We start from the raw sequence: 144,179 nt of genomic DNA on the forward strand, positions 1-144,179 counted from the left end.
CCCAAAGAAGAAACTTGAGGTCTGAATTCGTCCATGATGCTGTTTAGTCTAATACTGAGCAAAATACACTTGTTTAACTTCCACAGAATGGAAATACACAGAAAATGGCATTGCCCTTACATCCAGTCATGATCACCCAGGAGGGATCTAGGGAGTGTGAGCTCATTCTCCCAGTGCAAACTGAGCATCTACCAAGTTCCCAACGCTAACTGTTCAGACCCCACTTCAAAGGCAAGTGATTCTCATACTGCAACCATTTGCTAGTAAATGTATAGCAGCACATTTAAACAAAAACAAAAAACCAAGCATCCTTTTCTTGTCCTCAATGTCAAAAGGAACTGGCTGGGCGAATGGAGAAATCTCAAGGCAAAGACATCCAAGGGAATCCTCCAGCCATCACATCCTCTCATGCCTCAAACCATTCTACTTAAGCAGGTCCAGGCCTTTCTGGTTCATGCACCTAGGAAAGTCCCAGGGGCAGGAGTGTCTTCATTCATATTGGCCAATTTACTCTGAGTGTGTTTCACAGGCTCCTGCTACCTTTTTAGTTGAGTCCTCCTACCCCAAAGAAACATTTTACCATGGCAACAATTTAAGTCCTTTGGGAGTTAAGGAGTTGGGCTCAACTGTTAATCAAGCAACCTCCCATCTTTGTTTTCCTGTCTCACCAGAAAAATGAAATTAAAAAAAAAAAAAAAAAAGTCAGTAACCCTTGCAAATTTTAAATTCTGGTTCTGTCCAAGGCTTCCTGACAACTATAATCCACTTATTAAGAAAATATTAAAAAAAAAAAAAAAGAAAATATTATGTACTCAAGACAAAAACTATGGGATAGTGTGTGTGGCTCTCGAAGATAACCGGAGTGGAGAATTGGGCATACTATGCTGAGCGAATAAGACTTCTATTAAGTGGGTATGGCTTGCAACATGTGAGGGAGACACTGATGAGTTCTTCCCAGACTTGAACTAAAACCCAAACATAGTGCTTCAGACTTAACTGAGCAGTACTTCTGGAAGATTTTAACAGGGTGTGGTTTACTCACGCAGGCAAAAACAGATTAATGGGCAAGTATGTGTATAGAGGCATAAAATAAGGAGCCAATGAGAACCTAAAGCAGAAGCAGGTTAAGATGAGTCAGCATCTCTACTGAGGACAGCAGAGTGGACTGTCATTAGTTAAGTGGTTTGAATGTATTTTGAAAGGCAAAGCTGGTGAGTGGCCAAAGAGCAAAATATCAGACACGAGTCTTAAGCAACTAGAGAGAACCTTTCTAAAGGCACTTTTTTTGCCAGATAGTGGTGGCGCACTCCTTTAATCCCAGCACCTGGGAGGCAGAGGCAGGTGGATCTCTGTGAGTTCAAGGCCAGCTGGGTCTACAAAGCCAGTCTAGAACAATTAAGGCTACACAGAGAAAGCACGTCTTGAAAAGAAAAAAAAAAAAAAAAAAAGTTTTGTTTGTTTGTTTGTTTTAAAAAACCAGCTGCAGTGGCGCATTGCCTGTAATCCTGGCTCTCAAGGAGGCGTAGGCAGATGGATCTGAGTTCCAACCTACAAAGCAAGTCCAGGACAGCCAAAGCTACAGAGAAACCATCCTCAAAAAACCCAGACACCTTAGGTACTCACCTCATCCAGGCAAATATCTAAATTGACTATTGTTGGGAATTCACAGACCCAGTTCAAAGGTCATCAGCATGTAACTGAATTTCTCCCTCATGGTTTAAGCCATCTAGGCAAGCTAGATGTAGGATACCCCAAAGCTCAGGGATCTGGAGCAGACAGCAAAATACAACAGGACCTCTAAATAAAGTCTCATTCTTCCTCACCTTTGCGGGGAGGCTATATGCGGGAATCAAACTCTGGATTAACACACACAATATGAGCACTGAACTGGGCCAGCGTGCCTATAGCTCCAGAAATTTTCACTAAGAATGTTAGAAACATTACTTACATACAACTAACATGCTAAGCAGCTATCTAGTACACGTGTTTTCAATTTCCTCCAAAACACATTAATTTTGCCCTGAAGTCTGTTTCCATACAGTTCTGAAATAACTGCACAATAGAGTCAAAACATGTTTATTACTTTTTAGTATCATTTTGTACACTTCTGTACAAATACAAGAATATAGCCAATATTCACAGGTAATGAAAAGAACTCTGGATATTTAAACCCAGCACCTAAAACCAGTAGCTTGAAGCAGGAACTTCAAGCCTCTGGTAGGCAGAGTAAACATTCTTTGAAGAATTCCCTTAAAGCTAAGGTGTTTACAAACGGAGTATAAAACAGGAAAGGCAATCTCACTTACATACTCTAAGCCCTTCCTCCACTAGATTATTTTACAAGGGTGAAACAAACCAAAAAATAATTTAAAAATTGAAAAGGACCTCACAGAGTATTCCAAGTGTTTTTGTTTTTTAAATTTACTGCCCCAAGTTTTAAAACCAACTAAAGACTAAATAGAAAAAGTTCTCTGGGGGAATACTTCTTAACAGATTTATCACCACTCTCCTGTGTGGTAAGAGCAGTTAAAGTCTACATAAAGACTCACTTTTTCAATAGGCAGGAGGGGAACTAAGGTTTTCTAAAGCTATCCCGAATTTCTGTCTTCAAACTCCTTAAACAAGTTTGTGGCACCTACAGATAAACTGAGATACCGCACATGCTCTAACAGATATGCCTTAGTCACTTCAGGAGGTTAGAAGCCAGACACAGGGGTATTAAAGCACAATGTTTAAAGTTTTACTTTAAAAAAAAAAAAATCAGATCAAATATTACAAAATAGTTCCACAAGAAACTGCAAATTAAGCGTTTTTTGTCTAGTATTTAACTAACCTGGTGAAGCTTGTAAACAGTCAACAGGAATAGCATGACACAGGTAAGGGAAGTACTGACAACAAAAATGATTTACTCCACTCACAAGCTGCTGCACCTGACCAGGAAAGGTCACCTCTTGCACTACAAATCTGAAGCCTTTTGCCCAAAAAGACACTGTACAGGGCTAAGCTTAACATAGCACTTCAGGGCACCATGAACACGTATGAGCACAGTTCAGCAAATGGTAATGACTCAACAGGTATGAACATTTCATCATAACACATGACATTTGTCTTAACGTTTAAAAAGCACTTTTAAGAAACAACGGGGGAAGTCGGCTTCCAGTGTAGGGACACTCCTCCTCCTCTCCCTCAGCCCACCAACCTGTGTTTCAGCAAACACCAGCATCACTGTTCCACATTTGTAGATTAGAGAAAGTGTCAATGTTACCTTCTGTACTTTAAGTTAATAATACAGTCCAAGCAAAGAAGTAACTTTTGGATTTCAGTATTTCAGAAAGTTAACATTGATTTTGGCATAAAACAAAGACCAGCCCTTAGTAATGGTAGATCTGGAAGCATACTTCTGCCCCAACAGCGGCAACAAAATTCTTATGTCAGATGTTACAATTTTCAAGTTAAAAGACGTTTTTGCATACAAAACTGCCTATGATTTGTTACAACACTGGCAGTGTCATGGTAAGGCCATATAACTAGTATTTTTAAGCAAATGGGGAAAAAAAAAGCCAAGGTAGTTTTATAGTAGCAATAGTTTCTTTTTTTATTTTAATATACTTTAGGAAACACTATACAAAGCTGAGTTTTCCCACCATTAAGTGTAACAGCAGGAATCTCAATGACACAAGCTGAGCATTTTGTGATGCTAAAAGCAGTCAGCACCAGACTTGAAGAGTTAGCTACAACACAGACAGCCTTCAAGATGAAGTGTCATAATAGCAAGACAGGTGGACCAGGCTGAACAAAGGGCAGCACTTGAGAAGGGACTCCTAATTCTTGTTGAATTTCACATTCATTAAATATCTTTTACACAAATTATTGTTAATATGCTTTAAACAAAACTTCCCTTTAAGGAATCATTGTAACAAGATATAAATATTCAACAAGAATAGTTTTGATAAGGAATCCCCATGTTGTTCAAATTCTAGTATGCATTGACCGAAGGGAAAAAAAGTAACAAAATGTGTTTGTTTAAACATGTTTATTACAACAGATACAATTCACATCTGACTAGCTTTGTTTCTCCTTTCCCCTCCCACAACCATGTTCATTGGGCCACTTCCTTGTATTTGAGCAGTCAATGTACTTTCAGCACACTTGCCCAGCAGTACTTTTCAGTCCATCCTTACAGGGTACAAATGGATTTCAATAATTTATACAAACGGGTTATGCTCGATCACTGCAACTTCCAGCTACTGTACACAGGAATGAGAAGGTTATAGAAAAGTGCCACAGAAACAGTGCCCTAAGAAAGGAAAAGGGGCACCTTAAAAAATGGATAAAATCAGGCCAAGGACTTCAGAGGGAATGGAACATACAGGGAACGAAAAGATTTCTTTGCAAAACAAATGGAGCAGCACTGCTCTTGATCAGGTGCAAGCGCTGATCAGTTGTCTCATGATATTTGTACACCGCTCATAAGGTTCAAAAGCGTATCCTCAGACACAAGATTACCTGGTGCTTGCACTAGATTTTTGAAAATGTAAGATTTCTGAATGATAAATTAACCCCCCAATTTTTTTTTTTAAAAAAAGCTAATTTTGCAGACAGGTTTCCATGTAAAAGGCTAGGTACTTAGCCACCTCAGCATTGATTAGTTTCAGATGTCTAAGCTCTGTTACACATGGCTTCCCATGGCTTCACTCTACAAAACATATTTACAACGTGAAGATACATCTACAAGAAATCTACATTTCAAGGGTTTTACAAATCAATCTTGTCTCTCTCCCCTGAATTGACTCTCACAGACCCCTGTCCCTTTGTCATTTTATTTGCCCAGCTTAACAGTCCACAGTCTACTAAAATGCAGCTCAAAATGTTTTGAGTGGGCAACAGATTTACAGTTCCTGTATGAGATCATGTGCAATTGTTCACATCTTCAAACCATGAAGGAATTCTGATTTTTTAGCTTTTCAAGTTCCTTAATTTGTTGTCTCAAAAATAGTATCCTGAAAAATAGAAGCAGACATTAATATTTAAAATAAGTGAATAACTAGTTATACTTAGTTTATAGTTAAGAACATTCAACAAATCATACATTAAAATACTAAAAAAGCTAGTGGATATGGGCAGGGGGAAAACCCACTATTCTTTAAAAAACAACTTGTGTCAGGAGCTAGAGAAACTGGCTCAGGCAAGAAAGCACTTCCTGCACAAATATGAGAATTTGAGTTTGTAGTCCCAACAAACCTATAAAAAGCCAGGTGGGACTACATGTATCTGTGGTCCCAGTATTGGAGAGGAAGAGGCAGGAGGACTTCTGAGGTTTGCTGGTCACATCTGACCTCTAAGGTCAGTGAGACCACATCTTAAAAACACAAAGTGGCAAGCACCTGAGAAGACATCAGATGTCATGGAAGTAATAATCATTATATTGATTTTTACGTGCTTTTTTTTTTTTTTTTAAAGATTTATTATGCATATACAGTGCTCTTCCTGCTTGTATTCCTGCAGGCCAGAAGAGGGCATTAGATCACGTTATAGATTGTTGGGAGTCACCATGTGGTTTCTGGGAGTTGAACTCATGACCTTTGGAAGAGCAGTTAGTGCTCTTAACCACTGTGCCATCTCTCCAGCCCCTTTCACGTGCTGTTTAAGCTATTATTTCAAATGTCCTGAGTCTTCCCTTTCATAAGGCAGGCCAGTTCCTAATCACAAAAGCAGGAAAATGGAAAACAGTCCAAGAAAATTCAGAAAGTAACCATTCCCAATGCAGGTGATACTGTTTCTCCCATGCTATTAAAAGCCTGTAGTTAGAATGGAAGGCGGAAACTCATCCATGGACTGCATGCTGTTTTGCCTAAAAGATCATCCATCAGTCAGGAACTCATCACCTGATTTGGATATACCTGCTGATCTTTTTTTTTTAAAAACTTTTGTTTCTGATATGCTGTTTAAACTCAACTATTCAAAACCAAAAACTATTGTGTGTATTATAATATACATATATATTATATGGAAACACGTAAATCAGTGAAAAGCTTACCTCTGCTCTCGCAAAGTTGCTTGAATTTCACATACTCGAACTAAAGACCTCAAATTTTTTAATTCAGTACATATTTCTGACATGTGAACACTTCCCATATTATGGGCTTCTTCACGCAATCTTGATGCCTTTAGTTAAAGAAATAAGGTCACATAAAATATGAGCATATATACATAAAAGAATATAAAGAATTTACACTGAAAGCACAGAAGAAAACTTTTCCATATATAAGAACAAAAGCTTCTACAATGGTGTTAAAGTGATTTGTTCTTTTCCTTTGGGGTTCTTAAAAATATATGGTTTCAGCCAGGCATGGTGGGGCCTTTAATCCCAGCACTCGGAGGCAAAGGCAGGCGGGTCTCTGTGAGTTCAAGGCCAGCCTGGTCTACTAAGTGAGTCTAGACAGCCAAGGCTACACAGAAAAGCCCTGTCTGTGGGGTGGAGGTTGGGAGATGGGGAGGGGAGGGGAAGGTTTCAATCAGATGTCTTTAGTCCATACTTGTCATCCCAGCACTCTAGCAGAGGAAATGATATTAAATTCCAAGCCATCTTCACGTTTACACATAGAACGGGGATTTGGGGGGGGGGGGGAGAAGACAGGAAAAGGGAGAGCTGTACCTGTTTCTCTGCATGGTCTGCAGGCCACCCCTGAACATGTTTTATGAGATTATCATTGAAGTGAGCTGCTAGAGTCGGTGTCAATGAGCACGCGGGCCGAGCAGATGCACTCTGTGGCACAACAGCTGCAGCCGATGCATTATTACTACAAGCATGATTTGGACCAGGCGACGGGCTTCTCTGACTGCTGCAAGAGAAACAGAGAATGCACAGAGTGCTTCAAAGTAGTTTCTAGATGGCACGAGAAAACCCAAGAGAACAATGTATATTAATTTTAAAATATCCTAATTCTTACACACAAAAAAAGTTGTTGTTTTTTAAAATTATCAAATAGAACTGCTGGTCCAAAGTATATCATGTATTACTCAGTGCACTTTTAAGAAAAGTCTTTGGAACATTACAGTTTATTTAAAACTGAAACTCCAAATGACAGCTCAACAGCTGACCTCAGAACAAACACAAGGCAAAGATCAATTAACAGTTAAAATACAAGGCAAATGTGAATGTTTTATTGATGTCTAATTAAAAGGAGGTACGCGTCTGTTCAGTATCAAAATACTCTTGAATCAGAGGACGAAATACATTAAGGCAAAACACAAGCATTTAACTTAGGAATTGAGTGCGAACACTGATAAAATGAGACCAAAAGAGCGACACATTCACTCCATGGGAGAATCAAACCCCTGACACTAATGACACTCTGCTCTGCTTGCAGATAGGAGCCTCGCGTAACTGTCTTCTGAGAAGCTTCATCCAGCAGCTGGTGAAGGATTGAGGAATGGGAGGGGTCAAGGCTACAGGGAGAGAACTACAGAATCAATTACCCATGGACCCCTGAGGGCTCAGAGACTGAATCACCAGTATGTATGGACTGGGCCTAGATCACTACGCCTATCTGTAGCAGATGTGCAGTGGTCAACATGTGGGTCCCCTAACAATGAGAGTTATGGGCTGTCTCTGACTGTTGCCTTCCACTAGATCCTTTTCCACTAGCTGGGCTACCACGTTGTGGCCCCAGTGGGAGTGGATGCGCTTACTCCTCGAAGGGGAGATAAACCTGTTTTTTAGGATCCCAAATACGGGATCGGAAACGGTCTCATGAGAGAACAGGTGAGGTTAATTCACTAGAAGAGCAACCGCCTCAGGAGTTTAATTGTTGCCAGCTGCTTTGTGAACAGACTCTGGGAGGAGATATATAAATAAGCCAGAACTGGAGGTGGGGTGTTTTGGAGACTCGCTGCACTTCAAGACACTCCTAGAGAACTGCTCGAGGGAAGGCTTCGGGGCTCCGGCTCCTGCTGAGGTTCTGGTTACCCCAGGTTCCAGCGAAAGAAATCCTGGGGCTCACGCCTGGAGAATCATTCCTCGCAACTGTTATCCTTAAGGTTTTGTTATTGTGTCCATTAATCCTCATTTCCTATTGTTTTGGTTAGTCGGGTTATAAGTGACGTAGGCTCGGTCACTAAGTTGTTAATAAAATATATTGGTTAAGAAAATTGAGCCTACAATTCCTGATGGAACTTCAGGTACCAGGGTGGGTTGATACCTCCGAGGGAGAAAGGAAGGAGGGTGCTGATATTAGGCTGTAGAATGATTAAATAAATAAAAATCCAACACGCTGATTAAAAATTGTATTATTAATAAACATAGAAAGGTATAAACACAATATAACAATATGAAAGGTGATCTGTATAAGAAATGTCAGATTTCAAGACGTGAGCGCTTTCTCTATACTTCATCAATACTCTCAAAACTTCCAGTAGGTTAAAAAGCAAATACACTGCCAAGCATGAAAACATGCATCATTATTGCATAAGCATCACACATTTCCATTCTTCTGTGGATGAAGTACTATTATGTACATCCTGCTCAAACAACACAGGATCCCATATTAAAAATAAATAAATAAATAAGGACTCCGTCTCATCATACACCAACTAACCTTAAGCGCTGAAGACTTCGAGGAGAGACAGGTTCATGACCTTGCTGCTTGTCAGCAGTTACAGGCTGCTGTGTAGCAGAATGTGACACTGGTCCTTGCTTAACTACTGGAGTACTAACCTAAAACGTTAAAATATGGTGAGATATCACACGGGCAAAACTCAAGAAAATTAGCTAAACAAAAAATTCTAATACTGATGACATTCCACATGAGTTAACAGAGTTGTCAATTTGTTTCATTGTGTTAATACTGGTGACTCAAACATTTTTGGTTATACATACAGCCACACATCTAGTTAACAAACACAAAATTAGCAGTTTTCAGACAGTTAAATTAAAGTTGCTTTATGTGGTGTATGTCTTTGCCCATGAAGGTGTGGAATAGACATTAGATCCCTTGGAGCTAGTTCTACATTATCTGTGGTCACTCAAACTAAGCGCTGGGACCCAAACTCCCATCACACTTCAGTAACTACTCTTCTGTTTTTGTTTTTCTGGTTTTACGAGACAGGGTTTCTCTGTGCAGCCTTGGCTGTCCTGGACTCACTTTGTAGACCAGGCTGGCCTTGAACTCACAGCGATCCACCTGCCTCTGCCTCCCAAGTGCTGGGATTAAATGCGTGTGCCATCGTGCCCAGCCCAGTAATTACTCTTAACAACTTAGTCATCTCTGACCCAAAAGTTAAATTTTGACCCTTTGGTTCTTATAAAATACCCTATATTAAAAATCATGAAAGCACATTACTAACACAGGCAGTAGAAACTATTATTCAGCAGCTTTCTAATACAGCATTTCTCTTTATGAATTCTATAAAATTACATTATTACTGGGACAAAGATACTCTGATTTCAAACACATATCAACATGTATTTACAAGTATGTATGGTATGTAGGTGTATTCAATTTGAGAAATCATAAAAAAAATGTCCTACAGATAGAACAAAAGGTGCATGGCTGAAAATGGAGGATAAACATCTGAACACAGACACATACATAAGTACATATCCACACACTCAGATGTACTAGACAAAGATACACACACACACACATATCTAGCGCACACACATATATTCAGCTTTCCTAGACAAAAAGGTTAATTCTCAGAAAATTTCCCTTTTATCATTAAAAAAAATACACACACACACATATATATAAAAAAACAAGGCCACAATTTTTTATGCACAGCAAGCTCTAAATCTCACTTAAGAGGTAGAATATCTTAATTAAAAAAAAAAAAAAAGGTGAGGAGATGGCTCAATGGAAAAAGCTCTTCCTATACAACAGAGATCAACACAAGGACTCATACTCCCAGAACTCACTAAGTGCCTGCCTATCGTGGTAGCCAAGCTAGCCTGACTATCTTTATTCATAACCTCTGGGTTTAACTGAGACACAGCTCAATAAATAAAGTAGAGAAAAATTAATGGCTCCACATGTGTGTTCATGACCCTACACACATAAACATTAAAGAAAGTCATTTATGGTCAAGATCCAAGTATGTGATAGGTGCCAAAACTGGTATTACATTCCTGTTATATTTTACAACTGAGTACTAAGTAGGCATTTATAGAAGGATTTTCTTACCTAAATACAGCCATTCATGCTTAGTAAAATGGTCTCTGAATTCAGAAGGAGCTTCATTTCTAATTCTGACTCTAGCACAAAAACTGTATTTGTGTAAAAATTTAATTTTATTTATTTATTTATTTATTTTTAATTTAATTTTATTAAGTGAAACAAACAGCATGTGATTATCCGGCAAAAACTTTAAAATGTCAAATACTTATGAAAAATGCTGGTTCTCTTTTAAAAATAAAATTGTGAGAGAAAAAGAGTATCAGGCTCTGAAGAAATTTGATAAATATTCAAGCTCTCCCACAGACCTTGTTTATACATTTAATTCCAGGTCACCAATCCCAAAAAGAATCAGGAATGAGTCTAAGTACACACAGATTCAAGTCTGCTGGCAGCTAACCCATCTAATGTCAGCTGCTGTCACTCATTCCAGCACTACCTCATTCTCAAAGGGCATCTCCTGGGAATATAGATTCCGAAATGTTAGCATTGCTGAAAGCTAGCCATTCTCACAGTTCTTACAAAATGACATACCTTTGGCTGTGATGAAACAGGTGGCGTACTAATCAAAGGTTTAATAGGGACTGGGTTACTTTGAGGTGTGCTTATTCTTGGAGACACATAGGATCTCGGGGATGAAGCATCAGATGTTAGAGACATTGGAGACTGATTAGATGGTTGGGCTGTAAAAGAATGATGTAATTAATTTCAAGTGACTACGTCACTCCACACACTGCAAGGATACACAGTTGAATTCTCTCTCAGCATCTGATATCCTCACTGAGGAACAAAGTCTCCACTGAGGGCAACCTTTCCTCTTTCTCACCTTGGAAAGCTAAGCCTGAACCTATTCTCACCATCCTTAATTTATATTATTTTCCATTTAGGCTCAGAACTGTCCAGTCTCTTGCCTCGTGAGACTAACCAAATGGCTATGGGCCTCTACCACGAACCTCTGCTCTGCAACATGCTATGTCTGCTTTTGTTTGTGAGCTTTCAGAGAGACCCTTGTACTGCTGCATCTTTCCTTCTGCATACATTTGAGGAGAAACACAACTACCTCAAAGCCAAGTTATTTCTGCTTCCTCTAGTCAAATATCACCCAACAATAATCCAAACAAAGATCTACCTCAAGGACATGAGATACTTAAAAAAAAAAAAAAAAAAAGACGGAAAGTATACTATAGTTTGCCTTTTTGCTCTTGAGTAGAATTTCATCAGTAATTTACATTATGACTAAAATATGACATATTGCAAATAAATTAATACAGATAAATAACAAAGTCTAAAGTGAAGAAAAGATACCTGAGAGCATACAAATATTAAGTCAAACAAAATCATCATAACAAATATTTCCTCAAACTAAAAGCAAACTTTCCCTTAATTTCAAGACAAGAGAGAAAGACAACTTTATAAGCAATCTAAGAGGAAGGAAGAATACCTTGTGTAGATAGCTGGGCAGCTTGAGAAATGAGAGAGGTGATGTTGAAAGCAGATGGCCCAGCAGTAAGAAACTTGTGGATGATAGACTGCAGGGAAGCTTGCGTTACAGCTGCTGTAAGAACTTAGAACATTCAAAGTCCAGTCAAAATCAAGTTCATCCTGCAACTTGAAACTCATAGATAACAAATGGTAATAGTAAAAAGACAAACTGGTTTCTATAATTTCCAAACTGAAAGCTTGGCACACACAGTAAATTAATGGACATAAAGACTTGAAATGGTTGGAGGAGAGACCAGGTTCACAATGAAGGTAAGGCAATAATCTCCTTGACTCTGGTAATGCTGCCAAGGCATGTTAAGAACAGCAGGGGCCTATGCAAGTTAGTGCTCCAGACAACATTTTTGGCAATCCCCTGGGGGAAAAAAAGCTGCTATTTCACATTACTGGTGTTTTGTTTTGTTTTTTCCAACAAACTGACCAATAAAGCCCTGTACACCAACACTCACCATGCTTTCTAAAGGGATACCAAAACAGCAGGAATATTCACGCCTAAAAATGCTTCTTACAGATGATTTTATATGATTTCAGATTGCTTGTATAACACATTTACCCATGAAAATAAAGAATTACAGCTGTCTTACAAAATAAAATATCAAAAAATTGAAATTAACAACCATGTTTTCTAAAGGGATACCAAAACAGCTGGCACTTACGAGTACCATGCCTACGAGTGCTTTTTACAGGTGGTTTTATATAATTTCATTTACCCATAAAAATAAAGTATTACAGCTATCTTACAGAATAAAATGAAAATATCAAAAAGTTGAAACACCAAACCAAACATGTGAGAAGGCTCTATCTTTTGGATAAATAAAAATCACTTAACACTACTACTAGAAGAATATGCACAAACAGAGATGAAATATACTTATATTTCAACAATTTAACATTTGAATTTTAATGATTTCAAATTTAAACCAGATCCATTTTTGCTCAGGTTTCTATGAGGCGATAGTCCAAATACTTTAATCAGTAAAAAAAAAAATAAATAAATAAACTCAATCAGATTCATGTGATTAAGCAGACCAAACAAAAACACTACTAAACACTAATAAAAACAAATCAAGACACCTACCAGCAGTTTTACCTAGTATCTACTTCTCAGAATTTCTACGATCTTCTTATTAACAGATTTGAAAACTATACACAAGGGCCAGGCGGTGGTGGCGCTCACCTTTAATCCCAGCACTCGGGAGGCAGAGGCAGGTGGATCACTGTGAGTTCGGGGCCAGCCTGGTCTATAAAATGTGTCCAGGACAGCCAGGGCTACACAGAGTAACCTTCTCTTGAAAGGGGGAGGGGGAAGAAAACTATACACAAATACTAACTCAACTATACGATGAAAGGCATCAGAAGTGTTAATATTAAAGAAGGAAACTCCAACATAAATTTGAAAAGAAAATCAAGAATCCTTCCTTGAATTAAGAATTATATAAGTAGCTTTGTGTAATGCAGATAATAATGCTCAAAACTATAAGCATGGCTATTTACCTTCATTTATTTTGGATATGTCCACATTTGAATTATTAAGCTGTAGCGTGGCTTGCAGAGCAGGAAGCAACTGTCTGAGAAGATTTGGGTCCTGAAGTAATGGAGGTATTGGTGATTGTGGAACAGGAGAAACAGGTACTGTCGAAGCAGATGTTGGAGGTGCAGATGTGGGGTTCAGGCCAGAGGCGGAGGATGTGGAGGGAGTTGTGCAAGAATGTGATACTGATTTGTCTCCTGGAGCGGATTCTAAGGGAAAAGAAAACAAGGCTCAAAAAAAAAAAAAAAAAAAAAAGCCTCAGCACCATAACTAAACCAACAATATCACAGTAACATCTTGCATGTGTTACACACTTAAAACACAAACTGTATTTGGCTATCATGTACTGAGGTAGATAATTTTACAGCCCTATATTTCAGTGAGAAACTAGAACATGAAAGATTCTAACTGTATAAACTTATTAAAAATCTGACAATCTTCATATATGATTTGAAAATCACACTGCTATATGGCTATGCCCCAAGCACACGTACAAAAAATTTGATGGAAGATAACAAGGCTACAGGATTTAATTTAGGTACCATATCAAATAAGGTCAAAAATGCCTATGACCACAGCAATAACCAACAGACAATGGCCTTAACAGATAGGTATCAGGTAAGCACCATACCAGTCATGACCAAAATAAGCTAAAAAACATAATGAATGAAGAGACTTGGGACTTTTATGGTATTTAAGTTGTAAAATTTTAGAATGAACATTATTATCTATAAACAGGCACTTTGAATAGTAAAAATAAAGGAGAATCCCATTTCCTAGAATTTGGGAATCAAAGATGCATGACCGTGTATGGAAAGCTGCCCCTTTTTATGTGTATATTCGATGCACCACAAAACACCAGTAGTGTAACCTTTATTGTATTTGACAAACTGAAAATATAAATCCTAAAGACTTTAAAATTGAGTTAGGTGGGCTATATCAGTGAGACCCTGTCTCATAGTAATAGCAAACCAGATGTGTTTTAAAGAATTTCTGAAGACAAGACTTCATTAAACAGGAAAAAAAATTTATTATAGTGACAAAATTTATGCCTATATACTAGATTCTTAGACAGCAACAGAAGCATTTACTTAACATTTCCAAAGGAAACTAAACCACACTGAATATAATTCTCTAGACAAGGTAAAGATATACTTCCTCCATGACCTGCAACTGCTCTTTACAGACTTCACAGACTGTGACAGAGACACACGTGTATTTATGTATTTGTGTATGTATACATTACATGAATATACATACACATTCAATCACCACAACTCAACACCACTATTTTAACTCAAAACTATTAACAGCCAAGGTTACCATTAAGAAAGCAAAGAGAAACTGCTCCTTTTGTGGTATCTAGTTCTAGAGCACTAACCAAGGAAAGAGTCGTGTCTTAAGATAACAGCAGATGAGATCATTTAAACTGTTGTCTATGAACTGTCTATGAACATTTCCTAAAGCATCAATTCTCTACACAGCCATTTAAGAACCATATATATAATTATGACTGGTAAGGCTGTACATAATGAAACCAAGTGTATGATTCAAGAGTTGCCACATGGGAATTATACTGTTAACTAATAACTATTTAGTTCTAGGAACTAAACCAGCAACCTTCATGGCCCCAGAGGAGCTGAGACTCTCTCCGAGCTTGCTGAGTGTCATTCTTTTCACAATACCACTTCCATGGCCAAACAACCAGGAATAGTACCTTCCTACTGTATGGATTCCAAAAGCTATTTTAAATGCTAATGAACTTATCAGCTCAGAAATACTCAAGTATTTTTCAAAGCTTGAGACCAGCAGACTGCCTATCACTTGAGTCTATTACACCTTATACTTATTTGAGTTCATTAAAATTTGTACAAATTGTAATTGTTAACTCTCTCTACATCTCATCCTTTTAAAGCACTTTTTACTTTCTTCAGAAGCCAATGTTCTATTATTTATCACATGAGTCACTGCATCCGTACATATAGTCCTATGACATTATGCTCTCCTTTCATTGTCATAATAGGTGGGGTATTGTTGGAGAAGGTATAGAAAGTTTTCGGTTTTGTTCGATGCTTTTATGTCTAATCAAAAGCTTTGAAATATAAGAACTTAAAAATTCTTCCATGTTACTTTTACACAAAATAAATGAAACTCAGCAAAAAATGACATCATAAAGAAATACACGGGGAAATGGAGTGTAAATCATGACTTAAAGCTATGGAGGGCTTAACTTCTAATTTTTTAATAGGTTTGTTTTACTGAGAATAGATCTAGCTAGCTTTGTGAGATCAGCTGGTCTCAGTATTTATGGGTCCCTAGGGCATACTTCCTGCTCTGACTTGAGTACAGGTTGCTGTTAGTATACTTTTAATTCCAGGGCTCAGGGGGCTGGGCAGAGGCAGATGATTTCTGAGTTCCAGGCCAGCCATATTGACAGTGGCTCCACAAAAAAAAAAAAAAAAAAAAAAGCAAAACAATGTTTGTGCCTGAGTGCTAGCTCTTAATAGACTACTTACCAGAATCGCTTTAATTATGTAATTTGCACCATAATGCAGAGCAGAACACATTCCCCTTTTAACCTATATGTTCAGAAGAGAGCAATATCTCTCCTTCCTTTGTGTTTTACTTGAAAATTGCTGCCTTGTAGTTCCAGCTATCACCAGAAGAAGGAGGAAGTTAAGAAATATGTTTTACTGCTAACTTACAAACTACTCCACAGAAAAACTTTCTAACCCACACTTTTTTGGTCTGAATGGCAAGATTTTAAGACTACTTGGGCAATAATATTAATCAATTCCATGTGGTATCCTAACAACATGGCACACAGACACATGGAGGTGAAATATTTATTTCTTAACAAACAGCAGAAAAAAACAAATGGTAAGGTGACCGCAGCTGCTGTTCAGCCTAGGCACGTGCGTAAGCATATACAAATGTCTGCAATTGTTACTTTCCTTGAACTGAGAACACCTGCACATTACTATAGATTCAAGTAATGAACGGGTATAAATATAGGTCAGTGGTGGGGGGAGAGTTGCTTATGTTTGAGGTGTCCTGTTCAATTGCTAGGACCTTTTAAAAAGGGGGGTGGGGTGGGTGAACTGGGAATTAAGCAACATTTACAACTTTGAAAAGATTTTCTTAAACTGCCACACTTAAAAGAACATTCCCAACTGTATGTCCTCAAAAATATTCTTCTAATTTGATTATGCTCACATTATGAGCAATTACTTTCTAATGATCTTTTTACAAGGTTGTTTCCAATATACTTTTCAAATGCCACCAAAAATGTAGGGAAAGATAAGCATTTTTTGAAATTTTTGAAATCTTAAATTGACCAAATGTGAACTAATTAAACTTACTTTATAATATAGATTCAACAATTATTTGTCTTTCTAAACCAATCTCTCAATTTTTATGAAGATATTTAGCATCCTTAAAAGTATTTTAAAACAAGGATCAGGAGGCTGAAGCTGATCCACTTCAGGCAGTTAATATCCTTTTTATGTCAGCAACAAACAGCCATTACTGCCTACATACCTACCAAGTCCAGGATCCTTTATATTCTACCTAGTGTGGAGACACTATAATACAAAATAAGGAATTTTAGACTAATGACTGACTCACCAGCATATTAATAAATGACGATCTGCTCCATTTCTGAACCAAATTGTTAGCTACGGGACTTACTTGTGCTAAGAAGTTACATGAAATCTATGATCTATCTGCTTCTACAGCTGCTTTGTGTTAGCAAAGTAAAACAGGTCATATTTTTACTTACAAATGAAAACGTTGCCAATTTAAAGTCACTGGGCTCTTCTAATGTGGGTTTACTTGACAAACAGTAGGTACAAGGGCTCACATCTGCTGCTTGTTTTGTGATTTGACAGCTCTAGGGAGGACTTTAGAACTAGTAGGGACTTTAGAGCAATTCAGAAAGGTCACTGGGTACTACTTGATAAACATTTTGGTTTCTGGTATATCTATATTTGTCTATTACTTCTTATTTGTGTAAGACAAGCTAACCAAGAAATGTCCAATGTCACCTAAACAGGTATGTACACACACACATACACAAGTTGACCCCTTTGTGTCACCCTAACACCAACATTACTTTCTGGAAGTGATGAGGTTCAAGTTTGCCCACACTTCTATCCCCCAAGTAAACATACACTATTTCTCTCAAGGGATATGGCCACATTAAACAAATCCACACCTACTGTGAGGCCCTTTAACTAGATGCACCACACATGCATACTTCTCTCATTACAAGTACATTTTAAAGCAATGGCCAAAGGAGGCTTTTCTCCAACTCTAACACATTCATTACCACTACTGCAGGTGCCCTGTCCGACCATATACACATGTAACACAAATGTCTTAGTGTTTGTCAAGGCAAAAGGGCAGAGCATCCCCGAGAGACAATCAACCAAAGATCCTGCTCATCCATCATTTAATACAGCACTCTACCACTGACCAACTGATCAGCCTGATATGGTGAGTCACCAATTTCTAATACAGATGTAATTAGGATTATTTTCAGATTCCCTTCTATTTCCTCAGATTAAAAACCATCTCCTGAGCTTCAAGCTTGAATTACGAGGGCTTATGCATGGGGATTTTTCATGTTGCCAAGTAGCTGTTGGCATATGTCAACTTTTTGAGCATGCTACGGTTGTATGAAGGGAATTTGTGTTGCAATGTTTGCTTCCACTTCTCAGATCTGAGGTCTAACCAGAAGTAAGGGCTGATCCCTTCTATTTTCTGCCTGACACCTTAGTTTTCTAATACACAAGTTGAGGCCAGTAACTGCTTACTGTGGAAAACCATGCTTTAAAATGTCTTCAAGAGAAAGCAAGAGATCATCTCCCAAGTAATGATAATATCCACAAAATTAAAAAATGTTTGCAAGCCAGAATGGACTTTGCTATCTGAACTTGACATGTCATTGAAACCATCACTAAGTGCTATGAACTAATAAATACTTGGTTTCAGTGTCAAAGCAAAAAACAAGAAATAAAATGTGAGTTGAGAATAAATTAAAAGAAAAATCCAAACTAATTTTAGACCTAAATCTACCTAACAACACTCTAACAGACTGAAAAAGAATTTTTAATTAAGAGTCTTATTTGAGCCAAAGGAAAGAATATTTTACAACTATAGTTCAACGTGCAGCATCTAGTAGTAACAGCATACCTTTTCTTTCTGTTTTCTGTGCAGGGACAGAAGCTGTGGGTGTAGGCAGTTTTGATAAAGTAGATGCTCCATTAGCATCAAATGATTTCTTTGGCTGGTGATCAGACTGAAGAGTAAATGGACTAGAAGGAACAGTGCTTGGGGTAGCGGCTGGATGGACCACTGGTTTGATGGGGTGCTGTACTGGCGTAGAGCTACTGTGAGTCTCTGCTCTTGGCAGTCTGTAGTCTTTGTCATTGTGTCTGCTTGTTTGAGACAAAATATTCTGTGGGAGCAAACTACTGGCGTCGCTGGAATGCTTGTCTTCCACTGCAGTTCACAGTTCGCAGAAGAGATGTTGGAGTGACAGAAGGAGGAAGAAAACAAATGCTGTTAGAACCCTGTCGTGAGCGTTGGCTAACTGAGCAACATGCCTGGACTCATTTTACTAACTGAGCGACATGCCTGGACTCATTTTACTAACTGAGCAACATGCCTGGACTCATTTTACTAACTGAGCAACATGCCTGGACTCATTTTACTAACTGAGCGACATGCCTGGACTCATTTTACTGTTCATAAAACTGCAAGCCAAGTTAGTGGCTGCAATATTTACAATGGCATAGAATGGCAGACAGCAAGAGTTTTAACATCTATCAATTACAAAAGACCACTGGCTTCATTAATTTCAGATTTTTGAATACTAAAGCAACTACCTAATGTGGATTCTAAAGTGTTTTACTGTAGGTGCTTCAGTGATATAAGACGGTTTAACATATACTGAATTGTGTGTCACATACGAAACCAGTATTTTAAATAATAACCCCATTTCATGTTATTCTGAAAACGGAAGTCCAAGATATGTATTATGCAGACAGAAGCATGTAAATGTGCTTATCTCCAATAGTTACATCAGAAGCATTTGAGCTCCGAAAGTAAGTGTAGGACATAGCTAAAACTCTGTCAACAATTTAAATTCTAGTACTTGGCTTCTACAAAGCCAATACAAAAGGAGGAAATTTTTTACTTTAAAAACAAAAACAAAAACAAAAACAAAAAACAAAAAACAAAACAAAACAAAACAAAAAAAAAACCACTCTCATATTCCTATGATCCACCCAAGAAAATAAGAAACACTCTAAGAATGTGACATATCATGACAGTTTTTTACAAAGAATGCCCAATGGTGAGTGTGTCTTTTCCTCATCCACGGCTCTTCTAACTCTTGAGATCAGGAAGATACAAAGAGCAGCCTTCTCAATCTGTAAGTCAGTTTTCAAATTGTCACTATACAACTACCATAGTTCCCCCAAGACAGTGCCTTACCACCAAAAAGCCCTCAACTGTTTTGAAACAAACTCTCCAGTAACCTAATACATACACAGTATGATATACACTGTGCCAATAACAGATTCGACTGTGACAGTGGTATATAGTCAAAATCTTATACAGGCACATCAATAAATTTCTGGACATAACACAACTAGAATATTTTTCTAGTTTCTTCCTACAAAAAAGATACTACTAAAACAGAAACTTTCAAAGACAGGCACATCAGAAATAACACCATGCCTAACCTTACCATTTCATTACTTACAACTTTTATTTTCTTAACCTAGAAAATTCAAAGCACATAATGGTCAAAGTATTCAGATTCTAGAACTAGGGAAGATGGAGCTGTATGTGCACTTCTGCTCCACGGGCATTTCTCAATGCCATGGTTGGAGGTGTGTGATTAGCTACAGTCTCTCCAGCAAAGGATTTCCTCGTCCAAAATGTCACTAGCGCTATAAGGAATCCAAATTGAGATTTCTCTAAGCTTAGAGGAATCATACTATTCTGTGAAAAACAAAACAAAACAAAACAAAACAAACAAACAAAAAAAAAAACAACAAAAAACAAAAAACCAAGAAATAAACAAAACAAAAAAACAGCTAAAATCAAAAGAAAAATTTTATCCTCGGTTTCAGACTGTGATAACATTTCAACTATCTCTTTATTTGTAAGAATCTTCCCACTTCTTTCATTTTTTGAAGGGAAAACATTCCAGGCATTATTCTACCCAAATGCTAATTAACATCACTGTGAGTTCGAGGCCAGCCTGGTCTACAAAGTGAGTCTAGGACAGCCAAGGCTACACAGAGAGACCCTGTCTCGAAAAAACCAAAAAAAAAAAAAAAAAAAAAAAAATGGAATACTTATCTTGACTACAGCACCTTATATAACTTAGTGGAGAACTTCAACAGGAATAAAATCCAAGATAGCAAAGTTCTTTCTCCATCATTGCTTAAAACTTTAAAAATAAGGGGAAAAAAATATACACACAACCATGACCCCTACCACAGACTGACTTATCATTTGCACAGAGTAAAGGGGCAAGTAAGAATCAGAAGAGTGTGAAATGGCTAAAAACCAGCTAATACTCACTACAGCAGACTACTTAGGAATGGTATGACGCAGAATGTACAGGCTGTTATTTAACAGATGCAGACTCATAAGCAAATACAGAAGCAAATCCCTGAAATACTATTCAATAAGAAATGGGCTAAAACAGTGAATAATCACATTTTTGGTTCTAAATATAGACATGTCTAATTCTATACACATTATGTGTAGTAAATAAAGCGTGTACCTGAAAATGATCTTGGGTCATGAGAAGCTTAACATTCTAACTTTTTTTATACGGATACAACTGTTTGCTTCTTTAGTACAGTAATTAAAGGAGTGCACGGCCAAATCAGACTTTTCTAAGTTTTAAAACTATAAACAGGCCTTACTAAATCATCAACAATTTAGATTTTGAAAACATGCCATTTAAAAAAACACACAAAATCTTCCCCTCCCTTTAAAATAAATCTCTTAGCATTTACCTTTATAAATTTTAACCCTAGAAGAATGGCTTTAAAAGATTAGTACAAAAAAAAAAAAAAAAAAACCTTTAAAAATTGAAGAACAAATAATATATACAGCCACGAATCTATTGACTCATTAATTGCACATCAGGAATTCAGTTAAGGAGCAGATACAAATTATACAGTGGAAGTTGATGAAAACAACCCAATATTCTTAAGAGAACAGGAGACACAGGCCTCTCTTTGGGAACTACTAGTCTAAGCCTACTCCACCTGGTCCAATTCAGTGCCGTCTAATTCTAGGATCCAGTTCACAGGCACAATGGTTTTCCTTCTTGTTTATTTTAGATGTTCTTTTCATGCCCACGTGTCACTCATCCATGCTCCCTGCCAACTAACTGAACAGGTGACAATAATTAAAATATGCTATTTAATGTAACTATATGCTTCAATATTAAAACCCTGGCTCCTTTTTGTTTGGTCAAAGTCAGTTATCTGAGACAAAGGGCAAGATAGGGATTACACTCATACTTTTTGTCTTAAATACCATGTTCTGTAATTCTCTAACTTAATACATTAAATCAGTCACTAAGACTTTAGTATAATTTTACTCATATTTTGTTTTTTGTTTCAAGACTTATTATTTATACAGTGTTCTGTCTACATGTGTGCATGCACGCCAGGAGAGGGAACCAAGTCTCACTATAGATGGTTATGAGCCACCACGTGATTGCTGGGAATTGAACTCAGGTACTCTGGAAAAATAGACCTCTGAACCCTCTCTCCAGTCCTTACTCATATTTAAAGACGTAATGTAGCTATTCTCTAACTGCACTGTAAATAAGTTTTCCCATTAAAGAATCAATACTCCTTATTGAGAATCATTTATACACATCAGTAGATATACCTCAATAAAGCATTAATTATGGTATGACCACAATTTATCTTACAGACCAAGGGCACCAAGGGTTGAAGAATAGTTTCTGAAAGATTTTAGCTGGGCGTGACGGTGCACACCTTTAATCCCAGCACTTGGAAGGCAGAGGCAGGCGATTTCTGTGAGTTCAAGACCAGCCTGGCCTATACAGCGAGTCTAGGTCAGGCAGGGATATTAACACAAGAGAAACGATGTCTCGAAAAAAAAACAAAAGCTGAAAGATTTTAATGTTTCTGCAAAGCCTCAGTACACAGCTTGTGCAGATCTCTACACACAGCAAGTACAGATAATGGTGTTAGATCACAATACCTTTGTAATATGCTGGCGACACACTCACCACATGTAAGCAGGGAGGGAGACAGAGACAGACACACACACACACACACACACACACACACACACACACACACACACGGGAGCCTAGTGTACATTATGTGAGCTCAGTACACAGGCGAAGGTCTATCATGTAATTTATACTAGTGTTACTATCCTGATGTAATTTTTTTTTCCCCTTCAGCTTTCAAGACAGGGTCTCTCTGTGTAGCCTTGACTGTCCTGGACTCACTTTGTAGACCAGGCTGGCCTCAAACTCACAGTGATCCATCTGCCCTCTGCTGGGATTAAAGGCCTGCACCATGATACTGGTCTCTGATGTGATTTTTCTAAATATGCTTTCATGTCATTGTAACGTCAAACAAAATCCAATTTTGGAGACCATCTATTTACTGATTGCTTCTCATCAGTAACAAAAATGACAGTAGTGCACTGGTATCAATGTGCATAGCTAGGACTCAATTATTTGTTAATTAATAAACTTATAAGCTAATCCACTTTTTATAAATTGAAATCTTGGGGCTGGAGAGATGGCTCAGTGATTAAGAGCACTGACTGCTCCTCCAGAGGTCCTGAGTTCAATTCCCAGCAACCACACGGTGGTTCACAACCATCTGTAATGTGATCTGGTGCCCTCTTCTGGCCTGCAGTTGTGCTGGCAGGTAGAGTACTGTACACATAATAAATGAATGAATAAATAAACAAATAAATAAATACATCTTTAAAAAAATAATAATAATTGAAATTTCCACTTTACCAATTCTGTACAGCAGACAATGTGACTAATGAGAGCCATACATACCACTATTCCACCCTGCACCTACGTACCTGTCCAGGAAAGAAACTGAGAGCTGAGGTGCTATTCAGCATAATAGAAATCATAATATTTTCATATTAATTTACACATGTAGATGGGAACTTATGGATTGGTAAATTAAAAGAAAAGATAGTAACAAATCAAACGTACTGTTTCAAAGATAACAAACACTTACTTCCACTGGTGAATCCACTAGTGGCTGCTGCTTGCATCACCTCTCTTCTGTAATCCCTGTCTTTTGGGAAACTATTAACTGCCAACTTATTTGCTTCTTTTTGTCGCTGTTCTCTAGAAGTAAAAGAGTAAAACAAACATCACTTTATGAGTAAGTCTCTGTAATAACTTTTCTTGCCAAATGTTCCACAAGACAGTATATGAAATGAAAGAAAGGAACATAGCTCGTGACTGACACTGATCTGGAAGGTGGGATTCAGCAGGCAGACAGCTAAGGATTGCCAGCTGTTTAACACAACAGTAAGTCTATAAATGGTAAAAGAAAGTTGTCATTATAACGACTACTATTTAAAAATAGAATAAAGACCTCTATTACAATGTCACATGATAGATTATTAAATATTTTATCAAATATATTTAGTATTTTCACAGGCCTCTACAGATGGCTGCCCTCATGTCCAAGAATTGCTCTTACATGAAAACAGATCTAAGACACCAAGACTAAAACTGAAAAAGAAATAAAGGAGTCTGTTTATTGTACAGAATCTAAAGATGGTGCTCCATGCCACAGCACGCTGACCTGGAGCGGAATTAACTAGGGAACATTGCTAAGTTAAAAGCAAGTACCTTTCAAGCCACTCTTTTGGTTTTTCCCACTGTGAAACTTCTGTGCGACAATTGTAGTAGTACTTTTTTCCAGATGAGCTAATGTGCTCAGACCAGTCATCTGCAGAATCATAAGGCTTAAAAATACATTTTAAAAATTACAAAATGCCATTTAATTATTTGACATGTAATGTTAAAATTTCCAATACTTTTCATACCAACTATACATGAAACTCTGGGTCTATTTAATCTTTTATGCATAAGAGTATCTGTGAAAGATTATAATGACTTTATTGGTTATATAAAGAACATGAAATTATAAACATCTTGAATTTAGAAAGAATGGAGAAAGCAAGGTAGCAATACAGTTAGTTCTGCAACTAACACTACTCTTTCAAACTTCTCAGTTGATCCCATGCAGATACTTGATAGGGCAAGTAAAATTATGATGAAATAAGAAAAATATGACTGGAAAAAAAAAAAAAAAGAAAGAAAAATATGACTGAACTACGTCTAGGAATTTTAAAAGGTAAGGTAAGCTGGGCGCAATGGCAGCATGCATGGAATCCCAGAACTCTCCGAGTTCAAGACCAGCCAGGGCAGCCCAGGCTACATAAAGAAACCCTGTCTTTAAAGAAACAAACAACAACAAAAGGCAGGTTAAAAGTAAGTACTTGTTTCACCAACCCTAAGGTTGGTATCTGGAAATGTTCAAGAAATTTTGTTTTAGCTCTTCTCTTTTAGAAACAACATTCTGTACCACAAAATACAGGCTAAGCACTTCTTTCATCAGAAGGCTTGCTGGGGAAGGTGCGGGGAAGTGGGGTATGCTAAACAAACAAACCCACCCAACCAGTCAGTGTTAAGCAAATGTCTGTTTACACTTGGGCAACCTCCAAAAATACTGACCAGCACAGCACAACACGTAGTCCCCACTGGATCCCACCACCCAACAGCCAGAACCCTAAAGCACACTGCTCTACAATACTATTAAACCTCAGCTTGTACAAGTGCAACGTCTCATGCTATAAAGCAAGACACTTTCCCAATGGCAAACTAGTAATCAAGTAATGGAGTAATTTAAAGATACCAATGTGCAATGGCAGGAGCCAACTTTTCTGCCTTTACAAAAAGACAACCTAAAATTAAAACTGACAACTCAAGTCCGACGTACACATCATACTTTCTATATTAAGCCTAACATGTAGCCATAGACTAAATCAGTTTTCAGGTATTATCACAAACCCGAACTTTTTTTCACACGACTCAAATACTTCCTAACATTACTAAAATGAGTTTAGCAGGGCGCGGGAGGGAGAGAGACAGAGCAGAGACAATGGGAGACATATATGAAATTCTATGGAATTTCAACATAGGTTATTCTTTATTAATGTTACACATATTAATATAGGATGGGTTTGATTGGCATTTTAAATAAATTGGGCTTTAAAAATATTTTTATCTTCAATATAATACACAAGTTTACATAACCTTGTCTAAGAAAAGTACACGAGAAAGCATGACTTTAAAAAGGGACCTCTAAGAGGCAGGCAGAACTATTAGGCTGAGTGCGGTTTGATCTACACAGAAGTTCCAGGTCAGGCAAGGTTACAAAGTGAGACCACTTCAAAGTGCCCCACAAAATGACTTCTACAAAGACAACTATCTACTCTCCTTAAATTCAAATTTAATTTCTTAAATGAATGTGGCTATTTTCCTCAAAAACATTCCCACCCAAGACAAGGTTTCTTTCTGTGTAGCCTTGGTTGGCTTGACTCTCTTTGTAGACCAGGCTGGCCTTTACTCAGAGATCCGCCTGCCTCTGCTGGGATTAAAAAGGCAAGCACCACCATGCCCAGCCATCTCCATTTTCTTAAGCTGTTCACACAACCTACGTTCCCAAACTACAGAAATGTGATAATACTAATATAACTCAAGAGTTACTAATACCCCATTAAATAACAAACATGGCCATCCCTTTAACAAAGAGTTTCATGAAGCCCCAATAATTCTTAAATCTTATTTTTTACATATTAAGGAGAATGTCTCCAGGCAAAATTGACTGCAGAGCCAGGTAAGGCACCACACATTTCCAAACTCAGGAGGAGGCAAAGGCAGGTAGAAGTCTGAGCTCTAGTCCACCCTGGTCCACACAGTAAGTTGTAGGCTAGGGAGGAAAGGTTGCAAAGATCCAAGATGCTCAAATATCCAAAATAACATGCTTAGCTGATAACAAGAGAGCTGTTACATGAATACAAAGCCAAGGTTGAGCTTATAGCACTTCTCAGCCACATAGATCAGCATAGGATACTCAGAGGGGTAAGGGGTGGGGAGATTCATCATAGTGCTCTGCTTTTGTTATTACACTTATGTGCGCGCACACACACAAACTTGTGCATGATGAGCAGAGACAGGAATGCCATGGTGAGCATGTAGAGGTCAAGACACTGTACTGTGGAGTCAGTTCTTTATACCTTTTCTTCTTTCCTCTGTAGGGATTGAACTCAGGTCTTTACTTGTACAAGTGCATTTATTTACTGAGCTGTGTTGCTAACTCTCTATCATAGTGTTGTTTCTAAGTAGACTAATTTTTTTCCCTACTTTTTTGGTTGTGAGCCTGGCCTCTAACGACTGAGCCATCTTTCCAGCCCCCACCCCCTCTTTTTTTTTTTTTTTTTAAAGGAGCAAAGTCAAAGCTCGTTTAAAGTCTAAATACATATGTATTCAATACTTGGTTTTAAAATAACTAGCATAATTTCTTTCCTAACTTGACCCAACACATTATCTATTCTACGTTTTATAATTTTATGATACTCAACTAAGTATTACCCTTGCTGTCCCAGTTTTATATAGAAATGTGTAATCCAAACCTACTTGACAAAGGAAAAACAATACAATTCTAAGACTGGTCTTCCAGAGCCAACTAAATAAAGCATAGGAACCACCCAGTTAAAATTTTATTGAAATATATTTAAAGTTCTCAAAGAATATTTTAAGATTCATGTTCCATGTGTTTTGTCTGTAAGTAAATATGTATAGTATGTGCAAAGCAAGTCCCGCAGAGCCAAAAGGCAGCATCGGATTCCCTGGAACTGAAATTCAGGTGCTTGTGAGCAATGTGGCGCTGCTGGGAACTGCTGCTAACATCTGGGCCATCCTTACAGCTAGCTCTCCAAATGCTTTACTTTTTATACGGTTTCCTATATTTTTACCAGTCTACTTGCAATACATTTTAAATTTTCAAATCTAGAGTTGCTTTACATTACATTCTTCCTTGGTTCTCCACTGCTTTTATATGAAATTCACTTTCTTTGGTAACACAGATACTATTTTATTATTTATATCTGGCTTTTAACCTGTGGAAATGCCTTTCTTTCCCCCACACTACTTAAAACCTAGTTATGCTTAAAAGAAAAAAGGACAAGCTCTAACTAATTACCCCAGTTTTGTCTCCTGCTTCAGTCTCCCAAGTTCTGGGGCTACTGACATGTGCCATCATGTCCATCAATTCCACACATATATGCCTTTTAAAGTGCTGACTCACCACCAACACCACTGCCCCGCCAAGACAGGGCTTCTCTACGTAGCCTTAGCTATCCTGGACTCACATTGTAGACCAGGCTAGGCGCAAATTCACAGAGATCCATCCGCCTCTGCCACTCCAAGTGCTGGGACCACCGGGGCCGCTGACTTAACCTCTTAAGAGCAGTACCTGTCTAACTTACACTCAACTTGTGAGAGAGAGAAGAGGCCATCTTAACAACCCCCCCCAAACAGCTCTAACAACATTCTAAATTGCTAACATTTCTGCCACTACCACATACCAACAAGTTCCATTAAAATGTGCTACACTGTCTTAGCTGTGTGATGATTTAGCATGTATCTGACAAAAGTATTTTTCTACTAAATGAGCATGTAAGAAATTTCATTTGAAACCACAACACTAAAAAGTATCCAGTTATTTCATTAAGCTTGTGTAAGTATTTAAAATTATGGTACTTTTTTTTTTTTTCATGCCTTTCAGGACCAGGATATTGTCCTCACTGTCTCAAAGTACAAAGTACAGAGCAGAAAAGAAAAGTGAGCAATTTATGTATTAATAAAAGAAACCCTAACTTTAAAAAGTTGTCTATATTATCTGCACTTCATATATAACAAAGGAAAATAAATGCATTAAATTCAAGTCCAATAGAAACATTTCAAAAATTAAAAGACAACATTTAAGAACATTTGCAGTGTGTCTATTTCTTTCGACAGCCTTTTATGAATTGAACATCGTTTTAATACTTACTGCATCTGAAGTTTTGCTTGGATTATTGCTTGGATTAGAAGAATGTGAATTTGAACTATGAAGAGCACTGTGGTTGTGCGAATTTTCTTGTGGAGAATAACTGGTCCCTTAAATAGAAAGAACAAAAAAATAACAATTGTATTTCATCTATTTTTTTTTTAAGCCATACCAATGTAAATATTTGAGCCTCGTATCCTATAAATGTAACAAAAATATGTAGCCCGTTTTGTCCAGTCTGACCATGAACTTGTAGGGCCTCAACACAAGACTGCTGAATTATGTGTGTACACTGTAACAGCAAGCTCAGCTCATGCCTTTCATACTACAGAAAATGGCTGATCCTTCTATAGACAGACATGGCTTAAAAACAAACACTGCAACTAGGTGTGGTAGCACAGGGCCTCCCAGCACTGAGGGAGGCAGAGGCAGGCAGATCACTGTGAATTAATTCAAGGCCAGCCTGGTCTACAAAGTGAATCCAGGACGGCCAGGGCTAGAGAGAAACCTTGTCTCAAAAAATGAACTAATGAATGAACAAACCAATGAACAGAAGGCTGCACAACTGAGCGTGATGATGCATGTCTTTAATCCCAAAACTCTGTAAGCAGAAGCAGTATGGTCTCTGTGAAGCCTTTCATATGTACACAGGTGAGTTCCAAGACAGCCATGACAAAAACAAAAGGAGCCACATTGTCAAACTGTCTTTAAAAAAAAAAAAAAAAAAAAAGAATGTGAAAATTTACTTGATAAATTATAAGAGAACAAACACTGTGAGGACTTGCTGTTTTCAGATTCTGATTCCCCGCCCGATTCCCCGCCCGCACGCACGCCCCCACCTGCTTTTTTTTTTTTTTTTTTTTTGATCTTTTGAGACAAAGTAGAAACCCTGTAGCCTTGGAGAACTTGCTTTGTAGACCAGGCCTCAAACTCAGAGATCCACCTGCCTCTGTCTCCTAAGTGCTAGGATTAAAGGTGTGCAGATTCAGATTTTTAAAAAATAATCTCAAAACTTGCTTTTTAAATAATCTTCGTATTTGTAAGCTAAAATAACTCCAAGTTTTAAGAGTTTACTACAATCCAAAAAAAGAATCTATTCTCTGTTGGTAAAGACAACATCAAATGTTTCCTCTTTGCAGGGCCAACTTTACCTAGAAGAACTCACATTTCTTAAATGTAACCTGAGTTTCAGGCCAGCTTCATTCACAGTGCCCACATATGAGAGAACCTGCAGTCCAGAAAAACTTCCTAACTGTTCTCTACTAAGAACTGCTCACCATAGCTAAGCTGCATATATAAAATATAGCTTGTGTTGGTTGACCAGTTTCCCACTAACAGTCTAAATTTTTATTATGTGCTAGGCAAAGGGTATTGGTAAGACTACTCCAATCTAGTTTAAAATTTAACTTAAATCCAATCTGAGCTTGAAAGAGACAGTATTCCATAGCTACTATCAAAATCTGATGCTGGAAGAATGAAGGATATTTTAACCCTGGATTCCTCCATACTGCACACCATGGATCTTTCTACTTTATGAAATCAACATTATGGTAAGGACTACAAACTAGATCCTAAGGCTTCAAAACACATCAATTACAATGAGATGATGTTAAGGGCCCTACAATAGTGGTTCTCACCCTTCCTGATACTGAGGACCCTTCAATACAGTTAAGTTCTTCACGTTGTGGTAACCCAATCATAAAAGTATTTTCACTGTTACTTCACAACTATTTTTGCTATTGTTCTGAACCTTAGTGTAAATATCTGGGTTTTCCAATGCATTAGGCCACCCTGAGAAATGATTGTTTGACCCTGAAAGAAGTCCTAACCCACAGGTTGAGAACTTATGCAAGACTATTACAATTATCACTACCAATTTTTACAAAGTTTTAAGAGACTCTTAGATATACGCTAACATTTCTATTTGCAGATAAATCTTGTAACAATCAGAGCATGCCATAACAATGTCTTTATGTACTATTCCTAAGTTGCTGTTCCCATGGATTTTCATACAATACTGAAAAAAAAAAAATAGCAGAAAAGGCACTGCTACTGTCTAAAATGAACACCAGAATAATCTACTAATCAAGATGAATTAGATGCTCTAGTCTTGACATTTACTTGTCAGTTTTCTTAAATAAAAAGCTATGTTTAACTCTACAGAAGGATCAAACAAGAGGTGTGCTAAAGACACTAGAGTTTACTCTATAAACATGGTATTTTGTGCATGGTGTCTTACAAAGTTAAAACCCAAGAATCTACTTGTTCTAGTGATTATTATCGAAAACTAAAAATTGGCAAACATTTCACTAATTGATAAGCTTCCTCCCTTAAAAATATTAAGTACTTCATCACAGGAGATTCTCTTAGGTTTAGGTCTAGTAATACTGATCTTCAGATAGCATGGCAAAACAATCAAACACCATAAGCAACAACACACCCTAGACTAGGGATAAACTTAACAAAGGTAACTAATAAAAGCCATAACTTAGCAAAGCGTTTGGAGGGAGAATTTTATGTGATTTTTTTTCCTTCTGCATATTGTTCTTTCTAAAGGTAAGTGATACAACAGGCATAAGAGCAAATTCCCCAGGATTGGGGTAATGGTAGCTGTGATGGTTTAACTTGTGACCTGTCTGAAAACAGTGCTAAACACAATTCTTTTATAAAATCTAACCTCATATTTATTTCTGTATCCAACTTCATGTAATTAACTTACATATTTTCATAATGAGAGAGGAAAAAAAATTTTTCTTATTGAAACAAATAATCAGTGTTTGGGGTACTAACATGACCAAAAAAAGCAAAACCCAAACACAAAAGTTCAACTCAGTCACAGTCATCTTTGACGGGAAAAATGAAAGGTAATATGTGTGCAGAGATAATTTCAATGTTTCAACCAATTCGGCAAATAGAAACAAAGCTATTTATATGGTTTAGTGCCCCCTCTATGGCTCTTGGCATATTACTAATAAAACGTCACTTCAGCTTTAAAGAAATATCTCCCCACCCACCTCTGACAGAGCTTTAGTAAGGTAGCACTGGGTTTTGAGTGCATCATACTTAAGCAAATCTTTAAAAGAAATCAAAAATTTAAAACAATAAAACACCTTAGAGACTTCCACATTATATACAGGGTAATACTGTGGCGGGGACACAACATGTATGTTTGTGATTTGAATAAATTAAAAGATAAGCGAAGTTCTATCCTCTTAATATTCATCCCAAGACATATAACATAGAGATGTAAGAATCTATACTCTTGGCTGTTGAGCAGTGGATTGATAGCTTTTGCTTTCTGCTATTTAAGTGTTATTTAGATACTGAGCCTCTCTGCCTTGAAAAAGTTTCAGTGCATGATGCAAGCTAAGGTAATTTTGGGCTATACTGAAATTTATGAAATAGCAGCTAACGAGTAGTGAGATGTCAAACTGACACAGAACCAGAAGATGTCTTTTAAACAAAGAGAATAAGGATTAGAAAATAAATTAACTTTACATCTTCATTAGATGTCCCTTAAGTGAGTACAACAAATAGATTAGAAGATAAATTAACAAGGAGGATGCTTGATAGTCCGTGATCACCTTTGGGTTATTGATATTTTCAATGGTAGCCACCAGTTAGTAAACACTTGAAACAAAGGTCATGAATTGAACTTTATCATATATATAACATTTACACTAGAATCAAACAATCAAAAGGTACTCCTATCAATCATTCAGATATACTTAACTAAATAATATATGATAAAACTACTTTACTTGCATAGCGCTTGAACTGTAGTAGAGATTATAGATTACAGAGATGAGTTTAGGCCATTTTTATAGAAGGAGGAGGGGAGTAGCAGAGAATGCTAACAAGCTAAATATACTGGCTTAGTAAATAGGAGCAGCAACCACTCTACAGTTACCAACTGGTTTCTTTCACCAGTGCTTTCTTTTATGCCAAGTGACAGACAGTACATAAAAAGCACATATTAATTTACCTCAAATTATGGTCACTGTACATTTTTGTTCTATATTATTATACAGCACACCTGTCTCACTCTGCACATCTCCATGTGCAAGAACAAACACACACCTTAAATTCTAAAGCTGTGTTAATAAATCCACCCCAAAGCCCTGCCTTTAATTCTAGACTATAGCTACCAATCTACCTCGACAGTAACTACATTTGGTTTCTGAGCCAAATGAAGACAAATGAAACAAAACAAAAATCAATTTCTGATTCTTCCAAAACTTTGACTGTAGCACACAAGCTAAGGTTGTTTAAAATCCAAGAGTCATTCTTCTTTACACCTGTTTTGGTGATTCTTTCAAAAACACTGTATTGTTTCTAAAATATTCAACGTCTATCCAACCATCAACCACAAGCCAGTTAATCAATTTGGTGTACTGAAAGTCTTAGCGTAAACCTACTTCTCCCTTACAGGGAAGGGAAGGGAAGAGAAAGGACAGGGAGCAAAGGTTTAAAAAAAAAAAAAAAAAAAAAAAAAAAAAAAGGCCAAAAGAATATTTCTGAATTCTGGGCCATTTTGAAGCTATTATTTAAGTTTTTAAAAAATTACCTTTCATACAACTAATGGTGACATTGTAGGTTACTAATTTATCTATTATTCAGTTATAAAATATAGTTCCTGTCAGAAAAATAGCAACAGTTCTATATAAGAGTCAGAACAGGGGGGAAAAAAAAGTCAGAACAGGTGGTAGGATACAAGGAATGGGATAACAATTAAGATGTAATATGGATAAATTAATAAAATATATTTTTAAATATTTATTTATTATTATGCATGCAGTGCTGAAAAGGATATCAGATCACATTATAGATGGTTTTGAGCCACCATGTAGTTGCTGGGAATTGAACTCAGGACCTCTGGAAGAGCAGACAGTGCTCTTAACCTCTGAGCCATCTCTCCAGACCCAAAATATATTAAAAAAAAAAAAAAAAAAGAGTCAGAACACGGTGGTAAGCAAAAGGGAATCCAAAAAGTGAAATAGCGCACACTGCTCTAGGACTGCAGCCCCAGGATAACACTGGAGTAAACTAAGAACATCAGGCTCTACTATCATCTGCACTACTTGCTTGGCCCTTGAGAGAACTAAAAAGATGTGGCAGGTGACCTGGAGCAAGAGACCTGGCTGTGGAAAAGAATGGGAGAGAAGCAGTGGATCTATATTGGGCTGGAGGGACACTATCTGCCACCCTGACTAGAAGGACTTGGGCTTGATTAATGACTATAGTCATTCTTGAGTTCTGGGAGACAGGAGTGTAGCCAAAAGACTGGGAAAGGGGGAATGATACAGATAATGCACTGAAATAAAAGCCCTACCCAGAGTAGTCAAGAGTGAGTATCATCTACATAACTGTTTTTTATGTGATCATAATTGTGTACATAAAGCCATTTTCATCCAAAGATCTACCTGTGTTTATTAGACAAAGACTTTTCCAACTTGAATATTCTTTATTAACTCCACATTTCACAAAAAATTAAATCTTCTAAAATTTGAGTGTATCCATAAAACATACCAAACAAGCATTTTAAGAAAAAGAAAGCTCCAGTTATCACACTTTCTATTTTAAAACTATGTAACAAAGCTACAATAATCCAATCCTAAGACATGTACAAAACACACACACACACACACACACACACACAAATCATGGACAATACTACTGAGAATACATGAAAAGGAACAAACAATAAACAACAGGAAATCTAAATATACACAAGCAGAGGGAGGGAAATTGAGGCATTACAACATATGCAAACAAGGTTAAACATGTAAGCGAAAACTGTAAACCTATTTGAATCTTCTAAAACAATGTATATGGATGATTCTCACTGACATTAGTCTTGGTTTTTGAGTATGAATTGAAAACACAAACAACAAAATGAAAAATAAGTGGGATCACAGCACCAAAAGCCCCTGTGCAGTGGCAGCAGCAGCAAATGTTGCCCTGCAGAAATGGGAAAAATGGTTCTAAGAAGTCAAATACTTCATAAGGTCCAAATAGCTAAAACATATGATGGGCAGAAGGAGGTGGATCTTCATGAGTCCGAGGCCAGCCTGGACCACAGAGCTAGTTCCAGGACAGCCAGATCTGTTACAGAGAAACACTGCCTCGAAAAACAAAAACAAAAAACAAATAGAACATATGATGGATGTATCATATAGTCAATCTAGTAATGCATACCAAAGAACAAACACTGAGTATTCTCTCCTGTGTGTGGACTCCAGTCTACTAACTTTAGGTCAACACTTAACCTGACTAACTGCAGAAACCAGGAAAATGAGACAGCACTGGGCTGGCAGTCGGGTAGAAGGAGCTCTAGAGAAGGGGATGATAGGACACAGGCTCTATAAAGCAGAAAATAGGAAAACCAGGTTGCAAGGGGGCAGAGAAGATGGGGGTAGGGTGAAACAACTTTAACTGCAAATATGGAAAGCAGGGAAATTCAAAAGGAAAAGGATGAGGGTAGAAAATTAATACTAAAGATGTTCGAAAAGACATAGGAAAACATCCTAAAAATATACATATGTTAGCGTACATACACACACTTGTGTACACCCCACTTGTGGTGATAATGCCAGAAAAGCCATAGAAAAGAAACAAAAACATAGTGCCAGGTATGGGGAATCTCCCTTCAAGTTGTTGGCCAGGGGGTTTGAGACTAGCAAAACTATTTACAGGTTTTTGCCCTCGCCTCTCAGAACTTTGCTGAAGACACCACACACTTTTGACACAGCACTTGAGAAATAAAGCTAGGACTAACCAGAAGCCTCCTGTTTTGAGGACTTGCTCTCACAGGATCCAACCAAAGGTGCTCCATGCTGCCAAGGAAGAAAAGTAAATAGTGCTACCAGCCGTGATGCCTATAAACCACAACAATAACCTGGAAAATTAAGATGTCCCCCAAACTGCAATATTAGCAAGTATATCTTGGGGTAACCAACAACTGTCTGGCTTCAAGGACCTCTCCATAGAAAAGGATTCATGCCTGTAAATCCAGGCCACTCACTTTATAGACTTCCAGAAATCTTAATACGGGTTCGGTTTCCAAACTATATTCTAAATATTTATTCATATGCCCAGAGGTAAGTATAGATCTCTCACCCCTCCTCAACCATGAAAATACTGCAGAAGAGGTAGCAGAAACGACTTTAATAGCTAGAGTTCCAGGGTTCCACTACAGCAATGTGTCCTCTATACATGACAGGAAAGGTGTACTCAGGAAACCTCAACATAGACTCCTAAACAAGAGCTGCAAAAAACACCAAATAACATGCCAATATGGATGGGAGAAATCTCACAAGGACTCACTCCTATTTGAAGAGCTCGAAGCAATTAATGGCTGCTGACAAGTCTTCTCCAGGGATGAGCCCCCTAATAGGCTATCTAATCACAAATGAGCAGCCCTAAACAAATCACACACAAACACTAAACGGATAGAGTACGTGTGTGTGTGTGTGTGTGTGTGTGTGCGCGCGCACGCATGTATAAAAACAAAGAGGTCATGAATTTGAAAGAGAGTGCGCGCGCACGCATGTATAAAAACAAAGAGGTCATGAATTTGAAAGAGAGTCCAGGACATGAAGTGTTAGAAGGGAAGAAAAGGTGAAAATGAACTGTACTCATGCATAAAAGCCTCAAAAAAATAAAATTAAAAATTAAAAAAATAAAAATTAAAAAAAACAAGAACAGGAGAGAACGAAATACCCAGGAGGTTCTGCATATCTACAATATATAAGAAATATCCACTTACATATGTACAACAACCAAAGAAAGCCAGTCAGAGTATCTATACCTCATGTTCACCAAAGCATTACTTCTAAGAGCCAAAATGCACTGTCCTAAGTTGTCACTGAAGAAAATACGGTGCACATATACAAAGGAATATTATTCACCTAACCTCACCAAGGGAAATCTTGCCATTTGTACAAACACAGATGAACTTGGAAGACATTTTGCTATTTAAAATATGACAGAAAAACAAACACTGTATGATATACCACTTCTCTGTGTGGAAACTTCAGTTGAACTCATAGAAAAGAAAAAAAAAATGGGGATGGGGCCAGGTTGAAAAGAGATTGGCCAAAAGACATAGTCTTTAATTTTGAACATAGTGATAAGTTGTAAAAGTCTAATACAAGAGCATAGTAATGTCAACTATACAACTGTCATTTATCAAATCATCACACGGAATACTTTCAAAATATTCCATCTTAGCCAATTAAATATTTAAAATTTAAAAACTTACAACTTTTATTATAAATCTCTAATCTTTTGAGAAAAGGGTAGAATCATTACAAATGTAGGACATTTCCCACCCCCAGTTTTAAAAGCAAAAAAACTATTATTAATATTACTGTCTTTTCAAGATCATAAACACAGAATTACTATAATCTATATCTAGGCAAGAAAGAGTGCTGATGTAAAATAGTTCACAATAACTCTGACAAATACATGAAAGCTCCCAGTGAAACTCAAGTACTCAAAGGGGTACTTTGTTAAGAGTGGAGTTTGTAACAATCTTACAATACCATACCTTTCTGTCATCTGAAGCAAAGTGTAACTCCAAGGTTCTCTTATGATTCAAGAGACAAAATGTCACTAAGAATTAAATGGCAAATGAGCACTAAAGAACTCCAAATGGGGGGGCTGAGGGGCTGGAGAGATGGCTCAGAGGTTAAAGTCACTGACTGCTCTTCCAAAGGTGGCTCACAACCATCTATAATGTTGTGCCCTCTCTTCTGGCCAGCAGGTGTACATACAGGCAGGGCACTATATACAAAATAAACAAACATACAAAAAACAGTACAATGTTACTGGCCAAAATAAGGGGGGAGGGGGGGTTAACAGGGCTGCGTCTGTGAAGCTGGGTGAACAAAAACATACATTGCAAAACTAACAAAACTAAGGTCACTGTTCCTGTCATGAATACAAAATGGCTAACAAATCAGTCGTGACCATTCTGATACTGCAGTTCAACGGATTATTAATACTCTAATACCACAAACTACATACATACATACATATATTTTTACTTTATTTCTGAAATGACAGGATAGGTCCCAAGTACTTTTTTAAGAAGGATAACTGTAAGGCAGGATTCTGACTTACATACTCCAAGGACTACAAGAAGAGTGTACCTAAAACTCTGAAAGTGAAGAGTGAAACTCCAGAGATAAGAGAATGTAATAGGGGAGGCAAATAAACTAAGTTTTGGAGCCAGCCATAAAGACAGTGAAGAATGTTTTTACACAGGAGTAACACTCTACTGACCACACGTGACTAGAGTTGAATGAAGACACAAAAGAGAAAACAAGTTAGCATTCAGGCCTGAAAATGGAAGGCGCCTTTCATCACCATTCAACAGGAAAACAAGCAGCCAATTTTAGACATCACAGTATATCTAGTACAGTATGTGGAGAGAATGTGACCTTGCCTTAGGCTGGGCCCAAGGAGAAAGCAGTCCTGGGTGGCTTGACCCCACTGAGAACTTGTCTCTACACACTGATAAAGATCTAGATAGACTCATAGAGAGAGGAAGTTTCAACCCAAGACAAAAGACAGGCTCGTTGGGGAATCGGAGAGGGATCAGGCTTTCCTGTATGATGGTGCACACATGCCGCTGGGGGTGGAGACTTGGCCCAGATGATGACAATTAGCAAGTATATGGGGTTATGGATGAGAGGTACCTTGATAGAAATTATTAGAACCAGAGGGTATGAGATTGGCACAGGTATCCCATAACTGCCCAACTATGGGAAGTAGTTTAGAGGATTAATATGTATCTTCCTTGCCCCAGGTTAACCAAGGCTATTTTCAAATATAACAGGTGTCTGTGTCTTGACTGATTGCAAGTTATACTGCCATAATAAGTATAGGCCTAATAATAAACATTATTAGGACATACTGATAAATTAACAACATAAATACATACATACATATATGGACATGCACGAGCGTGCGCACGTGCACACACATACATACACACACCCCAGAACTGACATGTTGAATAATTCTAGGATGGGTTTGGCTGGCTAAAGAAAGCAGCTTGCAAATCACAGCCTAAAATGTACAAAGAAATATGCAACAGGCACCTGAAGAGGTAATAACATTTAATACACCCAAGATTAGATATCTACCAAGAACTAGGGACGCAAGCTAGTAAAATAATAAAGGCTAGTTAACTCCACAAAGTAGCCAACAGGAAGGCAATGAAAGTTGTTTACATACATTAGCAAATGTGCTTTTCATAGAAAGTTGAGTGTTTCAGGCCAGCCTGGTCTACACAGTGATGGCAGCTGCAGTGTAGAGAAGAAACTGTGAGGGAAAGAAAAGGGTATGCCAACTATTTAATTCAAGTCAAGAAATAACGTCAAACATGGAAAAGGTGGCTTATATGTTGCTTTGAACAGGTCAGAGATAATGAATGCTTTTGGAGAAAGAAAAAGACACCAAAAGTCAAGACCTAAATGAGGTAGTGCATGGCTGTATAATCCATGAACTGAGGAGGTCTCGGCAGCTCGGGGATCAGGCCAGCCTCAGCTATACAGCCAGTTTGAGGCCGACTAAGCAAAAGTAGGTGAAGAACAGTAAGATAGTCAAGTTCCATGAACTTTCAGTACTCTCAAGTTACAGAAGCCTGAAACCTACATTAATTGATCCTAACTATTTGAAAATTTCATTCCTACAAACCAATAATGAAATATATTCATACCACATTTGCATTCTATTAAACATGGAAAGTTAACACACCTCTTCACTCAAATCTTTTGTTTGTTTGTTTTTTAAGACAGGATTTCTCTGTGTAGCCTTAGTTGTCCTGAACTCACTTTGTAGACCTCGAACTCACAGAAATCCACTTGCCCCAGCCTCCTGCATATTGGGATTAAGGGTGTGCGTGACAGAAACAAAAATTAATATTTGATTAACACCTAGAAATTTTTAGGATAAAAGCTACTCATTCTGAAGTTTTGTTGTTAAGTACTTTTTTTTTTTAATGAGCATAGCATGTATTAGGTTTCTTTGCGGTGTTTTTGAGGCACAACTTATTTTTGAAGGTCCACCCATACACACATTCTCACCCCTGTGTCCCTTTCCATCCCCAAGAGACTTCTTCTCTGTTTTCATGTCACAGGCGTTCTTTTATGACCCTCCCAGTCTCATTCTGGGGACCTACTTTTCCCTTTCTCGCTTCTAATTTCATAACCCACCTATGGCCAGTCACTGATACATATATAAAAAGCTAAGATCTGGGGACTGAGGAGGAGATGGCTCAGTCAGTCAAATACTTCTGTACAACCTTAGTACTACTCCAGTCCGAGGGGTGGGGGGGAGAGGGGGGGTGAGGGAGAGGAGATGGGCATGGTGGCCTGAGTTTGTGATCACAGCTAGAAAGAACAAATAAGCACAGGTGTTGACACCCAATAAACTCTACTAGAATTCCAGGGGAAGTGAGAAAAATACAAAACACTCAAATGTATATGTGAAAGAGAACATGTAGCATTTTACTTGCGGGGTCTGGGTTACTTCTCTTAGTATTTCCACATTTATCCATTTTCTTCTACATTCCTTTTTTATAAATGACTGAATAAAATTCCATCATGCATATAAAGCACTTATTTATATTAACCATTCATCAGTTGATGTACATCGAAGCTGATTCCATTCCCACACTACTCTAAACAGAATAGAAACAAACAAGGATGCACAGTCTCTGTGGTAATATAAATGTAACTGTCACCCTTCATCAAAGCTTCTCTTTGCAGGAATGAAGGGCACTACAGAGAACAACAACTGACCACGGGGTAAGAGCCCCAGCTGGTATGATTCTACAATGCCATCTACCAACTGAGGCTCAAGAACAACCCAAAGATGGGGCAGAAGGGACTGGAAGAGCAGAGGATGAGGAAATGTGCTGTCAGAGTGTTTCCTAGAATGAGAGGGAAGCCTTACCCATGTCTCAACAATATGGTTACATAACAAGACCTGAACAATGACAGCACCAACAGACATGGTAAAACCTCATGGGTCCTACCCCTAGACTGAGTTCTCTCTGCTGAGAGGGAAATTTAGGTCTTCCCCAGGATGAACCCCAATGGGTTATCCAATGTCAAGCCCTGAAAACATAGAAACAAGCAACACTAAATGGATCTCGCAGGTTGATGTATATGTATACATAGACACACATATAAACATAATAATTAAAGAAAAAGGACACAAGTTGAGTTGGGGTGAACACGGAGCAATGTATGAAGGATTAGAGGAAAAGGAAGGAGAAATGTGGTAGAACAGAATCCTTTGGATGCCAGGAGTAGAACAGCTGAAGCTAGTTTGGGGGTTTTTTGTTTTTGTTGGGGTTTTTTTTGGGGGGAGGGGTGTGGAATTCTTTGAGACCTCTGTTGTTGAAAATGAATAGTAAATTTAAGACAACTTGAGACAAAGTAGAAGCCACACTGATAGATCTATTAACTAAAGATCTATCAACTCACAGATATCCACCTATCTCTGTCTCTACAGTGTTGGGATTAAAGGAGTGCATACCAAAATAGACTATTTTCAGTCTTTTTTAAATTTGGCGTGTACAGTAAAAATTAAAAATGAGTTCTGTCTACAACACTCGTGAAACTCTACCCAGCACTTGGGAGGAAAAGGTAGGTGGATCGCTGAGAGTTCAAGGCCAGCCTGGTCTACAAAGTGAGTCTAGGACAGCCAAGGCTACACAGAGAAACCCAGTCTCAAAAAGAAAAGAAAAAAGAAAAAAGAAAGAAAGAAGGAAAGAAACTTCAAGCCTTTAACTTAAAAACAAAACAAAAATACCAACGTTGGCTGTTTTGGTGCCTGCCATTCTCCCATTACATACTAAGCCATAAACGAACAACTCTACAAAAATCAGAGAAGCAAGATGTAACCAAGAGAGAGGCTGTGCTTCTGGCTGGGAATTTTAGTTAACATGTGTTTATGGGATGTATAGCAAACCTCTGCAAGGCACAAATTTAAACGAAAGTCTTGTTTTTCCTATTTGATGTTTTAAGAAAGTTATTTTAAAATGAGTTTTGTAATTATACATTTCAATCTGGTTCTCTATTTTTTTATATACAGTAACCAAGAGGTGATGTGTTATGTCAAAATGTTAAAATCTAGCAAAGCTGTAACCTCCTCATTTTAATTAAGATACTCTTCACCTCCAGACATATTGCCGGTAGAATGCAGTCAGTACTCCAAGAATTCTGGCTAAATGAGTCCACTTCTCTGCCTTCAATACTGTGGACAGAGTATCAGACAAGCAATCTCTTACTGAGTTAAGATCCACAGCTGTTCAACATTTTTTCCTTCACTGGTCATTCCTAAGTGTGATGTACTCAGACACATACATTACAGATCCAAGGGCCATCTAATGAGCCATCTAAAGCCCAATAATAGTCATGCTCGTCTTCTTCCACTGGCACCAACATAAACGACACTAAATGAAGAGCTACAGCATCTCGCACATCTAAGATACAGGACTACTATATAAAACTCAACTTTAAACGTATGACGTCAGTCCTGATACACTGCATCTCATAAAGATGTGAAATGTATTTCATTTATCATCACAGAAAGGGCTATCTGAACAGGACACTGGTAGTGCAGATACTAAAACCAAAAGTTCACAAGTGGGACCCCATGAACTAAATTGCTTCCATAAATAAAGGGCACAGTCATTTCCATGGAAAGGAAGCTTTAGAATAGGAAGGGGCCAAGGACTTTATCAGCTATACATCTGACAAAATCTAGAGATTGATTTGCCATAGGATCCATAGGATCCAGAGTTTTAACACTTATATCCTAGAACAGAGATATTTGCTCATTTGTGTTCTCTGCTCCTCTAGTCACGATAGCCAGGAAATGGAAACCACCTAGATGTCCACCAAGTAATGAACAATGAAAATATGGTTTACATACACAATGGAGTATTTTCCTAGAAGAGAAAATGAAATTACAAAATTTCCAAGTAAATGGAAATTAACCTACTGAGGGAGGTAACTCAGCCTGAGACAGACAATTCCCGTTCTCTCACATGCGGACGTTAGTGAACCTTTGGAAACTAGAAAGGAATCGTGGTGCAGGGGGATGTGATGGAAAGGTACAGAACGATAGGGGAAAGACACTACATACATTTGAAAATTCATATGGAAATCTATAGAAGTTTTTAAAAATATTTATGCAAGCATACATATATAAGTATTCTAAACATACATTAACATGTTTACATATATAATAGAGTATTCACCTAGCAATGAAAAAAAAAAAATCATGACATTCCAAGTAAATAGGTGGTGTGGGAAATTATTACCCAACAGAGTTAATCCAGAACTACAAAGACAAAACAGTGCATGTCATTCTCTCTGACTTGTGGATGCTAGCTAGCTTTGTGTGGGGTGCTTAATTGGAAGCATTGCCTTTCCCCTCAAACCACAGCTTAGCAAATAAAAAGCCCAGTGACAGGTATGAGTTACCTTTTTTGAGTTGTTGGTCAATGGGGTCCATCAGCAGCCTTCCTTGCCCCCCAAACATCACTGTGAAAACCGCTATTGCTGAAGACACCACATACTTGAGTCATAGGACATGGTGGTACCAACATAGAATCTTCATACCTACTGGCTAGCTTTCACCATACGCTGATGGGAGAGGCGATAAATACTTACTTGACCGGCATGACCCTTGTAGGCTACAATAATGACTAATCTGAAAGATATGCCCACTGGTACAAGAGTGCCACAACTATAGGAGTAACCAACTATTTTTTAAAAATGGATTAATGTAAGACAGAAACCATACTTGACACTATTAACTTGGCACTCATACCCATAAAGGACAAAATAAAAGCAAAAAGCAAAAGAAATGGTTGGCTAGATCATAGGGACTCTAGGATAACCTATTATTGTTTGGCTAAATACACACTAAATGCCACTTTAAGTCATCTTTATACCCATAGATAAGTGCACTGCTCAACCCTCATCAGAAATCCACAATCATAGACAATAAAGAGACTGTGAAGAAGTGAGCTCTAAATTATAAACCACTGCCACCAAGGTTCTGGGATCAACCTGAAAGAGGGGCAGAAACACAATAAAAGCCAGAGGCAGTAGTAATCTATAGTGAAACACTATTTGCCAGACATCATATCAATACAGCACAAATGCACACATGGACCCTCAGTGATGGGGAAATGCACGCACTAGACCTGTACAAGATGAAGCCAGCAAAATCGCAGCATGAATGAGAGAAGAGCTCATGGAGTCCCACCCCTGTCTGACAAGTTTTGGGCAAATGATGACTTCAGGAGAAGACTTTTCTTTAGGGATAGGGTCTGGAAGGGTATACATGCTCCCTCTAGGAGATGGTTCTACCCCTGCACATACAAGTCAGCACTAAGTGAACTAAGTGAGTCTAAAAGCATTTCATGAAGCTTAGAGGAAGAATAAGAGGCAGGAGCACAGAAAGGGGCGAAGGAATAAGAGATAAATTTGATCGAGATATATCCATGTATGAATGAAATCCTCAAAAACTAAGAAGGGGAGTAATATAAGCCAACAAACCAAAACTTAAGTATCCATGAATCAATAACCCTGAATTTCTCAGCATGATTGTCAACTGGGAACCAAGGAAGGAGAAAAGCAACCTGATATACAACCTTAGCGCCTATGAACGCTTCTTAAACCCAGAAGACAGTTTTTTAAGGTCAGACAAGAAGAAAATACTGGAAAGGTGACAGTATGCTGATTTTTCATAAGCAAGCATTATTATATTAATATTCAAAACAGAACCACAAACACATTGATGGTAAGGAGGACACCAGTTCTCAAAATAATATTCCTTTAAAAAAATTTTATGAGCCTGTAACATTCACTCAAACACAGTCTAATACCTTTATTACTAAGGACAGTTCTAACTACTAAAATCAGTGAACTCAATGAACGTATTGTAAAATAGAAGGCAAGTTGGTTTACCATGTTTCAGGTGGAAACTCAGATGTGACTCGAGACACTGATCTATCTGCCAAGTGGTTTTATAACATGAATCAGTGAAATCAACTGGCAAGACTTAAACACTGAGCCACTGCTGAATGAGGAGAGCGTTCATGCTTTTGGTGGGTTTACTTTAAAAAGTCAATTTATTGTAAAAATATGAAAGGATGAAATTTGCCAAGGTACTACTGGCATTCTCACTTTTCCTGGTAATATTAGTCACTTTACAGATAAAATCAATCCGCTAGGTTTTTTAAGGAATGGGTGCCATACAATACCAATCTCTGACTAGCAGAAGCCTAGTGTATTAACCACACTATAAAGGCACAATAATAGGAGCTGGGGATGCAGCTCAACTAGTTGCATCTATCATTGAAAAAGACCTGCATTCAATTTATCAGTAAAACAGTTGTGGTAGCGGTGCATACTTAAAATCCCAGCACTGTGATATGGAAAAAGGACCAGACGGTCAAGGAGACAAAGTGAATTGAAGGTTAGCATGGGCTACCTGAGAGCCTGTCTCAAAATAATAAACCACCAAACAAACTAAAAACAGCTATAATATAAAGCAGAAACAGGATCAAAGCAGGTTTCCTACAACAGGAACAAAAACAAGAAAAACTTAAGGATGTGGAGTCATGGCTCAATAGTTAAAGAGTACTGACTACTTTTCTAGGGGAATCTGGGTTTGATTCCCAAGCCCACAAGGCAGATCACAATCAACTTTAAATTCAACTGCAAAGAATCAGACATCCTCTTCAATACCACCAGATATGCACCAGTTATACACACAGACATACATAGACAAAGAAAAACAAACAAACAATAGCTACTATGTTTGTTAGCCAAGTGGTGCAGGAGTTGCAACAGGATGGTTTGGGATATAAACATAAAGGGACAACTGTACAGAAGCATGTACACAGTTTTACTCAGCTGAATTAGAGACATTGGGAAGGATGACAACTGACAAACATTTGGAAAAGGCTACAGGAAATCAAACAGTGGAACTGACTGCACGGACAGTCTAACAGAACTATTAGGACACTCTTGGACTCTCATCAATGTCCAGTCTCTTACTTGTGTCATTGTTAACCCAGGACCGCTATATTCACAGCAAACAACAAGCTGATCCTAAAAGGCAAGCTGCCTAAAAGAGCTAGTGCTATGACAAACAAAGCCTAAAAGGACAGTCTGGGACTGTAGGGAAATTCAATTCCTTAAAACTTGTCTGCACTTTCCTAGTATGCTGTTACTTTTGTAGAAAACTAATAATAGCTTCATTTGTTCTCAGTACACATAACGTCTAGATTCTTAACTAAGTTATCTGAACTCAAGAATCCTAACTTCCAACTGAGCGTTAAAATAAGACATCTACCCCAATGATTATGTACATTTAATAGCAGATTTTGCATTTGATTCAATGCAAATCATTCCTTTAGCTGTATAGTAGAAGAGAAAATAATTTGAAGATAAATGATATTTTATAATGCACAAACCTATAAAGCCAGCACTTAGAAGACAGAAGGATTATCCCAAGTAAGAGACCAGCCTGGTCTACATAAGATGAATTCCAGAAAAGCTACCCAGCAAATCTAGCCCCAAAACACCAACTCCTTAATTTTAAAATGTTCTATGTATTCTCAAAGAAAATACACAGAACAAAATATGCCTTAAAAACTAAGAAATGGGGGCTGGAGAGATGGCTCAGTGGTTAAGAGCACTGTCTGTTTTTCCAAAGGACGCAGGCTCAATTCCCAGCACCCACATGGCAGCTCTCAAACTGTCTGTAACTCCAGTTCCAAGCGATCTATCTAATGGCCTCAACCAATGTAAATAAAGCAAAATTAAATAAATTAGTTTTAAAAATAAATAAATAAAATAAAATAAAAACAACTAAGAAATGAAACCAGGCATGGTGGCACATGCCTTTAATTCCAGCACTCAGGAGGCAGAGGCAGGTGGATCTCTGTGAGTTTGAGGCCAGCCTAGTCTATAAAGTGATTCCAGGGCAGCCAAGGCTACACAGAGAAATCCTGTCTCAAAAAAACAAAAAACAGCAAACAAACAAGCTGAAAAATGAAATCTAACTGCACAATTATCCCACTGTGAGGAAACCCACAATTCAAGTAAAACTAATACAAAAGATATTAAGCAAATGGATTGATCTATTTACTGAAATCATAGCAATGAAAAATATTTTCAAACAAACATTATTTCTAAGGAATGATTCAGCTCATTGATAGAGCAACTACCTAGCATGAGGTCCTGCCTGGGTTTCACTGCCAAAACAAAAAGTATCTAGAATAGGGAATCTATGATATCCAAAGTATCATAATTACAAACAATGAAGCATAACAAAAAGAAAACTAAATATAACCATTTAGAACTAATTCATGTAAACATGGGCAAAGGAAAAAATTAATTCATGTAGACATGGCACAAAAAGCAAACTAAAATCACATAGATCCAAATGAGAAAGATTTATTCTTGAACTCTGAATCAAAACTATACAATATGAACAAAGAAGCAACATTTCCGGGTGTCTCAAAGTAAGTCATTCCCAAATGTTTTTTAGCCCATATATTCTATTTCTAATTCTACCTTTCTAATTTGTATTTTTTCAAAGGACAGCTAACATTTAGTGGTCAGATAAAAAGACTGCATATAAAAAGGTTTGGTGGCACACACATTTAATCCAGCTTTTAGAGGAAGAGGCAAGGGCATCTTTTAGTTTGAAGCCGGCCTGCTCTACACACCAAGTTCCAGGCCAGGCAAGGATATGTATTAAGACTCTGTCTCAAAAAACCTAAATAAATGGCCAGGCCTGGTGGTGTAAGCCTTCATTCCCAGCACTTGGGAGGCAGAGGCAGGAGGACCTGTCTGCAAGTTCAAGGCCAGCCTGGTCTACATAAAGAGAAAATCTTGCTGGGCGTGGTAGTGCATGCCTTTAATCCCAGCACTCAGGAGGCAGATGCAGGAGGATCACTATGAGAGTTCGAGGTCAGCCTGGTCTACAAAGCAAACCCGGGACAGCCAAGGCTACACAGAGAAACTCTGTCTCGAAAAATAAAAAAAAATTTAAAAAGAGAGAATCTCCAAAAAACAAACAACAACAAAAAACCAAAACAAAAAAGATGTTTATTATCATGACACAAAAATAGTAATGTTCCTTACTATTCAACCCTCAAGGGTATTTATAATTCAAGTGTCTCCAACAGACATAGCCTTTTATGGCATTGAAAAATCAATTCTTAAAAAAAAAATTTTAAATCTAGGACTATGTTAATTTATCAACCACACATATCCTTTATGTATTCTTTAAATACTAATACTGTTTTTAAAAATTTGTGTGTGTGTGTGTGTGTGTGTGTGTGTGTGATGCTAGCCCAGGTACATGCCACAACTTAAGTATCAACGAACAATTTTCAGGACTTGGTTCTCTCTACTATGGGTTCCTATAATCAAGCTCATTATTGGGCTTGAATTGCAAAGTGCTCTGACCTGATAGTTATCTCAATGTCTCACAAATACATATAAATACATTTTATAAAATAATTGCTGGCACCTAACTCTTTGTAAATACACTAACCTGCATGATTGTTTTTCAAATATACAAGAACTAACTCGAGTTTACTACTGAACTAGCCTAGATCAAACTCTGAGTGAATTTCAGTACTTAAAATAATTGTATATAAAGCAACAGTATAAACTCAGTATAAACAAGATAAACTCAGTATATCCACTGGTCTATGTAGTTGCTAACACCAGTTAAAAATTTCCCTAGTGCCAGACACTAGCTAGGTCCCTTTGCCATAGGAAATTAAGCGGGCCATTTAAGATACATAGCAATTATAATACCATCCATTCGCATAGGAAGGTGACACTGTTAAGTCTTTAAGCGTTAAAAAGCACAGAACACGTGTTCTACAAATAATCACTCTGGGCAGATTCCTCTTGATGCCAAGTTAAGAGTTGGAAACTCAGGGCTGGAGAAATGGCTCAGTGCTTAAGAGCACTGCCTGCTCTTCCAAAGGACCTGGGTTCAATTCCCAGCACCCACATGGCAGTTCACAACTGTCTGTAAATCTAAGCTCTGACAACCTCACACCAATGCACATAAATTAAAATTTAAATAAAAAGAAAAGTTGGAAACTCTAGAGCTGCAGATTACAAATACCTACATTAAACCAGTTTTACTTACAACTCCATTTTCCAGGCTCCATCTCCTAACTGCTAGGCCTCAGAGAATTCTGATGTTATCGGATGAGCTTTAGGAAGCTCTTCTAGCAATCCTGACAAGTAGCCAAAGTTGGTTACCATTACTCCACACTCATCTCATTGAACTTTTATTTATAAACCCTATTATCAAACGACCCCCATATTTGTGAATGGCACAATGGATGTCAACAAATTCCCTCAGTCTCTGCAGCCTCTGCTTTATAGCTCTCATTTACAACTATCCATCACTCTCCTAACTAAAAGAAGCAGTACACCTAGCCCTTTGGATCCGACATGGACTTGTAATTCTTTAGGAGTACATGCATGTAACCCCAGCACAGAAGCTGCTAATCACATAGTAAACCTCTGCCATAAGTAAGAGACCAGCTGGGGCAAACAAGACCCTGTCTTTAAAAAAAAAAGCCAGGTGTGGTGGCACACGCCTTTAATCCCAGCACTTGGGAGACAGAGGCAGGTGATCTCTGAGTTTGAGGCCAGCCTGGTCTACAAATATAGTCTAGGACGGCCAAAGCTACACAGAGAAACCCTGTCTCAAACCCCCCCCTCCCCCAAAAAGGAAAGCCCAAAAACCCACTCAGGATGGTTAAGAGCAGGGCTAAGAATTTCAAGTCACTAAAAACCTGTGAATTAAACTTCAGAGTGGCATGAGCTGAGCAGCACTTTAACTACATCGCGCTACTTCTTATAAGGGAAGTAACTTAAAAAAACAAAACAAAACAAAACAAAACACCACTTAGGGGCTCTTATAGAAAAGTCACCATATAAAGTGGCAGTGAGCACAAAAGCATTCATTCCAGGCCATTAGGAGGGTCCCACCTCAAGTATAATCTGAGGGCAGAAATAGTTTTATGTATAGGGAAGACTGATTTTGCTTGCTACTTTCAACAGTAAGGCCTACAGGTTTTAAATAATTTCATCAGTCAACCAGGACACACTATGAATTGATTTCAGAGGGCAGCTATGTGATCAGATAAGAATCAAAGGGACTTTGAAACTATAAGGTGTCACAGAAGCCCTTTAAAAGGGATTCAACATATAACCCTGAACTACCAGGCTCTGGAATGATAACATGTCAGTGTCTCAAAGCTACCACCTTAGAGCATCTTCACTTACCATCAGTCAATTGATGTGCTATCCTAAAACCATACTACATACACATACACAAGAGTTATATTTTCAGCAAATACAACAATCATAACCTTTCAGTAACTTATAAAGCACAAGCCTGTTATGTTACACCATTTTTGTTTTGTTATCCAACTAAGTAGAAATTACTTCAATTAAGACTATCTTAAATTGTCCCTGCCATGGACTCTGTTGCCTGCACTTTTGATCACTTCCCCCTAGCAAGTGCCTTATTCCACAGGAAGAGGACTCAGGCAGTCCTGACGAGACTTGATAGGCAGGGCTCAGTCGGTAGGGAATGACTCCCCACATCTCAAGTCTAGGTGAAGGGAATGGGAGAGGGCGGTAGAGGGTGCAGGAGGAGATGGGGGGGGGGTGTAAAGTGAATACATTTTTCTTTTTTATTTTTTTGACACAGGGTTTCTCTGTGTGGCCTCAGCTGCCCTGGACTTGCTTTGTAGATCAGACTGGCCTTAAACTCACAGTGATCCGCCTGCCTCTGCCTCCTGAGTGCTGGGATCAAAGGCGTGTGCCACCAGGCCTGGCTAACTGAATAGATTTAAAAAAATAAATATATAGATTAAAAAAAGACTGCCAGATGCGGTGGCACACACCTTTAATCCTAGTACTCAGGAGGAACCCTGTATCAAAGTGGGCCAACCAAATGTTTGTATTATAAAACAGATCATGACAAAAAGCTTTAAGACAAATGATTTGTTATAATTGTTTATCAAGATTTATATGCACACATGCTTAGATTGTGCATGCCTGGGTGTTTCCTAAAATTAAGGGAGAAGTACCAGAGTTGAAAGATTAAGATATTAAGATTATAATTGTTGATATGCTCCAGCACTTCAGAAGTGCAGGCAAGAGGATCTGGAATTCAAGGCCAACATGGGCCACAATTTCAAGAAGATCAAAAGATAAAAGCAGAGGGAGGAGCTGGTGAAAGGCAGGCGTGGAGGGGATTTACTGCCAAGCCTGGCCTGAGTTTCATCCCCAGGCTCCACAAGATAGAAAAACTTCTGACTTTCTTACAGGCTCCCTACACACAAATATGTAAATGTAAGTTTAAAAAAAAAAGGCATTAAAGGATGCAAGATTGGATATGGCTACTACTGTGAAACCCTGTGTTACCAAAAACAAAAACCCAAAGTCAGTTTTTCTTCTTCACTAAGACGTTTAGTGACTATTTTTGTCTACATTATAATAAAGCATTATTTTTTAAAGAAAAAAAAAATCCCCTCTTTTCACTAGACCATAATTACCTACTAACCACTCAAATTATAAAAATGCAATACTAGCATATTAAGTAACACTTTTGGGGGGGTTGTTTTTGTTTTTCATAACAGGGTTTCTCTGTATAGCCCTGCCTGTCCTGGACTCTCAGTAGACAAGGCTGGCCTTGAACTCAGAGATCCACCTGCCAATGCATGCTGATTGCTGGGAAAAAAGGCACACACTAACCACGGCAGGCTGTTCTCACTTTGTATAAAAGAATTAAGAGTGAAAGTTTTATTCTTAAGTTGGAGATTGTAGTTTCTTCCTAGAGAAACTTGTGTTATGATTTACAGTTGAAACATCTTTTTAAACAGAAAACACTAGAATATAATAACTTGGCCTGAAGATATACACATACTGTGATGTATTAAGAGGGTGAAAGCCAGCCAGCACTTGGGAGACAGAGGCAGGGGGATCACTGTGAATTCAAAGTGAGGCCAGGACAGCCAAGGCTACACAGAGAAACCCTGTCTTGAGAAAAAACAAAAAGAGGATGAAAGCCAAGTTTGAAACTAACTCATCCCATATAAGTTGTCTCATCTCTCAGTTTAGGACTTACCATCACAAAGAAAGCATTTCCATACTCACCTATCATTAGTTTTGTATTATTTCCTTTTTTATAGGATTGTAAAAATATACTATTTATGCTACTTTCCAATGTCAACATGAGGGTCAAGTACAACTCAAAACTTTCTATTATTAATGCAAAATCCTGTCTAAAATGTACCCTGATGAACATAAGGCCACAATAAATACTGTATTTTATAAAAAGGCCTGGACATCATTAAATTATCCAATGCTCAGTACTGACTAATTCTTCAAGATAGTAGTGTGTTACCCACAATGTTCAGTACCTTTTGAGGTTTAGGGCAACTCTTTGAACTTTATGAGCTGAGCACATATCATCCAAAGGCTTTTCAGCATTCTGACAGATTTCCTGATGAGGCATGCTCAATATATACAACAAATATGTAACATAAGACCATTTCTAGAACTGACAGGATAAAACTATCATATAGGTAGAAATGTCAATCCTTAGAAACAATACTTACTCTATAAAGCATGCACTTTTCCTTTCTACTAAAGACAGTAATTTCCAATTTTAAGGAAATATCTAATTTTACTAAATTCCCAGAAATTCAGGAACTACTCCACATGCAATTGAGACAATGCCCAAATATATATATTACATATACTATGTATATATATTGTATCTAGCCAAGTACTCAAAATATACTTTTTCATTCATTGAAGCTAATAGGAATGACCACTCCACTACTGAAGTTCTGTGAAGTTTCATAGAAACCCTACAAAGCGACCACACCCTAAGGTATCCATACCATTGTCTTTTGTTTAAGTGGTTTACAACTCTAAAGATTCTCAAGACTTTCTTCTTGTTTTTTAACACAATGAGAATAAAAAACAGATCCTGAAATTGTGGATCATTCTTCTAATCCCAGACCTCAGGAGGCGGAGGCAACTATGGTAATTACATAGTAAGGCCCTGACTCAAAGAAAAACAAGAAAAAGCGCATTACACACACAGGTATCATGAACACCAAAGATGTGCCCTGAACTCTAGACTAAAGATTGATTTTATGAGAAGCAGAGGGCTCTGTGGGTTTGGGCCCAGCCTGGCCTACCATAAAGTTCTAAGCCAGCCAGTGCTACAATGAGAACTCCCTCTACAAAGAACCAAAATCTTAATTAAAAAAAAAAAGAAAAAATATGTATTTTGTATGTTATGTTTCATTTCTGATGTAAAGGACTATGATCATGAAAGAATGGTGTTATAATATCTGTTAATGCCCCATAAGACAGAAAAGTGAAGGAAGTTGATTACAAAGTGAGGTATAATTTAGCAAATGACTAGGGGAAAATGACTAACAACCTGCTTACAAATGGAAATGATCAACAAGGATAGGAAATAAAAGCCATTGAGTATTTGAGTTCATTTATAAAGGAGAGTAAAAATCAAAGTGAAGAAAAAAATACAGAGAGGCAACCAACTAAACCACCACTAGGCCTAAGTGTCAAGTCAAAAACTCGTAAGGACAGCTTCCGGGCAAAAGACCACATCAGAGCTTGACTTCCAAGAACATCACACAACTCTTGGCACATGTACAACATATTTTGAATGAGTAAGTTACAGTATTGTTGAGGATGATTTCAACTCTCAAGGAACTCACTACACCTCAACGTAAGTACATGAAATCATTTATAAACATTTTCTTTAGTGTGTAAAACTGACTTATTCCTGGATTATGGAATGGATGGCCTAATTGGGTCCAGTTGTTTAAAAACAAAAAACAAAACTTGAGAGCCTATCTATTGGATCAAGTACCATACCCTATTGTGTCAATCACCAAAATGATTCAACATAAAGCATACTGAAAGTGCAGTTAATTTTACCCTCCAATTGTTAACATCTAACATGAGCGCTGAAGAGATGCATGGAACACTACAGAAAATTTACCCATGACGCTCATAATAATCTTTTTTGATATCCAGTATTTTTCTAACACCTCAATAAGCCAGCCATGCTACTTTCAGTGTTCTACTGTGGGTCTCCTCCAGTTTTCAATTGTGTAACTAAATGTTATGTACTTAAGCAATATGAGATCTTATTGTGAAAGAAAAATATACAGCTTTTAATTACCTTAGTGAAATTATGCCGTCCCACAATTTAGGCTTCAGAAGCAAAATGTTACATTCATAAACTGTGAGCAAAGTCAGTCTAAAAATGTACTTATTCCCAGTCCCTACCAATTTGCAAGAAGGTATCAGCACTGCAAAAACTGAAGAAATAAAGAAGTAAGCGCAATCAGACTTCCTCAGGTGCCCAGCTCATTGGAGGGTAGCCTCGATATTAAGAGGCCCTATCTCCAAAGGCAAAATAAGAATTTTAAAAAGGACTATTTTTAAAGTGGAGTGTTTCAATTAAACACCAAAAGGACCCTAGGGAAAAAGTGGAATATAAAAATTTAAAGAAGGAGGCAAAAGAAAATTTAAATGGTTATAACAAAAACTCATTTCCTGAATCACACACACAAAAAAAACTTATTAATTGTGGTGGTGGTTATCATGATAAACCTCTTCTTTAAATATATAACTCATTGTTACATTGAAAACTTGGAACATCTTAGCAATGACTTCAAACTAAACTGAAATCCTTAAAAACTCAAAGAGTTCCTTTCTTGGGAAAATTGTTCAGGAACTGTCCCAACATTAGTAAACATTTAGAAGACTGTAGTTGTAAATACACTATCATCAAACACTGTCTATGCTCATGCCAACAGCATTTTCCCATAGTGACTGATGAAAAAGGAATAGATTCAAACTTGGTAACATCAGCACATAGTAACTTCTTAAAACTGGACATGCTAAATGCACTGTTTTCTGACTCACAAAGTACAATTAATTACACACAAGGTAGACTTACCACCTTCTCTTTCTCTGACTCTTTGAGTATGCACATTCTTGGCTTTATTGTGACCTGTGCTATCACTGTATTTATTTTCAGGACTATCAGATCTCCGCAACATTTTATTTGGTGGTGAAGGATCTGCGGCGTCTCGCATCTTTTCATGTCTGTGATCACCACTACTGGGGTGACTCTTTGACGAGTATTTAAGTGCCTGTAAAACATCACCCCCCAAAAGAGAGAGAGAAAAAATTGAAACTTTAAACTCAACTCCCCACTTAAATTACAAATTTTAGCATGTTACATGTTTCTCTTACATCAAAACTCAGAATTTCCATTTTCAGTACTTCCCTTATTCAAAAGGCCTAAGTGCTCAAGAATTACTGTGCAACTCCAAGTAAAAATTATAACCACAAAACACCAAAATCAAAACAAACAAAACCCCTATTTTATTCGCCTTTAATCTTAGCACTCGGGAGGCAGAGGCAGGCAGATCGCTGTTGAGTTCGAGGCCAACTGGTCTATAACGCAAGACTAGGACAGCCAAGGCTACACAGAGAAACCCTGTCTCAACAAACAAACAAAAAAATCAAAAAAAAAAAACCCCTATTTTATTATGTAAAATTTTAAAAACAAGTATCTTGGCAGATTGATGCACAAAAAAAAAAAAAAAATCTTCAAAACTAACATCACTTTTTTGAGAACTTAAACTACAATCCATTTATCCTCTACAAGTAAAGCATCCAAGTACACTATCCCTAGTTTACAAGCTCTTGCAAGGATAAAATATTTTGAAGCTGAAAGACTATGCACCAAACAGATACATGAACAATGTTTTTTAAGAAGTCATTTCTAAATGTCCTCAGATTAATGGTTTACTCTGCAGGAGTCTTAAGGTGAACACAATGTATCAGTTCCTCACAATAGTTATGTGAGGGAAGGATGTCAATAATGTTTGACACAAGCAAATATTCTGACATCCAGGAAGCTCCAGTGCAGTAACACAAGTTATCAGATTAGAAACATGCTTGCTCTCTTGCCAGGCTGGTGGCTCCCACGTGTAATCCAGCTCTCGCAAGATTTAGGAGTAAAACTGGAAGCCAGCCTGGACCACAGAACCCTGAGAGAGACACAGACCTGTTCCTATTCTTTTATCTTTTAAAAGTGAACGGAGGCATGGGATATTCACTTCTGTTGTCATTAGATAACCTGTCCCTTGAAAGAGAATCATCTGAACTAAAAAATAAATAAGTAAAATGGTAAGAGTATATACCTTACAACTGGAACTCACTTGGGTACTTCTCTCTAGCCTTTCATCTACTTTTAAATTCGTCACATTCATCTTTCAGCTTCCCAATACACTAGTAAGTAAAATTGCCTCTGAAGTCACTACATCGCGATGATTCCTTCACACTCAAAACAAGCCAGGTCTTCCTGGTTGCAATTTTTCTTTTAAAAAAAAAAAAAAAAAAAAGCAAAGCAAAACAAAACCCTTAAGTTCCTCTAGTCCGCTCTCAAGATAAGTCCCTAGACGTGTTTGGAGAATGCTAATGGACCCAATACGAAATGTTAAGCGGACCAGCCGTGCTACTTTCAGATTTGTTGCACCAAAGGGCCTGCAGCGACTTCTGAAGCCTGCGCTCGAGTAGCAGTCCCTCCCTTCCCCCCTCCGACCCCTTCCAACCCCTCCACCCCGGGATCCGCTGGTACCTGGAAAGGCTGAGAGTCCCCCCTCCGGTCGTGACAGCTGAAAAACACAAGGACCGTAGTGTAAGTCGTCGCGGGAAAGGATGAAAAGCGGGTCCCCCCGGCCGCCCCTCCCCGCGGGCAGCCGACAAACCTACCGGCGCCGATCTGCGCGCCGCGGCCGCTCCCCAGGCTCTGAGGCCCGGGTCGGGAGTCCGGCCGCGGCCGCAGCCCGCTCGCCCAACCCTCCAGGTGCCCCGGGCCGCCCGCCCGTCCGCCGGGCCCGGCCCGCCGCCTCCTCCGCCGGATCAGCGTTAACAACAAAAATGGCGGCGCGGCCAGCTCCCGATAAGGACGCCCGCCCTCCCGCCCGCCCGCCTGCCCGCCCTCCGCCGCGGCCCGGCCCGAAGCGAAAAGACGATTTACCCATCACTGAGTCTCTGCTGTTTCCTCGCATACATTACCATCAATGCCCGGCTGTGTGTGTGTGTGTCGGGGAGGGGGAGAGCGGCCGCGCGGCGAGCGGGCGGGCGGGCGGACGGACGGACGGACGGGAGGGCGGGCGCGCGCGCGCGGGCGGGCGAGCAGCGGGCAGCCTCGGCGGCTCGCGGCACCTCCCCGTTACTGGCGCCCGCGGTCCCGGGCCATCGCCCTCCGTCACCACTGCTTAGGGTCGGCCGGGGCTGCGGCGCCAACTACACGGCGGCAGCGCGCGTCTGGGGGAGAGGGGGCGAGAGGCCGCGTTCGGGTCCCCGCGGAGAGCGAGCGCCTCCAGCACCTTCCCCTTCCTCCTGCTCCGCCGCGCCTGCCCTCCTCCCCCCCACCGCACGCCGCCGCCGCCGCCGGGTCTTTCTCGTCGCCTCCTGCCGCTGCGCCGCTGCTACCGCCGCCGCCGCTACCGCTACCGCCGCCGCTCCACCAACTACATCCGGGCAACTCGGACGCGGCCGCCTTCGGGAAAGCTCGGCAGTTTCCGCCACACCCCCCTCCTGCCCGCCCCGCGCGGCTCGCTAACACCGCCTTCGGCAAACCTCGGCTCGCTCCCGCCCTCCTCTTCCTCTGCGGCCTGGGCTGGCAAGCCCCGCGACCCGTCAAGCCCTTTCCGGTTGCTGCTTGTCCCCCACTGTCGGATCTGGCCACTCCCGTTCCACTTTAGGGGTAGTCGTGCTCGGGGGCCTGCGTGAGGCGGGCCCCGGGGCCTCCGGGCTGCGCGGAGTGGGAGCCGCCTTCTGGAGGAGAACCGTGGGGCGCGAGGGGACGCCATCTCGAACTAAATGCGGAGCGGCGACGGCTGCGCGTGCGCCCAGAGGCGCTACGGCGGCGGGGGCGGGGTGCCCTCCGTGAGTCGGCCGCGGCCCCCGCCCCTCGGGCTCCGCGTGGGGGTCGGAAAGCCCCTAATTGGGCGCCCGGGACGGTTGCTGCGGAGCCTCGGCGGGCCGCGGCGGAAGTCGCCCTCCGCCGGTCGCTGGAACCCGGAACCGCGGCCGGAGCTGTCACCCACCGTGCGCGCGCCCCCGGGCGTGCGGCTAGGACACAGGCCGTGGCGCCGCAAACGTTAGTGCCCGGCCGCCCGGCGGAACGGAGCCTTGCCACCGCGACTTCTGGGTTCCCTCCTCGCTCTTCCTCTGCCTGGGAGAAAATTCCTTCGCGAGTGTGGATGTAAAGAAAGCGTGCGGCGTACTAAGTGAGGTTGCTATAAATTGTTTGGGATCCACCGGGAGGAAACGTTGTCAGTGACAATCTTTTCTTGGTGATAGTCGACTGGTTTTTTATTATTTCCCTGCACATGGATTTAACAGAGTTGCACTAAACAGAAGAGAGCAAGATTAAAAAACACACCAGAAAAAAAGAAAGAAAGAAAGAAAATGCCTCTTCAAGAAAAAAAAAAAAGAAAAATCACCAAGATTATTTGCTATCCAACAGATTACAAACAGTGTTCAAGTCTAATTAGTGTACTTTTGGAAGAGACCTTGAAATCATAGCTGGAAAAACATTTAAATAATAATGTGTGCTTGTCAGATCCACTTGTCAAAAGACTAGTAAAAGGCTACTTAATGCCCGCGGAAGCTGTCAATAACTGAAAAAGGTCGGTGCTTGAAATTACAGGAGAGAAAGGCTAGGGGAGGGCTACAGGGGAGAGGTCATTTCTAATGTTTTTGTAGCAAAGATGACAAGAAACAATCAAAATACCCTGAATGCGGGTAGTGAGATCTCTCTCACAAGAGCACTAGCTGTTCTTCTAGAGGGCCTGAGCTCAGTTCCTAGCACCTGTGAAAGTAAGTAAATATCCAATGCGTAGCTTGGGTAAATCCTTGGGGAATGCTCTCAGTTCCTTTATAGCTGCTTAAATTATCTAATATACCAATAAAGAACAGAAGGCACAAAAGCCTGCTAACACAGAGAGGTAGCTTTACTTTCTGAACTATATACCAGACATCTATTTACAAGCCTGATTCTACAACTAAATTACTAGCTCTTTAGAAAACTGTTTCCTCCAAACCCAAGAGGACTCCTTGGCTCTTTTTCCTAGAATTCAGTTTTACCCGTGCCTGCCAGCTGCTTCCTGAGAGAGCGCTATCAAATGTCCAAGAAGACTCTAGCCCCTCCACACCCTCACCAGGCTGAGTCAGCGTCACCCTCCTAGTGGAGGGCCTCCACACCAGTTCACTAGGGGCCCAGTTCACCTTTAAGGTTGGCTTCAAGGCCACCCAGTGACTTTGCCTCAGGTCATAGAACAAAGACCACAAGACCCCTCCCAAGCAATTTGCTTTAATCCCAGCACTCAGGAGGCAGAGACAGGCTGATGGCTGTTGAGTTCAAGGCCAGCCTGGTCTAAAAAGAGAGTCTAGGACAGCGAAGGCTACCGAGAAACCCTGTCTCAAAAAACAAACAAAACAAAAATCAGTTGGGCTGGCAAGATGACTTGCCACCAAGCCTGTCAACTTGAGTTTGATACTTGGAACCCACATGATGGAATGAGAGAACTGACTCCTGAAAGCTGTTCTCTGAACTCCATGTGCCTATGCATATACACACTAAGTAAATAGGCAAAACCTTCCATTTCTTTTTTTTTTTAAGATGTATTTATTATGTATACAATGTTTTGCCTGAATGTACACCTGCAGGCCAGAAGAGGGCACCAGATCTCATGATAGATGGCTGTGAGCCACCACGTGGGTGCTGGGAATTGAACTCAGGATCTTGAGCCATCTCTCCAGCCCAGACCTCCCGTTCTTTAGCATTCTTATCCAGGGAGGCTTTCACAAGCTGCATCTCCTCAGGACTCACCTGATTACATCTGACAAACACAATATTTAGGCTTTTCGATATAGTTGCAGTCTGACCTGGGCATTGTCATTTCTATGAAGAATCTACCATCTCAATATTGTGTAAAAATTCTTCTCCATCATCTCTGATAGGTTAAAGAGTTGATCAGCCTACAGCTAGGCAGAAAGGACAGGAGGCAGGACTTTCGATCCTAGTGGGAAGGGGGGGGGGGGCGCAGTCTCAGGTAGGGACCAGAGAAAAGGAAGGGAAAGGTGGAAGGAAATCGCCATGAGGACAGAAAGAGGGAGCAAGAGCAGCCAAGGCGAAACTAGGATGGCAAGTAACGTGGGGCACGTAGTTGGGAAGTATATCCGGTTAGAATAGATCAATATCTGCCCAACTGCAGAGCTTTAAAGCTTATTAATAAATCTGATAGGTCTCTGACATTATTTGGGAGCTGGGACAGGTAAGAGAAAGCTGACTTACTCCTTAACAGCCTACAGTACAATTCTGGTTAATTCACTACAGTATATACCTTCAACAGGATAGCTGAACTTGGCTGGGGAAAAAAAAATAGCCATGCTAAGAATGAAGTTAGTTATTTTCCTGAGGTGCACATGGGCAATCCCTAGGGTTGTTAATGCATTTATCCTGCCTTCTTAACCAGTTGTGTGATATCTTCTAACCATTCCAATACTTCCTCATTTAAAAGGCATTATCTTAGCCGGGCATGATGGCGCACGCCTTAAATCCCAGCACTCGGGAGGCAGAGGCAGGTGGATTGATTTTGAGGTCAGCCTGATCTACAAAGCAAATCCAGGATAGCCAAGTCTTCACAGAAGAACCCTGTATTGAAAAACCAAAAAAAAAGGGGGGGGGCATTATCTTGTCTCTTACCTGAGAAAAGTAGACATCAGAAAGCAGGAAAAATTCACTCCTACTCCCAAACTACCAGCCTTCCACATCTGAATATAACACAGCACTCTGGTAGCTGTGTAAACTGCACTGTGCAAAACCAGGCTTGCCACTTACACATAATTATCTGATTTATTTTATCCCCTCAGTTGGATCACTTAAGTCAACTTAAAATGGGTTATTTATTTATATATATATAAATATTATATATATATATATATATATATATATATTTTTTTTTTTTTTTTGGTTTTTCGAGACAGGGTTTCTCTGTGTAGCCTTGGCCATCCTGGACTCACTTTGTAGACCAGGCTGGCCTCGAACTCACAGCGATCCGCCTGCCTCTGCCTCCCGAGTGCTGGGATTAAAGGCATGTGCCACCACGCCCGGCCCCAAAATGTGTTATATTTACTACCATCTGTGGAAGAGGTGGGGGATTCATTTGTGTTTCCCTCTAAAATAGTGGTCCTCAACTTTCCAAATGCTGCAGCCTTTTAATACAGTTCCTTGTGTTGTAGTAACCCCTCAAACACAAAATTATTTTTGTTGCTATTTCAACCACTGTGTAATTTCGCCACTGTTAGGAATCCTAATGTAAATATGTTTTCCTATGGTCTTAAGTCACCCCTGTGAAAGAGTCATTTGACTCAGAGGTTGAGAACAGTGTTCTAAAGACTACCTATTTACTTTTGCTCTTTCTTTATTTCTGAATTTCTTTTATCTGAATTTCTTTATTGGACTCTTTCACATTTGCTTTTTTGTTTCTCTTTGGACCCATGCAGACCATCCCTCACCCCTGAACTCTGCTCCAGATCATCAGCATTCTACATTCTTAAATCTAACATTGGGGAGTGGGGGCGGTGTTCAGGACAGGGTCTCTCTCTATAACATTGGGGAGTGGGGCGGTGTTCAGGGACAGGTCTCTCTCTATAACATTGGGGAGTGGGGGCGGTGTTCAGGACAGGGTCTCTCTCTATAACATGGGCTGTCCTGAAACTTGATGTATAGACTAGGCTGACCTGTAACTCACAGAGATCTGCTCACCTCAACCTCCCAAGTGCTGGAATTAAAGGCCAACCACAACCCTCACCAGCTTTAAGTCTAACATATATATCTATGGGGTTCCCCCCTCATTTCATGGTCAGTGGCATTTGATACAGCTGATCCCTTTCTTTCCAGAGATTCTGCCTTTCAAGAGTCTCTTCTTTTTGCTGCATTTCCTGCTTGAACAGCTAGTCCTTATTTTATTTATTCATTCCTCCTCATTTTCTTACTCCTGGGATCTGAGTTGCCTCAGATTCACATTGTACTACTGGTGCTTCTCTGTTCTTTTCTCTAGGTGCTAACACGTAGAATCAGCTGGATGACTCACACTAATCCTTAAACATTGTACTCAGACTTAGTGTCCACATTAGCCCAAGAATAAGCTATTTCTTACTCACTTTGAGCTAAGAGCTATGTGCTTGCTGCGATAGTTGGGGGACTTGAATATGGAGCCCTGGTGATAACTCACTTTGAATAGAGGAGTCACCCCAATCAGCTCCAGGTGCCAGCATGGGACCTTCTCTGCCTTTCAAGTAGAAATTGAGCACGCCTTTAATCCCAGCACTAGGGAGGCAGAGGCAAGCGGATCGCTATGAGTTTGAGGCCAGCCTGGTTTACACAGAGAGACCCTGTCTCAATCCCATGCCATCTGCTTCCAATAACTTCTATCAAGCTGCCTCCCATCCATCATCCCAAATACTTGCTAATGTTCTTCATCTGGGCCAAATCTCCATCCATGTCAGCCATGTGCTTCTCCTCCACCTAATCCATGGCACAACCTTCTTCTCTCTTTTCTTCTGGTCTTCTCTCTCTTTTTTTTTTTTTAAATAATTTATTCAGATTACAACTCAGTTGTTATCCCATCACTTGTATCCTCCCGGCTATAAAAGGAACTTCTAATGGCTGGAGGTGTAGCTCAATGAGAGGACATGTGCCTAGCATGTGCAAGGCCTTATGCTCAGTCAGCAGATATCAAAAGAATAAGCTTGCATGTGCTTATAACATCATTATTCAAAATAGTTGACTGCACTATATGCACATGATGGAATATTACTCAACAATAACAAGAATGAAGTTCTGAGCCGGGCGGTGGTGGCGCACACCTTTAATCCCAGCACTTGGGAGGCAGAGGCAGGCAGATCGCTGTGAGTTCGAGGCCAACTTGGTCTACAAAGCGAGTCCAGGACAGTCAAGGCTACACAGAGAAACCCTATCTAGAAAAACCAAAAAAAAAAAAAAAAAGAATGAAGTTCTGTTCCAGCACAGATCAATCTTGAAAGCATCCTATGTGGAAAAAAAAGATGGTATCCAAAACCAAAGAGTGTGTGGTACCATTTTTTTTTAAAGATTTATTATTATGTATACAGTGTTCTGCCTGCATTTACACCTGCACACAAGAAGAGGACACCAGATCTCACTATAGATGACTGTGAGCCACCATATGGTTGTTGGGAATTGAACTCAGGACCTCTGGAAGAGCAGCCAGGGCTCTTAACCGCTTAGCCATCTCTCCAGCCCTGTGATACCACTTTTTTTTTTTTTTTTTTTTTTTTTTTTTTTTAGGTTTTTCGAGACAGGGTTTCTCTGTGTAGCCTTGGCCATCCTGGACTCACTTTGTAGACCAGGCTGGCCTTCGAACTCACAGCGATCGCCTGCCTCTGCCTCCTGAGTGCTGGGATTAAAGGCATGCGCCACCAAGCCCGGCTCTGTGATACCATTCTTGTTCCAGTAATGTTTAGAATAAAAAATATATAGTGGCAGGACACGGATTAGCAGTTGCTGGGGCCTAGGAAAAGACAGGAATAGACTTACGACATGGCATGAGATTGATGCTTTGAGTGGTAAAAATCTTCAGATTCAAGTGTTGGTAGTTGTGAACATTGCGAATATATGCTAGTCACCGGACTGTTGGGAAACCCTGCTGCTAATGTTGTAGTCTGCCACGACCAGAAAGCCCTGAGCTCAGCACAAAATGAAAGACTCCCTTTGTTAGTGAGGCTTCCATTCCCCCTACTTGAGGAACGTAACGTATCCTTAGTGATGTTATGCGTTCAACATCATTTCTCCCCATAAGAAACCGCTCAGCTGTTGGTGGTGTACACCCCTAATCCCAGCACTCCAAGGGCAGAGGCAAGTGGATTGCTGTGAATTCAAGGCCAGCCTGGTGTAGAAAGCAAGTCCAGGACAGCCAAGGCTACACAGGGAAAACCCTGTCTTAACAAACAAACAAACAAAAAATCCACCCATCCCACCCCCCAAAAAAAGAAGAACTACCCAGCATGCACCTGGGACCTCCTGGAGCGCAACTCCATGCAAATGAGGTATTTCTCACTGCCTTAAGCCCAACCAATGATGTGAACTCACCTTGGAATCCCTACCCACCCTAGAAAGTTCTATACAACGCTTGTTCATGCTAAATAAAGTTGAGCTGTCTCTTTGAAGCTGCTTCAGGAAATCAGTCACTCTGTTCTACTCCTGGGCCATCAGAGTCCCCGAGCCCCCCTCCCCCCATCACCTCTGCTCCTTTTGCCCTCCTGGATCAATATCCACGATCGCAGGGAAAGGACTGTTTACCAAAATGATGAAAATGTAAATTTTACTGAATGTTAACAGAAACAAAAGAAAAAACACTTTTGTCTATTAACCTTCTGAGGTCTGTTTGGTTATGATTTGGCCACACACTTATTGTTGTAATGACAGGCCCACACCAGCAGGCCCCAGCTTGTTTAAATCCATGGTCCCAAACGAATCCTCCCTGAGTCACCTCTTATAGAGTTTGGTCATGGTGCCAAGGGAAGTACGGAATGCAGGCCCCATGGACGGGACTTCCTAAATAACTCATTCTATCTGCTTGTTCTTCCTCATAAAACTGTCCTCATCCAACCCAACATTTTGGTCATGATGTGGCCTCCAATGTGACCTTTCCACATTCATTAAAAGCCAATGACTCAGCAGGGGAGACAAGCTCAGCAGGCAAAGGCCCTTGTCACAAAGCCTGACAAGCTGAGTTGATTCCTGAGACCTGCATAGTGGAACAAGAAAGCATTATGTGGCACATGTGCCATTGCCTGAGTACATGGGGCCTGAAGAGATGGCTCAGAGGTTAAAAGCACTGAGTGTTCTTCCAAAGGTCCCGAGTTCATTCCCAGCAACCACAAGGCTGCTCACAACCATCTATAATGAGATCATGATGCTGTCTTTTGACCTACAGGCAGAATACTGTATTCATAAATGAATGAATGAATGAATAAAATACTGTACAAGCATCATTTTGTACTTCACAGAGTAGTGAGTTCATATTCAAGGTTGACACCTTCAGTGAATTACAAAAGGAGGAGGAATGTTACAAGTTACTCATCAGATTTCTGAGCAAGGAAACCATCTAGCAACCCAAGGTCACCTGGTTTCTTGATGACTTCAACAATGCTGATACATTGTTATTCCTGCCTTGGTTCCACTTGTTTGCTTATGCTTTGAGGCAAGGTCTTGTTATGTAGTAGGTGGGCCTCAATCTCACAATTCTCCCTGCCTCAAAACTCTTGAGTGTTGGGGTGACGTGTGTGCTGTCTTGCTGATTTTAACAGGCACATTGATGCTGTTGGCAGTGCCTTGACTTCTGGCACCCAGTCACCTCTTTAAATTCCTCAGTTAGATCTGATTCTTAGTAACTGGTAAAGCGTCAGTTTGTCTCAAGTTAATACATCAACTCTCTCTTTACACATTTATTTATTTGTGTGTGTGTGTAAATTCAGGGATCAACTCAGGTCATCAGGCCTTGGCAGCAACCACCCTTACCCACCGAGCCATCTTGCTTCCCCACGCATACATTGTTATTCTCAAACCACTCCCTCCTGTATTTCTACTAACTTTGTTTGTTTGTTTGTTGAGACAGAGTTTCTCTGTAGCCTTAGCTGTCCTGGACTCACTTTGTAGACCAGGCTGGCCTCGAACTCCAGCCTCTGCCTCCTGAGTGCTGGCATTAAAGGCATGTGCCACCATGCCCGGCAACTAACTTCTATAGATCCTAATCATTGGAAATTCTTTGGAAACATTGATGTGTTGATTTTATCACTGTTTTACTGTCACAGCTTAAATTCCATAGTCAGTCAGTGATTGCCACCATTAGAAACCTCTTCAATTTCCTCTCCAGATTTTCTCATGCATGTCGGCAAAACTTTAGCTCCAGTGTTACCTACTCCATTCTGCTTCTGTGTAGCGGAAGGAATTTGTAAACAATAGGAACTTCTTCTTCTCCTCCTCCTCCTCCTTCTCCTCCTCCTCCTCCTCCTCCTTCTTCTTCTTCGACAGGGTTTCAAGACAGGGTTTCTCTATGTAGTCCCAGACTCACTTTGTACACCAGGCTGGCCTCAAACTCACAGCGATCTGCCTGCCTCTGCCTCCCAAGTGCTTAGATTACAGGCATGTCGTACCACGCCTGGCTAGGAACTTCTTTTTTAAATTACATTATTTGGGGCTGGAGAGATGGCTCAGAGGTTAAGAGCACTGCCTAGAAGATTCAAGGTGGCGACACCCATCATATATTATGTCTGATCAGGAGGACTGAGCCTAGGGACCAGTCTGGGAGCTACAGAGCACCAGAGCTGAAGTGCCCTGGGAAAGAGGGGTTTGCACTATGTGGAGCATATATCGCCATCCAGCTGGTCCACCGAGGAGTCCCTGGGTCCCTGCCTGTCTGTGAGTTGCATCTACGCTTTACATCTCGTACTCTGTGTCTCAGACTGAACTTTGAGCTACAGGTCACCAGCGTTTAGGTATACTAGCCTAGGGGGAGACCTCAGGGTATGGATCTGACCTCAGGTCACCCAGCTAATCCGTGGAGAGTTCACGAGTCCAAGCAGGCACAGGCACAGGAGTGGTCTCCAAACCTTAGCCCCAGGCCAGTAGCCACGCAGCAACCTCACTCTCTGTCTCAGACCAAGCAGTGGGCCACAAGGCACAAGTGTCTGGGCTTCTAGCCTAGCGGAGACAGCACAACCTGGAACACAGGTGAATCTGACCTCAGGTCACCCGGCCAATACATGGAGAGTTCATGGGTCTAAGTAGGTACAGGTGCAGTCTCCAAAGCCTAGGGAGCATCACCCATGTTCTGTGTTTCAGACAGAACTTTGGGCCACAACATGCCAAGTTCTGGGTCTTTTAGCCCAAAGGAGACCCCACAGAGTAGAGCACAAGTAAGTAGATCTGACCTCAGGACACCCTGCCAATACATGTAAAGTTTCCAAATCTGAACCCAGGTAACCTGCTTGATACAAGGAAGAGTTCTCTGATCCCTACAGGTTAGGGGTCTCAACCTAGTCACTCACCTATGAGCTACTCTCAACAGCTAGTAAAGGACACCAGAAACTACCACCCAACACCAGAGATATCAAGATGGCTAAAAGCCAGTGTAAAAACACAAACAACAAAAGCCAAAATAAGATGGCATCTCCAGAACCCAGTTATCTCAAAGCAATCAGCTGTGGAAACTCTAACACATCTGAAACACAAGAAAATGACCTCAAATCTTTTTTTTTTTTAAACAAAAGTGATAATGGAGGAAATCTGTAAGGAAGACACAGCAAGCAGATTAAGGCCCTTAGAGAGGCCATGAAAGAGGCCTATAGAAAGGAAATGAAGAGGTCACTGGAAGAAATTCAGGAATATATAAACAATCAGATGAAGAAAAGCAACAAAATAGTGGAAGATCTGAAGAAGAAAATGGAAACAATAGTAAAAACACAAACTGAGGAAGCCTGGAAAGAGAGAACTTAAAGAAGAAAACAGGAACTGCAGAGGTAAGCATCTCCAACAAATACAAGAGATGGAGGAAAGAATCTCAGGTGTATCAGCACCTCATGGAACCTTCTCCAAAACTGACCATATAGTAGGTCACAAAGCAAGCCTCAACAGATTCAAGAAGATTGAAATAATACCTTGTATCCTATCAGATCACGATGGTCTAAAGTTGGACTTCAACAACAACAGAAATAACAAAAAGCATACACATACATGGAAACTAAACAACTCTCTGCTTAATGACACCTGAGTCAGAGAAGAAATAAAGAAAGTAAGGACTTCCTGAAATTCAATGAAAATGAAAGAACAGCATACCCAAATTTGTGGGACACATTGAAAGCAGTGTTAAGAGGAAAATTCATAGCACTAAGTGCCTTTATAAAGAAATTGGAAACATCCCATATAAGCAACTTAATGACACATCTGGAAGCCTTAGGAAAAAAAGAAGCAGAAACACCCAAGAGGAGAGGACATCTGGAGATAATCAAACTCAGGGCTGAAATCAATAAATTAGAAACAAAGAGAATAGTTCACAGAATCAACAAAACCAGGAGCTGGTTCTTTGAAAAAATCAACAAGATAGACAAACCATTAGCCAAACTAACCAAAAGGCAGAAAGACACTATCCAAATTAACAAGATCAGAAATGAAAAGGGAGACACAACAACAGGCACTGAAGGAATATAAAGAATCATAAGATCCTACTTCAAAGGCATATATACCACAGAATTTGAAAATCTAAGTGAAATGGACAATTTCTTGATCTATTCCACTTGCCAAAATATAATCAAGATCAGATAAACCAACTAAATAGTCCTATTTCTCCTACAGAAATAGAAGCAGTCATTAATAATCCCCCAAACAAAAAAAAGCCTAGGGCCAGATTGTTTCAGAGCAGAAATCTACCAGAATCAAAGAGGTGCTAATACTGATACTCTTCAAGCTACTCCAAAAGATAGAAATGGATAGAACATTACTAAATTCATTCTGTGAGGCCACGGTCACTTTGATACCGAAACCTCAAGAAAACCCAACAAAGAAAGAAAATTTCAGACCAATTTCTCTTATGAACATTAATGCAAAAGCACTCAATAAAAAAAGAATCCCAGATATAGAAGATTCAATGGAAGAATTGAATGCAACCATTAAAGGAAATGTTAAATCTAAAAAATTCATGGCACAAAACATGGAAAGAAGCCAAAACCATATAATGGAAAAAAGACAGCATCTTCAACAAGTGGTGCTGGTCTCAGTGGCTGTCTCCGTACAGAAAATACAAATACACTCTTATTTATCACTCTGCATAAAACTAAAGTCCAGCTAGATTAAAGACCTCAACATAAAACCAGACACACTAAATTTGTTAGGAAAAAAGTGGGGAAGAACCTTGAGGTCATTGGCATAGGAGACAACGTCCTGAACAGAGTACCAACAGCTCAGGCTTTAAGATCAACAACTAATAAATGGGACCTCATGAAACTGAAAAGATGTGAGGCAAAGGACACTGTCAATAGGACAAAACAGCAGCCTACAGACTGGGTAAAGATCTTCACCAACCCTACATCTGACAAAGGCTAATATCCAAAACAAATAAAGAACTCAAGAAATTAAGCACTACCAGACCAAACAACCCAATTAAAAATGAGGTACATAGCTAAACAGAGCATTCTCAACAGTGAAATACTGAATGGCTGAAAAATAGTTAAAGAAATGTTCAGTGTCCTTAATTATCAGGAAAATGTAAATCAAAAGGACACTGAGATTCCATCTTACACCCATCAGAATGGTTAAGGTAAAAAACTCAAGTGACAAACAAAACGAAACAAAAAACTCTCATGTAACAGCACATGCTGGCCTGGCAAGGATGTGGAGAAAGGGGAACACACCTCTGTTGCTAGTGGGAGTGTGAACTTATACAACCACTGTGGAAATCAATCTGGCACTTTCTCAGAAAATTGGGAATAGTGCTACCCAAGACTCAGCCTTACCACTCCTGGGCATATATCCAGAAGATGCTCCGCCACACAACAAAGACATCTACTCAACTATGTTCATAGCAGCCTTATTTGTAATAGCCAGAATCTGGAAACAACCTAGATGTCCCTCAGTTGAAGAATGGATAAAGAAACTGTGGTACATTTACACAATGAAATACTACTCAGTTATTAAAAATAAGGATAATTTGAAATTGCAGGCAAACAGATGGAACTAGAAGTGATTATCCTGAGTGAGGTAACCCAGACCCAGGAAGACAGGCAGGGTATATACTCACTTTTTTGTTTGTTTGTTTTTCAAGACATGGTTTCTCTGTGTAACCTTGACTGTCCTGGACATGCTTTGTAGACCAAGCTGGCCTCTAACTCACAGATATCCACCTACCTCTGCCTCCTGAGTGCTGGAATTAAAGCATAGGCAGAAGCAAGCTACCTGGATGAGACCTGATAAGCTGTGGTCAAACGGCTGTCAGAGGTCTAGGAGGAGGAGGGGAATAGATGGAAGAGGAGGGAGGATGGGAATGAGAAGATACAAGCGAAGGGATTACAATCCGGATGTAATCTGAATAAATTATAATAAATTATAATTTAAATAAAGAAAGCCCTGTCTCTTCTTCCAAAAGTCCTGAGTTCAATTCCCAACAACCACATGGTGGCTCGCATCTATCTATAATGAGATCTGATGCCCTCTTCTGACGTGCAAGCAAACATGAGGGCAGAGCACTGTACACCTAATAAATGAATCTTTTTTTAATTACACTTATTTATTTGCATGTGTGTGTCTGTGTGTGTGTGTCTGTGTGTCGGTCAGTTGGTCAGTCTGGGTGAGTCTTTCTCTCATTATAGCATGTAGGTGTTGGGATCAACCTCAGTTTATCGGTATTACCAGCAAATGGATTTACCCACTGAGTTATCTCATTGGTCAAGAAATGCATTTGTTATAGTACAAATCCTTGATCGAGGCACCACTAGATTGGATTATTAGAAAGAAACCATTTTCCAGAACAGGGCATACTGGCACAGGCCTTTAATATCAACACTTGGGAAATAGAGGCAGGTGGTCCTCTGTGAGTCAAAGGCCTGCCTGGCCTATAAAGCGAGGTCTAAGAAAGCCAGGGCTATCTTGAAAAAAACAAAAAGCCAAAACAAAAGCAACACAATCCATTTTTCAGATTCTAGAAGTAAAGGCTCCTAAGACCTTAAACACACACACATACACACACTTATTAGTACATATTCGTAGTACACAGCACTAAGTGTCACTAGTACATTTTCATACAAGTGTATAGTGTACTTTGACCATGTTTCCCTCTCTGCCCCAACCTCTCCTTTTCGGGTGTTCCCCCATCCATTCAAGACCTCTCTTAGAAGGCTGTTACTCATCAGAGTCATGCAGGCTTCATCCCCAGGGCCAAATCACCTCCCAAAGCCCCTCTGTAGGGGATTCCAACATATGTATGGGGGATGGAAACACTGAGACCACAGCATTCACCCTGACTTGGCCTGTTTAATTTGCTTCTGCAAATATCTAGTGTGTGTGTGTGTGTGTGTGTGTGTGTGTGTGTGTGTTGTGAGGCATGGTCTCAATGTACAGTTCAGACATCCTGGAACCTACTACATATCCCTGGATGACTTTGAATTCACAATATTCTCTCTAGAATTAAGATTATATTCTGAGCTGGTAAGATGACTCCACCGACAAGGATGCTTGCTGCCAAGCATGGCAATTTGAGTTTGATCCTAAGACCTCACATGGTCACTGCAGCACCTGTGCATCCCCAACCCATGAAAAGTGTATGTTTGTTTTGTTTTGTTTTTTGAGACAGGGTTTCTCTGTCCTGGACTCACTTTGTAGACCAGGCTGGCCTTGAACTCACAGCGATCCGCCTGCCTCTGCCTCCCGAGTGCTGGGATTTAAGGCATGTGCCACCACCGCCTGGCCTAAAAGTGTTTATAAAGATACCTGTTACCATGTCTGCCTATCTAGCCCTTTTAACTCCCAGTCTTACCAACAGTAATAACTTTTCCCCTACTTTCTAGAGAAGACTAAAGCAATCATAAGAGGCCTGCTGCTCATATACACCCCTTATCTACATCTGAGCTCTTTCTCTAATCTGAAGTCAGTGGCTTTGTACTGTCCTGGCTTAGATGCCTACAAAGAAAAGCCTGGGAGCCAAATCCTGTTCTTTTTTTTTTTTTTTTTTGGTTTTTTTACGGCTAAGAAAGATTTTCATAATTTAAAATTCTGGGTGCAAAAATATGTCACAGAGATACCACAGATTTTAAAATAGCATCTGGCCCTTTACAGAAAAATAAAAGAAAGCTAACAACAACAAAACCCCTGCTGACTCCCACCCCCAGATGCTGCCCCCTCTGAGGCCTCAGGACTAGTGTGCAGTTCTCCCTCCAACAAGGTTTGCCTCTGATAGAGACCACATCTCCCAGCAGCCCTGGTATTTCCCCATCCTTAAAACAAGGGCCAGCCCCATCTCAGCAGGTAAGGGCACTTGCTGCCAAGCTTGACTGCTTGAGTTCAGTTCCTAGGATACAGGGAGTGAAAGGAGAGAACTGACTACCAAAAGTTGTCCTGTGACCTACATGCCTGCGGTAGCATGCACACACACAACCCATGTATAAAGAAATGTAACTGTATTAAAGGTCTCGGTGCTGCTTCAGTTCTCTTGTCTCCTCTATTTCTTTAAAGCCTACACTTTGAAAGAACCTGTGCTTACTGTTCCAAGGTCTTCTCCTAAGGTTTATGCCTGAGACCATTCCAATCAGGTTTTCTCCAGTCACTAAAGCATATGTCCTTACCATGGCCACAAATTGTTTCACATGCTCATCCTAGCAGAGGGTCTGTAGGTTTATTATTATTTGACCCTTGTCACAACTTAACAAAATGAGCTGCTTTCTCCCTCTGGATAAAACGGCCTTGAGTTACATTTCTGGATAAAGACAACACTGTATCTCATCGCTCTTTCTATGCAGAGCAGACCATTTGTCTATCTGTAGGTCTTGAGACTCTTAGTTTAAATGGCTTTTGAATTACTCATTTGCTGGTAACTTCCTAATCTATATGTAGCCTTGACTTCCCTACTTCAACTGAGATTCTTGTGCCTCAGTCTTGTTGTTGTTTTTTGTTTGTTTGTTTTTCAAGACAGGGTTTTTCTCTGTGTAGCCTTGGCTGTCTGGACTAGCATTGTAGACCAGGCTGGCCTCGAACTCACACTGACTCACCTGCCTCTGCCTCCCGATTAAAGGCATGTGCCACTGCCCGCCCAGCCCTTGTGCCTCAGTCTTAGTTAGGGTTTTATTGTTGCAAAGAGACACCATGACTATGCCAGCTCTTATAAAGAAAACTTTTATTTGGAGTTGGCTTAGAGTTTCAGAGGTTTGGTCCATCATCATCATGGTGGGATCACGGCAGCATGCGGGCAGCCCTGGTGCTGGAGAAGCTGAGAGCTCTACATCATCTGCAGGAAGCAAGGAGAGACTGTGTTCCACACTGGGAGTATTGAGCATAGGAGACTTCAAAGCCCATCCCTACAGTGACACACTTCCTCCAACGCAGCCATTCCTACTCCAACAAGTTACACCTCCTAACTGTCTTTCTCAATGGGCAAGCATTCAAACACATAAGTCTATGGGGGCCGTCCCAATTCAAACAATGACAATTTCCTTATGCAGCATCTACACAGGCATGTCAGTAAAGTCTGTGTCCAACTTGCATCCAAAGCAAACACTTGGCCTTAACCTTCCTGAGTTCACTTGGATTCACTCACCCTTCTTGTTAGTACAACTAACACCTTCTTTTGTACCACACACCTACTATTCTACAGGCATTCTGCGGCTTGTCTTCACTGCTGAGGATTAGACACAGGCTTCGCAATACTCTACAAGCACTGTACCCCTTTACATTTCTAGCCACTACCTTTGAGCACTTCCTAGTCCCTGACCGCTATGACTCTGCTCCAGGTAAGCATCTGTCACCCAGATGAGTACTCGGTTGCCTCCTACACTGACCACTGTGCTTGTGTTCATTTCTTACAGTCTAATGCAGGAGTTATTTTTGGTTTTGGTTTTTAGTATGTGTGTGTGTGTGTGTGTGTGTGTGTGTGTGATTTGTGTGTATGGGGAATATGTGGAGATCAGAGGACAGCTTTGTGGAGTTGATTCTTTCTATTTTTACTTAGGCTCCAGCTATTGAACTCATGTCTTCAAGCTTGTATCATCAGATGACAGTTGACTTCACCCACAGAGCCATCTCTGCAGCCAGCAGTGATGCTTTGGATTTTGTTGTTGTTGTTTTGGTTTTGGGTTTTTTTTGGGGGGGGGTGTTGTTTCACTTTTCTTGTTGTTATTTCATTTTGGTTTTGGGGGGGGACAGGGTTCAGTGGCTCCTTGTTCTTCACTCAGCAAAAGCTAAAACGCCCCTCATGAACCGCTGCCCCCCTTTACTTTTTTACTTCGTCTCCAGTTATCGCTCCATGCAACCCTTAGAATAGAATTTAGAGATTTTTGCATGTAAGGGCAAAATTAATGCCATATTCTATATGTAATGCACATCTGCAACTAATGCCATGGTCTGTGGATGTTCCGTGAGACCTTGTCCTCTAGGTGACCCTTCTCCCTGCGTTCTGGGAATGACACCTGCCAGCAGTCTCCAGAAACTCCACCAGAGCGATTACATATAATTAGCTCCCAATGTTCCTCTTAGATTAAAAAAAAAACTTCCCCTCCAGACTCAGTCTCCACCCAACCTGCCTAAAGATTGACATTCCTGTGACCCACAACTTCCCTGAAGATCCATCCTCCACACCAACCAGCCTAAAGGTCGACATTCGTGACCCACAACCCCCCTTCCCCACCCCCCCCCCACTTCCCTTTATAAGCCCATTATCCTTGAAGCTCGGGGTCACTCTCCTATCCTGCTGCATCAAGAAGTATTGTGACAGTTTTTATTTGTGCTTCTCTAATAACTAAAGTTTTGAATAATATGTCATTTCTTTGGCCATTTGTACATGTTATCTATTTTTAAAATGCTTATTGTATTCATTGGCATGCTTATAAGTGAGTTGTCTTTACATTGACTTGCTGAATCAAAGAGCTTCAGTGAGGTCTGAATAAAAGTCCCTTGTGAGTTAAAAAAAAAAAAAAAAAAAAAAAAGAAGTATTGTGATCCAAAGCTCAAGCCCGTAATACTGGAACCTATGTATGTTACATCAGTATTGAGTCCTGGCGGTCATTTTGGGGGTCTCGCGATCTGAGTGATCTTGGTATTACACTGGGCGATCTCAGTATTACATGTACACCCCAACATTCCGTATTATTATTATGTTCTATATCCACTTGGCCAACTCTCTCAGCCCCATTAAATCTGAGTGCTGAGGTTAAAGGCTTGAGCCACCATGCCCGGCTCTTATTCATTTTCTTTACCTATTTGTTTATTCTGGGGTCTCTTGCTTTCCTTATGGGTTTATTTATTTCCATGCATTGTTTGTTTGTGTCTTTCTGGATTTAAGAGATTAATTTATTTCCTCTTTAAGGGCCTCTATAATCTTCATAAAATTGGTTTTAAGGTTATTTTCTTCTTCTTTGACTGTGTAGGAATACCCAAGGCTTGTTACAGTAGGATAGCTGGGTTCTGGTGATGCCATATTGACCTGGCTGTTGTTGACTGTGTCCTTATTCCTGCCTCTAGGCATCTAGGTTTGGTTTAATTACAGGTTTAGGCGCTGACTTATAATGTTCTCTTTGTTGGATTGATGTTTTTTCCTTGGTTTCTGTTTCCTCTCTGGTCTTCTGGCCTGACTGGCCTGTGGTTCTCATGATCAGAGAGTCCTCAGGTCTAGTGAGTGTCTCCAATGGGGTTTTGATGGCCTGTGTGATCTCTGGGTTTGGGGTTTTTGATATCACCATGGTCTCTGGTAAGAGAGGGAGTTTTTGTGATTCTGGGCACCCACATGCCCCCTGTGGTTCCAGGTACTGCTGTGGATTCTAGGGTTCCTGGCACAGTTGTAGCCTCTGGTATAGCAGTGAGCTTCTACTGGAGTTGTAGGCCAGAGTATGGAGATGAGAGGAAGGGATGCTCTTGGGGATCTGTGAGGAATCTGAGGAAGTGCTAGGTGTCTGCAGGTGGGGACTCACCTTGGCTGTAAATGCTGGCATGGCCTCTGGTAGAGCAGTGGCTCTTGCTGGAGTTGTGGGCTAGGGTATCACCATATTCTTTCTAAAGACTTGACTGTGAATTTTTGTTTCTCTGACAAACATGGGATGAAAACAATAGCAAATAAGACATAAATGATCTTCTTACATTAATATATTGTCTATGCATTTAGTTTGTGACTGAGTTTAGGAGACATGTTGTTGTTTGAATGTGAATATCCTTGCATAGGCTCATATATTTGTACTTTTGGCCTCTGATTGATACTGTTTTGACAACTACAGAACCTTTAGAAGGTAGATAATCTCTACAGAAATTGGCTCCCTGGGGAAGGCCATGATTTTGGCATTAAGGTCCCACTTCCTGTCTTCTGTTTACTTCCTTATTGCAAAAAGAGAGAGAGAGAGAGATGTGGTCAGCTCTCTCATCTTCCATGAGTATCTTCCTGAGTATCTTCCATGATGAATTGTGGCCTTCCTGAGTCATGAACCACAGTTACCTTGGTTCCTTCAATTATTTGACAGGCATTTTATCCAAGCAAGAAAAGTTACTAGTACAACATGTGACTAAACTAAGAAATTTAACTAATACATTTGAGTTATTTATTTCCCTTCGAAAAGGTTTGCAGACCAAGAACCTACACCATCCAGGTGGTGGAAGACCTCTTAGAGCAAGAGACACTGGCTGTCTATTGTTCTATCACATGTAATTTGGGGAGGAAGTGGCTGCCTTCCCTTGGAAAAACTCAGAGTTTAGGAATGAGGAAGTAACAGGACCAGCAGGCATTAAGACTGTAAGTTGGAAGCTGGGAGTCAGGGGCAGGTGGATGGATCTCTGTGAGTTTGAGGTCAGGCTACAAAGTGAATTCCGGACAGCCAAGGCTACACAGAGAAACCCTTGGGGGAAAAAAAGACTGGGAGTTGGTTTTGGACAACCAAAGTATCCTTGGGGACCAGTGGGCACTATTCTAAAAACACTCAGAAGCTGACAGGTTGCTAAGGTTGTGTGACTCTTGCTAAGAACTTGTTTCTTGATCCCCAGCGTAAGTTGAATCTTGTTCTTTGTGCAAATCTATTCCTCCAGCTTTCCAGTACACGTAAGCTGATCTAGTACATTCCAGTAACTTCTGATAATCAGAGTTAGTTCAACAACAGATCCAGGTGAACTACAAATTCTACTCTAATTCTATTACAAAAATAAAACAAAAACAATATCCTGGTTGCATCTTCAAAAATGCTTGAAGCCGGCCGGTGGTGGCGCACATCTTTAATCCCAGTGCTTGGGAGGGAGAGGCAGGTGGATCGCTGTGACTTGGAGGCCAGCCTGGTTTACAGAGCAAGTCCAGGATAGTCAAGGCTACCCAGAGAAACCCTGTCTCAAAAAACCAACCCCCCAAAAAAACTAAAAACAAAAACAAAAACAAAAAAATGCTTTAAGATGTCAACTTGATCATTGGTTACTCTTTGTACATTAGAGATACATTCGATATTTTAAATCAGCTTTTATAGTTCAAGCAAAGTATTAGATAATTGAGAAAAAATAGGAAAAATAAAAACAAAGAATTGCTTCACCATTAATAGTAATCATTATGAAAATTATTTGTAAATTATCTCCAAATCAGTACAAGCAAACACTTCTACTTACTTATCCTTCTGTCTAAACTGAACTTAAGAGGTGTACATTTTCATTTGTCTTCTTTTGTTCCTTGGTCTTTGCCTTTTGTAGCTAGCTCTTTATGCGACAACAGGCTTTTAATCAATGATGTTGTGGATTTGTCGACTCAACCACAGACATTTCTAGAATCTCTTGTATTGTTTATCTTAGTTAGTGGAAAGAGGGGAAATCAGGATGTTCTCAGGCAATATGGTCCTTTGCTTTAAGTCTCCATTCAGTAAGAGACCAAGGAGACAGGAGGGTTCTGCTACAGGGAGAGTGGGTAGCGAAGTTCCAGTTCCTCCCTTTTCCCTAGCTGTGTGGCCTGCAGCACTTGTGTTATCTCTACGCTTCTCTTCCTGGATTCTCTATCTGCACAAAGGGCATGAGACTATCCTCCTTCCAGGCAACATGAAGATAAATATGCCACAGCGCTGCACTCCTTTAATCCTGCCACCTGGGAGGCAAAGGCAGGATCTTGGTGAGTTCAAGGCCAGCCAGTTCTATATAGTGAGCTCTAGGACAGCCAGGACTATAGAGAGATACTCTGTCTCAAATACAAGGATAAATTTCAAATGCATAGATGAGTGGCTAAGCAGCATTCTGTATGGAATCTCTAGTATCTGGTGAGCTATCTTAAGTAGGCTATAACTGTTCACTATGAAAGAAAGAACAACAGTCAGTCCCATAGTTTTTCTTCTCCCGGCCTAAGTCATCAAGAAGCAGCAGAGGCAACAGTTTTAATTTTTGGCTTTTGGACAGGAGGGTCTCCAATCTGGCTTTAAACATGTGGTGATTCTCCTGCATTCACCTGGCCAATTTTCTTGATAGATGCCACATACCAAAGTTAAATCAAGATCAGAAAAGCAATCTCAATAGACCTATAGGAAATAGAAGTAGTCATTAAAGGTCTCCCAACCAACAAAAGCACTGGGCCAGATGGTTTTAGCGCAGAATTCTACCAGACTTTCAAGGAAGAGCTAATACCAACACTCCACAAACTAGAAACAGAAGAAACATTGCCAAACTCAGTCTATAAGTCCAGAGTCACTCTGATACCTAAACCACACATAAACTCAACAAAGAAAGAAAATTTCAGAACAATCTCCCTTATGAACACTGATGTAAAAATATTCCATAAGATACTCATAAAACAAATCCAAGAATACATGAAAAACACCATCCACCAAGATCAAGTAGGCTTCATCCCTGGGATGCAGGGATGGTTCAACATATGAAAATCCATCTATGTAATCTATCATATAAATAAACTGAAAGAAAAAAAACCACATGATCATCTCATTAGATGTTGAAAAAGCCTTTGACAAAATTCAACACCGTTCATATTAAAAGTCTTGGAGAGATTATGGATACAAGTCATCTACCTAAACATAAGAAAGGCAATTTATAGCAAGCTGATAGCCAACATCAAATTGAATGGAGAGAAACTCAAAGCAATTCCAGTAACATTAGGGAGAAGAGAAGGATGTCCATTCTCCCAATATACACTCAACATAATATTTGCGATTCTTTTGTTTGTTTTAATTTATTTATTAATACGTATACATTTCTCTACCTGCAGGCCAGAAGAGGGCACCGGATCTCAGTTATCGATGGTTGTGAGCCACCATGTGGTTGCTGGGAATTGAACTCAAGACCTCTGGAAGAGCAGGTGGTGCTCTTAACCTCTGAGCCATCACTCCACGCCAGTACTTGAGATTCTATCTGGAGCATTAAGATAACTAAAGGAGAACAGGGAATACAAATTGGAAAGGAAGAAATCAATTCACAGATGGTATGATAGTTTGCTTAAGCAGTCCCAAAATTCTATCAGGGAACTCCTACAGCTGTTAAACACCTTCAGCAAGTGGTTGGATGCAAGATTAACTTTAAAAAAATCAGTATCCCAGGCCAGAGAGGAGGCTCAGAGGTTAAGAGCACTGATTGCTCTTCCAGATGTCCTAAGTTCAATTCTCAGCAACCACATGGTGGGTCATAGCCATCTCAATTAAGATCTGGTGTCCTCTTGTGGTGAACAGGCATACATCCAGGCAGAACATTGTATACATAATAAAAACAAATAAATCTTGAAAAAATATATATCTTGGAAGTCCAAGCAAGTGTACATGATAATAAAATCTGTTTTAAAAAATTCTTAAAAAAAAAACTAAAACAACAACAACAAACCACTAGCTGTCTTATATACAAACAACAAAAGGCCTGATCAGGGAAGCAACACCCTTCACAATAGCTACCAATAAATTAAACTATCTTAGGGTGGACTGGAGAGATGGCTCAGAGGTTAAGAGCACTGGCTGTTCTTCCAGAGGTTCTGTGTTCAATTCCTAGGAACCACATGGTGGCTCACAACCATCTATAATGAGATCTGGTGCCTTCTTCTGGCACACAGTCATACATACAGGCAGAACATTGTATACATAATAAAAATAAATAAATCTTTAAAAAATATATATCTTGGAAGTCCAAGCAAGTGAAACACCTCTATGACAATAATTTCTATTCTTTGAAGAAAGAAAATTTGAAGATATCAGAAGATGGAAAGATCTTTCATGCTCATTGATAAGCAGGATTAATGTAGTACAGATGGCCATCTTACCAAAAGCAATCTACAGATTCAATGCAATTCCCATCAAAATATCAACACAATTCTTTTTTTTTCTTTTTTCTTTTTTCTTTTCTTTTCTTTTTTTTTTTTTTTTTTTTTTTTTGGTTTTTCGAGACAGGGTTTCTCTGTGTAACCGTGGCCATCTTGGACTCACTGTGTAGACCAGGCTGGCCTCGAACTCACAGAGATCCGTCTGCCTCTGCCTCCCGAGTGCTGGGATTAAAGGCGCGCACTACCATGCCCAGCTCCAATTCTTTTTTTTTTCAACACAATTCTTTAAAACATTTTTTCTTATTTACCTTTACTTTATGTGTATTTGGTGTTTTACATGCATGTATGTCTATGTAAGACCATCAGGTCTTGGAGTTACAGACAGTTGTGAGCTGCCACGTGGGTGCTGGGATTTGAACTTGGGTCCTCTAGAAGAGCTGTTAGTGCCCTTAGCCACTGAGCAATCTCTCCAGCCCCTCAGTACAATTTTTTACAGACCCTGAAAGGACAGTTCTCAGTCTCATATGAAAAAGCAAAAATACCCAGAATAGCTGAAACAATCCTGTACAATAAAAGAACTTATGGAGGTATCACCATCCCTAATCTAAATCTGTACTACAGAGCAACAGTAATAAAAAACTACATCGTACTGGCATAGAAATAGACTGGTTGATTAATGGAATAAAATAGAAACCCAGAAATAAATCCACGCATGTATTGACACCTGAATTTTGACAAAGGAGCCAAAATTATCCAATGGAAAAAAGAAAACACCTTCAACAAATGGTGCTGGTCTTACTGGATGTCAGTACATAGATTGAAAATAGATCCATATTTATCACATTGCACAAAACTCAAGTCTAAGTGGATCAAGGACTTCAACATAAATCCTGATACACTGAACCTGATAGAAGAGAAAGTGAGGAAGAGCCTTAATTGCATTTGCACAGGAGACAATTTCCTGAACAGAATACCGAAAGCTCAGGTTATAAGATCAATAATTAATAAATGAGGCCTCATAAAACCGAGAAGCTTCTGTAAAGTGAAGGACACTATCAACAGGACAAAATGGCAGCCCACAGAATGGGAAAAGATTTTTACCAACTCCATATCTGACAGAGGGATAATTTCAAAAATATATAAAGAACTCAAGAAACTAGACATTAACAAACCAAATAATCCAATTTTTAAAACTGGGTGCAAATCTAAACAGAATTCTCAACAGAAGAATCTCGAATGGCCAAGAAGCACTTAAAGAAATGTTCAATGTCCTTAGTCATCAGGGAAATGCATATCAAAACTACTCTTGAGAGTCCGTCTTACACCTGTCAGAATGGCTAAGATCAAAACCACAAGTGACATACATGCTGGTGATGATGGGGAGCAATATGGGGGTTTCTCAGAAAAAATGGAATCAACCTATCTCAAGATCTAACTATACCACTCCTGGACATATATCTAAAGGACCCTCCATCCTACCACAAGGACACTTGTTCAGCTATGTTCATAGCATCTTTTTCATAATAGCCAGAAGCTAGAAATAATCTAGTTGTCCTTCAACAGAAGGATGGATAAAGAAAATGTGGTACATTTATATAACAGAAATAGAAAAAAAAAATCATCCCGAGAGAGGTAATCCAGACCAAGAAAGACAAACACAGTATTGTAAGTGGATATTAGCTAGAAAGTAAAGGGTAATAATGCTGCAATCCACAACCCAAAGAGGCTAAGTAACAAGAACACCACAAGAAAACCCACTTTATCAACTAACCAGGGCTCCTAGCTACTCAGAGACTGAGCCGGCAACCAGGGAGCCTGCATAGGTCTGATGTAGGCCGTCTGCATACATGTTAGAGTGTATAGCTTGGTCGTCTCCTCCTCCTGCTCCTCCTCTTCCTCTTCCTCCTGCTCCTCCCCCTTCGCTGGTGCTTAGAGAAGTCTCAATGAGTTCTCTCTCTCTTTATACTTTTCAAATTAAATTTATTTCTTTATACACCTGCACATGCCATGGCACGTTTGTGGAGAACTACTTGTATTTGTTCCCTCTTTCTACTCTGTGGGACATGTGGGTTGAACTCAGGGCATCTGAATTGGCAGCAAGAGCTACTTGCTGAGACAACTTGCTGCTAGCCCAGCACACAGGTCTCTTGGCCTACCCCAAGCCTCTTGTGAGGACTCAGGGCTCATTCAGATCCAAGAAAGCCAAGAGGGCCAAGGACTCCCTTGCCTTGTGCAGTCTACCCAGGATCCAGGAGGGTGCAGTAATGCCGGCAGCAGGTAGGACAGGCTCAGAGGTAGGCGGTGACCAGGGGCCTGCCTTATCACTTTTCATCCCTAAGCTTGTCCAAAGAGGAAGCCACTCCTAGCAGAGCCAAGTAAAACAAACCACTGGTCACCCATCCTGAAGGGCTGGTCTGCTGGGAAACTTGCCAGAGTTCATCTGTTTAAAAGTCCTGTGTGACCATCACACACACACACACACACACACACACACACACACACACACACACGCACCTGCGTGCTCATCTAAAGCCAATTCTTGAGTTGAGCCGCATTGTTTTTCACTGAGTGTGCTTCAGTAAGCTCCATAGCAACTTCCAGCAACAGGAGCACTAATCAGGAACCCCGAAGTCCCAGTTTCCCCTTAGTTACTGTTTGCTTCAGAAGTAACAACAAAGCGTATTTTGATAAAGTTAAAAAGTAGGAAAAGGCGGGTAGAAATAATAAGATTATGACAAAATGATCCTATTCCATGTGCTCTCTCTCTCTCTCTCTCTCTCTCTCTCTCTCTCTCTCTCTCTCTCTCTCTCTCTCTCTCGGAGTGTTTCAGCTGTGGCCTGGTTTTTGCTTTTTTTTTTTTTTTTTTTTTTTTGGTTTTTCGAGACGGGGTTTCTCTGTGTAGCCTTGACTGTCCTGGACTCTCTTTGTAGACCAGGCTGGCCTTGAACTCACAGCAATCCACCTGCCTCTGCCTCCCGAGTGCTGAGATTAAAGGCGTGTGCCACCATGCCCGGCTTTAGGTTTTGCTTTTATGTCGTCACTAAATTTTAAAAATTTTATCAGAGGGGCTGGAGAGATGGCTCAGTGGTTAAGAGCACTGCCTGTTCTTCGAAAGGACCCGGGTTCAACTCCCAGCACCCACATGGCAACTCACAATTGTCTGTAACTCCACCAATGCACATAAATTAAAATTAAATAAAAAAATATTTAAAAAAAATTTTATCAGAAAAAGCAATAATAGAAATTAAAAAAATAACTGTGTCATGAATGTTTTCATAGCTTTATGGACCAAGGAAGAAAGAAAGTTGATTTAGGCTTCATCTTAGAGTAGGAAGGGTTGGGGACAGGGCACAGAACAGTCAAAAGGACTTAAACAGTCTCATAAGTGTCTTTCAGTGCTAGGGCTCAATCTCAGGGTCTCAGTGGGCTCACTGTGTAGCCCAGGATAGACTCAGAATCCTGCTTCTCCCTCTCACTGGGAACTACCTTTCCTTCCCAGCTGGAACTACCCATGCTCAACTGTTTGGATGCATGTTTGATGAAAATTTTTCTGTTTCTAAATAATAAATCTTTTGTTTTGTTGTTGTTTTTGTTTTTTTGAAACAGGGTTTCTCTGTGTAGCCTTGGCTGTCTTGGACTTGCTTTGTAGACCAGGCTGGCCTCGAACTCACAGAGATCTACTAAATAATAAAATCTCATTTTGTTATATTTAATAAGCAATCTTTATTGTTATTGTTGTATCTGGATATGTGTGTGATGTACATCTGTGTGCCACAGCATGGCTATGGAAGTTTGCCTTGGTTTGGTATTTTGAGACAGGGTTTCTCTTGTAGTCCTGGATGTCCTGTACTTGCTTTGTAGACCAGGCTGGCCTCGAACTCACAGAAATCCGCCTGCCTCTACCCAGTTCTAGGGACAACATTTAGGACTCAGTTTTCTCCTTCTATCTAGGGATCCAGGGACCAAACTCAAGCTGTCAGGCTTGAATGCAACCAGTTTTACCAACTTGTTGCCCCTCCCTCCCCACAAAAGATAAAGTCTTAAGAAGACCTCTGTAAACTTTACAAATTCTACTTGAAAATTACTGAGAGGCTCGGGAACGCACACTGGTGAATGGGTTGAGTGGGCATAGAGTAGTATACTAAGAGCTTCCAAATAATGTGATGGAATGGTGAAAATCAAAAAGGAAGGCAAAATCTTTTCGACTTTCAGCTATATCATGTTTTATATCTGGGTGCCAGCGCTCTGAGGCAGGGACGGCTTGAGGAGGAAACTCTGGCATCAAAAGTTTTCTAGAAGGCAGGACTGTAATTAAGAAAAAATTAAAGGAAAAAAAAAAAACCCCAGTTTTCAGCTAGGTAGAGGCTTACTTGGCAATCAGTGATGATTTTTTTTTTTTTTTTTTTACTGGTACTGAGAGGCCCACTTGAAAAAGTACTTTGCTAGCATTCAAGGATCCAAGAGGAAGGACCATAGCAGCTGCTGTCCCTCCTCTTGGCAGCAGGTGGGGTACACAGCTGAGCTAACCAAGTAGCCAGTGGTACTGGGCTCTACCTGGAACTCACCTGGAAGCTGGTGGTGTGAGCTGTAAAGACACTTGTGTTCAGTGGCTTCCTCTCTCCTTAGCGGGTGGCCTGAACTAGGTGATTCACTCTAAATAGTGATGCAGATGAAGACCTGGAATGGGAGAGCACCAACAATGTGAGTCCAGACAACTCGGGGGACAGACTTGAGTTCTTTACGTAACTAGCCGAGAACTCAGTAAAGCTCAGGTAGTAAGCCACTTCCGCCCAGAACAGTTAGAACCTCCTCTTTTTCCAGTTTGTAGGTAGTCTGCAGTCTCATTGGTCGTGAAAAACATAGCTATAAGTTCTACTTGCCTGTGATGATGCAGAAGTAAGCGTGGCTTAAGCAGCGGTTTGGCAAGTGTTTGTGCACAAGGACTCACCTTCCTCCTGCTGGGGAGCCTGAGACACCAGTTAAGTCTCCAAAAGGAATAAAAGAGCCATCGTGGAATTAGGTTATTTCTGATGTTGGCCTGGCTCCAAAGACAGCTGGTCACTCTTACTGCTTCCCAGAGAAGGAAAATGAGTGAGTCCAGCTCAGTGTCCAACCAACTCTTGGCCTCCAAGCAGGAAAGGGCCGGACTGAGAAGCGAAGCCCACGCAGGCAGGGCAAACAACCCGCAAAGGAGCTCAGCGAAGTGCCAAAACTGAAGAGGCCTCGAGACCCAGCAAAGGGAAGCGGGGGTGGGGGTGGGGTGGGGTGAATAAGGCGTCGGAGGCCATATTTCTGTGCTGAGGCTCAGCCGAGCAGAAAAGCCTGTCCTGCTTTTCTTTGAGCTGTCGACCCCTGCTGGGATGATCCATTGTGTTGCTTAAGATGGTGATTCCTTGCTGGAGAAGCTTTGCTGTGCCTGGATGTTTGTTTTACCTACCACTGAGAGACTCAAAGGCGCTCCGGTGAAGAAGTGAAGAGTTTTTCCCCCTCGGAATGCTTTCTTTTCAGCTTGCCCAAGGGGCTAGGCGGGATTGGGTCGGTGCGGGTGGCTGTGTGACTTTACTATATTGACCGCACCCCCTTCCATTAAAGTGGAAGCCTTGATCGGACTGCTCGTCTTGGCTTCCATATCCCCCGTGTGTCGCTGTTTCTTCCTCTTTAATCTGCACCCCCTTTCTCAGGTGGACCCTGGCTTGAAATGTCCCGCGGGCCGGGGCAATAAGGGTTCCACCAAGACACTGAAAGCTACCACAGCTCCAGGGAGGAAAATCAAGGGGCAGACTCAAGAAACCGTGGGAGGAGGAAGAGGAGGGCATCTCCCAAGAGTCCTTGGCGGAGGAGCAGTGACCACGCAGAGCGCCGCGGGCTCCTTGGCATTCTGGCAAGCCCCAGTAGGCTAACCTGGCAGGAACAGATGTGATCAGTACAGGGTATGTTTAGATCCCAGCATGCCCCCCACCCTACCCACCAAATTGTCACAAGGGAGGCTGCACAGCGGCGTCTCCCTCACCTTATTCCAGGTCCTGCACAAGGTTGGGTAGGCAGTAGGAGAAATGTTGGCCCCACCCACCTTGCCAGCACCTAGGACCTAACGCAGCAGCCTATACACTGGCCTACATCTAGGGCAGCTGGGGCCTTAACTTACCCCTCCTGCTTCCACAGGTTTAGGCTGTTTCCCTTCCTCCGGTGGGACACTAATAAAGAGCTGGCCTTGCCCCTCCCCCTCTAGCTCTTCCCTGTCCCCCAAGGTACTGACTGGCTCTATCTTTTTCTCTGTTCACAAACTACCTCTGGACAGCTGTGTTGGTTTTTTGTCCAGTTTTCACTCTTAGACAAACCACCATTGCAGCTTCTACCAGTGCCAAGCATTCACCCTCCCCAAGACACTCTAGAAGGAATGCAGACTGGGGTGCCCCCAGACTGGTTCCTGACTACTCTACCCCAGGGAAGATGGGGTCCTGCAACAGAGAGAGGAGGGGGTTCACTTTGATGAGAAAGAGGTATGGGGACCACCTTCTCCCTTTGTTCTGTGACAGGGGTGGCCTTTGTCCCAGCCTGGGGCTCCCGCCTTGGTTTCCTACTTGCAGTTACTTGAATAAAGAAATGGCCTTTTAATAAAGTAAAAAGGGACCTGGCTGTGCTGTCACACACCTTTAATCCCAGCACTTGGGAGGCAGAGGCTGGCAGATCGCTGGGAGTTCAAGGCCAGCCTGGTCTACAAAGGCAGTCCAAGATAGCCAAGGCTACACTGAGAAACCCTGTCTGGAAAAAAAAAAAAAGGTAAAAAGAAGCATTGCAGCCACTTCAGCCTTCCTAGGTGAGGCCCATACTTACACAGTGAGCTCAGCTGACCCCTGTAGAGCAAAGATGCTTTACACAATTATCAGGAAATAATTGGCCATTGCTTTCAACAGCTACACATTGGAGGTGATTTTTTTTTAAGCACAGTGACCATGACTCCATTACTCAAGAATAGATAGCCAAATTTCATTGTTCAAACAAAATTTTATTATTGGCTCCAGCACACATACACACACACATCACGTGGGGGTTGCTATGGTTTCAATGTGTTCCCTGAGAGACACGAGTTGGAAACTTAATCACCACTGGGATAGTATCCGGAAATACAGTCTAATGGGAAGGGCTTCCTAATGCGCTAGTTCCTGCTACAGAAAGGCTTGTGGGCAGAAAGGCAGCAAGCTCACTCTCCTCCTGCTGTCTTTGCCCTTCCAGCAAGGGCTGACAGAAGAAGAATACCCTCATTAGATGCTGGTTGCTGCCTCCAGAATGTGAGCCAATAAAATCACTGTTTTTAAACAGTGATTGCCCAGTCTGTTAAATTTTGTTACAGTGGTACAAAATGGCTTAAGACCAGAGTGGGTTGGTTTTTTTGTTTTTGTTTTTTTAAAGACTAAAATCAGTATAATATAACTTCATTTGAGATACCAGAAGAACTAAAATTAGATTTCAGGGTAACTGGGACAAAGGTTAAGAAATAGGCCTACAAGATAAAATCTGGCCAGCTGCAAAGAGCAGCCCCCCACTAGAGATAGCGTTGCCAGTGACTGACCCGAAGGGTCCCACCGGAGAGAGTTGATAAGAGACCCAGTTTTATGGCCACATTCCTTCCTGCCCACCAGAGACAATGGTACCTAACAACCGACCCATCTCTTCAGGGAGAACAAAAGAAGTTAAGCCATGGGTGGGCTTGGTGCCCTTTTCTGCTTAAAGGACATTGAGAAGATAAAAGGACCAGAGATCACACCTGTGGGGTGCTCCTGAGACCTAGCATTTGGTGTGACCCAGCTTGGAGCTGAATTAAAGATTCCTCTTGTATTTTACAGCGGTTTCGTTTGTTTTCTGGTTCTTCTTCTTTTTTTTTTAATCAATCTGGGTGCAACGCTTTTTTATATTAACTCGTGTGTTTTTTAAGCAAGAGTTAAAATATGACACATAAATACAGTCAAGCAATCCATGAGACCCTGGATATTTTCAATAACTTAGTCCAGGGAGCAGTACCCATTGTCCTAATCCTGATCAATGCATCTATAAGTAAATAGATGTGCTCATCATTTCCCCTGCTGTCTGTCTGTAGTACTTTTGCTTTGCAACAACAGAGGGAAGTTGAGACATGTTGTAGAGGTTCCCTTCACTGCACTGCATTAAGGCGTGTCTCTGTATATTCAACTGTTAATTGCTGAACTGGCAGGGAACTAAATATTAACATATTCTGATATTGTCATTACTATTGAAAAATACCGTCTCAATGTTGTGTGAAATTGTTCTCCATCATCTCTGGTCAATAAAGAGCTGGACCACATACAGTGGGCAGGAGAGTTAAGGCAGGACTTGCAATCCCAGTGGAAGTCACAGGGCAAGGAAAGAGTTGCCATAGGACAAGATGGAGCAAGAGTGGCCAAGAAAGACTAGAGGACTAGTAACAGGGCATGTGGCCTGGGAGGTTGCCAGGCTAACATAGACAAGCTTAGAATAGGTGAGAATCTGCCCAGCTATAGTGCTTTAAGGCTTATTATAAATGTAACAGGTCTCTGTCTCATTATTTGGGAGCTAGAATCGGTAAAAGAAAAAAAAACTACGCCATTAATTAATTCAACAACATAGACTATGAGACTGCATGGAATGAAATATTTACAACCATCCCTTAACAAAAATGCTGTTGGCTCCTGTTCCATACACAGTCACTATACTATATTAAACTAAGTTATCCACTGTGATAAATTCTTACCATCACCATCACTAATGTAGCCCAGAGATGCAAGTGAAAGCTAACTTTCTTTTCTTGTAAGGATATATTTATTTTTATTTTATGTGCATGAGTGTTTTTCTATATGTATGTTAAAAGCACCACAGGCATGCAGTGCCCAAATTTGACAGAAGGGGGCGCCATGTATCTGGAACTGGAGTTATTGGCAGTTGTGAGCATGGGTGCTGAGAACTGAACTGAGGCTCGCTACACAAGCAGCAAGTGCTCTTAGCTGATGACCCATCTCTCAGTCCCCAGCATAGCTTGGACTCTGGGGCCTGGTAGTGGTAAAAAAAAAAAATTAGTGACAGTCGTTTTTGTTTTGCTTTGATTTTTTGGTTTTTCAAGACAGGGTTTTCTATGTGTAGCCTTGGCTGTCCTAGACTCACTTGTAGACCAGGCTGGCCTCGAACTCACAGCAATCCACCTGCCTCTGTCTCCTGAGTGCTGGGATTAAAGGCATGCCCCATAGCAGTGTTTTGTTTTTTTTTTTAATAGTTTAAAGCTTAACCTTTTTGCTTGGGTCTCCCAGATGACTATCTAGCTTAACCCAAGTAATCCTGGCACTATGACCCTCCATGTGGCTAACTCTACCTTTCTGGTACACTCTGTCCACTCTGTTCCATCTGTTTGTTCACCTTTGTGTTCACTGTGAATTTCCTGCACCTCTTTTCTTCTTCCAGATCTCTCTCTCTAAAGTTCTACCCTGGCCAGGCATGGGGGCACACGCCTTTAATCCCAGTACCCAAAAGGCAGAGGCAGGCAGATTGATGTGAGTTTGAGGCCAGCCTGGTCTACCAAGCGAGTTCACGACAGCGAAGTCGACTCAGAGAAAGCCTGTGTTGAAAATACAAAATAAATAAATCAATAAAGTAAAGTTCCACCCTCCACTTCCTGCCTAGCTATTGACCATCACCTCTTTATTACAGCCAATAGGCAAGTGAGGAAGGATGAATATTTATAAAATATAAGGCTGGTGATGGGCCATAGAAATAACAGTATCGCCGGGCGTGATGGCGCACGCCTTTAATCCCAGCACTCGGGAGGCAGAGGCAGGCGGATCACTGTGAGTTCGAGGTCAGCCTGGTATACAAAGTGAGTCTAGGACAGCCAAAACTATCACAGAGAAACCTTGTCTCGTAAAACCTAAAAAAAAAAAAGAAAGAAAGAAAAGAAAGAAAAAAAGAAATAACAGTATCAAGATTCAGCTAGAGCTGGGCAGTGGTGGCGCATGCCTTTAATCCCAGCACTTGGGAGGCAGAGGCAGGAGGATCTCTGTGGGTTCGAGGCCAGTCTGCAAAGTGAGCCCAGGACAGCCAAGGCTACACAGAGAAACCGTGTCTCAAAACAAAACAAAACAAAACAAAAAAACCCCAACAAACAAACAAAAGATTCAGCTAGGACTTAGATCTCATCCAGTTTAGCAATCAACAATTGACTATACAGAAACACACCTCATGCAATGTACCCCAATACCCCAAGGAACTCTCACGATGAAAGAGTAGATACCTAACTGTGTGTGTGTGTGTGTGTGTGTGTGTTTATATACATGGAGATCAGAGGGAGTCAGTTTTTCTCCTTGTACCATGTAGGTCCCTGGGGGTTGAACTCAGGTCATCAGAATTGGAAGCAAGCATCTTTATTCTCTGAGCTATCTTGCAAACCACCTTTGTTTTGTGCCTTTAAAAAAATATTTTTGTGTGTGGAGAGTGGGGACTGACTCTGACATGAACTCTGGTGCCCCATATTTGACCACTTCCCCTTGGTGGGGAGGCCTGGTGGCACTCAGAGAAAGGATAAGTAGGCTACCAAGATGAGACCTGATAGGCTGTGACCATATGGTGGGGGAGGAGGTCCCCTTCTGTCACAGACATAGGGGAGGGGAATAGGATGAAAGAGGGAGGGAGGGAAGATACAAGTGAAGGGATAACAATTGAGATGTTATCTTAATAAATTAATAAAAAATAAATTTTTTTAATATTAAAAAAATCTGCCTCCATGTAACACTTGCAGGCCAGAACAAGGCACCACATCTCATTATGGATGGTTGTGAACCATCATGTGTTTCCTGAGAGTTGAAGTCAGGATCTTTGGAAGAGCAGGCAGCTCTGTTACCTCTGAGCCATTTCTCCATCCTCTGCTTTGTGCCTTTTAAAAAATCTGTTCCCAGTCTCTGAAACCCCTATGCCTAGGATTTGTTCTACGCGTTCAGCTATCGAAAACTTACTTAAGATATTAGACACTGTGTTTGTCTTGTAGCCTGGCAACTCCATTTAAAGTCCCAAATTAGCACAAAAAAGCCCACATGTCTGTGTGTTGACAGTTTGGATACCAAATACCAATGAGAAGAAACAACTTTAAAGGAATATGTCCAAATCTCACTCACTACAGATCCTTAGAAATGAAGACAGTCGCATGTTTTATAGTAATGTATACCAGGCATCCTGTGGATGTGTATAATTCTACATGTGAAGTGTCTCGGGCCTTAGAGATGGCTCAGCCAGTAAGAGTGAGTACCAACTCTGGCTCAGAACCTGAGTTCAGTTTCCAGCACCTTTGCTGGTTCCCAGCTGCCTACAACTCCAGCTCTGGGAAGAGCCAATGCCCCAGTGTCTCTTGTGCACTTAAATGCTGAACTCACATATTCATGACTTACAGCAACAACAGAGAGAGAGAGAAAGAGACAGAGACAGAGAGACAGAGACAGAGAGAGAGAGAGAAACACACAGAGAGAGACAGAGAGAGAGAATGAATGTGTCTGCCTGCCTCCTTTTACCTCTAATCTCCCTTCCTGAAATTGTATTAATTCTTTTCAATAAGTCTTTTAGTTTATAAGTCTTACTTCTTATCTTTGAAAAAACAGAAAACTCTAGGTGGGCTATTTCCCTGACTAGCTTTCAGATTTTTTTCCAGTATATTTCTTATTTCCTAAGAAATCTCATTTTTTCTTTTCTAATTGATGCATATTCATTATAAATAACACTGGATTTCATAAGGACATTTTTGTGCAAGTATACACAATGCTTTGAGCACTCTCCCTGTATTCCCCCACTCACTCCTTTCTCTTCCTTCTCTCTTTCATGCGTGCTAGAAATCTCTCCTTTTCTGATGTTTATTTTCTTGTTATCTTGTCCATGGTTTGAGGATGTAATAAGTATTAAAGTCTATTTTTTTTTGTTGTTTTTGATTTTTGAGACAGAATTTCTCTGTGTACAAGCTTTGGCTGTCCTGGAACTCTCTTTGTAGATTAGGCTGGTCTCGAACTCAGAGAGATCTGCCTGCCTCTGCTTCCCGAGTGCTGGGATTAAAGGTGTGCACTACCACGCCTGGTGCATTGAAGTCTATTTAAAGACGCTACTTAGAATATCTTGAATTAAAGACCAAGAGGCCTCAACCCTCCACAAAGAACTACAGACTGAGAGCAGAAGAAGCAGTCATCCTCAGAAGAGGAAGAATTCAGCAGCTGGTTATCCAATACCAAGTGGTTAGCCCTGAAGTGTGCATACACATAGCATTGTACAGACTGAGCAGGTTATATTTATGAAGATATATGTATATATCTATGTGCATTTAACAACACATAATGGAAAAGGGGTTATTAATTTGGAAGAAAGCAAGGAGAAGCATATGAGAGGTTGTAGATGGAAGAAAGAAGAGAGAAGCGATATAATTATACTATAATCTAAAAAAAATCAAATATATCCACTGTTTTCTTAGTTTAATCAGTCTGCAATTTTACTCAAATGTTTATAATCCTTGTATAATAATACTTTTTCAATATCTTAAAATTGGTTTACAGGCTGGGCGTGGTGGCGCACGCCTTTAATCCCAGCACTCGGGAGGCAGAGACAGATGGATCACTGTGAGTTCGAGGCCAGCCTGGTCTACAAAGTGAGTCTAGGACAGCCAAAGCTATCACAGAGAAACCTTGTCTTGAAAAACCAAAAAATAAATAAATAAAAATTAAAAAAAAATTGGTTTACAGAGTAGCAAGTTTCCTAATTACATTTTTAGACTTAGTAGAGTAGAGCACTCCAGTCCCCACTTGTTCCTTCCTTCTTGACCATTCCTCCTTCAGTCTTCACACCATACACACACCGTTACCTTCTTTCCCAATGCTTCTCCCTTCAGTCTTCACACCACACACACACTGTTACCTTCTCTTAAGATGTTATTTATTTATTATGTATACAATGTTCTGCCGGCATGTACACCTGCTTGCCAGAAGAGGGCACCAGATCTCATTATAGGTGGTTGTAAATCACCATGTGGCTGCTGGGAATTGAACTCAGGACCTCTGGAAAAGCAGACAGTGCTCTTAACCTCTGAGCCATCTCTCCAGCCCCCACTGTTACCTTCTCAATGCTTCTCCTTCAGTCTTCGCACCATACACACACTGTTACCTTCTCAATGCTTCTCCTTCGGTCTTCACACCATACACACACTGCTACCTTCTCAATGCTTCTCCTTCGGTCTTCGCACCATACACACACTGCTACCTTCTCAATGCTTCTCCTTCGGTCTTCACACCTACACACACTGCTACCTTCTCAATGCTTCTCCTTCGGTCTTCACATACACACACTGTTACCTTCTCAATGCTTCTCCTTCGGTCTTCGCACCATACACACACTGCTACCTTCTCAATGCTTCTCCTTCGGTCTTCACCATACACACACTGTACCTTCTCAATGCTTCTCCTTCGGTCTTCACACCATACACACACTGTTACCTTCTCAATGCTTCTCCTTCAGTCTTCACACCATATACACACTGTTACCTTCTCAATGCTTCTCCTTCAGTCTTCGCACCATACACACACTGTTACCTTCTCAATGCTTCTCCTTCGGTCTTCACACCATACACACACTGTTACCTTCTCTCTTTTTTTTAATTTTTTAATTTTAATTTTTATTATTATTATTGTTATTTATTTTTTTTTTTACCTTCTCAATGCTTCTCCTTCGGTCTTCGCACCATACACACACTGTTACCTTCTCAATGTCTCCTTCGGTCTTCACACCATACACACACTGCTACCTTCTCAATGCTTCCCCCTTTGTTTCTCTTCCTCCTCTCAAGGCCCCCTCTCTGATCAGAACTCACATGCACTCCTGCATAAGTACATCTACATAAGGATTAGACACTAGAAACTCCGCAAGAGAGAGAACGCACAGTATTTGTCTTTTTGAGCCTGCACTATCCCATTTAATGTAATAGTTTATCATTCCATATTGATCTGCAAATATCATTTTCATTTTTATTTATAGCTGAATAAAATTCCATCTTTTATATGAACCATATTTTCATTACTCATTCATCTGTCGGTGGATATCTAGGCTGATTCCACTTTTTGGCTACTGTGTACAGAACAGCACTTAACAAGACTGCATAAGAACCTCTGTGGTAAGATATACAGAGTCATTTGGGCACATGCCCAGAAATGACAGAGCTGAGCCATATGGTAATTCTGTTTTTATCTTTTTGAGAAACCTCCACTCTGATATCCATAGTGTCTGTACCTGAGAAGTGAGTGCGGGTCCCTGTTTCTGCACATCCTCTCCAACACTTGTTGCCATCTCTTTTCTTGATGATAGCCATTCTGACTGGATGAGATGGACTCTCAAAGTTGTTGTTTTAACTCACATTTCTCTGATGGCTAATGATGTTGAGCACTTTTTTCCTGGTCAGAGAGAACACTGTGTCAACAACTTACCTTTTTAGGTAGACTTTATACCATATCTTTAAAACTTTATCAATATAAACTACTTTTACATAATAATAGATTTCATTAGACGTTTTCATATATAATGTATTTTGTTTATATTGTTTATATTTACCCTTCCAGGAGGCCAGAAGAGGGCACTGGAACTCCCAGACTGGAATTGCAGATAGGTGTGAAACCACCATGTGAGTGCTCGGAATTGTGCTGGTAGAGCAACAAATGTTTTTAACTGCTGTGCCATCTTTCCATGTTGTTACAGAGCTTCTTCTCTTTATATATATATATTTTTTTGTTTTGGGAGACAGGGTTTCTCTGTGTCATCTGGCTGTCTTGTAAACCATACTGGCCTTGAATTCAGATATCTGCCTGTCTCTACCTCCCAACTTCTTAATTTTTTATGGTATGTGAAATTTTTCCTGAGGCTTCACAATACATTCTAAATTTGGAATTTTATTTAGGCATAAAGGAAAACTATGGAATTATTCAATATGGGCTCCTTTTGTTAAGGAGTTTATAATATAGCTCTAGACAGGGAAAAAAAATCTCTTTTAATGTTTGAATTACAGATAAAGGGAAGGCAAACACCCAGATGTTTCCTACCACCCTGTCAACTCACCTGGTGTCAGCTCTGCTCTTGAGTTCCCCAGATGCTGCTGAGAGGAGGAAAGCCCCATTTCTCAGAGCCGCTGCTCCCAAGGAGGATTCTGAGAAGTAAAGAGTAGCTACAGACAAGGGGAAGCCATAGCTCACTCCCTGCCCCCACCCCCACCCCCAGCATGAAGCCCAGGAATAGGAAAGACCACAGGCAATCTGCTTGATGGAGCTCATGCTGTACCCTGAGGACTGTGCTGGAGGACTGTGGTGGCTCCTCTGAAATCCCCGTGCTCCAGTGTCCCCATCCTTCCTAGCAAGATGTGAAAGTCGGCAGCTTACTCAGTTTATTCAGGTGGCTCCTGCTTTCTTGACTGCTACAACATGTAACACATCCAGCTGTTGTCACATATCTACACAGCATTTCTACACATAAGCCTTGACTCCTGCTTTGGAAATATTAGCAAATTAACCCTCACAATAGCCCTCATAAAGTATGAAAACGTCCTTTTCCCCTAATAGGCACAGAAATTAAATATTAAATATCAAACCCTATTTTGGTTCTAGACTCCACATTTTTATTATCATCTTTATAAATAATGTCTGTTTTGAATGATAAATGACCCCCACATCCTTAGGCATCTGAATACTTGCTTCCTGGTTGGCAATGCTGCTCGGGTAGGGTGTAAGAGGTGTGGCCTCCTAGAGGAAGTGTGTCACTGGGAGGAGGCTTGGGGTTTTTAAAACCAATGACATTCCCAGTTCACTCTCTGCTTGTGCTTGCAGCTCAAGACATGTAGCAGCCATCCTTGCTGCCTCCTGCCTCTGCACACTGTTACGGACTCTAATCCTCTGGAACTTAAGCCAATTACACACTTTCTTTTATAAGTTGCCTTGGTCATGCCATTTTATTACAGTAATATAGATGTAACACACAGACTGTATTAGCTTTCTCAGGCTTAAATAATAAAAACACAGAGGGCATGTGTGTTAAATAAAATGTAATAGTCACTGTGTGTGTGTGTGTGTGTGTGTGTGTGTGTGTGTGTGTGTGTGTGACAGGATCTTTCTTTGTAGCCCTGGTACCCAGGGCAATCAGATAACAAACTATCTGTAACTCCACCTCTAGGGGAGCTGATGCCTTTTTCTGGCCTCCACAGGCTTTTATCACAAAAATGTCACACACACTCACACACACACACACACACACACACCACACACACACACACACACACATACATTAAAATAATCTTTTTAAAAGATGAATAAATGAATACATTGCAAAGTAACACTGTCTTAGAACTCACTCTGTGGACCAGGCTGGCCTCGGTCTCAGACATCCACCTGTCTCTGCCTCCCAAGTTCTGGGATTAAAGGTGTGCTCCACCACCTACCCACCTAGATGTAATAGTTACTTTTTTTTAAAAAGGATTTATTTATTTAAGGCTGGGTGTGGTGGCACATGCCTTTAATCCCAGCACTCGGGAGGCAGAGGCAGGCGATGGCTGTGAGTTCGAGGCCGCCTGGTCTACAAAGTGAGTCCAGGATGGCCAAGGCTACACAGAGAAACCCCGTCTCGGAAAAAAAAAAAACATTTTTTTTTTCGTGCTGTGGTTGGGAGTCACCACAACATGAGGTGCTGTATTAAAGGACTGCAGCGTTAGAAGAATTGAGAACCACTGTGCTAAGTAAAATAAGCAAGCCACAAAAATACCAGTAGCATATTCATATAAGTCACCTAGAGTTGTCAAATGCCCTAGGAAGACTCAGGAAGTAAACAACTTAGTCTCTGGACGGCACTGAAGCTGACCTTACGCACAAGGCTCCTCCCTTCCTAAGCTTATGTGCGTAGTAGGATCGCTTTAGAAGGAGACTGACTACTGTGCCTGGAAGAGAGCAGACCCAAGCTGACTGCAAGAGGCTGAGGCCGACTAAGATGCCTGGGAGAGAGAAACTTTCTGACTGTTGAGCCGCCTGCAGGGTCTGCAGGCAACTTCCAGCTTCCAGCTCTTAGACTTCGCCCATGCTGGGGTGCGCTTTGGTGATGCAGCTGCTTTTGAGTCAGCCCTGCTCCTCAAGTGGCCCAATAAAAACTTGTTGGTTCCCTATCTGACGTGACTTGACAGCTGTTCATCTCTCCCCAGGAGTAGTGTTACACAACAGATCCAGAAAAACAACAAAAAACAAAAGAAAACACCAGCCAACAAAGAAATGAAGAAGAAACTCAGAGTTAGTGTCAGATGGCAAGGTGAGTGGATCTTCAAAGACAAAGGAGAAAACAATAGTCCCTTGGGAGAAACAAGAAAGTTCCTTTCACTCTAACGCATAACATTGAAGCAGTTGAATTTCTGTCCTGGGTATAAGAGAAAAAAAAAAAAGTTAATGAAAATTGTGCCTCAGAGTTCCTGTTCTGTTTTAATGCTGGTGATAATGAGTGCTGGTGGCCCATGTGTTTCTAAAGACTGTACCACGGTGGAGCCAGGCGCCACAAAAAAGACTGTACCACGGTGTGAACCACTTTTCCTTGTTGCTGTGCCGAAATACCCGACAAGAAGCAACTTAGAGGAGGAAGGCTCCTTCTGGCTCACAGTTCATTGTGTACAGTCCAATCAAGGGGGGGAAGGCACACAAGCAGGAGTGTGAGGAAGCTAGCCCGTCACACTGTGTCTGTGGTCAGGAAGCAGAAAGCTTAGCTTGCCCCCTTTTCCATTTTGTTTAGTCTAAGACCCTGGCCATAGCTAGACACAACCTAGGTCACCTGGGAAGGCAGTCTCAGTGAAGGATTGTCTATACTAGGTTAGCCTGTGAGTATGTCCGTGGCGGGGTTGCCTTAAGATGATTGATGGAGGAAGACACGGCTCACTGTGGGTAGCACCATTCCTTAGTCAGGGCTCACCAGAGTGTGGAGAGATTGAGCATGAGAGAAAACGCAGATGCTTTTCCCCTCTCTGTTCTTAACTGTGAATTAGTTATGACTAGCAGGATTAAACTCCTACCACTTGGGCTTCTCACAGTACCAGATTATAACCTGAAATTACAAAACAAAATGAACCCCTTTCTTTCCTAATTTTCTCTTTGTCAAGATTTTTATCACAGCAACAAAAATGAAGCAAGGCTACAGACTCTGCTTTCCTCAGTCTTGCAGACTTTGAGAGATAGGGTTGGGATGTCAGGGAAGGCACTTTTATGTTCAGTAGGTGGAAGCATTGCTGTCATTTTTTTTTTTTTTTTTTTTTTTTTTGGTTTTTCGAGACAGGGTTTCTCTGTGTAGCCTTGGTCATCCTGGACTCACTTTGTAGACAGGCTGGCCTCGAACTCACAGCGATCCGCCTGCCTCTGCCTCCCGAGTGCTGGGATTAAAGGCGTGAGCCACCACGCCCGGCTTTGCTGTCATTTTTTTAGACCCACATTGAGTTTAAATATTAGGTATGGACTGAGAGATGGCTTGGCAGTTAAGAGTACTTGACTGCTCTTTCTGAGGACCCGGGTTCAAATCCCAGCACCCACATGGCAACTGACAACTGCCTGTAATGCCAGAATCTGATGCCCTCACAAAGACACACATGGCAGGCAAAAGCAGCAATGCACATAAAACAAAAATAAATAAGTAAAAATTAATTAATTAATTAATTAATTAATTAATTTAAAAAATTCTTAGGAATATGGCAGAGCCGAGTCACACTAGAGTTCAACAGCATCGTCAGGTCTGACGTATTAATACGCAACTGAGCAAACTTCCTGACAGATCTTGACTGGGCCGCACTCACTGACAGAGCACATGCTTGGAAAACATGGATTTCTGGTTCAACCCTCAGTAGCCTTCTCACCCAATGTGTGCAATGTGTATTTGAACAAAACATAAACTTTCCTGTCACTTCAGCAATACGAATAAAAAGCAAAGGGAGGAGAGCAAGCCTTCAGTTCTGTCTCTACATCACCAGTACAGGCCAGTTCACCTTGACCCTTGACCCCACCACTATTTCAAAGCTGTTGTGTTCCTCACAGAACGCAAAAAGTTTGTCTCTCACATGCAGAAACTCAGTGTCACAAAACGAGGAGTTGGTTTTTAGGAGGCTAGCACCCTCGTAGCATCAGACGGATAGAACTAAACACGACTGTTTGTTGAGACAGGGTCTCCTGTGTCTCAGGTTGGCGCGGAAACTCATTATGTAGCCGAGAAAGATCTTGAAACTTTGATCTTGCTGCCTCCACCTTCCGAGTGCTGCGATTATAGGTGTTAGCCACTGTGCCCAGTTAACGCAGTGCTAGAGACAGACTCCTGGGCTTCCCGCATTGCTAGTCAGTCTCTCTATGGACTGAGCTACATCTCTAGTCCTGAATACTTCTTACTTTTTACTTAATTTTAAATCAATCTAAGGCACCAAGGTACACATGAAGAACACATAGATAGAGGGTCTCGGTTTAGTCGGGCAGAATAAGGCTGGATTGTACTGTAATAACTAGTAATCTGAAGATCCCTGTGACTTATGTGTAGGCCCAGTTGCACAGCTGCTGAAAATCGATGAGCTTTTTTGTTTCACAAGGCACGAGAGACCCCGGTTACCTGTACTTCACTGTCTTTTAGGCCACCTGCTCAGCAGATGTTTCCAAGGGAACCACAGCCGAGGCACAGGATGATGACTGACAGGTCAAATCCTACTCACAGCCTGGATCCAGACCCATCACTCAGCCTGTCAGCGATGAATTACAAAAGAAAGGCATACAGACGTGGCCATTCTCCGGTTGCTGCTTAGGCATCTATTTGGAAAAGACGCATACCATTTGGTCAGTGTTGTAAGCAGTTGAGAAGCATGCTTAGTGGACTATTAACTAAAAGTGCGGTGGAGGGATGGAAAGATGGCTCGGTAGTTAAGAGCACTAGACACCTTTCCAGCTGTCTGTAATTCAATTCCCAGCACCCACATGGAGGCTCACAAGCATCTAGGGGCACCTGATGCTCTCTTCTGGTTCCCACAGGCACTGCCTGAGCATGGCGCATAGACATAACATGCAGGCGAAATACCAATACATGTAAAATAAAATAATTTTTTACATTAGGAAAAAAATTAAAACCATGGTGGGAATAGAGATGAATGCCAAGGCTAACACAGAGAAACCCTGTCTTGGAAAAAAAAAAAAAAAAGAATTCTTGTAAAGAACAGAAAAGTTTACAATTACATGAGCTAAAGAAGCTTTAGGAAGCTCAGCAAAGCATGGCTACTTGAACTTTGTTCCCTAAGCTTTCACTCAAAGTGTCTGAGGAGTGGTCTGGGAATTTGAATTTTAACAAACACAACTGAGAGTTGTCAAGCAATTGTTCTTCAAGGTTTGGTGGACATGTTATTACTGACTTCTGTCTTCTGACATTCATACTTCAAGGTTTTCACAAGTGTGTTTTCTATGCGTATGCTCATGTGTGCATGTGTGCAATGTTCTGTTTTGATCAGCTGGGTGCCAAGAAGCAAATGGCTGATCCATACTCATAATGATCACTGTGAGATGAAAAGCCTTGGTGGAAATGGATCCCAGACCATAAGCTTGTGTGGATCAGAACAGCTGGAAATGGAAGGATGCGTAAAGGACAGTGCAAGAAGCTGTGTGCGACTCAAGGACCACGGGAGGATATAGAGGAAGTCATTAGTAAAGACAACCTTCACGGCAGGCCAGTCACATTGCCGGATACAGGGAGTCGATGTAAATCACTGTAAGGTCTGCTGGAGAGAGACAGTAAGGACCAGCCCACAGCGCAGCAAGGAAGATTGTACTTTATTTATTAATTATAAACTCTTAACTGAAAAGCTAAGACAGCATTAAGAAACGGTGAACTTTAGGTCAACTCTTTATCATCACTGACAAATACCAGTACAACTGGCCAAAGAAATGATTATAAATACAGTTAGCGATAAAATATAGCCACATTAGACACATAAATATATTTAAGCACAAAACATATTTATTTAACATGTATGAATGCTTTACCTGCATATATATATACGTCCAACAAGTGCATGCTTTGTCTGAGGAAAGCAGAAGAGGACTGGTCCCCCTAGAACTGGAGTTACAGACAGTTGTGAGCCTCCATGTAGGGGCTCAGAATTGAATGCTGGCTCCTCTACAAAAAACAGTAAACGCTCTCAACCCCCAGCTCTCTCTCCTGCCACATCTGTAGCACCATAATCACGACAACAAGTTGAAAATCCCCCAGTGGTATGCCAGTTGGTAGCTAGCAGAGTGTACTTGGCTTCATCCATACGGTGGGAGGCGGAGGGATCACATCACTGGCAACAGATCCAGCGTGGTGCTGCACAGGCAGAAATGGCAGGGCTGTGTTAGGAGACTTACAAAAAGTCCTTCCACAATGACTAGAATGAAATAAAATAGTAATAACAATATACACCAAAAAAAATCATCTAGCCTGTAGTCTAGGAACTGTTCCCAGCCTCACACCACAGACTCCTTGATAACTAAGCCCAAGACAGTTAAGTCTAAACTGAAATAAGATTCACCAACTGATTCACAGCTCCATTCTTGGACCAAGCTGCATCGCATAGTGATAAGAGGCTGAATTTCCCAAAAAACCCTATTCATCTTTTTTTTTCCTCGGAGAGATAAAAAATAGATGCCTGAGTTGGCAAAAGAGAAGATCTAGAATGTTCGATGTGAAGCCCTTCCCCCACCCCCAACCCCGCCCACCCAATGTGAAGGCAACCATCAGTCCAAGGCCACAGTGGTAGGAACTAGCCAGAAAAAAGCCTCCGATGGTTCTGGGCTCTGCAGAGCCAGCAGCTGCTGACAAAGCAAGATGAGAAGAGCTGAGTGCAGTGCAGTGTCCAGGCACTCCCACACTGCTTGCCTGCCTCTAATGCTATGTGATGAGGTGGGGGGGGGGCAGTCAGGGGGGGTTGTCAGGGGGTGGAGGGAGGGAGACAATCCCAGGTCTGTGGCTCCCACCAATCCACAGGACAAAGTGGGTTCTCCATGTACAGGACTGATCTCTAGCCAAAGGTCTCAGAAATGTAGAAATAAAATGAATGTAACGGAGTTTCCTGCTCTGCCAAACCACAAAGCCTCCAAGGTTCCGCTCAGACTACTTCCTTACCATCAGATAAAAATGCTACTGCTCCAATCCATAGCCTGTGTACCCCGGCTACAGGCAGCGGCAAAAGAGACCACACACCAGATGTGTTACTCTTTAAATGACTAACCAAGACAGGCAGCCGCCATCCTGCCCCCAGAAGACAAGAGGAACACAAAACATATAAAACAACAATAACAGCCGGGCGTGGTGGCGCACGCCTTTGATCCCAGATCTCGGGAGGCAGAGGCAGGTGGATCGCTGTGAGTTCCAGGCCATCCTGGTCTACAAAGTGAGTCCAGGACAGCCAAGGCTAACACAGAGAAACCCTGTCTCAAAAAACAAAACAAAACATAACAACAACAAAACAAAAACAAAAACAACCAACCAACCAACAAACAAAACCCAACAACACTAACAAAACAATCAGAATAAGATTCAGGCAATTGATTCTACACTACTTTTTTCTTTCTTCCTTCCTTCCTTCCTTTCTTTTTTTTTTTTTTTAAGATTTTACTTACTTATTTATTTATTTAATGTATAAGTGGTCTATCTAAATGTACACCCACATGACAGAAGAGGCCATCAGATCCCAATATAGATGGTTGTGAGCCCCCATGGGGTTGCTGGGAATTGAACTCAAGACCTCTGAAGGAGCAGACAGTGCTCTTGTCCACTGAGCCATCTCTCCAGGGCCCTACTGTTTTCTTTTAAGTGTAAGAACAGCATAACTAAATAAAGAAGCTCACTCATGTTGGCAATCAGGGCTTACAATGCCTGCCACAGTTGGAGGATGCGCCTCAGTGTCTCCCTTTAGGAAAGAATTACTAATATTTAATAGAGATGTAGATTTTATTTTAATTAGTATCTGGAGAAAGGTAGAGAGATAGTGGGCACGCACAAGCATGCCAAAGCAAGCACTGGTAATTGCTCATTTCTCCACACACCCTCCTTTCTTGTTCTAGCTGAATTCCTAGGACATCCTGAGTCCTCTTCCTCCACTGGGAGTCAGTCTCTTTTGAAACCTCAAAGCTCACCTCCTCCAATAAAGCCACACCTCCTAATCTTTCCACAACAGTTCTGCTAACTGGGGACCAAACATTCAAACATAGGAGCCTATGGGAGCCACTCTCTTTCAAACCCACCACTTACACCGTAGTATCAAAGCTGAGCTGAGGTGTTCAGGTTGTGGTCATCGACGCTACACAGAGTGACGGCATATGCAGCACAAAATGAGCATGTTGTTTGTTCAGAATCATGGCTTTGGTGAAGTCATGTGAGCCAACACAGGTGGGTGTAGCCACCAGGACAGTCTAGTCTATATGAGGTGGAGGAGAGAAAGAAAAGGGAAAAAAAAATTCACAAAGTGATCCAAATCTATCTTAACCTTAAATCTTGAGGCTGTCCTCCATCTCGTCTTCAAATTGATGAATTTCTTTCTGTTGACTGGTAAGGTATTTCCAGTTCTTCAGTAGCATGGACCACATAACTGAAAATACTTACACCTTCCTTTCAATGCGCATGAGAAATGATTCGCTTAGATGCTATAAAATACAACACTGGGGTGCATTCATGTGTTACTTGTTTTTGGCGTTGACCATCAAGCTCGAGATCTTCTCCCTGCTAAGCCCATGCTCTCCCCTAAGCTGTATCCAGCCCTATTTTTGTTTTGTTTTCTTATATACTACGAAAATCCTTCCTTGAATTGCAGACCTTTCCTATGTGCAAACACCACTGTGTGTATTATGGGATGCCAAGGAATGCTAGAAACAAAATGTTTTAATTTATTTCTTGTTTCGCTTTGTGTATGTGGTATACATGCATATATGTATGCATGTCCACAAGTGTGGGATTGCAAGGGGGCTTACAGTTATGTCAGCCCCAGCCTTGATCACTTTCCACTTTATTTACTGATCCTGGATCTCTTGCTGAATGTAGAGCTTGACAATACCGGATAGTGCGCAGTCCACGTGCCCTGCGGATGCCCTGTCTCTGCCTCCCCAGTGCTGAGATTACAGGGCTGCCACACCTGCTCGTCATCTATGTAGCTTCTGGGGATCTGAACTCCCAAGCTTCTTTTTTTTTTTTTTTTTTTTTTTTTGGTTTTTCGAGACAGGGTTTCTCTGTGTAGCCTTGGCCATCCTGGACTCACTTTGTAGATCAGGCTGGCCTCGAACTCACAGCGATCCGCCCTGGATTAAAGGTGTGTGCCACCACGCCTGGCTTTTAATTTTTTTCCCCAAGCTTCTTGTGTGGAAGGTCTCCCCAGTGTCTACGGCAATATTTATAAAGATGGCATTTTTGTCCACTTCTAGAACTTGAAACTCTAGATGCTTGAGATATGCACTGCTTAATACACCATTTCATATCTTTGCCAAGGCTCAGAATGTGCAGGAGAGAGGTGAAGGTTAGGAGGTTTCAGTGAATTCTGTACGCTGCTTGGGTGAAAAAAAAAGGGGGGGTCTCTCTGCACCCCTGAGAGCTGGTCACTTGAGATAGAAGACAAAGGGGTGGTGGTAGGGAATGGGGGAGAGTGGGTTTGTTTCTCTGGTGAGGGTGGGCTTGTTTCTCTTGTAATTATATACTTTTATAAGCCCCTGCAGGGCCTGTGATCTCCCATCTGGTCCTCGTTGGCCTGGGCTCAGCTCTTCTGCAAGGCCTTGCCAGGCTTGGCTCGGCCTCAGCTACCACTGACCCCTCCCTTGAGGGGAGAGACAATTTCTGGCTATGCTTCTTTGACAGGTTGGTGTGTAGGACATTTCATCACACTCCTTCCACCCCCCATGGTGCAGCCAGACATTTCAGATACACTGCTGCCCCAAGATGATCAGAGTACTGGGGAAACTGCACAGCCTGGGCTTTCTACAGGCCTAGAGGCACCACACCTTCCTCTCAGATTACCCCAGGCATGCCAAACCCTCAGCTCCACTTGGTCCTGGGTGAGGTGTGGTGGGGTGTGGAAGGGGACATTATTTAGGACCATTCTGTATTAGTGCTGATCTTTCTGGGGCTATCCTCCGTTGTGCCAGGGGCCCCAGGTTAATTATGTATGCTTCTCATTTTCACTCCCTGAGTGTTCCAGTTCAGACAGCGAACCATGTGCCGCAGAAATTATTTCCTCTCTAACTCTTCTCCTCCAGCCTTGAGAATTCCTATTTCACTTTGGTTTGCACAACCTAGCTTTTACCATAACAGCCTTGTTCTTACTAATTCAGAGTTTGTGGCACAAAAGTTAATGCTACGACTTTTTCAAGGCCAGCATTGGATAGTAAAGACTCCAAATGTTTGAGGTTCCAAATACTAGCCTGTCGAGATGGCTCAGTGGTCATAGGCATCTGATTCTACCAAGTCTGACACCTAAGTTAGATCTCTGAGACTCATTACAATGGGGTAAGAGAAACTGCTGCAGCTCTCTCTCTCTCTGTCTCTCTCTCTGTCTCTCTCCCTCTCCCTCATCTTTTTGTGTCTTTCTGCCTGTCTGTCTCACACACATACCTTCTGTCACTCTCTCTTTTTTTAAAAAAATATTTATTTAAAAAAAATATTTATTTATTTATAATTATGTATACAGTGCTCGTCCTGCATGTACACCTGCACACCAGAAAAGGGCACCAGATCTCATTATAAATGGTTGTGAGCCACCATGTGGTTGCTGGGAATTGAACTCAGGACCTCTGGAAGAGTAGTCAGTGCTTTTAACCTCTGAGCCATCTCTCCAGCCCCCTCTCTCACCCTCTCTTATCCCCCCTCTTTTTCTCACTCTCCCATCCGTCACCCCACCCCCACTTGTGAAGGTGACAGGATAATTTGCAAGACTCCACTCTCCCCTTGCACCATGTGGCTTCCATGGCTAGAACTCAGGATTGGCCAATGCTGCCTTCACCTGCTGACCCAAGCAAACCACCAAAAAGAAGACATGAGGGAAAAGAAAGGATTTAGAGTCTCCTCTGTAATTTCCTGAGTGACCAGTGCTTCAGGCTAGAAGGAAAAAGCTATGTATTTCTACCTGACCCTGCCCACCCTGATCCCCAGGTAGAAAGGCCCAGGGCCCCCTGTCTGACTCATCTTCAGCCTTCCAAGTTGCTGTGCTTTGGAGAAAGGGTCTGTAGAGTCAAATCTGACTCAACTGATGTTCAGTGGCTTCGTTAACAGGATATCCTGGTCAGTCGCTGTTGAACAACTGTCTCCAGGTCATGCACTAATACTCCCCAGCAGAATTTTGGGTAAGGAGACAAATTCTTTAGGTCAGTCCGCACAGTCTCCATTCCCCTCTTCTTCCATCCCTTGGCAAGGAGAGAAGCCATGGCACAGTCTGAGAAACAGGCTTCGGCAAGGCTGCGAGGGTCTCCACAGATGGCACAGGAATTTGCTGGCAATGACCAAACCTCTCTTCTCCCATGCCACCTGCCTGTGGTGCTGAGATCAGGGACTCCCACCAGCACTAGCCCACTGACTTACACTGTCTCCATAAATAAGGTTTTTGGTGTGAAGTAATATTGTGTGGGAGACCATGATGGTATGTAAGACAGCTAATGAATCCACAGAGAGACTGCCAGCAGCTAAAGAAACCAATTCCAAATGTGGAATAAGAGGCTTCTCCAAGAGGAACAAAGCATCCCTCCAACCCCCGGGGAAGCTAGCCAGTGTACTCGACCTGCCACCTGGCCGCTGCCTCCTTCTCCAGCGACTTGACGCCTCCGAATCTCATGCTTGGTCACTCCGTTGCTCAGATCAAGATCGAAGGCCATTTTGCCATTCTTCCTCCTTCCCCACTCTATGCAGACCCAGTGGACGCTTGCTGTACAGACCCCAAACCTTCTCTGTCACACTAATCAAAGCCAGTGTCATCTCATCCAGAGTACGTACTGCAGCGACCTTCACTGGTCGGCCTGACTCTGTGGTGTGTATATGACAAAACGTTTCAGCAACAACAGAAGCAACAGCAAGCCTACAAGCTCATGGAAACCAAACAACTCCCTGCTGAATGATTACCGAGTCGAGACAGAATTAGAGAAAGAAATGAAAGACTCTTTAGAATTCAATGGAAACAAAGGCGCAGCATACCCAAACCTATGGTACACAAGGAAGTGGTGCTAAGAGAGCTCATGGCATTAAGTACCTTCATAAAGAAACAACAGAGATCTCATACTAGCAACTTAACAGCACAACTGAAAGTTCTACAGCAAAAGAAGCAAGCATGCCTGAGAGTGAATAATAAAATTCGGGCTGAAGTTAATGAAACAGAAACCAAGAGAACAGTATAAAGAATTAATGAAACAAAGAACCGGTGAAAGGATCAGTATCATTTCAAAACCACCAAGACCAAATTCTCAGCACAAAGGAGATTGGTTTTCCCCAGAGGGACAAAGGGCAGAGAGCAAGAGACAGAGACAGGAGATAGAGAATGAGAGAGGAGGGGAAGTGAACAAGGGAGAGAGGTCAGGGATTCTTGTCCCCAGGGGACAAAGGACTACCTCTGCATAGAGAGGAGGCAGATGTGGCCCATTAAAAAAACAAAACAAAACGGTGGTTTATAAAGGGACATGAGGAAACTTCATGTTAGGATGAGGTGTTTACTTTTTTTTTTAAATTTATTTATTATGTATACAATGCTCTGCCTGCATGTACATCTGCAGGCCAGAAGAGGGCATCAGATCACATTACAGATGGCTGTGAGCCACCCTGTTGTTGCTGGGAATTGAACTCAGGACCTCAGGAAGAGCAGCTGGTGCTTAGAACCGCTAAGCCATCTCTCCAGCCCACAAAGCTACTTTTAAAAACACCGAAGTGTTTACTTTTAACTGGGCATGTTAGCTGGGCATAGTGGCTCATGCCTATAATCCCAGCACTTGGGAGGCAGAGGCAGGTGGATCGCTGTGAGTTCGAGGCCAGCCTGGTCTACAAAGCGGGTCCAGGACAGCCAAGGCTACACAGAGAGACCCTGTCTCAAAAAAAACAAACAAAACAAACAAACAAAAAATAATAACTGGGCATGTTATTTAGGTGAGCTCAAGGGGGCTCTTGGTTGCTGGACTTCAATACTTGGATAGCTGTATCTTGGTCAAATAAGGGAATAGACCCTGGTAGCTAGCTTTAGGAATATAATTAAGTTTTTAGCAAGGCAGAGAGAATGGAGGAGAAGGACAAGGCCTGCTAGAGCCACATGCTCAAGGGAACTATTGTCCCTTCAGTTTGTTCTTTGAGAAAATCAACAAGATAGATTAACCCTTTTCCCAACTAAGTAAAAGACAGACAGACAGTATCCAAGTTAACAAAATCAGACACAAGAAGACATAACAACAGACACTGAAGAAGTCCAAAGAATCATTAGGTCATCGATTAAAAACCTATATTCCACAAAATTAAAAAAAATCAAAAGAAATGGATACTTTTCTCAACAGATACCACTTATCAAAGTTAAATCAAAGACTGGATAAACAATTTAAATAGTCCTATAAACCCTAAGGAAATAAAAGCAGTCATAAAAAGTTTTTGAACCAAAAAAGCCAAGGGACAGATGGTTTTAGGGCAGAATTCTATCAGACTTTCAAAGAAGAGCTAATACCAATACTCCTCAAGCTATTCCACAAAATAGAAACGGGACAAACATTACCAAACTCATTCTATGAGGCCACAGTCACCCTGACATATAAACCACACAAAGACTCAACAAAAAAAGAGAATTACAGACCAATTTCCCTCATGAGCATTGATACAAAAATACTCAATAAAATATTCACAAACCAAATCCAAGAACACATCAAAAAGATCATCCAGCCGGGCATGGTGGTGCACACCTTTAATCCCAGCACTCGGGAGACAGAGGCAGGCAGATCACTGTGAGTTCGAGGCCAGCCTGGTCTACAAAGTGAGTCCAGGACGGCCAAGGCTACACAGAGAAAACCCTGTCTCCAAAAACCAAAAAAAAAAAAAAGATCATCCACCATGATCAAGAAATGATTTGATTTTTAAAAAAAATTGTGATTAAATTCATTTGAAGTTGTGTTTTACCAGTCTTAACCATATATAACTTTTCAGTTCAAAAGGTGTTACATTGTTCAACCAATCTCAAGCGCTCTTTTATCTTGCAAAAATACAACTCAAAATCCACCAAAATCTCACCTTGTGTATGTACCCCTACATAGTGTGTTCCTGGACAGGCAAGGCTGTACAGTGAGATACTGTCTAAAAACCAAATAAATAAACAAAATTCTTAAAGATGTCTGAGTGAGTAGGGGGCTTCCTATAATCTTGGCACTCAGGAGACAGAGAGAGGCAGGCATGTTAGTTACTATTCCTGCAAGCTCAAAGGCAGCCTGAACTTCACAGTGACTTCCAGACTAGCCTTGGGGTTGTAGTTCAGTGGTGGGTCACGTGCATCGCAGTGGGTCAGTCCCCAGAATCACATATGCATGTATGTGTGCTTATGTACACAAACATGCTTATATTCATGCAATCAGGTGGCACAGGAGAAGGGGCTTCTGGGTTAGCAATTAGAGAACTGCAAGTGGAAAATGTAAAGAGATTTAGATATCAGCAAGATGATGCGTAGGATGTCTCTCAGTCTCCTTCCCCAGGGAGACCCTGATTCTATCGTGATACAGTCAATTCCTCCTGAGAAATCTAGAAACCAATTAAGACACACACTTTGTGCCAGCTTCATGGAAGTCTAGCGGGAGGTTTGTGGCACTAGCTGTCTCCTGGCTTAGCATGATGTGGTCGGGAGAAAACTCACAGATCCCACATCTCCCTGGGGATGGAGATGACTGAAACACAGGTCTGGTGCTCAGAACTTTCAGGGGGATGTGAAGGAACTTATGGATGTGATGCTGAGCAATGGCAGGAGTGGGTACCAATTAAGAGATGCTAAGGGCAAAGGGGTAAAGGATGCTAAGAGCAAAGGCAAAGCTTGAGAATCGTGTTCTTGCCTATGTGCAATGTGATCAGGAGGAAAATCTTGAACTCAGCAGTGCAACACTTGCCTATGGCTCAAGTCATAAGCGATAGCTCCAAGACTGAGAAAAAAAGAGAGAGGGAGAGAAAAGCCATGTGAAATTAACCAACTGTATAACATTACAGAGATCTGGAAAGGAAATTAAGAAAAAAAAAATCTCATCTCTGACTATTTGAGAAGAAGAAACCCAATGGGAGACTGGAGCAGACCAAGAGGGAGCAATGTTGGGGTGAATATGATCAAGTACATGATTTACCCACATGAAAATGTCACAATAAAACTCACTCCCAGGTTGCAGGTAGAGCACAGTGTTACAGCACTTTCCTAGTATGCACAAGGCCCTGTGTTCTATCCCTAGTGACACACACACACACACACACACACACACACACACACACACACACGGCTTACTTTTTTGTAAAATTAACATATGCTAATGAAAATAGAAAGAAAACCCTTTGCAGTAGCAAGAAAAAAAAATAAGAATATAAGACAGCTTCTTGAACAGTGTCGAGAAAATTGAATAGGTTCATATACAACAGAAGAGTGACACTAGCCCATGTCTCTCACCTTGCATGAAAATCAAATAAAAATGGGTAAAAAATAACATAAGACCTGGAACTGCTGGAAGAAGATGTTAAGATCAAGGGGTTGGCAAAACCTGAACAAGCCTCTAGCAACACAGGAAATAACAGCCCCGAGAGTCAACACATGGGATCACAAGAAAGTTACAACCTTCTGCTCAACCAGGAAAACCATCCCCAACGTGAAAAGACAGTCCCACAGGATGAGGAAGGCACCCTTGCCAACTGCATATCACAAAAGGCAACACGAATATCCAGAAAACATAAGGGATTACCAAACTTAAATACCAGCCCCACAAATCAGCCAATCAGTGGGTGGGCCCTCAATCTGAATTAATAATTCTCCAAAAGGTACAAATAGCCAGTAAACATTTAATAATGTGTTCGGTGTCGCTATCCCTCCTTCAAATGCAGGTAGAGCCTTTGAAATGCCAGTGTCAGAATGGCAAACATCAAGAAAATAATAACAGGCCGGGCGTGGTGGCGCATGCCTTTAATCCCAGCACTTGGGAGGCAGAGGCAGGCGGATCGCTGTGAGTTCGAGGCCAGCCTGGTCTACAAAGCGAGTCCATGATGGCCAAGGCTACACAGAGAAACCCTGTCTCGAAAAACCAAAAAAAAAAAAAAAAAAAAAAAAAAAAAAAAAGAAAATAATAACAAATGCTGGTCAGGGCGTGGGAAAGATAAAGCCTTGTAACTGGTCCAGCCACTTTGGAAGTTAGTGGGCAGGTTCCTCATAAAAGAGTAGGGGCCAGTGACAGTGCTCCAGGGGAAAAGGCCCTGTGGCCACCCTGACAAACTGGGTCAATCCCCGGGACTCACAAGGTGGAAGAGAGAACTGATGCCCACAAGTGGTCCCCTGACTTCAACACACATGCTAAACGCAAACACATGCACACGGAGAGAGAGCAAATAAACGTGGCTTTAAAAGACCTAGAAGTAGAATTACCATATGGCCCAGCTACACCAATCCTAGATATATACCCAAACACTCTTAAATCAGCTACACACACACACACACACACACACACACACACACACACACACACATACACACACACGCTGTTGAAGCACTGTTCACAACAGCAGTAGAATTATTTTCAGCCTTAAGAAAAACTGAAATCAGCCGGGCGTGGTGGCGCACGCCTTTAATCCCAGCACTCGGGAGGCAGAGGCAGGCGGATCGCTGTGAGTTCAAGACCAGCCTGGTCTACAAAGTGAGTCCAGGATGGCCAAGGCTACACAGAGAAACCCTGTCTCGAAAAACCAAAAAAAAAAAAAAAAAAAAAAAAAAAAAAAAAAAAGAGTGAGCCAGTGGGATCATACCAAGCTAAGGAAGCTTATCTGACCCAAGGGATACAATCCCTAAACGTCAACTTACAGAATAAGAAAATAACCTGATCTCAACATGGGTAGCAGATTAGAGCAGTGACTTTCCCAAGGGAGACATGTAGGTGCCAACTGATCAGCAAGGACATTTTTAATGTGTGATTATTTTATGTTCCAGTGATAACTGTATTGCAAGAGAAAGCAGAGATTTTTTTATTTTCATGTAAAAAATTGCAGTATACAAAATCAAAATGTAAACATTTATGGTGTTTCTCTGTTCAGGTAAGTGTGGAGATGATGTGCATTAAAGATGTTTATTGTATAAAGCAGGCATCCAGGCAGAGGCCCAGTAATGCTAGAATAAAAGTAATAAACTGAAAATACTTTTCTAAGTATTGGAAACCAATTTGAGAGGCTTGTTTTGTTTTGTGTTTCTTTGTTTTTGTTGTGATGCTGGCATGGAACTCAGGTCTTGAGCTAACCACCTGTTCTGTAGCTGAGCTACACTCCCAGGCCCATGGTGGCTTTGCAGAGACAAACTTACTCTGCCTACCAAGGTGCTCTGTAATTGGAGGAGGAAGGACAAATACGATTCTTCTAAGGAAAAGATCTGAATAGAAAGGAGAGAGTTTGGGGCTTGAAGCTTAAAAAGTGAGTGCCACAATAGTACATGCACTGAGTCATCCAGAGGAGTTGGAAAGTCGCCCACTGATCAAGTGCATGGTCCCTGTTCATACCTTGGCGTTGCCCTTTCCTACTGTGTGTCTAGACTTCATGTCTCTGGGTGTGCTTTCATAATTGGAAAAGTAGGAAAATATTTGCTCGCAGATGGGGATTGCTGAGAATAGAAAATGTAAAAACACACAATTAAGATGCTTGAGGTTCACTTGGGGGTTGAGACTGGAGGAATTGAGCAGATGGTCTGTGGTTTGGGGCTTTGAATCAAAGAAAGGTGGAGGTATCACAGTTGAGAGGAGGTGAGAGGCAAAGGAGAGCGGAAGGCAGCAAAGTTGATGCAGAGACCCACCCACCTGCCTGCTCTCTTCTTTCTATGTGGTTAATTTTCAATTGTAATCTAACTTTTAATAATATTTTTATTTTTTGAGATTATAATTACATTATTTCCCTCTTCCTTTTCATCTGCTCAACCTCTCCCATGTATGCCCACATCTCTCTCAAATTCATGGCCTCTTTTTAATTGTTATAAAAATGTATTATATATGTGTGTGTACATATATATTTACTCTTCATATATATTCTTGATATATATATCAATATAGATAGATAAATAGATAGATGATAGATAGATAGATAGATAGATAGATAGATACTTAAATATATAAATGCAACTGTCTCAGTTCATATAATGTTACTTGTATATATATGATTTCAGGGCTAATTATTTGATACTGGGTAACCCACTGGGGGAGGGTCTTCCATAGGAAGACGATTTCTCCTGCTCAGCATGCCTTAGTTTACTGTAGTTCTTTCTCTAGGGTAGGCCTCCTAAGAATTCCTCTTCCTTGTTATCACTGATGTCATCATTGATCAAATCTTATTTAGCCAGCCATGTTGTTGAAATTTCATGGGTGCAGCTTCTCTGATATTTCTTGCAGACACCATCTCACTGCTTATTTCTAGTTCCTCTGGCTCTTACAATCTTTTCCCTTCCTTTTCCAGAATAATTCCTGAGCCTTAGGTGCAGGAGTTGTGTTGTAAGTATATATTTTGGGAGTGGGTGCCACACAATCTCTCATTCTCTGCCTCTTTATTATACCTTTCTGTAAAGGTCTCTGTTGCAAAGAATAGTTTCCCTCGTGAGGGGTGAGACCTACACTTGTCTGTGGGTATGAGGACAGATGCTTAGAACATAGCTAATGATTGAGCTGGTGTAGTGGAGTGGCATTTACAGATGCTTTTCCAATATCCATGACTTCTTTAGTTCAGGTAAGCATGACTTTCCTTTTGTTGAGCAGGCCTTAAGCCTAATTAGAAAGCTGTTGATCACCTCCAAGGTATGCATGGCACTACTGTACCCTTAGGGTTATAGAGTCATGGGTGGAATGACTGGTTGCCTCTCTCCCTTGGAAGTTTGCATGGTATCTTCCAGTACTATGGAAGCTAGTCCTCAGAGAGGAAACTTTCAAGCAAGATACAGGTCAGGTCCTCTGGATCCTGTGTCTGAAGTCCGTGTTGTCTTCAGCAATAGAGACTTAGCTTTCTATCTTTGTGGGGCAGCCAAGGGCAACAGCAGTAAACTATAATGTTTTGGTGGTCTCTTGGACAACCCTGACCAAGAACTCAAAAGGGTGCTTTTTTTTTTTTTTTTTTTTGGATTTTTCCGTGTTAGCCTAGGCTGTTCTGGACTTGCTTTGTAGACCAGGCTGACCTTGAACTCACAGAGATCTGACTGCTTCTGCCTCCCGAGTGCTGGGATTAAAGGCGTGCGCCACCACGCCCGGCTTAAAAGGGTGCTTCTTATTTTTTGGTATTGGGGTTTTGGTTAGATAGTCTATGGAAAATGTGAGATACATAGCTGTTCTTTCTTTGCTGTACGTGTCGCCTAACTCTACCCTTTACAATGCGAGGTGGTGCACACTGTAAGGGCTTAAGCCTGTACCATAGACTGAACTTGGCAGCAATAATGCCATGGTGAAGACAAATTATCATAAGCAGCCACGTTGCTCATGCTCATGTTCTCAAATTAGCATTTGAAGTTCCAGCCAGCCAGTGGGCACCACGTGTGCCACTTATAACCGTGCTCGCCCTCTGCTGGTTTTTCAAAAGAAGAGCATGAACTATAGAAATGACTTTCTCCATCCGCTGAGACTGTCTTTCCTTCTGTTTTGGAAAATAGTAATTCAAGTACTTTCTTATAAAATTATTAACAACAAGAGACTTGATACCCTATGATCATATACAGGAGGAGGAGGTCTCTCTCAGTCACAGTCATAGGGGAGGGGAATGGGGTGAAAGCGGGAGGGAGGGAGGAACGGGAGGAAACAAGGGATGGGATAACAATCGAGATGTAATATGAATAAATTAATTTTTAAAAAGTAAATAAGATAAAATAATTAAATGACTTACTGTGAGGCTTGATAAATTATACTAATTTGAATTACTGCTGTTGCCCAGAAATGGGTCATGGGGACAGAAGGAAATCTCTGTGTAACTTCCCTTTGCCTGTGCGGCCCTGTTTTCCCTCTGTCTGCATCTCCTGTGCTCTTCTTGCCTGTATCCTCTTGTTTCCCGTTCATGTCTGCCCCTTCTCTTCCACTGTGAGTTTTCTCAGGTGTTTTTGCAGATGCATCATAAACCCCAGAACGCTTGTGAACACATTTCCTAAAATTCTACCAGTCAGAAACTGGAAGCAACCAGTAATTTAAAAAGAACTCAGAAGAAAAAAAATCTATCATAACCAGATCTGCTCACTCACGTCATGAGTGTTTCCAGGGCCCTGTGTGACTCCTGTTCTAAGAAATCTTCAGTGCTTTCCAGCATTATAATGAAAGTCAGTTATTAGAGCAGGCATGGTTGCACATTATCTTTAGTTCTAGCACGTGGGAAGCAGATGAATTTCTGTAGGTTTAAGACCAACTTGGTCTACATAACAAGTGCCAGGTCAGCCGGGGCTACACAGTGAGACAATAAATAAAAAAGAGCCCATTACGTTGGGTGGCCCGTGTGAATAGAGAAATGCACACAAAATAGGGAAGGAGGGGCTGGTGGACCCGTCAGCATCCACCACTCCTCACTGATGTGTGCACAGGACACCTAAGACTGTTTTTTGAACATCCTGCACACAACTTCATGTAAGCATGTGCTGTCAGTGTTGATTTTGGAATAACATCATATTTTATTAGATAGATAACTTTGTGAATGATGAGGACTAACTATGTTTTGGAATTGGGAATCCTGGTGCCATGCGCTGGTGTTAACACAGAGTTTATACCAAAATCCTACAGAAAGGCTGGACCATAACCATCAGTGTTTTCCAGGTGGGGCTAGCATGCCACGCAGACCCACATGCAACCCAAGCTCTAACCTTTCCTATGAGTTAACTGGATAAATAAATTCATTCTAAATGTTTTGAGAGCGGCAGCAGGGGACGGGAGCATCGTACCTGCAAAACAAACCATTTGCTTACGCTACTCATTTGTGGTTTCAGAGCTCGCTTATTCTGGAGTAGGTATTTGATGCTTCCATGTAGCAATGCCTCTGGGCACCTCCGGTGTATGAAGGAGTGAGATACAAAACAATCATTTTGTCTTGGGTATCTCAGTCCCCATAGTCATTCATGTTCCAGAGTCAGACATTTCATTTCTAAAAGGTGGTCTCAAACTGTACATTGTGGGTGACGTAAACATGCCTAGCTTTGTTCTCAGGTCTCCCCCTTGCAGATCAGCTTTTCTTGCCATAAATCCAGCTCAAAGATGGAAGTGAACATTCAAGTTCACTCTACACATGCACTTCAAAAAGAGACCTAAATTCCATATATGTAGTCCCCTAAATAAAAGAATGCCTATCAAGAGTTGTGCCTCCTTTTCAAAGACTAGAAGAAGTCCATATTTTTATGGTGCTATCTTTCCTTATATTAACAGGAACTTTCTTTTCTTTATTTATATAATTTTATTTTCTATGCATTGGTATGAGAGTGTCAGATCCCCTGGAACTGAAGTTACAGACACTTGTGAGCTGACATGTGGGTGCTGGGAATTGAACCCTGGGTCCTTTGGAAGAACAGGCAGCACTCTTAACCACTGAGCCATTTCTACAGTCCCTCCAAGGAGCTTCCTAATCCCAGTTCATTCACACAAATGTCATAGGAAATGTTGGGCAAGACAGATGGTAAGAATATCAAATTTCCCCAAAATCCCCTTGCATGGGGCAGGGAGGAAATAGCAAGGTGTCCTGTCCCTGTCAGGCAAAAGCATATTGCCTCTGAGTTTCTTTGTTATTTGGGTGCAGACAGGGGATTTTCCTAAACATGGCAACATCATGGATATCTCTGACTGTGCCATTTTGCTACAATAAAGAGACAGTATCTGTGGGTTCCTTTCTCCGGGAGCCTGGGCTGAGAATCTGGTCACAGAGTTTTCTTCAGCCTTCTGGAGGCTAGCTGAGGAAGGTTCTGTCCAGAGAACTGGTCAAGAGGAAGTCCTCCTCAGCAGTGAGGGAGCTTTCCGGTCAGATCCCTTAATTTGAGGGAGCGCAGCGTGGCCACCGCTTAGCTGGGATTGAGGCAGTGAGAGTCTGTGTCCCTTCCAGGCGGGATGGGAGCCTCAGACTTGTAAAAGGCCAGGTAAGTAACCACACTTGGTTTAAATAAAGACAGTCAAGAGTCAAAGAGCTAGATTTTAATTCACTAAGCTTAATGATTAAAAAAACAAAACCAAAAAAAAAAAAAAAGACAAAGACAGGGAGCTACAGAGGAAGAAATGGGAGAATCCGACCTCCCACCCCAGACCTCGGGGTTTTTAAACCAAGGGTGTCTGAATTGCAGGAGCCACACCCTGGACACTTCCCAGGCCTGTCTCAAGGGCACTTTTGATATATGTTTTTTCAAAGACCCAGCTTTTGGCACCTTTTGTCCTAAAGTCTCTTCAGTTTGCTTTGAAAGTGTCCCTGCAAGGAGCTAGCCTTTTAAACACATTTTAGGGTCTAGTGGACTGTTGCCAGCAAGGGGAACACTCACCTATTTTGGAGCACAAAGCTTACCAGGAGGAGGGTATCTTCCACACCTACAGACAAAGACCCACAAGTATCAAAAAGACCAGCTGTATTAAAGTTTCTTCTTAATTATACATACATACACACACACACACACACACACACACTCTCTCATTCTAAGAACTGTCTTTTCCCTGTGTCTCTATGGAGGAATTGAACAGGAATTAAACTGGAATAACCACCTCTACATCCTCCAAGTCTTTGGCAAGTGTTCCAATTCCTACAGAGCCTCTAGAACATGTTCTTTGAAGTCTTTCACTAGAGAGGAAAGACTGGTTTTCACTTGGTCCTTCTCATCACAAACATCCTTACTCCACAGGTTGGAGGGCAGTGGGGGAGTTTTCCTATTGCTGACATTAAGACTATGGGAGGAGTTTTGTTATGAGCTGTGTCCATCTATAGCCTTCATTCAGATCCTGCTTAGACATTTTCTAGCTTGTTGACACAGGTTTCATTGGCAGAATCTTGCTGCTGACCAAGATACCGGAAGAACTAAAGTTGGATTTCAGGGTTACTGGGGCAAAGGTTAAGAAATAGGCCTACAGGAGATAATCTGGCCAGCTGCAAAGAGCAGCCTCCACTAGAGATAGTGTTGCCTAGTGACTGACTCACAGGGTCCCACAGGAGATAGAGTTGATAAGAGACCCAGTTTTATGGCCACATTCCTTCCTGCCCACCGGAGATGGGGTTAATAAGAAACCAGACGCTTCCCCGAACAAGGTAGTGAACAAAGACAGCTAAGCCATGGGTGGTCTTGGAGCCTTTTTCTGTGGCTTGTCACTTTAGACATTAGGCTTCCTTATGTTACTCAACCAATAGATGCTTGCTAGGTTGGAACTCCCCTGCTTTGGGGTGCTGGGGTGGGGGGATAGGAACCTATTAATTTACCCTTAGCCCAGAGATCAAGGCTCTTTCTGGGTACCACTGTGTTGGTGACTGGTCAGAGCCCGGCTCTGAGTCGATTAAATGTCCTCATGTGTATTGCATCGGTATCAAGCCCTGGTGGTTTGGGGGGGGGGGGGTGTCTCGCGATCTGGGTACAGCACTGACCCCTAACTTTAAAGGAAACTAGGAAATCGAGTATTCAAAATTGTCAGTGTCTCTAGCAGAGGGCACAGGAGGAAGCTCTGTGGAATGAGATGTGGGCTTCTCACAGTGCTGATCCTGGGACCTTTGCAGTCACAGCTCCATGTCTGTTATTCTCTGGCTAGCATGAACGTTCCAGTTGATGCTGTGGTCTTGCCATCTGACAGCTTAGAGTCCTGTGGGGGGAAACAAACACTTCAGGGGAAAGTTTCACTATTAAGTCATGTTTTCTATTCTTTTCTTCATTATCTTCCTATCAATAAAAAAGGAGCAAAGGCGTTCTGTCAGGCACTGTCCCTGGAGGAAGGGTGGACACAGTTTAGCACATGCCATTGTTATTCAGATTTGAGTTTCAAAATGAGATTTTTAACTCCTTAGCTAATGCGTGGCCCGAAAGCTGAGTGCTTTTGATTTTCAAGGAACAGGCCTGGTTGAGAAAGGAGTGCACCGTAAAAAGCCACAGATTCAGAAGCTAAAGAAAGGAACATAGGTTTTTATTTAAAATCAGCTCAGTTGCCAGGCAGTGGTGGCACATGCCTTTAATCCCAGCACTCCGGAGGCAGAAGCAGGTGGATCTCTGTGAGTTCGAGGCCAGCCTGGTCTACAAAGTGAGTCCAGGACAGTCAAGGCTACACAGAGGAACCCTATCTCAAAATAATATAATATAATATAAAATCAGCTCAGTAAAGGTAGGAAGTAACAGTTCATCCTAAACTTTGTGTGATAAACTTGAAGAGATTAAAGAAAGTTTGAGGAAGTTAGATGTTCCAGAAACACCCTCCTTGCCTGCCAGTTAAACCTACCCTTCTCCCATAACAAACCTGGAAGGTGCAATATCAATCTTCCAAGAAGTTTGGGAGACCCTCTGGGAGGCTCTGAGTGTGTTCTAGCAGTTGACAAGCCTAGGGCTGCCTTACACTAACGCAGTGACAGAGTGTAGCAGAGGGAGAGTTGCCTTGTTGTCTCAGTAGGTGGCTCTTAAAGCAGTATCCTCATGGTGGATAAAGAAAGCAGGAGGCCATGGAAGAGTAAATGCTGGGAGGGCAACGTGGAGGTACATAGCAAGGGTGCTTGGGTGGAGATACAGAGTCAGTTGACTGGGGCTGGTAGAGTGCTTGGCTGGCATATACAAACCCGGCTTGGTGCCCCAAACTGTAAAAAACTGCATGTGGTGTCACACATTTGTAATGTCAGGACTAAGGGGCAGAGGCTGGAGGATCAGAAGTTCAAGGTTATCCACAAGGTTATACCACAAGTTCCAGCCAGCCTGGGACACATAAGATGCTGTCAGAAACCGTGACAAAAACAAACAAACAAACAAACAACAACAACAACAAAAACCTGAAAGTGAGTGGTATCGCTAAAGGCCATGTCACTAATGATGTTTATCAGCGACTGCTCTCAGCCCTGTAGGCCTAAAGTCAGGCGGGAACACCCTTCTCTTAAAAAGCCTGTGAGGATTGGAGGACCGCACACACATCTCATACTCCATGCCCAATGCAGGCTGCCATTGAACTCACCCAGAAACACAGGTTATATACAAAGAGATGGTGTGCTGTTTAGTCACGTTGTCAACTTGATACAAGTTACAGTTACCTGAAGAGACGGAACCTCGGTCGAGAAAACGCCCCTATGAGAGAAAGCTGTGAGGCATTTTCCTAATTAGTGATTGATAAGGGGGAGGGGTGGGTACTGTGGATGCCATTCCCGGGCTGGTGGTCCTGGGAGGTTCTATAAGAAGCAGGCTGAGCAAGCATGGGGAGCAAGCCAGTAAGCTGCACCCCTCCACGGCCTCTGCATCAGCCCTGGCCTTCGGGTCCCTGTTTAAGTATAAGCCGAATATGCCCTTTTTTCCCCAATTTGCTTTTTGGCCATGTTTTGTTGCAGCAATAGAAACTCTAAGACAGACAGGAAGTAGAAAAAAAAAAAAAAAAAGGATGGGGTCCTGCACTTGCCTGTGTGGTTATTTAAAAACAAACTACCAGTCAGAAGCACAGGCAAAGCCACTGGGGTCTGTGTCTCCTGATGTGTTCGGGGACTGTGGCTCAGTGGCTAAAGTGTGATGGGCTTTGGTTCTTGCTCTTCTTTGTTTTGCCTGTTTTTTGTTTTTTGTTTTTTCCTGCTGGGTGAAATGCAGGCTTTTGCACATGCTAAATAAGCACTCTGCATCTCCAGCAGAGTTAAGTTTTGTCACAAAGAGTATGAAAGTTTCCAGGCCATTATAATGACATTGTGACTAGTAAGCTGGAGCCTCCATCACTAACATGTGAGCTGGTAAGCACAATACAGCGCACGGGGACAGAGGAAATACAGCCCACGTGGCGGCCGGAGGGAGAATGATCAGAAAGCCACGGGAACCTAGAGAGGAGTATTCATTTCTTTCTTGAGAAGACAGGAAAAATGTTCAAAGAGGAAATTGCCTTTGAGATTCATTTTTATTTTGAACCGAATACACAGCTTTTTAAATTTTAATTTTTGATGGCTTCGGAAGCTTTGCGATCTAATGATATAAGGATGGGGAGTCAGTTTTCCAACTTAAAATATTTACTTACTAAAATCATCTCAATACTTTAATAAATTATGCAAAAAAGAGAGTGAGACAACACATGCGCACTCTTGGAACTGCTGGGTGCATCCAGCCAGGGCCCTGCCGAGAGCGAGGTCTCCTCTGACTGATGACACAGCGTGCTCCTTGTTTCTACAAGCACATCATCTTGTTCAACACGGTCAGCCTCTGTCCTTGATGATTTCCATCTGCGGTGAATGTGCGTGCCCAGTGGTTAAGGCAGACGCTGTTTTCTCACCCAGCGGAAGCAGGCCAGCATCTTGCTGACGATTTGAGGCACCATTCTCCGATGGTGGTGGGAAGCCTGGTGTGCATTTCCCATCCCCGTCGAAGTCACATGTTCCTCTCTATGTGCTTCCTCTCCTCACACACTACCCCTTCCAAACTAAAAGCTTGGCTATTCTCAGACTTCAGAGATCACTTCTCTGGGAACTGACTCTGGCTGTCCGTCATTTTCCCATTGGTGAGGTTTTATGGACTACGGTAAGAAAAAAAAAAAAAAAAAGATTAGGCATTGTGTGAGTTACTCTTCTGTTACATTGAAGAGATAGCAACATTGAAGAGACACCATGACCAAAGCAACTTAGAAAAGAAAGTATTTAATTGGGATCTCGCTTACAGCTTCAGATGGCGAGCCCATGAACATCATGGTGGGGAGAAAGATGCAGGCAGGCATGGTGCTGGAGAAGTGGCTGAGATCTTCAAGTTGCTAGGGGAGAGAGGGAGAGAGAGAGGGGGAGAGGGAGAGAGAGAAAGGGGGGGAGGGAGAGAGAGAGAGAGAGACAGAGGGGGAGGGAGAGAGAGAGGGAGAGACAGAGACAGAGGGGGAGAGAGAGAGAGAGGGAGGGAGGGAGAAAGGGAGGGAGAGAGAGAGACAGAGACAGACAGACAGAGATAGGGAGAGACAGAGAGAGATAGAGACAGGGAGAGACAGAGACTGGGCCTGGTATGGGCTTTTGAAACCTCCAAGACCAGTGACATACCTCCTATAAAAGGGCCTCACTTTCCTAAACAGACCAAAAAACTGGGCAACAAACATTCAAACATCTGAACCCATGGGGACCACTAACTTGTGCCCACACACCATTGGTTTTTTGGTTGGTTTGTTTGTTTTTCCTTGCTTGCATCATTTATGTGAATCCTTGTGTTAGGCTGTCTTCACAGAGAAAAGCTGGCTGCCAGGAAAACTACAACAGTTTGCGAGTGTTCTCAATGTTACCTGTGCAGGTGTATGTACAACTCACTGTAGTTGTGTCTCCCATAAGGGATTTTTTTTTTTTTTTTGAGACAGGGTTTCTCTGTGTAGTCTTGACTATCCTGGACTAGCTTTGTAGACCAGGCTGGCCTTGAACTCACAGCAATCCGCCTGCCTCCGCCTCCTGAGTGCAGAGATTAAAGGTGTGCTCCACCTCGCTGGGCTCCCATAAAGGATTTTTTTTTTAAGTTAAATTCATTATATGACAATGTCATACATGTATAAAGTGCATTATTTTAAAATTTGTATTATTAATTATTCACTTTATATCACAGTCATAGTCCCCTCCCTCCTGTTCTCCCAGCCCACTTTCCCTCCCTGTTTCTCCTATCTGCAAAGATGGGGAGCACCCCTACCCCACCCACCCACCCCAGGATCTCAAATGGGATCAAGACTGAGTGCATCCTCTTCCCTTGTGGCCTGGCAAGGTAGTCCCGCCAGAGAAAGTGAACTAAAAGCAGACAACAGAATCCATGTCAAAGAGAGCCCCTACTCCCCTTACTCGGGGACCCATATGAGGACCGGGCTGCCCATAGGCTACATCTGTACAGAGGGCCCAGGTCTAGTCCATGCATGGTCCTTGGTTGGTACATCAGACTCCACAGGTCCCCCTGGGTAAAAAATGCATTCTGGGACCCGAGAGATGGCTCAGAGGTTAAGAACACCGGATGCTCTTCCGAAGGTCCTGGGTTCAATTCCCAGCAACCACATGGTGGCTTTCAACCATCTATAATGAGATCTGATGCCCTCTTCTGGTGGGCAAGTGTACTTGCAGATGGAGCATTCACATACATTAAATTAGTTACTTAATTTCAAAATGCATTCTGACTATTCTCATCCCACATGTCATCTTTTCCCTTTCCTACCTCCCTCAACATCCCCTTCTCTCTGCAAGTCTTTTCCTTCATCCATATCTTTTTGTTTTGTTTTGGGTTTTTTTCTTTTTTCTTTCTTTTTTTTTTTTTTTTTTTTTTGTTTTTTTGAGACAGGGTTTCTCTGTGTAGCCTTGGCCATCCTGGACTCACTTTGTAGACCAGGCTGGCCTCGAACTCACAGCGATCCGCCTGCCTCTGCCTCCCGAGTGCTGGGATTAAAGGTGTGAGCCACCACGCCCGGCATCTTTTTGTTTTATAATCCACTGAATTTACCTAGGCCCATCCATAGAACTTTGGTGTTGGAACTCTCCATTGGAGCCTAGTGGGCTCAACAGTAGGTACATAACTAGAGACAATGACTCTCCCAACACCGACAGAGAATAGTTTTCCATGTAGGGCCCCGTGAGCTCCTCCCTCATCCATGGCTGACTGTTGACAGGTCAAGTCTTATGTAGGCCTAATGCAGGCAAGCTCTGAGTTTGCGCCTAGAAATGACGACATCACTCCCAGAGCACCGCATTTTAAAGCCCTTCCTCCTGTCTCCTAGCTCTTACATTCTTTCTTCCCCCCTCTTCTGAGATGTTCCATGAGCCTTATAAAGTATGGAGACCGGGCACTAGATGCAGAAAATGTAGCTTATACTTTTCTAGCTTGCCTGGAGCATGTGTGATTAGTATTAGTATTTAAATATTGATATGAAAGGGGGATTGGGAAGAGGACAAGGGTGGGTAAAGTAAGAATAAAAATGGAGGGCTGGGCCGGGCGTGGTGGCGCACGCCTTTAATCCCAGCACTCGGGAGGGAGGCAGAGGCAGGCGGATCGCTGTGAGTTCAAGGCCAGCCTGGTCTACAAAGTGAGTCCAGGATGGCCAAGGCTATACAGAGAAACCCTGTCTTGAAACACCAAAAAAAAAAAAAAAAAAAGGAGGGCTGGAGAGATGGCTTAGAGGTTGAGAGCACTGTCTGCTCTTCCAGAGGTCCTGAGTTCAATTCCCAGCAACCACATGGTGGCTCACAACCATCTATAACATGATCTGATGCCCTCTTCTGGCCTAGAGGTGTACATGCAAGCAGAGCACCGTATACAAAATAATAAATAAATATTTTTTTAAAAAAGAATAAAAATGGAGAATATATGGGTTTGAGGTATGAGGAGTGACAGAGAAAACATTCTATATCAGGCTTAGAGAAAAGGGAAAAGCCTCTTATGATATGTAAGTTACAATATATCAACTGAACCCAGAAGTGTGGTCTCTAAAAATTCTGTAAAGATGTATTTATAAAAATAAAAGATTAAAACAACATAAACACAAATGAGTAATGAAATGAAATAACAGGCACTATGTTCTCAGTCAGCTCCCCTTCCTGGCTGGGGTAGGCCTGCTCCTTGTATTTATCTTAGTTCTGTCTGCCCAGTTCCCTCACAAATGTCCTGTGGTCCCTGGAGGTCCTCTGTGCTGTGCTAGGGTGAGACTGTTGCGGCTCACTCAGCAACAGGCTCCCTGGCCACGCTTCAACCCTCATCTCCAGAATCTCTGCAGACAGCAGGGTTTGCTGCTCTTCTCCGGATGCTGCACAACATCCCCCCAATATTCTTCCGTGCTCTTCCCGTGGTCCCAGCTGATCTCTTGCATGGAGCAATAACGGGAAGAGAGAGCGGTGAGGACTACAGTCTGTTCTCCGGAGCTGTGTCTAGTTTGTTGTGGGTAGACCCAAGCATGAGAAACCTAGCCTCCATGGCGACCTTTACGTGGTCCCATCACTTGCTGCTCCCGATAATGAAAGGAAGCAGAGATGCTGTGCTTTGGAAATCTGTCAATTCCAGATTCCCGAGTTCCCTCTTTAGTGTGTCCGTGGTTCTCTCTGGGCTCTGATCTGAGTTTCTTGCCATGTGAACTGCCCTTTTGCGGCTCTTGTTGCACGAGTCAGGCACTTCCCTGGAAGGTCCAGCTTACCCCTGCTTCTTGACGTCAAGGTGGAGAAAAGCCCTATCCAGCATTACTTTTGCTTTCAGTGGGCGTTCTGATTAGCCTTGACTGTCAGCTTAACACAATCTAAAATTGTCTAAAAGGAGAATCCTCAACAGCAGAAGTTCCCAGATCGGATTGGCCTGTGCCTGTGTCTATCATACTGATTGTTGATTGATGATGGGGGGCGGGGGAGAGCGTATCCACTGTGGGCGGTGCCATCCTGGTCAGGAGAACCTGCTCTGTAGGAGAAAGCTAGTTGAGAGCGAGGCCGAGAGTAAGCCAGTCCGCAGAGCTTCCCGTGGGTTCCGCTCTGCTTCTCTGCTTGTAAATTCCTTCCGCAGCTCCCCTCAGTAGGGATTAGTACCTGGAAAGTATAAGCTAAATAAAACTTTTCCTTCTCCAGGTTGCGCTCGGTCATCATAGTTGTGTGCAAAATGCCAAACGGCCACCTGACTGGGCCTGCTCTCCAAAGGTCACCACAGCTGCGCTTGTTGGCTGTTGACCTTTTCCTTTTGGAAGGAAGGCAGGAGGGACAGGCCATAGGACCCTCACCTGATTTTCCGGTCACCCCTCCTTAACCACAATTGTGCTTTAATTGCATATGTGTCTCTGGGAGACACAATAAATATAGCTGGGGAAGAGGGAGGGGAGGGGTTCCGTGAAGCCCGGAGGAAGCCATCAATCATCCCTTCTGGCTTCAGGCCTTCCAGTGTGGCAGCTTTAAGGTCACCTATGTTTATGCCTGTAACCCCATTGCTCTGTAAGCTGAAAACTCATTTGTTTCCTTGGGGAATTTTGGTGGACCTTGGTTTGTCCCTGGGATCTTAGGAGAGGGTAGACTCCTCCCATAGGGAAGGAATAGAAAAGCAACTAATACCATGAGTCCCTCTCTCTCTTCTCTCTCTCTCTCTCTCTCTCTCTCTCTCTCTCTCTCTCTCTCTCTCTCTCTCTCTCTCTCTCTCCCTCTCTCTCTCTCACTCTCTCATTCCTGTTGGTGGCTTTTCATCTTGACTTTGTTACTCCTAAGCTTCCTGTCTCACAGATGCTGCCCCTGAACGACCATCTTGACTGCAGTCTCACAGCTTTTTTTTTTTTTTTTTTAAGAAAGCATAGTCACATTCTATACTTACAGAATAGAAATTTCTTGCACGATCTTCCAGGAGAAGCCACGAAAAATAGGCTAATCAGGATTGCAAGCAACCTGAGGCCTGTAACTAAGCACGGCAGAGCTCCCCTCCCACTGCCTTGCACTGAGAAGGCCATGTCCCAAGGAAGCCAGGCGTTCCCCAAAGTGACCTGGCAAAGGGACCTCTGCTTCCGGCCTGCTGATTGAAGGTAGACTGGGAAGTGGCACATTACTACTTTTGTTCCTATTCCTGTAACCATCCCTGGTCACATGGCTCCACTTGGCCAAGGAGCACTAGAATCAAGTCTTCCTCTGTGTACCTGCCAGTTCCTGTATCTGTTGCTTCCTTAATCTTAGGTACTCTCATGCGGCCTCAGGGTACATCACTGACTTCGTCATGTTCTGAACATAATACCCCTCAAGACAAATCTATCTCATGCTTCTCTGAACAGGTTTCTTATGAATAATTTACACTTTGCATATCTTCCTATTTACCAGATAATGCCACTCCCTCTAATTCTAAACTCTTCACACCAAAATACTGGTAAGTCCAGCTTACTCTTCCTCAGAATGGTTGGTTCTGCTACTATTCTCATATCAGAAGGTGTCGAAAACAGTAAACAAATGCCAGGAGAATCAATATTTCTGTTCACCCAAGTTAAGTGGGAAGGCTTCAGGCTCACAGCTAGTCTCAGAGCTAAGTGTGTCAAAAAGGAAAGCCCAAATTAAGGGAACACTCCTCCATTGGTGGTGGGAGTGCAAACTTGTACAACCACTTTGGAAATCAATTTGGTGCTTTCTCAGAAAATTGGGAATAGTGCTACCTCAAGACGCTGGGCATATACCCGAAAGATGTTCCACCATACCACAAGGACATTTGCTCAACTATGTTCATAGCTTTATTCATAATAGCCAGAATCTGGAAACAACCTAGATGTCCCTTAGCCGAAGAATAGATAAAAGAAACTGTGGTACATTTACATAGTGGAATACTATTCAGCTATTAAAAACAAGGAAATCTTGAAGTCTGCAGGCAAATGGATGGAACTAGAAATGATCATCCTGAGTGAGGTAACCCAGACCCAGAAAGACACACATGGTATATACTTGCTTATAAGTGGATATTAGCCCAAACTAGATGTCCTCTGAGAGACTCCACCTAGCAGGGGATAAGGACAGATATTGAGAGTCAAAGCCTGACTCTTGGTTAAGAGCTGTGAAGACTCTTGCATGGAAGAGATGGGGGATGGAAGGAGGGGAGGGGAGCAGTTGTCAGAATCCCCACAAGGGTACCATCAAGCCCAGCAGATCTGGACCCAGGGAGCCTGCACAAACTGATGCACCAACCAAGGACATTGCAAGCAGAGAGAACCTAAGTCCGCTGTTCAGATGTAACCGATGGACAGCTCATTCTCCACATGGAAAAAGTGTCAAACTTAGGTTGTCTAAGTTCATGCCTGGAAGCCCATTTGAGAGACAGAGTCCAAAGTTGATGCGAAAGCAAAGGAGTTTATTAGCCAATGTGCGTTGGGGTCCACCAAACTCCGTAGAGATGAGAGACATCATTCTGTAATGGTGGAGGGTCTAAATAACTCTCTCACAAAGGCAGAACTTAACAACTGTGGTTAGTTATCAGATGATAGGCGAACAATAGGTGACCTTTGAGGTGAATGGGGTCTGAGGTAGTAAATTCTAAGTGGAGGAGATAGCTTTCAGGTAAGTGGGATCTAAGGTAGTAAAATCTAAGTTGGGGAGATAGCTTTTAGGTACATGGCATCTAAGGTGTAAATTCCGGGGGCAGGGTTGAGATGGAGGCTATTCTCCATTTGTTGCTGTTATCAGCCTGCAATTCTCAGCTTGTTTGCTCAGCTGGCAAACGCTGGGTCCTAGCCTCCTGGAATCTTGGTTCTTTAGCTGACAATATCACTGCTAAGCCCAGACCATCTAGCTAGCTAATAATGTCACTGCTGAACTCAAGCCATCTAGAATCCCACAAAGGGGAGGGGAGAGCAGGGGATTGCCTTTGTCATGAACTCTCGTGCCTGTGATTTGATCACTGCCCCTTAGTGGAGAGGCTCTGTGGGATCACAGAGGAAGGAGATGCAGGCAACTCAGATGAGACCTAATAGGCTGTGGTCTGGCAGTGGGGGAGGGTGAAAGCAGGAAGATAAGAGTGAAGGAATTACAATTGAGATGCAATGTATATAAATTACAACAAAAATATGTGTAAAAATAAAAGTATACAGAAAAAGGAAAAAAATGTGACCTCAGTGCCCTTCACCTTAGGAGTCCTGCCTTTCTCTCTGAGTGTGTACTGTTGAGCGTGAAATGGATAATCAGGAAGGTTCTGGGTGGTTCCAGCCCTCAACATCATTGATAGTTCTATCCACAACAGGCCCAAAGTCCACATTCCTTTCTTTGTGGAGAGACTGTAACCTTGCCTTGGGCTGGGCCCAAGGTGAAAGCAATCTTGGGTGGCTTGACCCCACTGAGACTTTATCTCTACAAACTGATAAAGAGCTTCATTTTTCAGTGGACAACAGTTAACACCAGAGTCTCACAACTCATCAAAGTGCTGAGAGTAAGTGACTGTGCGTGCTGAGCCTTAAGTGGGGGCATCTAAACCACTGTGCCCCGCCCAGGCTCAGAGAACATATTGAAAGCAGGGGCGAAGTGAACGTCAGAGCTGGAGATCAGAAGGAGTGCTGCGAGATGCTGTCTTCAGGCATGATGTGGCCGTGGCACCCATGAAGTCCCAGCAGCTGTGGCTGCCCATGTAAGGCCTGCGCAGAAGCAAGCCAGTCACAAATCCCAGCATAGCTGCATGAGGAACTCACATGACCCCACGTGCACCCAAAGGCCTACTGGATGACAGTCGCTAGGGAAGGGTAGTAGTTTTTGTTTGGGGGTGTGGCCTCTGGGAGGTTGCCCATGCTCCAGTGGAGGAGCCCATACCTATGCGTTTACAGCATTAACTGAATGCCGTAGGGCACAAAAAGTAAGACATGGAGTCAGGGGACGTGTTGGGAGTGCCAGGGAAGAAGAAAGGAGGAAACTGGTGGATAGAGAAAGATATACATGTGTGTATGTATGCATGTGGTTCTCAAAGAAAATGGTTTTCTAAAAAGAAAACTTGAGTTTGAATGTGCGAGCTAATGAAAGATTAAAAAATAAAAAAAATACCCAGATCAAAATAAAGTTGAGATTCAATGGAAATGTTAAATATGTAGAAATGTGCCACAGCACACAATGCCACAACCAACCACAACTTTGGGGGGTTTAAATAATGCCAAATACTGAAATTTAATTATGAGGTAATTTTCTGCCATTAGCAAACTTTGTCCTGTCCGCTCCTGTCTGGTTCGCATCTGCCTTTCCCTTGTGGGTGCTGTGTCTTAGAAGACGTTAGAGGCTAAGACGTTCCTAGGACAGAGACTGCTCAGGGTTCTTCCCTCCATGTCTGGGCCCCTCACCTAATATTTTCTAGTTCCATGTATGTGTTTTCCTTCAAATTGCATACTTCCACTTCCTTTATGGATAAACAAAATGATATTGTGTAGATTCGCCACATTTTCATCATTCACTCACTATTAACAGACTTCTAGGGGGATTCTTTTTTTTTTTTTTTTTTTTTAGCTATTTTGACTAGATCAGCAATGAACATAAATAAACAAGTGTCTCTGTAACAAGACACATTTCTCCCCAGCACTCGGGAGGCAGAGGCAGGCGGATCGCTGTGAGTTCGAGGCCAGCCTGGTCTACAAAGGGAGTCCAGGACAGCCAAGGCTACTCAGAGAAACCCTGTCTCAGAAAAAAAAATAAAAAGACACATTTCTTAAGAAAAATCTATGTTAATAAGTTCCAGGACTGCCAGGGCTATGTAGAAAGGCCTTGTCTTAAGAAAAACAAAAAACAAAAAACAAACAAACAAACAAAACAGAAGAAGAAAGGAGGGCCATCTTCCCAGGGTGGAATGCCTGGCTGGGGTGGGTGTGCCTCTAGGGTTGAGTCTCAGCACTGCAAATAAAACCCAAAGCTAAAACCGTTTCTTCTCCCTGGGACCTAATATGAATACCAGGCTGGCCTGAGACTCACAAAGACTCACTTACCTCAGTCTTGCAAATATTGGAGCTCTCCTAAAGTGTCTGCAAGCAGCCAAACCTGGCCAATGCCGTGGCTGGAACGCTTAGGGATCAGTGGTAGACTTTTCTGGCCTTTAGAACTGTGCCTTTGAAAATGAATTGCTGTGCCTGGTCTACGAAGGAAGTCCAGGATAGCCAAGGCTACACAGAGAAACCTTATCTTGAAAAACCAAAAAGAAAAGAAAAGAAGGGGCTGGAGAGATTGCTCAGAGATTCAGAGCACTGGCTGCTCTTCCAAAGGTCCTAAGCTCAATTCTCAACAACCACATGGTGGCTAACAACCATCTGTAATGAGATACAGTGCCCTCTTCTGGCCTGCAAGGGTACATGCAAGCAAAAACATTGTATACATAATAAATAAATCCTTAAAAAAAAAAAAGAAAGAAAGAAAAAGAAAAGAAAAACTGTCCCATGTAAGGTGGGTGTTGAATTACATTTGGGTATTTTCTCCTTCAGATTCCTAGGCTATCACTGGCCTAGATTGGGAGCGTCTGTCTACTGCTGTGTTTGGGAAATGGACAGGCACAGGTTGCAGCTTTTGTGCAAGTTGTAAGGACTCTGATATGAGGCTGCAGCACACAGTGACAGCTGATTCTGACCGTCAGTATTAGACTAATGAACAATGAAGGTGGGCTGGAGTCCCAGGTCAAACAGGACAGCAGCCCTCCCATCTCTCTGTATCCTCATCTGCCTAGATGTAAGTCGGCTGCTGCCACAGCTGTGAGCTTCCCTGGAGACCACAGGGGACTGTGCCCTCAAGCCACAACCCGAAACAAATCCCTCCTCCTTTGAGTTGCTTCGTTTCAGGTACTTGGTCACAGAAAGGAGGAAAGTCAGCTAGCATGCACCTTATATGGATTTGCTGAGATCCACGCAGACAAACATTAGTGCGCCTTGATGTGAGTAGGAAAATGATTTAGGTTCAGAGGAAAAGCTGCTTGGCCATTAGCATTTTTATGTTTGTTTTCTGAGACAGGGTTTCTCTGAAGTCCTGGCTATCCTGGACTTGCTTTTTTTTTTTTTTTCCGAGACAGGGTCTCTCTGTGTAGCCTTGGCCATCCTGGACTCACTTTGTAGACCACGCTGGCCTCGAACTCACAGCGATCCGCCTGCCTCTGCCTCCCGAGTGCTGGGATTAAAGGTGTGCACCACCATGTCCGGCTGGACTTGCTTTTGTAGACCAAGCTGGCCCTGAACTCAAAGAGATTCCCCTGCCTCTGCCTCCCGAGTGCTGGGATTACAGGCATGCACCACCACGCCTGGCTTGGCCATTATTTTTAAATATCTTCCCTTTTTCTTTGGCACTTTCATACGTGTACAGAATACATCTTGATCCTCTCCACCCTAACTCCACACTCTAACTTTTTTAGCATCTCTAAAGCATCTCCAGCAGCTTCCTAGTGGGGCCTCATAGCTCCATACATGTGGACACAGTACCTGTTTTGTTTCCTGTATAAGTAAAGACACTATGAATTGTCATTATACAAAGCACTGTAGTGGTCTTTTGTGGTCAGCCCATTATTTGGTGCCTTTATGGATTCCAGATTAATAGGATTTTATTTTAAAATATCTGTCTTGGGTGCAGCTTGACTAACGGCTGCCACAGGAACGTGGTGTTCACACTGGAGCAAAGTCAGCCCTTCCCTGTCAGAAAGCTGCTCTTACACTCATCCCTGCCTGGACGGGCTGCATGTCACCAGAGCAGGCTCAGAAGAGCTCAGGGGCTCTCATGGACACTGTGACCCTCCGCTGAAAACACAAACGAGATGATAGGGAAATTCTGATTCTCAGGAAATTGCCAGAATAACAGGAAACTCGCTCTGCCGGGAGCACATTGCCACAGCAGTGACCAACCTCACAGAGTCACCGCGTGCTAAACTGGCGTTGGCTCTTCACATCCCCAAAGCTTGTCAGTCAACATACCACCTGCCTCTGCAAAGCTAAAGCCAGATTCAGGGGTGGAGATACCTGAAGTAGAGGTACCCAGACCCAGAGCCTGACGCTGCCCACAAGAGGGGTTCACCATGAAGACTATCAAAGGGGTTTCTGTATAAGCAGTCACGAGGCAGTGCCAGGTAACCTCTTTTTTTGGTTTTGATTTTTCGAGACAAGGTTTCTCTGTGTAGCCTTTGCTGTCCAGGACTCACTTTGAAGACCAGGCTGGCCTTGAACTCACAGAGATCTGCCTGCCTATGCCTTCTGAGTGCTGGGATTAAAGGTGTGTGCCACCACATCTGGCTTTAATTCTTTTTTTTTTTTTTTTTAACTTTTTATTGATTCTTTGTGAATTTCACATTATGTACCCAAATCCCACTCATCTTCCCCTCCCTCCATATCTGCTTTCTGCCTTTGCACCCTCCCCACAAAAGAAAACAAAAAAATTGAAAATTAAATCATCATCATCACCACCATCTCATCATAAACCCTGCTATGTGTCATAGTGTGTCCCACAATATACCCATTTGTCCATACTTCCTTATTTGCAAATGTTCATTGCAATGGATCGATGGTCTGGTTCAAGGCGTCTGCCTTCTGCCGCACTCTCAGTACTGGATTCTCACTGGGACTCAGATATGATGCTGTTGCCCTGTGTTATGGAGGTCCCGTGGCTTTAGCTCTGCAGGACTGGTCCCTTCACTGGCTCCAGCAGTTCACACATGGGGTAGATGTTTGGGGTGGGCCAACTCAAAGCCCTGGGTCTGGGCCTGGGTGATAGCTGAGTTGATCAGCCTGCCAGCTCTCCTGCACCTGTGCCACTGGGGCCAGCTTTCCTGCTTTGCTTACGTGAGGGGTGAGACTGGCTCTCCCGAGCTCAACACCAGTGGGCCCAGCTGTCCTGAATCCACACTATCAGGGCCTGTTTTCCAAGACTGCCCCAGCAAAGAAAGGGCCAGCTCACCCAAGTACCAGTGCCAAAGCCGGCAAGGGACAGGGTACCTTGGGTACTTGGGTACCCACGCCACCAAGACCAAGCTCTCCCACGCTGACCAGGGAGCGTTCTTAACATGGGTGGTGAGAAAGCTCCAGAGTGTACTCTGAGAAGTGTTTTCTTATACTCAGCAACCCTGACTGAGTAGAAGGAAATCCCATTCTTTCACACACTTTCTCTTCAGCTGCAATCCATCAGAACCTTATTGTCCAGGAGGGAAGGGTACGAACCCATCACCTCCTCCTTGATCTATGACTGGCTCTTGGCAGGCACTGTCCTGAGCTCAGGCAACCTCAGCTATGATGAGATCATGATTAGCTTTGTGGTACATACATGATAGCATTTCAAAGCCCTGCCTTCCAGCTCTCACATTCTTTCTGTCCCTCCTGACCCCTAGCGAGGGTAACATAAATGTTTAGTCTGAGCACTTAAATGTCACTCATTCTAAGTCCATTGAGCAGCTATGGGTTTCTCCACTCACTGCCCTTTACTACGTAGGCCAGGTGCTGACCTAGCTATGGCAGTGTGCCCCTTACTACGCTTGTCTTTGCAACAAGCCAAGAGAGCAAACTTGACTTTCAATCAAAACCACCATCCATTAGTAACTCCTCCTGAGTGGTTCAAGCAGTCACTGGCCTCAGCTAGCGCAGTTGGCAGCCAGCACCAATGTCAACGCAGGGTCGGCAACCTAGAAAAGGAACTTTCCCTTTTAGCAGTGTAAATTCTTTTTGTTTGTTTGTTTGTTTGTTTTTTGAGACATGGTCTCTCTGTGTTAGCCTTGGTTGTCTTGGACTCACTTTTTAGACCAGGCTGGCCTCTAACTCACAGCGATGGAGCTGCCTCTGCCTCCCGAGTGCTGAAATTAAAGGTATGTACCACCACGCCCCACTTTACAGTGCAAATTCTTGAGAAGAGTTACAGACATTTCTTCCTCAGTTAGTGGTTTGAGTGAGAATGGGGTGTGTATCTGAGAGTAAATAGCCTTGCCTTCTTTTTGCTGTTTCCGCTTTGCATTTACAGCTGGGAATAAGCTTCCTGCTTGTGCCAGGGTGCTTGCATCCGGCTGCCATGCCTTCCCACCATGATGTGCTTTCGGCCGTCTGGGATTGTAAAACCAAAATAAATTATTTCTTCCTTAAATTTCCTTGGCCATGGTATTTAATCTCAGCAACAGAATAATTAATACATATGTGCCTTGTCTTTTTTTTTTTTTTTAAAGATTTATTCATTTACTATGTACACAGTGTTCTGCCTGCACCTGTGGGCCAGACGAGGGCGTCAGATCTCTAATAGGTGTGAGCCATCATGTGCTTTCTGGGAATTGAACTCAGGACCTTTGGAAGAGCAGCCAGTGCTTTCAACCCCTGAGACATCTCTCCAGCCCATGTGTGCCTTGTCTTTGTAACAACACAAAATCAATGCAGAAATCAGTATATCACAGCGATAACTCCATCTTTCTTTCTTTCTCTTTTTGTTTGTTTGGTTAGTTTTTGGTTTTGGTTTTGGTTTTGGCTTTTTGGTTTTTTAAGACAGGGTTTCTTTGTGTAGCCTTGGATGTCCTGGACTCACTTTAGAGACCAGGCTGGCCTCGGAACTCACAGAGATCCACTTTCCTCTGCCTCCCTGAGTGCTGGGATTACAGGTGTGCACCACTATGAAAGATAACTTCATCTTTGTTTTCAAGACAGGGCCCATTTTCCACTTCATAGTAAAAAAGAACCCGAACACGTAATTTATAAACTGTTCAATTACTATGCTTCTTTGTGTAGATCCTTTTTAAATTTAATTTTATCTATCTATCTATCTATCTATTTATTTGGTTTTTTGAGACAGGGTTTCTCTGTGTATCCTGGCTGTCCTGAACTCACTTTGTAGACCAGGCTAGCTTCAAATTCACAGAGATCCTGCTGCTTCTGCCTCCTCGAGTGCTGGGATTAAAGGTGTGTGCCACCTAGTCTGGTTGGTCCTTTTTTAAAAAAATTTATTTAATGAGATCTGGAGATAGCAGAAGAGTGGACCTGTGTATTGCAGCTTCTATAGAACTAATGAAAGCCTGAAGTGAACGGGGTTCTACCCAGCAGATCTGAATGGCATGTTGATCCACTGGAGCCATTAAGTGCTCTGGGTCCTACAATGCTTCCCTTTCTACAAGGGTGTTGTAAGCCTTTTTATTGGGAATAATAATGAAGGCACACTTTCTTCAGATAGTGTTATACAGAGAGATACATATATGCATACATGTTTGCATTGATGTGAGGAAGATAAAATGATGGTAAAAATAATTCAATTGGTAAAAGATAGTGTGCTAAAGTTTGTTCCTATTAAGCAGTTTAGAGATGATTAAATCAGTTTCAGAAAGAGAACTGACAATAGTGTCCATTGCTGCACAGGTTTAACACAAACAATGTGGGAAACCAGGAAAAGATTGTGCTAATTATTTCATTAAGAATTCAAGTTCTAGCCGGGCGTGGTGGCGCACGCCTTTAATCCCAGCACTCGGGAGGCAGAGGCAGGCGGATCGCTGTGAGTTCAAGGCCAGCCTGGTCTACAAAGTGAGTCCAGGATGGCCCAGGCTACACAGAGAAACCCTGTCTCGAAAAACCAAAAAAAAAAAAAAAAAAAAAAAAGAATTCAAGTTCTAGGGCTGGAGAGATGGCTCAGTGGTTAAGAGCACTGACTGCTCTTCCAAAGGTCATGAGTTCAATTCCCAGCAACCACATGGTGGCTCACAACCATCTATAATGAGATCTGGTGTCCTCTTCTGGCCTGCAGGCAGGATATTGTATACATAACAAATAAAGAAATCTCTAAAAAAAAAAAAAAAAAAAAAAAAAAAAAAAAAGAATTCAAGTTCTAGCTGGGCGTGGTGGCGCAGGCCTTTAATCCCAGCACTCTGGAGGCAGAGGCAGGGGGATTGATGTAAATTCGAGGCCAGCCTGTTCTACAAAGCAAGGCCAGGACAGCCAAGGCTACACAGAGAAACTCTGTCTCCAAAAACCAAAACCAACCAACCAACCAAACAAAAACAAAACAAAACAAAAGAGTTCAAGTTCTACCTTTTCACCAAGATGGTGTCGAAAGCAAAGAAGGAAGCTCCTGCCCCTCCCAAAACGAAAGCCAAAGTGAAGGCCTTGAAAGCTAAGAAGGCCGTGCTGAAAAGCATCCAGAGCTGCAAAAAGATCACCCACTCCGGCGGCCCAAGACCCTGCAATACCCTCGAAAAAGAGCATGCGGGAGAAACAAGCTTGACCACTATGCCACCATCAAACTTCCCCTGACCACCGAGTCAGCCATGAAGAAAATAGAGGACAACGACACACTAGTGGTCATTGTGGATGTCCAGGCTAACAAGCACCAGATCAACAGGCCATGAAGAAACTAAGACATTGATGTACCCTATAAGGCCTAATGGAAAGGAGAAGCCATGTGTTCAGCTGGCTCCTGATTACAATGCCCTGGATGTTGCCAACAAGATTGGCATCATCTAGACTGAGTCCAGCTGGCTAGTTCTAACTATACACTTTCTCACCATAAAAAAAAAAAAAAAAAAATCAGGTTCTGGCTAGGCATGGTGGCACACACCTTTAATCCCCGCATTCGAGAGGCAGAGGCAGGATGATTGCTGTGAGTTCAAGGCCAGCCTAGTCTCCAGGACATCCAGGGCTATTACACAGAGAAGTCCTATCTTGGAAATAAAAGAGTTTGTGGTCCAAAGAGGAAGCCCTTATTTCGGAATGGGGGCTCTATGAGGTGCCTAATGTGCTTAGACGCTTCGCAAAAACTAAATTAACGTATTAAGACACTGAAGGGAAATGCCTTTTTAGACATAAGAGGACACATCTGTGTTTGGGGCCTCTTGGTTTGAATTATTTTGAAAGCATCTTGTTTTGGGAACATATCTGGCGAGTCCTCTTCTCCTTCGCTTTCATACCCACGTGTATTTAAGGGACAATTTAATCCGTATGTTCCTTATTCAATTATACTGACTCATCCCCGACATTACTTTGTGAAAGCAGTTTGATTGCCAAGAATCTTGTGTTTCCTAACAAACTCTGAAAGGGTTTATCCCCTCAGGAGTTAAGAAAATTGGTGTCTTTCCTTTTCACCCAAAATTCTGAGAAATTTTTAAAAATATGTTTATCATTATGTTAAGGGGATGTTTAAGTGTCCAAAATGATGAGATAAACAAAATGGCCCTGAATGTTGGTCATTTGGTTTTCCTATTACGTAACTGTTCCCAAAGATATTGACCTTGAAATGAGGTCACTGCAGGAATTAAACTCTTGGAAATTCTCTTTGTGGTCTCCCACCAATTAAACACTGGAGTGTGAGTATGCCAGGCTGCCGCTTGCATGGCAGACATGTTCTGGGAAGTTTATCCCGTTCTTAGTTTAAATGCCTTGCCCACTCGTCCTACCACCTCACTGCTCACCCTGTTGATTATTGAACTGGGTGGATGCTTATCTGGAATGGAGTCCTTTAGAGTCTCCTGCTGACAGTCTGAACTGGGAAAATGGGGAGGAAGAGAGAGAGAAAGAGGAGGAAAGATGGAAAGAAGGGTTTCTTTTTGTCTGTATGTGGCTCCTGTCTATACTACGTAAACTCAAGAGGCAGAAGCAGGCATTCGTGCTTCAGTGTGCATGGCACAGACATGGTGTGCACTGCACAGACACAGTGTGCATGGCACAGACACAATGTGTATGGCACAAACACAGTGTGCATGACACAGACATGGTGTGCATGACACAGACACCATGCACATTGCACAGACACTATGTGCACGGCACAGATATACTGTGCATGGCACAGACATGGTGTGCATGGCACAGACACAGTGTGCATAGCACAGACACTGTGTGCACAACACAGACATGGTGTGCAAGGCACAGAGAAGTCAAATATACCAATACCAGGTACAGAATGAACTGAAAAGCAATATATCTAGAAGCCGAGAAATTCAGAGTGCAGTGTTACATTCTGATGAAAAAACAAAGGACATTATTTTTCTCTTCAGGGAAAGCGTGCTAGAATAACCCATATTGTTTTTGATGTATAGAATACAATTTGTTATAAAAATATTGAAAATGTATTAGGTTAGTTTAATTCAATGAAGGGAACAAGATACACCAGATTATAAAAATTTCAACCCACACTTGAAAGAATGACGTTAATTTGTGGAAACTAAAACATCACAGACTAAGCTTTGCTGAACACAGGCTGAGTCCCACTCATTGTTGTGCCTTTTGCACCATGACGGACACATCTTTCTGAAATCACGAGCCCAAACAAACCTTTCATCCTGTGAAAACAAATTCTATTGCTAGAAATAGCATAAAGTAGACGTGGACATGACCCAACAGTTCCCACTAAACCATCACCTTCTGATAATCACGTGACATGTGTTACCTCATCTCCCGGCAAGTCACTGTGGAGCCTTAGCCCTGGGATAGGCTAATTGCACATCATAAGCCATCTTTGCATCTGAATGTAAAATGGCAAAGGCAGAGACGGATGAAATAGATAGTGCATATTTTCTCTTGTGACTTTTTCCAGCAGAATGAAGGTCACTCTTGTGACCAGGTGCTCCAAGGGGATTGGTGTGTAAGTAAGAGAGCCATACTTGAGGGAAGTTTGATAGCTGACCACTGATTGATGACACCTGAGAGCACTGACAGACTAATGTCTGGAGAGGGGAGTGACTCAGGTGTGGTGTAGCATGTCTGTGATCTCAACTTCCAGGAGGTTGAAGCGGGAATAGCTTAAGTTCACAACCAGTCTGGGCTACATCGCAAGTCTCAGAAAATATATGGAGAAACCGAGCACCAAATAACCCTAAGGATGAAAAACAGAGAAACTGCGGCATGTTCCATATGGCCGCAAGGGAGAAGCAAATTCTGATGGCTGCTCTCGCTTGTCAACTGGACTGCCTCTGGAATTAACTAAACCCAAGCTGACACACCTGTGAGGGCTTTTCCTTGATTCGATCACCCTAGGTGGGAAGAGCCACCCTAAATATAGGGCCACGTCTTCTGCTGGCTGCCTACGTGAATTATGTGAAGGAGGGAAGCCATCACTCTGCCTGCTTGTCCTCACTCCTGTTTTGTTGTGTTTTTTTTTTTTTTTTTTTTTGCCTTTTGAGACAGAGTCTCTCTGTGTAGCCTTGGCTGTCCTGGACTTACTTTGTAGACCAGGCTGGCCTCGAATTTACAGTGATCTGCCTGCCTCTGCCTCCCGAGTGCTGGGATTAAAGGCGTGTGCCACCACTGCCTGGCTTTGCCCTCACTCCTATAGGCAAGTTTATTCCTTCAGTAACAACGGAGCCTACTTCTTCAGGATTTTGACACATAGTAAAGACCAGCTGAAACAATCTGCCTTGTGGACGAAACAACTATTGGGTTTTTTAACTTTCCACTGGGAAACAATGTTTGACTAGGTGGGCCACAGCTGGTTAACCACTCTAATTAGGCGTGCGCGCACGCGCGCGCGCGCGCGCGCGCGCGCACACACACACACACACACACACACACACACACACACACACACACACACATCAGTTCTGGTTCTCTAAAAAACACCAACTAATACAGAAATGGATGGCATCAGTTCTAGAGCCAAGAAGTTCCAGATCAAGATGCTCCAGAAAGGGTCACTGTCAAGTACCCTCTTTTTGAAGGTTATAGAAGTCCCTCTTGCCCAGGCAGATCATTGTAAGTTCGAGGCCAGCCTGGTCTACAAATGGAGTCCAGGACAGCCAAGGCTACATAGAAAAAAAAAAAAAAAACCTGTCCTGAAAAAGAAAGAAAGGAAGAAAGAAAGAAACAAAGAAAGAAAAGGAAAACAAGTCCTTCTTTCCAAAGCAGCCTCACACAGCAGGGGTTCACAGCATGGCTCTGTCTGGTCTGTTATCTAATCAAGGCCCTCATTTCTAGTACCACTGACGGCTAGGAGTGCATCCCATGAAGTGTGTGTGTGTGTGTGTGTGTGTGTGGCGGGGGTGGGGGTGGGGTGGGGAGGGTATCCAGACCACAGCAAGTTCCCTGCCCAGAGAGAAGGTAAGGGAGTGGTATTAATCCTCAACCTGTCTGACTCCATGACTGTCCATGGTCCAAGCAAGGGCACAACGCATCACCGCCACCACGGGGGTCACATGTTTAAGAGCACTGATAAATGTGTGAGTGTCTAGGGAAAACACAAAACAGCGTAAGAGTCTCATGAGGTTTGTCACATCAAAGTCCAGAAGGAAGACGGAGGTCAGCGAAAAGGGTATGTAAGGGTCAGCATTTATTATGGGACTATAATGTGCCACATACCATGCTAATTTTACTTATTATCTCATTACGTGTTCTTAAAAACTGCGTATGTATGTATGTATGCATGTATGTATGTATGTATGTATGTATGATGTATTTTATTACACAGGTTCTCACTATGTAGCTCAGGCTAGCCTCAAATTCTTGATCCTTCTGCTTCAGTGTCCCAAGTTTTGGGGTTCAGATATGTGCCACCACACCTGGCCATCAATGTATTATTATAACTTCCACTTTAAAGACCATAAAAACGAAAACCAGGCAAGTTAAATAGCTCACCCACAGTCGCACAGGTCGTGAGTGTGGGGTGCAGAGTTTGAATGGCAGCAGCTGGTGCCTGTGTTGGGGGGCGCTGCCAGGTACTGAACTTGCAACTTGAGGCCATACTCAGAGGCTCCCTGACAGCAATGTCATTCTGGGCTCTCCAGGATCCTATGTCTTGGGGTAGGTGGGGTGTGCAGCCTTATACACTGTCTTTCATATATGCATTGCCTTTAAGGATATGTTTTTACCTCATAAAATTTGTGAAAGACTATTTTAGGATGGCCCCAGAATTTATCAACATTGAAGTCTGGATTATGAAGCCATGTTGACTCTCTGATTATTTAAATAATTTTCCTGTACCTGAATTTTTGTTTTGTTCTTGTTTGAGACAGGATCTCCATGCGTGTCCCTGGCTGGGCTGGAACTCAAGACCGTTGGCTTCCATCACCAGAGAGCTGGGCTCTAGGCTGGCCTGCCACTCTAAGCTCAAAGGTTCCTATGAGGCTCACAGGCTAGTTAGACCGGCTTTATGTTTCTTCAGAAAAACATTTCTCAAGCTGTGATTTTTTTTCTCCTCCAACTGGAAATATTTTATACTTTCTTTCTTTTTTTTTTTTGAGTATCACAAAAGTTTATTTAGCAAAAAGTTTCATACGAAAATGTACATGACCCAATTCTACGTCAGTCACACAGGCTCTTTGGGGAGGGATGTGGGCACCTCTGCTGAACATTGTTTATACTCTTTCCAAGGCTTCTAACATAATGATGCTGTTTCCGGCATGACCACCATGCCGATGTTGTTCTGCTGCCCGCTGGTTGCCATCTCCACACACTCATCAATCACAAGGTTCATGAAGGGGTCGAAGCCCCGCAGCATTCCTTGTACATGTCTGCCACCATTTAACTTCAATGATAACTTCTTGTCCATAAATTTCTTCAGTTCGGGAGGGTGGGCCTTGCTCATGGCGACTCCTCAGCGGGCTCCGCACGACGGCAAAAGGGATGAGCGGCTTCACAAACGCGCGCAGCCCTTTATACTTTCAAAGTATAAAAAGCAATTATCTGATATGCTTTTTACAGTGTTTTAAGGTTGTTGTGTTGAATGAGCTTTGCAGGGATGTGATCTGAGCACATTTTTCCCTCTGCCCCTCCTTGATCACACCCATTCTGTGGATTTGACGCCCCCTCAGTATCCCTCAGCTGTTTTCCCCTAATTCAGCCAAGAGCCTCTAGGTCCTCCCGTCACTAGCTCACCAAGAGACAGAGGCATGGAAAACATTATCTCAGATTTGCCACTAGAGGGCGCACGGACACTTCACAAATAGCTTCCTGCTGTCCAAGCCTTATTTAGATGGTCTCTTTTTGAAACTCCCGCTGGTCACACACCATCTGTGTGGGACAGTCAGTCATTCAAGCTTCCCATCTCCCTAAAGACGAATGGCTAGATGGATGAATGTTGATCATGTCTGTCCCGTCACCAGAAACCCGTGACCAGGCCATTCCAGGATCAGATAAATGTCCTAGAAGGCGGGCTGCAAATGCAGACTTCTGACCTGGTGGTCTCTGTGCTAGTTTCTTGTTGCTGTTCCAGCGAACACATGCTGCGGGCAGACTGCCCTAAAACACGGGTGCGAAACTCAGAGGTGCTATGTTTGTTAATAGATGAAGATAGGGCCCGGCCACGTGCCTTGGTCTCAAAGTATTTGCCATACTCAGGGCTCAGATCTCCTATACCACACACACACACACACACACACACAATGGTTGTCTTGTAAGAATGAATGAAGGTGTTGTACGAACTTTAGAGACAGAGGGTGTTGCTTGTAAGGAAGAGTCTCCTGTTAAAAGAAGCAAGGCGTGAGGTGAGACACACATTGCCCACTCTCAATTGAAGATCAGAGTCATCATACTGTGCCCCTGGGAGAGCAAGGCATGCTCAAAGAGTGGGTTGAGTCTGATAGAGGTCCTCAGACTTGTAACTGCAGGGGTGCTGCTACCGCCCTTTATCCTGGAAGGCATCAGGAGGTACAGGACCAGAGCTGCCTCCAGGAAACCTGCAGGAGGAGGTACAGGAAAAGAAAGCTCTGATCTTGGTCTCCTCCCATGATTACTCAGGTCCTCTGAGCCCAACCACGGCAGGAAGGCAGAGGACATGGGGAAAGTGCCCACCTCTTAGCCTCCCTAGGTTCCGGGTGGACGCAGAGAGTAGGAATGTGTCTGGAAGAATAACAGGCCATCTGTAGGATGTTGGATTTCTTCTTGCTCTCTGAGACGCAGGAGAGAGAGTGTGTCCTAAACAAATGGCAGAGGTAGCCAGGCGTGGTGGTGCATGCTTTTAATCCCAGCACTTGGGAGGCAGAGACAGGCGGATTGCTGTGAGTTTGAGGCCAGCCTGATCTACAAAGTGAGTCCAGGACAGCCAAGGCTACACAGAGAAACCCTGTGTTGGGGAAAACAAAAACAAAACAAAACAAAACAAAACAAAACAAAACAAAAAACCCAGCAGGGTAGTGTTGATCCAGGCTTGAGGAACGAGGGAAGCCAAGGCAACTGAGAGATGCTAGGGCACTGCTGGAACACTGCTTCAGAAGCTGAAAGAACCAGCAGCCAGCGGGGATGCTCCTGTCAGCATGCTTTTTTGTGCAGTGCTTATGGGACAACACACTACTCTCTACTGTGCTTAAGGGAGAGACCACAAACGGGTTACTTAGCACACACACTCCCCCCCCCCCCCCACTATATCCCACGTACGCCTGGCAGGGCACATCTACCAGAGCACTGAGCCGTTTGTCATGGAGTGACACCAAAAGTATTTCATCACTGCTGTGGAAAGGCTTTTGCAGAAAAGCTCTGGTGCCAGAGGTCAAAGGCACCAGCTGCTCTCAGGAGAGCATGTCAGGATTGCCACACACACACGTGGAGGGTTATGAAGGGAACTTGGCACTATGGGGACACCTGGCACAAAGGCGACTAGTTAGTGCAGTCTGACCACATGCTTAGGGGCTCCTGAGAAAGAATGTATCCCAAGGAGCTCAAAGCAAGCAAGCAAACAAAAACAGCAAGACAAACAAACAAACAAAACAAAAACAAAAACAAAAAAACCCAACCCCCTCCCAAAAAAACCCCAAAAAAACTTTTAGAGGGTTTGACTTGGAAAAGCACTTGAGGAAATTGCTAGAACACTCAGCCGTTAGTGCAAACTGAGTACAGTCATTTCCAGTGACAGGAGGACTCCCGATGCTGCCTGCTCTCTATGTGCAGCAGCAAGGGTAGGCTTTTAAACCACACGTGAAAGAG

At 42.0% G+C, this 144,179-nt stretch overlaps 1 protein-coding gene and 1 pseudogene across 7 annotated transcripts; both read right to left on the reverse strand.

Annotated features, from left to right (window-relative positions):
* Positions 1-3,787: 3,787 nt before the first annotated feature.
* Positions 3,788-57,334, reverse strand: Wac (WW domain containing adaptor with coiled-coil). 7 transcript variants are annotated; one of them, XM_051151151.1, is made up of 14 exons: positions 57,194-57,334; positions 56,187-56,223; positions 54,495-54,690; positions 28,389-28,495; positions 24,119-24,234; positions 23,493-23,605; positions 18,400-18,708; positions 13,167-13,412; positions 11,614-11,736; positions 10,707-10,855; positions 8,598-8,716; positions 6,656-6,842; positions 6,038-6,165; positions 3,789-5,000 (listed from the first exon to the last, which is right to left on the reverse strand). In XM_051151151.1, the coding sequence occupies exons 3-14, from the start codon at positions 54,631-54,633 to the stop codon at positions 4,931-4,933; spliced, it is 1,806 nt and encodes a 601-aa protein (XP_051007108.1). In that variant the 5' UTR covers positions 54,634-54,690; positions 56,187-56,223; positions 57,194-57,334; the 3' UTR covers positions 3,789-4,930. The 7 variants fall into 7 exon arrangements, with proteins under 7 accessions (XP_051007112.1, XP_051007111.1, XP_051007108.1 ...); XM_051151153.1 differs by having other exon boundaries at positions 54,495-54,707; positions 56,186-56,223; XM_051151150.1 differs by lacking the exon at positions 57,194-57,334 and adding an exon at positions 56,589-56,744.
* An 84,282-nt stretch (positions 57,335-141,616) lies between these two features.
* LOC127193677 (small nuclear ribonucleoprotein G-like) lies at positions 141,617-141,905 on the reverse strand (annotated as a pseudogene).
* Between the last annotated feature and the right edge of the window lie 2,274 nt (positions 141,906-144,179).

Source organism: Acomys russatus, chromosome 9 (genome assembly GCF_903995435.1).
Source record: "Acomys russatus chromosome 9, mAcoRus1.1, whole genome shotgun sequence".
In the NCBI taxonomy this organism is placed as follows: Eukaryota; Metazoa; Chordata; class Mammalia; order Rodentia; family Muridae; genus Acomys; species Acomys russatus.

Excerpts from the sequence above, each read along its gene's own strand:
- Wac (XM_051151149.1), bottom strand. The coding sequence starts at position 56,629 with ATGGTAATGTATGCGAGGAAACAGCAGAGACTCAGTGATGG. Across the intron at positions 54,708-56,185 it reads GGACTCTCAGCCTTTCCAGG|GGGGTGATGTTTTACAGGCA; the intron begins TACCAGCGGATC and ends TCTCTCTTTTGG. Across the intron at positions 13,413-18,399 it reads ACAGAAAACAGAAAGAAAAG|AATCCGCTCCAGGAGACAAA; the intron begins GTATGCTGTTAC and ends CTTTTCCCTTAG.